Consider the following 144179-nt stretch of genomic DNA (forward strand, 5'->3'; position numbering starts at 1 on the left):
TCTTTCTTCTATTTCTATTATTCTTAGATTTCATCTCCTTTTAGATTTAACATTTTCTTTGATGGATGCATCAGTTTCTTCTATTGTATCCTCTATGCCTGAGATTCTTTCCTCCATCTCTTGTGCTCTGTTGGTGATGCTTACCTCTGTAGTTCCTGTTTTCTTCCCTATATTCTCCCTCTCCAGAGTTTCCTCAGTTTGTGCCTCCCTAGTGCTGGGATTAAAGGTGTGTGCCACCACGCCCAGCAGGTTGTGCTTTCTTTACTGTAAATCATTCCAGATAGTTATCAAACATGCAGAGAAGAAAGAATGTTCTGAGACTCTTCTGATTTGTAGCCACATTAGACAGAAGTGTAGTCTGATTCCCCATATGTGGTGGCATCTGGAGTGGGAGAAATTGTGCCATTAATACTTAAAGTCTGGCTAGGTGGTGGTGGCACACACCCTTAATCCCAGCACTTGGGAGGCAGAGGCAGGTGGAAATCTGTGAGTTCAAGGCCAGCCTGGTCTGAAAAGCGAGTCCAGGACTACACAGATAAACCCTGTCTCAAAAAACAAAAATAAAAAACAGCCAGGCGGTGGTGGCACACGCCTTTAATCCCAGCACTTGGGAAGCAGAGGCAGGCAAATAGCTGTGAATTTGGGGCCAGCCTGGTCTACAAAGCAAATCCAGAACAGTCAAGGATACACAGAGAAACCCTGTGTTGAAAACAAACAAACAGAAAAGGAGCAAACAACAACAATAAAAATACCTTAAAGTTTGTGCAGCCTCACACTGTAATGGTTTGTTTTCCTTTCACACTTAACAGTGTTTAAAATCACCTAGGAGACACACCCCTGGGTCTGAGAAGGCAGTTCCAGAAGGGCTTACATGAGAGGGGAAGACTCCTCTGAATATAGGCTGGGACCTTGGACGGACTGAGAGGAGAAAAGAGGTGGAGGCACCAGTTTCCATCTCCTTTTGCTTCCGGCCTCTGGATGTAGTGTCACCACATGCCTCAGCCCCTCCCCCATGCCTTCCCCATGGAAGGCACTGAAGCCTCTCAGACCGTGAGCCAAATCAACCCATTTTCCTTCAGAGATTTTCTCAGATCAGTAAGAACAGTAACTCACATACATGCTGTCTTAGTTACAGCTTCTATTGGTGTGATGAAACACCGAGGCCAAAGCAACTCAGGGAAGAAAGAGTTTATTCAGCTAACAATTCCACAACGCAGTTCATAAATAAAGCACGCCAGAACAGGAACTCAAGCAGGGCAAGAACCAGGAGCCAGAAGCTGATGCAGAGACCATGGAGGGGTGCTGCTCACTGGCTTGCTCCTCATGACTTACCCTGCTTTCTTAAAGAACCTAGGACTACCAGCCCAGGAATGACCCCACCCACAATGGGCCCTTCCTCACCAATCACTAATTTAAAAATTGCCCTACAGGCCAACCTACAGCTCCATTTTATTGAGGCATTTTCTTTATGGAGGCTCCCTCCTCAATGACTTTAGCTTGTGCCAAGTTAACATAAAACTACCCAGCACTGATCCCGTCTCTCAGAAGCTAGTGCCAGAACAGAACTGCACCAAGAGACACTGGGTCTTTGTCCAAGTAGCTGGAAAATTAGTCCATGTTACGAAACACTTCATCTCTCAGTGCGTTTGGTGACAAACATGCTGTAAATGAAACAACTCATTTGGAAATGGTGAGATGGCTCAGTGGTTAAGAGTACTTGGTGTTTTTATAGAGGACCTGGTTCAGTTTCCAGAACAATTATGGAAGCTCACAACCACCATTTTTAGTCACATATTACCACTAGGGTGAAAAATCTTGTCCTAAATGAAAGAATCAGAGGAAAAACTTTCTTTGAAAAGTTGACTCTTGGATCTGTCAGGAGTTTCCTGCGCGTTTCAGAACTTGGATCACTTTATCATCAGAGAACACATTGCTTGCACCTACTGTGAGGCATATGATGGTTTTGCCCACAGCACTTTATTTTTCTCTGTTGTGTGAACAGTAACTTCTTTAGTCTGGCAGCATTGCTGTGCACACAGCTAGATGCAGTGAAGGAAAGACACAATTGCAAAGAGGCTCTTTTCCTGTCAGACTTGAAAATCTGTATCTTTTCTCTTGAACTTGAACTTTCTTGTTGGCTATAGCAGAGCTTTGTGTGCAAGCTTGACTTGAGCACAATGTGCCCAGGTACCTAGCCAAAAGCTAGCCTGAGTTTATCTGTGTGTTTGTTTCTGAGAAAGACTCACATTGGAATGGATAAACAAAGACATTTAGATAGCCTTACCTAAGCTGACTAGATATTGGTCACACAACTAAAGTTCTGAATAGAATAAAAATGTGAATTTCACCTGGCTCCTAACCTGACACACGACTTCCTTATTTCTTAGACAAGAAACCATCCCCGGGACTGCCTTGATTCCTCAGTTCACCAACTGCAGATCTTGGAACTCTAGCATTGACAAGCATGTAAGCAAAACCCGTCTATTTTAAATGAGTTTATATGTGTATAACATATATTTTCCAAGATACTCAAATGCACTGATGCTCAAATCTCATGTGGTGAAGTATTTACGCAGAATCTATAAATCTACTCAGAGAGACTTTGGATTGCCTCTAGTTTACTTGAGACAATGTAAATATAATGTAAGCAGTTGTTATATTGTTTGGGGAATAATAACGTTAAAATGTGTCTGTATGTTTTGTTCCAAAACAATTTTCTTCCAAATACTTTCAACCTGTGATTGTTTGGACCTACAGATGCAGACAGAACTCACAGATACAGAGGGCCTACTGTGACAGAGGGCCTACTGTGACAGAGGGCCTACTGTGACAGAGGGCCTACTGTGACAGAGGGCCTACTGTGTGTATGTATACACAATAGATAGAGGAATTGCATGTTAAGAATAAGATTTCTAGCCAGGTGTGGTGGTGTGTAATTAGTCAGGAGGCAGAGGCAGAGGCAGAGGCAGGTAGATCTCTGTGAGTTCAAGGCTGGCCTCGTCTACAAAGCAAGTCTAGGACAGCCAGGGTAGTTACACAGAGAAACCCTGTCGTGAAAAACCTAAAAAAAAAAAAAAAAAAAAAAAAAAAAAAAAAAAATTCTGAAGTAGACTTAGAATTTTTGAAGTAGGTTTCTAAATGCCATCAGATTTGTGGTCACTGGAATGGTTCAGCATAGACTTTTAAAGCATCGAAAGCATATGAAATGCTAGACTGAGTGTTTCTAATCAATAACTTGTAAGAAGCAAGGAGCTGGTCTACTGTTTATGAAACTTTGAGAATTTTTCTAGAAAACTAATGACTATAATGAAGTCAGTCTGTAGCTCTTAGCGTCACTGGACAGTGTGGAGAGAGGATGAGTTCAAGAATCCTAACACCCGGAGATTCAGATAGAGGCTGTGGACATTTCTGTGTCCGCTCCCAAAGAACACCAGGGCCGAGTGTCACATGCTGACACTGCCTAAATTATCCTTGGGCCCCCTAGCCTCGATCGGTTCCTATTATTAAGACAAAAAACATTTGCCAGAAAAGAACAGGATCCAAAAACGTGGTATCATAATATAAAGAATGTTCCTTAAGCCTGGGGACCGTGAGCTCCCAAGTTTTGTGGAGTCACATTACCTGTGAGGAGACCTCAGTACCCACAGTGAAAGCAGCCTGTCCAACTCCAGCTGAGGAAGCAATAAGGACCTTTTCAGAAGCTGCTGTGGAAGAGCACTTAGACTCTCTTTAGTAATGAGAAGGGAGAGACAGAAACTGGCCAAGTAGGACCAGGACCCCAAGGCCCTCCAAGGACCCCCCGAGGACCCAAGGACTCCAAGAGTGTCCTTGCTGGAAGCCCAGAATGCCAGCAAAAACTGTTGGCTCCTGGTCCTGTGGTATCTCCCAGATGAGCACCTGTGGCTCAAGGTTGTCCACAACTGGGTCACTGAAACTGAGACGAGGTGCAAGGCACTCTGGCTGGGCAAACTGGACTGACCAGCTTGCCGCAGTCCACTTTCCTTACAGAAATTTCTGTCTTCAAAAAGGTTCCAGATTGGTAGCGTGTCAATGCCCCGCTCTCCCTGCCTGCCCTCTCTCTGCTTCCTCCCCCTTCAGCCCCCCTCCCCCCTCCCCTTGCTTCCCCCTCTCGCTCATGAATCTATAATAAGCTTCCATATTCCATGAATTTCACTCTTTGAACTCATAAGACAAGAGTGCAGAAGCCATGGGCAGCTTTTGTAGCTGTCCTGTTTTCTAGCACCTACCTCTCTGAGAAGAGAAAGACGCTAGCATTCTCAGTGGCCGCGGTTCTAATGTGCTGGGCTGGAAATCCAAAGGAGGGTGAGTACACCCAGCAAAGTTTGCCTTTTCCTGCTCTGGCTTTCCCTAACTTCCCATCTTCCCACCTTCTTCACCTGGAGTCAGAAGACATGGTTGGTTTCTCTCTTTCCCCTTCCTTTCAGCACCTCTCTTTCACTTGAGAACAGAGCACAGTTGTGTTGTGAGTCCAGGAGCCAGCCCAGAAGCCTGAGCGCGCATGTGTGTGTGTTCTTTAGGACATAGTCGGGAGCTTTGTGTCTGGGTAAGAATGGGTAAGAATGTTCTCCACCGAACTGGGCGAGTGGCCCATGCCTGTGATCTCAGCATTCAGGGAGGCAGAGGCAGGCAGATCTCAGTGAGTTAGAGGCCAGCCTGGTCTACAAAGCGAGTCCAGGACAGCCAAGGCAACATAGAGAAACCCTGTCTCGGGGGAAAAAGAAAAACAAAACAAAACAACAACAACAACAAAACGTTCTCTCCAATGCTGGGTGCGCAGAGAAACCATGCTTTGAGACAGCTGGGTATGGGAGGCCTGTTGCAGACTTGCAATGGCCCAGGGCCAGCTCTAGGGAAAGCACAGGTATCACCTCTGAACCCTGAAGGCTAGATTGCTAGACAAGATGTTAGGGCGGTGCTGTTAGAGTGAAGGCAGGAGCAGGTGGGAGCCTGGACATGCTGGCCCCTCAGAGTATTCTTAATACCCAGTCTCTACACCTGGCTTTTCTCTGGCTCACATAACATTTTCCCTCAATCCTGTTGCCCTATTGTACTTTGAGTACGGTTGCTTTGGGTCTGGCTTCAGGTTGCTGTGACATAGGCAGGCTAAGGAGACAAAGCATTCTGACTATGGTCTCTTTCCTAGTTCTCTTAAATGATGTTGTCTGCTTCAGTCTCTAGATGACAGGCGCTCGCACCAAGTTGCCTGTGTAGAGTGACAATGCGGCTCTTCTAACCCAGGCATCCCTGTTGCTATCCCTATCTAGCTGGGGAGCTCACCTGGAGTGCTAGCCTGCCTGCTCTTATCTAGATACAGCAAATGTGATACGGGTTGACAGATTATAAATTTCAGGGGAAAGGGAATGTTTTTGTTTGGTTGGTTGGTTTTTGTTTTGTTTTGTTTTTCAAGACAGGGTGTCTCTGTGTAGCCCTGGATGTCCTGGATTCTCTTTGTAGACCAGGCTGGCTTGGAATTTACAGAGATCCACCTGCCTCCCAAGCACTGGGATTAAAGGCATGCGCCACCAGAGGGGATCTTTAAGGGAGATTTTAAAGGCTCCATCCACAAGGGAGCTGAGAACAGAACCGTTAGAACTTGTCTGACTCCCCTGATGTGTGAGGGTCAATATACACTTCAGGGGTTTCTTGGGATGATAGAGCCAACACAGGTAGGCAAAGTGCACGAAGGTTTCACCAAGGCCACAAGGTATCACAGCCATGTGGGAGTCACATCAGTAAGAGCCTGGAGTCTTCTGGCCTCCCCTTTCTCATCACTCATAATATAAGAGGACAAGAAACAGGAAACTGAGTCATGGTCAGACAGACCTCTTCTTCCCTCATAGTATCTTACGAAGGAAGGAAATATTGGGGGACCTCCAGAGAACGCTGTGACGGGGAGCGAAAAGGAGCAAACGATTCCCACCAGGGATGGCTATTACTTTTACCAACATACCATCATGCCCATAATGAAAACAGCTATTGGAAAGCTCATAAAGGATAGGAATTTTTGCCTATAAATCTCTCAAATAAGTAACTTCAACAACACTGTTTTATTTCTTTTTTTTTTTTTTTAAGATTTATTTGTTATTTAAGCAGGGCTTAAAACTTTTTTACTTGGGGGCTAGAGAGATGGCTCAGAGGTTAGAAGCACTGTCTGCTCTCCCAGAGGTCCTCAGTTCAACTCCCAGCAACCACATGGTGGCTCACAACCATCTATATTGGGACCTGATGCCCTCTTCTGGCATGTGGGCACACATGTGGACAGAATATGGTATACATAATAAATAAATAAATAAATCTTTTTTAAAAAACTTCCTTAGTTGATTTCTACTAAGAATGGATATTATAGACAATCAGTTTAATGATGTTTCGCTGTTTATCTATAACTTTTCTCTGATACTTGCACTCATTCAAAAGAGCTCCATAAAGCTGTGACTTGTGAGTCTGTTGGGGTGGACATGTCTTTCAGAACTCTGTCTCATTTTCCGTACTTTTAGTTCACTGTAAGCACCAGCACTTACTTACAGGCTAAGGTCACTTGATACGGCCTCGAGGAATAAAATCAGGCCGGTTGGAGGGGCCACAGCAAGACTGAGGCCATGACAGCTTTATTGCGAGCAATCAGACTCTTTGTACCTTCATTAGAAACAGCATATAGTGGTAATTCCCGGATCAATATGGTTATAGTTGCCAAGATACAATGATGTTTTGCAAGCCGTACCAGGTACACAAGATTAACGTCCGGACCAATTGTCCTGCCAAAGCTTCCATGCTTCCTTGGCTACTAAGAGAATATACAGAGAAACACAAAGCAGCCTGATGCTTCATTGCCTGAGGAAGTGCATCAGTCTCTCAGGAACTGAAAGGCACATTGTGCTCCAGGAGCCATGAACTCTAACCTGAGATGCCTATGACGCACGCCTCTCAAGGCAGCTTGGCCAGGCCAGCTTCATGACTCCCTGCAGTTTGCATGGCTGTTTCTGTAGATACGCTTAGTGGGCATGCTTCTCTTACACCTGATACTCGTTTGAAGAGAAGCAGAAGCAAAAACAAGGCCTTAACAGCAAACCAGATACACAAAAGCAGTAAATGGCGCTGCACATCTGTAACCCCAGAATTCGGGAGGCAGAAGCAGGCAGAACTCCGCAAGTTCAAGACCAGTCTTGTCTACACTACATAGTGAGTTCCAGTCTAGCCAGAGTTAGAAAGTAAGATTCTCTCTCAAAAAATTAAATTAAAATTAAAAAGCTATACAAATGAATGGGAGGTGATGGGCTGGAGAGATGGCTTAGTAATTAAGAGTAGGTAATGTCCTTTCAGGGCACTCAAGTTTGGTCCCACCTAAGGTGGATCAAAACTGCCTGTAACTCCAGCTGCAGGTAGTCCAATGCCTCTGGTCTCCATGGGCATCTGCACTCACATGTGCTTACACACACACACTGGAGGCTGGAAAGGTGGCTCAGTGGTTAAGAGCACTTGTTTCTTATCTAGCAGAAGGACTCAGGTTCGGTTCCTAACACCCACATGATTGCTCACAACTATCTGGAAGTCTAGTTCCAGGGGATCCAATGCCCTCTTGTCTTCTCCACTGGCACACTCGTGATACACACACATACAGACAGACAACACACACATAGACAACATACACACATATACAGACAGACAACACACACACACACACACACACACACACACACACACACACACACATAAAAAAAAAAAAAAAAACGAAGAAAAAAAAGTAAAATCTACCCAGCCAAAAGTAAATAAGTAGATCTGGAGCTGGGGAGAGGACTCAAAGGTTAGGAGCGGTGGCTCTTTTTCCAAAGGTCCTGGCTTCAGTCCTGCACCCAGCTCACAACTCTCTGTAACTCCATGTTCTGTGACTCTAACACCCTCTTCTAAACTCCATGGTCACCAGGCACACCTGAAGTACACAGACACACGTGCAGGCAAAACACCCAGACACATAAAATTAAAAATTCAAATAAAGCCAGGCGAGGTGGTGCAGGCCTGTAACTGTAATTGTAGCACTTGGTAGATGCAGAGGCAGATGGGTCTCTGTGAGTTCGAAGCCAGCCTGGTCTACAAAGTGAGTCCAGGACAGCCAAGGCTATACAAAGAAACCCTTTGTCTTGAAAAAAAATTTTTTTCCAAAAAAAAAAAAAAAAAAAAAAAAAGATTTGGTGTTTATATCCTTTTTAAGGTTTGGAAGCAATGGAGCAAGAACGCTGATAAGATAAACAGACATTAAAGACTATTAAAGCTAAAGCCATTTATATTAAGGATTAAAAAGAGGTAAGGGGGAAAGAGAAAGTAAAATAAGAATGAGAGGAAAGGCACATGGGACAAAGGCATGAGAAGTATTAGAGAGATCACGGTAGAATGGGTATAGCAGAGTATTCATAAAGCCTGACCCAGCCAACTAAAAAAATATCAAAAATATAAACATAAACATAAAAATAAGAAAAATGCAAATTTTGAAATAGTATAACACCTGTCAGTGTTTCTTCCTTGCTAGGATGACTATACATTCTTTCTACCCAACCCCGAATTGTCATTTGCAGTCGATAATTTGCTGGTGGCTGGAGGGCCAGTACCTGTCTCTGTGAGATATATAAACACGTTAAACAAGATGGATGAAGTCAGCCTTCTACCAGTCTTCTCTTTGAAGCCGGATTCCCGGGCAGGAGTATCCCGGAAGCCGTTCCCTTCTATGGAACCATTTCTCTCCAACCCTCTACATGGGTCACCCTTTGCGTAAAGCCCAACCGGCCAAATCCTGCCCGTGGTGTGCTGGAGGGCAGTGCTTATCACTTGTGGGTTGCCGTGAATTTCTGAGAGAGCTGCCCATGCTTCAAGGCTGGCTGACTGCGCTTTCCTGGGCGGAGGCTGCTTGTCCACTGCCGCACAGCTTGGCTCAGGTCAGCTCGGGCCTGTGTTTATGTCAGTGGAGTCGGGGTGCATATATGATAGCATTAGGTTTCCTAGTGTCCCTCCAGATGGCTTGGCTGTAGGGCTTTTATCAACATGGACTTCTTCTGCAGTTCCAGCTCCGAGCAGAGAAGCTGGGAGGTTCCTAACCTAGGTATTCCTTTCTCCAGGGTTTGCTTCTCCACTGGGATGCAGATCTCATTTTTTGCCATGTTTGCTTCCAGGAGCTATCCTTTTTCCCTTCTGGTTGACTCTCACACTTCCCTGCTACTTTGTTCAGCAACATAAATTGGGTTCTATTGTTTCCTTTGTCAATCTAACATTCAGTATCTAGGCAGGACTGTATTTGGCCTCTTATTCTCTGTTGCCTCAGGTGGATCCCTCTGCCAATACCCACCCCCATTTCCCCATGCTTTTTACCCTGGTCTACAGAGATGAATTTGATGTATCCTTTCTGAATTATGACAATTCATATGCTTGTCTCTACTTCGCATCTTAAGAATGCCTTTATTTTATTTGTAGCCCAGGCTAGACCAGAATTGGAATTCCTTCCAGTTCTGCCTCCCAGTACTAGATTGCATAGACATATCATGCCTCTGTCCCGCAAGATTCTTATGCTCTAGTGAGTGGCTTCAAGAATACAGCCAAGCAGCAGTCCTCACCCAACACAAAAATAAAATGATCAATTTGGTGCAAACCTATGATCTATTTATGAGAGACCATGCCTGCACTTGTCAGAGCAAAGCTTTCCAGTGTCACTAATGGGCTAGTTCCTCCCTCTGTCCCATTGGCAGGCCTCCATTTCACTCTCTGTGAATCCTGACCCTCCTCCACGTCATGCAGAGCAGCAGTTACAAGGTTGAGGAACTAGCCATGCAAGGGCTCTCAGCTTTTTAGGACATCTGATGGGAAGCAGAACGAGGAAGCAAAGCTGATGCTAATGCTGGCAATATGTTCCAGGAGGCTAGGAGGAGGACCTATCCTCCAGTGTGTTAGAATACCCAAGAAGCATGTCTTTCAGGAACTGTGTATTTACCGAGTTCTGGAAACAGTGGTAAAAGATCGGAACACTGTTTACTTAGGATGAGCGTTGTAAAAGCCTTTGGCCAGCACATTCTCCCCTGCTCCCCCAGACATCTGAAAGCTAACTTCTTGAGAAGCAAATGTAATTAGCATGTAAGGTTTGACATGGAGGGAGCAGATGTTAGATCCTGGCCCTCCCTCTTCACACAGTGAGTGGAGCCCTTGGCCAACAATTCCTCGACTCTTGGTGTGTCTTCCAGGCCTCACACAGGCATCATCTGTGCTCTGCAGTGTGTTGATTGACATCGCCTCCTAACTCTCCTGGAAGTGTCTTCTTTCTCTCCTCTGGGAAAATGACTTACAGAAACACTCTGTGGTTGTTTGAATAAAAATGGTTCCCATAGGCCCCCAGGGAGTGGTACTATTAGGGAGTGTGGCTTTGTTGGGAGGAAGTATGTCCCTGAAGGTGGGCTTTGAGGTTTCAGATGATCAAGCCAGGCCCAGAGTCACTCTCTCTTCCTGCTGCCTGCCATTTCAGATGTAGATCTCTCAGCTCCTTCTCCAGCACCGTACCTGCCCATGTGACGCACTGCCTGCCCCCCGTGTGCTGCAGTGCTGCCCGTGTGACACACTGCCTGCCCCCATGTGCTGCAGTGCTGCCTGTGTGACGCACTGCCTGCCCATGTGACGCACTGCCTGCCCCCGTGTGCTGCAGTGCTGCCTGTGTGACGCACTGCCTGCCTCCATTTGCTGCAGTGCTGCCCGTGTGACGCAGTGCCTGCCCATGTGACGCACTGCCTGCCCCTGTGTGCTGCAGTGCTGCCCATGTGACACAGTGTCTGCCCGTCATAACAATAATGGACTAAGTCTCTGAACTGCAAGTTGGTCCCAATTAAATGTCTTTTTTTATTATTGTGAGGCTTTTGGGGATCCCATTTGAAGTTTAATACTAAAAGACACAGAGGCTTCTGTAGAGTTTAAGGCATTGGCCTTTGGCTGGTGCACTCTCTCTGCTAGCTCTCATATTATTTGAACACCAAAGTTTAAACTCACACTCTCCTGTTGTTCAGAGACGTTAAATGCTCTCTAGAAGGCCATTCCACTGACAGAAATGAGAGCTGACTCAGGGCTGTCTTGCATGTCACAACGCTGTATAGGGAAAGAAAATGCTGTCTGGACAAAAAAGAGCAACTTCTGAAAGCAGCCAATGGAGCAGGTTACTTCCTTTCTTTTTTTTTCCACAAAAATCCTACAGGCATTTCTAGCTCTGACTAGCATGCAACTGGCGACATGTTCAACAGTGCATGAGAGTCAATGTTCAGCTAAAGGACAAATTAAACAACCCAAATGATTATCTCAGCGTCACAAGATTTGCTCTTATACGCACTCTCTATTCCCATATACCAACCGTAGTATTAGTGGTTTTCAGAGGCCAGTAAAGTATTTGTACTTTGAAACACAGAGTTGATAACACGTATGTGGGCTAACCTTATCAGGATTTGTTAAATAGGTTCAAAGAAACACAAAGCTGATTCTGGGGCCTGGGCAAGCAGGTGGACTTAGACACCCTTTGAAGGGCAGCTGATTATATAAGAAGCCATATGTATGCTTGCCCTCTATGTCCCTAGCTATCTCAGGCAAATAGATTTTTTTTTTTTCTTATAAACTCCCGAATTAGACTCGGACATCAGCTTATTTCTAAGCACCAGCTTGGTATTTCAGGTTTTTCATCTGTCATTTCATAGTTAACATGTCCTCACACTCTGCCAAGTTAGCTGGACTGCAAGACCAGCTTTCCGTCAAATACCATCAAAGGGAAATCTGACCCCAAATCTCTTTCTAATCCCTGATACTGACATCCAAAACCCAAAACCTTCCCAGTCCACCCTGAGTCACGGATGTTGGAGGTTTGTGGTTTTATTTATTTTTTTTTTCGAGACAGGGTTTCTCTGTGTAGCCTCTGGTGTCCTGGACTCACTTTGTAGACCAGGTTGGCCTCCAACTCACAGAGATCACCTTCCTCTGCCTCCCAAGTGCTGGGATTAAAGGCGTGTGCCACCACCACCCGGCAGTTTGTGGTTTTAGTTTGAGACTAGCTATTTTGTATCCCAGGCTGGCTTTAACTTCACTATGTAGCTGAGAATAACCTTCAGCTCCCTGTCCCCCTGAACCCTAAACCCTAATCCTAAACCCTAACCCTTAATCCTAACTCCAGGACAGCCAAGGCTACACAGAGAAACCCTTTCTTTCTTTTTTTAAAAATTTATTTAATTTATTCAGATTACATCTGAATTGTTATCCCCTCACTTATATCCTCCCATTCCTCCCTCCCTCCCTCTTTCACCCTATTCCTCTCCCCTAGGTCTGTGACAGAAAGAGACCTCCTCCCCTACCATATGGTCACAGCCTATCAAGTCTCATCCTGGTAGCCTGCTTATCCTTTCTCTGAGTGCCACTAGGCCTCCCTATGAAGGGAAAGTGGTCAAATATGGGGCATCAGAGTGAGAACCCTTTCTTGAAAAGAAAAACATGTATAAAAGTATTCAACAAGCTTTTGTTACCCGTTGTTGGTTTAATTAGGGTTTCTGTTGTTGTGATTGTTGTGGGGCAGTCAGTGGTGAGGACTGCTCTGATGTGGTTGGAGGCCATAGGAAGGCTTTATTAGCTGGCCTGTGAAATACACTGAGAGTTCCAGGTCCCATTGTGCCACTGAGCCTGTCTTAGGGCGATCTCTGAATTACAAAAGCCACGTTCTGGGTTGACATATACTTCAGTTTGCAAGAACAGTTAGCCAGAAGTGAAACTACAGAAGCTAAAAGGCAAGGTTAGTACGAGAGACTTTTCACAGAACTATGAACTGTTTGGGTTCGTCACTGGGCTGACCACTCTGTCCACAATTTAGTGGCACAAAAATCCTAGAGAATAAACATCTCAAATATTCCAGTACTTGCAGAAGCCTATGACATGATGGTGACAAAGCCGGGGGGGGGGGGGGGAATGTCTTTGACGAAACTATACTGAAGAATAGAACTTGCCAAGAATATTTGCATCGACATCACTACATCATGAGCCCTCTGTCAGAAGAAAAGGCTGTGTTCCCTTTGGCTTATGTGATACTTACTCACAAAGCCTTTGGTACATTCGAAAGGCTCTTCTGTACCATTTACACTCCCCAAACTGTCTACTGTGTCCATGTAGGTAAGAAGGCCACATCTGCTTTCACAGATTTGGTGAGCGAACATCTGGGCTGCTTCTCCAAAGAGGAAGTCTGTGGTCTACTCAGGCTTCTCCAGGCTTCAGGCTGAACTGAACTGCATGGAACTACATGAACCTGTGGCTTCCAAAGTCACTTGGAAGTATGTCCTCAACACCTGTGGGCACGACTTCCCCCTGAGAACCAACAAGGCAGTAATTCAGTACCTGAAAGGGTTTGAGGAAGGAACACCACTCCAGGGGTCCTGCCTCCTCCCTGTGTCACCAGAAGAGCTAAATATAAAAACCTAGAACAGAGGTATGGGCTGTTTTCCTTCGTGCTGTGGGCATGGATACAGACACACCCTCTTCCCCATAACCTTAATTTTGCCTCTACTTATCTGGCTCAGAGAGGGGAATTTACATTTGGTCTTGAGGAGGAGAGGGCCATTGACTCAATTGAATGGCCGAACGGTTACTTGCTTTCTTGATGAACTCTTTTGGGTGACACTAACAAGATTCCAGACACACGGGACTCTATTTCAATTCTGTATAAAGCAATAACTGTGTGTGTGTGTGTGTGTGTGTGTGTGTGTGTGTGTGTGTTACTCCTTAAAATACCCCTGATAGATTTTTGTCTGTTTGCCTAGGTTTCCAAACTTTCTACACACCCTGTCAATAGTTCTATACGTCTGATTCAATAGGGTCACACTGGGACTCGCACACGTTACATGTCACTCAGTGTTGCATTTACTTATAGAATGAATCTACTTGCTAAGTTCATCTTGCATTAGATGTCCCACATCTTTGCTCTAAGTCCCCAGAACAGTTTGGTTGCAGGTGCTTTTTTGTTTTGTTTTGTTTTGTTTTGTTTTTAGTTGCCAGCTTTCTGAAAGGTAGAAGAGAAGATTAGTATTGCAAGAAAAGAGTAGAGCCTAGAAATTGTAGGAACTGTGATCATCCTGGGATGTGCAAGTGTGCACACACACACACACACACACACACACACATATATCATACACACACACACCCCACACATGCACCACATGCACACACACAGACCACATACACGTCTGGCTGACATTTGTCCATTTTATCTTTAAAACCGGCAAAAAAAAAATTTTTTTTTCAGCCTCACAGAATTTTATTAGCAGCTTCAAATTTCCAACTACTCAGGAGAACATAGGGACACTGATAAAAATTCACAGCTGCAGCCAGGAAGTGGTGGTGCACGCCTTTAATCCCAGCACTCGGGAGGCAGAAACAGGTGGATCCCTGTGAGCTCAAGGTCAGCCTGGGCTACAAAGTGAGTTCCAGGACAGCCAGGGCTACACAGAGAAACCCTGTCTTGAAAAACAAAAACAAAACAATTCCCAGTGCTCATAATCTCTGGGGCAGTGTGCTTTTTTCCCAAAGAGAGGGTAAACAGCCTGCTTGTCTTGCCTTGGAAGAACCTGTAATCAAGAGAAAGTAGCAGCCTCAAGATAGCTAACCTGCCTCCAGACTCCAGACTCCCAGCCCAGGATTTATATCAAATCCTGCCAGTAGCCTAGGATTTCCCATCCCCTGTGGGGACATATTTGAGTAGGATGCTCATCAAAGTTCAAAGTCATTCAGGTTTGTATTAGCTCTTAAAACAGGGACAGATGGCTAACTTGGTGCCTATTTAACACATCGAAGTGGACCAGTTCTCCCAGCATCCCTCAGTCCCTCCCCTAAACCTCCCTCAGCCCAGGGCCTGAGCTGCCCTTCTCCCAGATACCTTTCTCTATATAATCCAGCTATTCTGGTTACCCAGCTCTTTTTGTCCACCCTTTCCCCTCCTGGACTCTCGGTGCTCCACTCTCTCCTCTCACACCATCTGGCTCAGGGTCTTGTTCCCTCTGGACTCTCCCACATGTCTCTGCCTCTGGCTATGCTCTCCCTCATATCTATAATAAAAATCTCCATTCTTTGGGAGCAGTCATGTCCTTTTTATTTTTTATTTTTCACTCAGTCTGAAACCATATAGGATATTTTACTGGGAACTAAGTAGAAGGGCACAACCTAAAGTCTGGAGGAAGGATTTGAACAAGGAACCCAGAGAGTTGTCTCTGGAAGAGTCAGGCTCTGAGTGGTGAAAGTGAAGGCTGTCCCAGGGTGACTCCCTGAGCCCCGGGCTTCTGGTGAGCGTGCAGTTCCTTCCACCTTAGGAACCTCCCGGGCTTATTCTTCGTAGAGCAACTCTGGAGCTGGGAGCCCTGTAGGATTCCAGTGGGAAGGTCACACCTGGGCAATCATAGCTTGGAGCATCAGGACGTCAGGTGGCTGTTCCCTGTGGCCACTATTTTCAGGCCTCTGGGGTGTGACTGGAGGCAAACAGATCTTTCCATTTGCACATTCCAGCCTTTATTGCTCCACTTATAAACAGTGCAGTGACCTGCCTTTGCCTGAAGAAGCTAAGAGGAGTCCCAAGGAATGAATGCCTCTATGGAATGCTTCCAGGCAATTTTATCCCTCTGGGAACCTGTTCTACAGAGATCTGGCTGGAAAAATACACGAAGGAGGAAATTGAAAGGACCTGGTTCCTCCACCATTCCCGCTGTTTAATTCCCTAGACCCAAGGGGTCTGGACTCATCTGAGCTACACTAATATTCTATATTTTGAGAACCAACCACAGTGATTGGCAGGGGGAAAATATAAAAGAACGAAAGAATCACACTTGACCATGGCACCTAAAATTCCTGTTCCTTTTTTTCTGGTTTGCTTTGTTTTTTTTAAGACAAGGTTTCCCTGTGTAGCCTTGGCTGTCCTGGACTCGCTTTGGAGACTAGGCTGGCCTCGAACTCATAGTGATCCACCAGCCTCTGCCTCACTGAGTGCTGGAATTAAAGGCCTGTGCCACCACGCCCTGCAAGATTTCTATTTCTAAAGATGTTTTTAATGATTAGCACGTTGCAGGGAGAGAGGGATGACCGTCCTGGAAGAGTTGGAGGGGAAAGGGGGTACATAGGATCCAAATACAGTGTTTACATGCATGAATAGCAAAACAAAAGTAACACTCTAGCAGGCGTGGTGGCGCACGCCTTTAATCCCAGCACTGGGGAGGCAGAGGCAGGCGGATCTCTGTGAGTTCGAGGCCAGCCTGGTCTACAAAGTGAGTCCAGTACAACCAAGACTAAACAGAGAAGTCCTGTTAATAATAATAATAATAATAATAATAATAATAATAATAATAATAATAATAATAATAGCCTTCTAATAATGATAATTTGTTTCTTACTATAATTTTTTACTTTTACTCAGTGAATTCACATTTAGAATATGACAAAGTATTTATATCAAATACGTTTACTTAAATATGTGAAAAATGCAAAGAAGAAGTTAAAGTAAATGATAATATGAGATGTGAAAAATACTGGGGTTAATATTCATAAAATAAACAGTACGTGTGTATGAGGTTTTTATTCTGGCATATGCATGCAGGATATTCTTTCTTTTTTAAGATTGTTTAAATTTATTTATGTATATTAGCGTATGGCAGAAAGGGAACCAGATCCCATTACAGATGTTTGTGAGCCACCATGTGGTTGCTGGGAATTGAACTCAAGACCTCTGGAAGAACAGGCAGTTCTCTTAACCACTGAGCTATCGCTCCAGCCCAACAGGGCATTATTTTTTATCTGTCTTGTTACACCATTAGTATCCATTAATATTTTCAGTATGACATTTATCATTTTATGAAAAACAATGCCTGCATTATGTTCCCCAGTTCCCTTTATTGAAAATAAGATTTTTTAAAAGTTCAAGAAGCTAGTAAAAAACGAAAACAGTCCTTAATATAAAATTCTGTAGAAAGGGAAACTGGCACAAAGGAAAGCAAAAATGGCTTGTGCCCTGCATGTGGCTTAAGACCGTGGTTTTTAAAATCCCTGGACTGGGAGACATCATTTCTGTTCTTTTCTCCATTGCTTGGGTGGCCGAGGACACAAAGCCTCATCCAATGAGGAATTTGGGGCCTGAGGCTGCCCTGTTGAATTAAAGGTGATTTCTACACCTGCTCTAGCTCCCAAATAATGAGCCGAAGATGCATTACTTTTGTTAATAAGCTTTAAAGCGCTACAGCTGGGCAGATTCTCATCCGCTCTAACCCATCTACGCTAGACTGGACTATTTTCCGGCCACATGACTTGCTTGTTACCTGTTCTCTAGTCTCGACCTGGCCACTCCTGATCCATTCTCATCCCCATGGTGACTCCCCTGTGGTAACTTCCTCCTTGTGCCCCTCCTTCGCCTCTTTTTGGGATTCCCCCCACCCCCCACTGGAATTGCAAGTCCTAACTCAACTCTTCTGCCCACTACAGGCTGTTCAGCTCTTTATTGACCACTCAGAGATGAAGGAGAGCAATTTTTACACGACACTGAGACAGGAGATTCTTCAATAGTAATGGCAATGCTAGAATCTGTTAGCGTTTAGTTTTCTCGTTTAGTTCAGCAATGTTATACAGAGATTCACCTTACTACAAATGAGAATGAAGGTGCCTTCTACACTGCTCCTTTTCCATTCTGATCTCTTAGTCTTCAGACAAGTCTTAGTCAAAGGCCAGCTAGGGGAAGGCCTGCTGTAACTCTCATGAACTCTAAGTATATCTCATGCTGAACATGGACTACAACAGTCTGTTTCTTACACCTTCAGACAACGGGAAAGTTACAGAACTTAAGAGATAATTGGCCCTTTCTTTTAATAATTAAAAAATAAGATGACAGGCAACATATTATATGAGCATGGGTAGAGAAGGAAGTGGAGCACCCCAGGAAGAGAGAGAGAGACAGAGGCAGAAGAAGAGAGGAAGAGGAGGAGGAGGAGGGAGAGAAGAGGTAAAAAAAAAAGGTAAGAAGAAAGTCAGAGGTAAGAGGGAGGCCTGAGGTGGGTCTGTCCTTTTATGTACTGGGCAGCGCCAGACCCAGTGGCAGGTAGGCAATGGCATCACAGGCAGGTAGACTGGGACACTCTCTGGATTTTAAAATGTACATTAACCCATCTCTTCCAGGACATTTCCTGTGAAATTTGAACTCACTCAACAACAAGTTAAAATGAAAATGAACCCCTTAAACCAGGGGCTAGTGATATGGCTTAGTGGGTAAAGGGGCCTGCTGCTAAACCTGGGGACCTAAGTACAATCCCCCAAGACCTAGATGGTGGAAGGAAGAAAAAAGTTCTCTGAACACAAACACACACACACACACACACACATTAAGTAAGTAAGTAATTTTTTTTTTTTTTTTTTTTTTTTTGGTAAAAGAAGAAAGGAACCCTAGACTCTGTAGCGCTGCTTGTGAATGAGAACTTTTCTTTTGATAGTAAAGACTTAGTTAAGACAATTAACAGTTTCTTTCTTTCTTTCTTTTAATTCAACTTCCTTTTGAGAAAAACTCTCATCATGTAGCTCATGCCAGCCTCAGCCTTGAACTCCATCCTCCAGTGTCTGTCTCCCAAGGGATGAGATGGCAGATGTGCATTGCTACCTCTGGCCTTTGCTGAAACTTAGCGGAGCCTCTTTCCTCACAGAGAGTAAAGTATCAAGTGGTTCTTTGTAGACTGGTTTTTTTTTTTTTTTTTAATTGTCTGTGCATTAATGTTTTGCCTGCATGTGTGAGGGTGTCAGATCTTGGAGATACAGACAGTTGTGAGCTGCCATGTGGGTGCTAAGAATTGAACCCGGGTCCTTTAGAAGAGCAGTCAGTGCTCTTAACTGCTGAGACATCTCTCCAGCCCCTCTAGACTGGTCTTCAGGACTAATGGCCACTGAGGTTCCCGGGTCTGGCCACCCTGCCTCAGGGTGGACCTATTGCTTTGACCTCTGTTCTACTCAGCGGTGAGCTGAAACTGGAAGGCGTTCTTCTTAACTCAGTCTCAACCTAACGTAGATCTCAACCCACAGAAGCTGTATTTTGTTTCCTTAGCTTCAAAATCAGACTGTGAATTTGATGAGGAAGAATTATTTACCCCATAATAATACCAATGTACAAGATACACCTGGCACATAAAACATACCCAGCCTATAAAACACTTGTGATAGCTAATCTTGGGTACCAACTTGAAATATATGGAACAAAGAAACCTTGGTGGAAGAATTGCTTCTATCAGACTGGCTGGTGGGCATTCTTATGGGTCATTATCTTGATTAGTGATGATGTAGGAGGGCCCAAGCTACTGTGGGCGGCACTGTTCCTAGGCGGGTTGGTTCTGAGCTGTATAATGAAGGTCTCACTAGGAGCAAGGCTAATTAATGATCATTCCTCCATGATCTGTTCCTGCCTCCAGCTTCCTGCCTTGACTCCCTCCATGATGGACTGTAAGCTGAAATGACCCCTTTTCCCCCCAAGTTGATTTTGATTGCGTTGTTTATAAACAGCAACAGAAAACAAACTGGAACAGCACCCGTCCTAAAAAATATAAATATACTCGAGTCAAACCTGGTGATTTTCTGCAACAAAGTGAGGCTGTCAAAGCTCCTGAGGTTTGCAGGTCACCTTCCTCGGCACTTAGCACATGAAGTCTGCAGTGGGCGGGAACACTAGCACCGAAGGGCTCTGGATCATTCACCTCAATTCCATTTCTTGGCTGAACTTGACAAGACCAGCTTTTCTCTACTGCCTTGTTTCCAGCCATTTTAAGTTAAACCATAGAACCTGATCGTTTTTCTACCCATTATCCTTTTCTTCCCAGTGGCTTGACTTCATGGTCTAAAATCAGCTTGGACAACACTGAGCAGCCAGCCATGAGGGCTGGGGGTTGGGGGGTGGGAGGGATGTTATAGCTGCCTTTGCCGCCATAGTCTTCCCAGTAGCTGCAGGACACCAGTGTCATTTTTTCCTTAGAACTGAAAAACAAAACGCAGACTCATGGGTGACCTAGCTATGTGCAGTTTGTTTGCCTGGAGAGGCCCCTTCGGCCTGAGAGTGAGGGGCTGGGGAGGGGTTCGTCTTCTCAACAGAGCCAGGTGCATGAGAACACGTGACTATTAGCAGCTCCAAGCCTGTGGAGAGTGGCCTCCCTTCACCCAACCCAGGGAACTTTTTAACCAGGCTTCCTGGCTATTTTAAAACCCTGATGCTTCAGGCTGTTTCTTATGGCTGCAAACACCCAGGAGAGTAAGACAAGACAGGGCTCCAAACCCGACAACAGTAAAAATGTGAGGAAGGGAAGGAAAAAAAGGGAGGAAGAAGCGCAGGGAACGAACCTGACAAGATGCCTAGGAACTTCATATTTAAAAAATGAGTTTAGGGGGCTGGAGAGATGGCCCAGTGGTTAAGAGCACTGCCTGCTCTTCCAAAGGTCCTGAGTTCAATTCCCAGCAACCACATGGTGGCTCACAGCCATCTATAATGTAACCTGATTCCCTCTACTGGCCTACAAGCAGACAACACTGTATACATAATAATAAATAAATCTTTAAAAAAAAAAATGAGTTTAACCCAGGCTCTGTTCTCTCTGAAGCCCCACCAGGCTTTCCTAGATTCAAAAAGTTCCAACCAGCTTATTTGGCTTCTAATTTGGGCCTAGAGATGATGTCATGATAAAAATGAATTGTGGGAAACCTACCTTGGGTGGAACATAGGTGAGCCTGAAGAAATCCCTTCCCGCAGGCACTGGTGTAAATTCAGCTCTCAGTAGCTGTCTTGATGCAATGAAAACTGATTAAGGTCCTTCAGCGAGAGTTGTCAAGTGTGCCCTAAGGATGAGGCAGGGAAGTGCTGTTGACCTCTGAAACACACGCACACCTTGAGATTTACTGAATGGTCAGCAGGCCTATACTTGTTCCTGATTTCCTTCTGTTTCTTCCTGTCTTTCTTTCTTACTTTTTTTTCTTTTTGGTTTCTTTCAAGACAGCGTTCTCTGTGTAGTCTTGGCTGTCCTGGACTTGCTTTGTAGACCAGGATGGCCTTGGACTCACAACAGTCTGCCTGCCTCTGCTTCTCTGAGTACTGGGATTAAAGGTGTTCACTGGGCCAGGCATGGTGGCGTGCACACACTTTATATCTTTTAATTTTTGTATTTATTAATATTGGCATTTTTAGTATCAATTTTAAGATATCTTTTTAGATCTTTAGATATGTAAAAATTTTTAACCTTTATAAATTGTATATTTATATATACATGTTTATATAATTATTTACTGTAAGACATAGGTGGTTGATTACCAGGAACAGTAAGGCAAGTTTTTTTCAGATAAAGGAATAGTAAGCAAAGCATTATTTCTTTTATTATTCTAGTTCTCAAATACATCAGAGGCCTTAGAAGGATAAATTATAGCAAGAATTATTCCAAATACCCTATGTATCAATTAATATGGCAGAGGCTTATCTATTACCCAGATGGCTATCCCATTTGGCTCCTGTGACATTAATGACTTCCTTGCGGGGGCATAGGTCCCAGAGTCTCTGTGTAGCCTTGGCTGTCCTGGACTTGCCCTGTAGACCAGTCTGGCTTTGAAAAAATTCACAGGGATCCATCTGCCTCTGCCTCCCAAGTGCTGGGATTAAAGGCATGAGCCATGCCCCACCCCCAGTGGCTTTTTTTTTTTTTTTGGACGTAGTGATTTTTATTTTTATTTATTTTTAATGTAACTTTTTAATATACATACCTCTGTTGTGGAAGTTGCCAGGATTTAGTGATGTTTGCAAGCTATACAGGATATATAAGATGAATGTTTAACACCAATTGTACTTTCAAGCTCTGTATGTTTTAATTGACTTCTAGGGAACATAGAGAAACACAAAGTAGCTAGAATGTTTCAATGCCTTGGGGAGTGTCTTGGCTTGCTTCTCGAGAACCGAAGACATGCAGTGCCCTAGGAGCCATGGACTCCTGATAAACCTACAACATATGATCCCCAAGGCAGCTAGACCAGACCAATTTTATAATTTCCTGTTGGTTTTCATTTATTTATTTATTTATTTTAAATTTTTTATTTTAGGGTATGAGAGTCAATTAAAGCATATATAGAGTATCAAAAAACAATTTTTTTTTTTTTTTTTTTTTGGTTTTTTTTGAGACAGGGTTTCTCTGTGTAGCCTTGACTATCCTAGACTTACTTTGTAGACCAGGCTGGCCTTGAGCTCACAGTGATCGGCTTGCCTCTGCCTGCAAGTGCTGGGATTAAAGGCGTGCGCCACCAAGCCCAGCTTTCTAAAATAAATTTTAAGTGTATTATTTTGATGCTATAAGGTTTGCTTGCCAGCAAGAAAAGTTCTCACATGAACACATGGAGGTACAGCTTTAATAACTCATTAATCAAACACAGTTTTTTGTTATTGTTGTTGTTTTTTATAAGCTTGGTATTTTTGTTGTTGTTGGTGGTGGTGGTGGTGGTTTTTCAAGGCAGGGTTTCTCTGTGTGGCCTTGGCTGTCCTAGACTCACTTTGTAGACCAGGCTGGCCTCGAACTCACAGAGCCTCTGCCTCTCGAGTGCTGAGTGCTGAGATTAAAGGTGTGTGCCACCATGCCCAATCTATAAATCTGTTTCTTAAGATAGGATAGAAATTATATAAAATCTTATCTCAATATAGAAGTATCTTTGGAGACCTGTTTCTTTATTGGCTTATGCTATTTGTTGTTCAAAATAGCTTCAACCCTAAGTTATGAATTTAAGTTAACTTTTTTGTTACAGAGTTTTTAATCATATCCAATAATTTGTGAGCCAATAATGTATAACCAAGATATCCAAAATATAGACAATTTATACATTTAATATAGGTAAGATTTTTCTTACTCCTTTTCAGCTATCATTTTGAAGAAAGAGCATCTTGCTGCCTGTTGAATCCAGTTCTCACGGGCTGCAGGATTAGCCATCAGCTTTCCTACTGGAGAAGCTGAGAAGCTTCTGGTGTCCCGCTAAGAGCAGTTCATATAGACCAGTGGCTCTGGGCCTGCTACCAGCTTGATCCAGGCAGAGGCAGGGCTTCTCCAGCACCGTGAAACTCCTAGCTGCAGGGCATGAAGTCAGTTAAAACTAAGTCAAGGGTTAAACAGCCAGAAAGTGAAGTTTGGCCTTTTCCCCAGAATATAAAACACAGAGCAACAGTCAAGTAATTAAACATAAACTGACATAAATTGGCAGACATAGACAGAACACTGCATGTGGGGTCTCACATCTGAGAGTCCCACCCAAGTCCAAAGGGGTTGATTGTAATCCGTTTCCCCTAGCCAAGCAAAGGATCGGAATCTCTACCATCTCTTTTTTGACTGGAAAGACCATGGCCATGTCCGGTTTGTCTTTCCTGAGTCGCTAAGGGTCTAGACCATACTAAGACCAAACCAAGACACCAAGAAATACCAAGAAACCAAGAAAAGAAAATTTACTTCCTTACAGAGGAACGGGCTGTCTTGGTAGTGTTCTTTTATCAAACTGAGGAGTGGTGGAGAGTGTGGAGCCATCTTGGTGAGACTTCCAAATGTTGTAATACAAGAGTTGCCACAAAAACCACCTGAGCACCGATCTCAGTGAGATACTGATGGTTTATTAAATGCAACAGCCCAAGACTGACCATAGTCAGGGACACAGTGGACTCAGAGGCCAAACTGTGACATTCGTCTGCTTCTCAATCAGGCTTTTTATAAGAAAAACTGAAACCAGGCAACAACCAGGTAACCTGGTGAGAAGCAAGGGGCAGAGGGTGGGAGGGGCGAAGGGCAGCATTATATCATTTTGATTAGCTAAACACAAGAATAAATACTTTTGTTCCAAGCAGAAAGTATCCAGGTGGCTAGACAAAGCATTTTAAGCTGATTGGCTAGGATCTAGGATATAGGCCTGGGGCTTTCCAGTTTCCCATCATTCAGGGAGAAGTGAACATGACAGAGTATTGTGGCTTTGTTTAAGTAGAATATAGATCATTAATTCAAGCAGAACATTCAACAAGTATTGAATTGTAAGTAAAAGGCTAGTCAAGCTCCCAGGCAGGTAGAGCCTGAGAGCCTGTACTTAATTTCATCTTATGATCAAAATGACTGAAACAACAAAATGGCTTCTGTTGTGTTACATCCAAAGTGGATGTTAAAAGAGGAGCTACAGCTACAGCTAAATCACACAGCACAACCCCTTCCTGGGGCGACTAGAGACTGTTAGAGCCCTAAGCATTTGCCTACAGGCCTTTTGTGGAGATATTCCCCGGGGCCTCTGACTCCTGTGACACAGAGCTGGGAACCAGCTTACAGTCACATTGGCCTTCAGCTACTGTGGGAAACCAACCAACCCTTCAGTGACTCTGGCTGTATCCTTCTAAAGGAGTTATTATGAACGTGGTGACAAGAAACACTATGAAGGGCAATGAGCTAACCCGCCATGAGCCATGAGGTTGGTCTCTGTCTGTCTGTCTCTCTCTCTTCCTCTTCCTCTCTTCCTCTGTCTCTGCCTTTCTCCGGGGTACCCCTTCCCCTTTCCTTTTCCTGAACAACATCATATCTGCTGCCTGGTACATTATTACCTTATTATTATCTCGTTGTCTTATATCTTATGTATTAATTATAAAAACGCTAGAAGCCATAGGTTCAATTCCCAACATTAAGAAAACCCTAACCCTAAGGGCTCTTGAGACAATGTTATACTGAGATTGCGCAGATTGTGAGACCCCGCCTCCCCCAAATCACCAGGACTCGATACCTATGTAACATGTGCAGAGTCCTCCTGTATTAGAAGTTCAGAACTCAGAGCTTAGGATCACAGTCCTTCCTGACGCAGCAGGGCAGTGGGTTCATAAAGGGGTGAGGGGGGCCGTGAAGGGGGGTAAGGGGGGGATGGAGGGGTTGTGGGTCACAGGAATGTCGACCCTTTGGCAAGTTGGGTGGAGACTGAGTCTGGAGGGGAAGTTTTGTTTTGTTTTGTTTTAATCTCAGAGGAACACTGGGAGCTAATTGTATATAATCACTCCTGTGGAGTTTCTGGGGACTGCTGGCAGGTGTCATTTCCAGAACGCAGGGAGAAGGGTCACCTGGAGGACAAGTTCTCATACAGAACATCATCAATTGCAGAATATACATTACATATAGAATATGGCATTAATTTTGCTCTTACAATGGCTCAGTGGGTAAAGGTGCTTGCTGCAAACCCTGATGACTGCCGTTTGATGCCCGGGACCCACACAGTAGCAGGAGAAACAGACTTCTGAAAGTTGTTCTTTCATCTGCATGTACTTACAGCAGCACGTGTGCATGTTCAGAAGCACACACAACAACCAAACGCAACAACCAAACAAATTAAACTAAAATAAAAGATAGGGAAATGCCAAAATAAACAGGAAAATGCAAGTGTATGTGTTAGAGTTCTTCAGTCCTCCTACCTATGATGTCACTGCCTACCTGCCACGCAGGGGGTGGGGGAATGAGGAGTGGGGGAGGCACATGGCCCTGCCCAGGGCTATATAAAATGACAGTCCTACCTCATTCCTCCCTCTTACTCTCTCTACTCTTACATTCTCTCTCTCCCTCTCTCTCTCTCTCTCTCTCTCTCCCTCTCTCTCTCTCTCTCTCTCTCTTTCTGTCCTAAGCCCCACCTCTCTTCTTACTGCCCCTGTCTCTGTCTCTCTCTGAGGTACCCCTTCCCCCTTTCTTTCTCCCCCGCATGCTCACTTAATAAACTTCCCTACAATATAACATCTGCTGCCTGGTACCTTATTACACCTTATCTTATCTTATTTCTTTAATTATTAAAAATAACAGTATGTGCTGTTGTTTAAACCAGAGATGTTAGCTCATTGCCCTTCATAGTGTTTCTTGTCACCATGTTCATAATAACTCCTTTAGAATACAGCCAGAGTCACTGAAGGGTTGGTTGGTTTCCCACAGTAGCTGAAGGCCAATGTGACTGTAAGCTGGTCTGTGTCACATGAGTCAGAGGCCCCGGGGAATATCTCCACAAAAGGCCTGCAGGCAAATGCTTAGGGCTCTAACAGTCTCTAGTCGCCCCAGGAAGGGGTTGTGCTGTGTGATTTAGCTGTAGATACACAGCCTTGACTGCATGACTCCATCACAAACAGCTTTCCTTAAGCACCTTTCAGGTGTCTGTCCAAAACGCTGTGGAACACATCACTTCCTCAATGTAAAAAAAACAAAAACAAAAAACCAACTTTCCTGTTCGGTTGGTATCTCTGGTTGCCCCCCATCTCCCACATCATCAGGCAAATCTCATTCCCTCTCTCCAACCCTGCCTCCTCTGAGGAAAGCATCCGCATTCCTGGCATTCCTGACAACTGCCCCAACCCCCTCACCTGGAGCCATCTGCTCCCCCAAGTCCAGCATGTGGCAGACATGTCTTTACCTACAATCCTTAAAAACCCTGCCCGCAGCTGGGGATCTCTGCGAGTTCCAGGCCAGCTTGGTCTATAAATCGAGTCCAAGACAACTAGGTGTGTTACACAGAGAAACCCTGTCTCAAACAAACAAACAAACACAAAAAACAAAAAAGCCCTGCCTGTCATAGTCTGGGTGCAAATTCTTCTGGCCTCATCCCCTGAGGCTATTGAACTAGCCAGGTGCCCCAGTTTCCAAATAAACCTGCCCTTTCTTATACTTTTAATCTGACTTGGATTGGTTTGTTTTTTTTTTTTTCCTCGGCGGAGATAACCTATCATTTCCTAGGAAAACAATTTCGCTAGTTTGTACATAATTTTTCATTTCCCTCTAGGTAAACATTTTTTTCTTGGTCTTTTGAGACAAGAGTTTCTCTGAGCTACACTGGGGGGGGGGGGCGCCTCCCCACTTTTTTTTTCTTAGTTTTCGAGACAAGAGTTTCTCTGTGTTGCCTTGGCTGTCCTGGACTCGCTTTGTAGACCAGGCTGGCCTCGAACTCACAGAGATCCTCCTGCCTCTGCCTCTGCCTCCCAAACGTTGGCATTACAGGCATGCACCACCATGCCCAGCTCTCCCCATGTTTTTAATCAAAATGTCTATGCCTGTGAGTAGGGGTCAGATGAAAGCACAAAATAGGAAGATTGTCTACTATAATCTTGGCTCTATAATTAAGGTACATTGGAAAGACAGGTATGTTCAATGTGACACATCAACAGGTACAAATACCTGTCTCTTATAAATCATTATTGCATGGAACCTCTCACTAACGTGAGCAAGGACGCTGGGAGATGAAAGTGTAGTCATTCAGTCAGTGTGCATCTGAGCGCTGTGTACAAGTGATGCTGAGAGCTACAGACAGAAGAGGACACATGAGTACCAGTCATCAGAGATGCCCTTTCACACTGCACGGCTACCAAATACACTCGGCATGAGCTCAAGTGGAAAGACAGCAACAATGTCATTTCTTGAAGTATGGCTCTTAGGGGCTTTACCCCTGCCCTCTGCCAGGTGTGTGTATTTCTTGTTTGTTTTGGTCCTCTGCCACTTCTCCTGTCTCAAATTCATTTGGTAAAGAACTCTTTTACACATTATCAGAGGTTTACTGTTATGTTTGACCTATGATGATAAAGTCATTCTTATTCCTTACACATAAAGATATACCTTTTAAACTTTACAGATCTGAACTGGATGTAGTGACACACACTTGTAGTCCCAGCTACTGGGGAATTCCTTCTTTTTTTGGAGGGGGGCATTAAGACAGGGTTTCTCTGTGTAGCCCCGGCTGTCCTAGAACTCTCTCTGTAGACTAGGCTGGCCTTGAACCCACAGAGATCTGCTTGTTTCTGTCTCTCAAGTGCTGGGATTACAGACGTGAACAGTCGGCTCTGAGTCCATCTCTAAATTCTTGTATGAGTGACACTAAGAACCTCAAAGGGAGCCGCAGTTTCCTCAGTAAAGCTGAAGAGGCTGAGGCAGAAAAGTCAACTGAGGCCAGTCATTAGAACTCAGCCTGGGGAGAAAGGAGCTAAAAGCTTCTGAAACTGCACTTTCTGTGTCTGTCACATTGAAAACTGACCCGGTTCTTTTTCTTACTTCCCTGAGCATCTGAGCACCCCGCCTGTGTCCTGTTTGGAGTAAACAAAAACAAATTTGACATTCAGGAACTTTAGCCCTCCATGAAATTTTGGGGTGATGGGAAGCTGTAATTTGGGGTGTTTTGTTTTAAACAATTAGCCTTCATTCAGAATGTCCCAGTCGGTTCTTGTAGTGAGTTACACAGTGACGTCTGCATAGTAGTTAATATGCCTTTTTAAGGACCTCTTCCCTAGCAGTGCAGAAAATTAAGCCCTGGAAAGAATTTGGCTCAACAGTTAGTCATCAGCCTTGCTTTAAGGAATACCCAGCCAGTCCACAGAAGGGCAGGGAGTAGGGGTGGAAAAAGGCAGGCTTAAGCAATTTATAGTCAAGCACGACATTTTTTTTTTTTTTTTTTAATTGACAGAGTCTCTTTCCAGGCAGTGTTCACGTGCTCTGAATTGAAGCTTTTAGCTGGGCAGAGCTGGTTAAGCAAACAAACCTGAGTTATTTGAATGCAATGATTAACAGGAAGTTGGGAGGAGGGCTGAGCAGGCACAGTTAGCAGCCTTCACTGAGGGAAGAGGCTTGGCTCGAAGGAGTTCCAGAGAGATATGCCTTGCCTGAAGGTCACTGATAGTGATTTCCCTGTGGGGACAGGTAGGGTCACTGGCCCCGGGAACCTCCCTCGGGTAGGGCGGTTTTTTTTGTGTTAATTGCTTACAAGTTAGTTGGAGGATGGGCAGTGGAGCTGCTTCGGGAAGCTGTCAATGAAAACTGAAAATATAAGCAAGCTAGGCAGAGGAGAAAGGAAGCGAGGAACTGCAGGCCGCTTATCAGAGCCACGTTCACGCGGGATGATGCCGGGACATGGAGAACATGTAAGTTAAAGGAAGGTTCACTCCAATCCTGTTTCTAAAGCTACTTTGCTCATTTCCTGCTCTTGGAAGATGGGCTCTTGGAAGTACAGCCTTTTTAGCCTGTCTCTTATTGCTGCCTTGGCGTTTGTGTTTATTTACAATAGCAAATTATGGAAGAACAATCATTTCCCAAGGGCGTTTTCCAATGCTTCTGTCTTAGCAGAAGTCTGTTTTCAGATGTTTAGTGGGCAGACCTTTTATACAGCAGACGCAGCACGGAAAACCACCCTGGAGCGCTTCACCTGTCCTGAGTACAGGGTTCAAAATCACTACATAACTGAAGCGCTCTCCGAAGAAGAAGCCGGCTTCCCTTTGGCTTTCACGCTGACTATCCACAAAGATTTCGACACCTTTGAGAGGCTCTTCAGGGCGATTTACATGCCCCAGAACGTCTACTGTGTGCACGTGGATAGGAAGGCAACAGGGACCTTCAAAGAATCTGTGCAGCAGTTACTAAACTGTTTCCCCAATGCCTTCCTGGCCTCTAAGACAGAGCCCGTGGTCTACGGTGGCTTCTCCCGGCTGCAGGCTGACCTGAACTGCATGAAAGATCTGGTGGCCTCCGAGGTCCCCTGGAAATATGTTCTCAACACCTGCGGACAGGACTTCCCCCTGAAAACCAACAAGGAAATAGTTCAGTACCTGAAAAGTTTTATTGGGAAGAATCTCACCCCAGGGGTGCTGCCTCCTGCTCATGCAATCAGAAGGACCAAGTATGTCCACCGGGAGCTCTTAAATCATAAAAACCCCTATGTGTACAATACAGCAAAACTGAAAGCTCCTCCTCCTCATAATATGACCATTTACTTTGGCACAGCCTATGTGGCCCTCACACGTGAGTTTGCTAACTTTGTCCTTGAAGACCAGCGTTCGTTGGACTTAATATCCTGGTCCAAGGACACCTATAGCCCTGATGAGCATTTCTGGGTGACGCTCAATAGGATTCCTGGTATGTATATTCTGTTTCTCTTTCTCTCTCATCTTGCTGTGTCCAGCCCCGGCTGTCCTGAACTGTCATGACTTCCTGAGTGTCTGGGATTATGGCAATTACAGATATGAGCCACTATGCCTGTCTCTATTTTCATTAATATATATAACATGATCAATGCTGAATAGGATTCTCAAAAGATGATAATGTTTGTTGTTTTCTTTTCTTTTCTTTTTTTTTTTTTTTTTTTTTTTGGTTTTTCAAAATAGAGTTTCTCTGTGCAGCTCTGGCTGTTCTGTTCTAAAACTCACTCTGTAGACCAGGCTGGCCTCAAACTTGGAGATCCACCTGCCTCTGACTCCCAAGAACTGGGATTAAAGGCATGTGCCAGCACGTCCAGTGGTAAAAATAATAATCATAATAATAATTTAACAACAACAAATAATAATTTAACATAACAAACGTTTCAAATGTTAGTTTTTGAGCATGGCATATTTATTTGTTGGTTGTTGTTGTTTTTTTTTAATTACTAGTTTTATTTGCAAGTCATGCTTTTCTACACTGATGGATACAATGTGTTTTGAAATGAGCAAACAGGATGGGATGAACGACAAGCTGCTCAGCATGCATTGCTTGTCTACCATTTTGCGGGGAGACTCTTGAAAATTGAGGTCTTAGTTGACGAACAGTCACCCTGCTGTGTGGGACTCTCTAAGCTGCCCCTCTGGCTGCCTGGGGTTTTATACCCTTTGGTCAGCCACCCGACTTCCTCCACAGCCCACCATTCTACTCTTCTATCAAGTCCTTTCTTCTTGCTGCTGCTTTGGTTTGGTTGTTTTTTTTAGGGTCCACATATCTGTGAAATCATATAGTGTTTTGTCCTTCAGTGTGTGGCTTTGTTCAGTTGGCACAATCCCTTCCTGATTCATCCATGTAGCTACAAATGAGCAGGTTTTCCCTTTTAGAGGGCTAAGTACCAGTCATTTTGTATGTATGTTACACTGCTGTTAAGTCTTTCAAAAGTCTTTACAGAAAGTCTACTTACAGACTGGAGGATATGGAAGCCCGTTTTATAAGTTGATGAAAAAAAAAATGGATTAGTAGAATCACAGTGAAAACTTGATTGTGTGGCTTGGTTTTGCTGATCGACTCAGCTTTGGGACTATAGACCCACCCAAGACATGTGTTTTCTCTTGACACAAGGCAGAAGACTAGCAAACACTAATTATTCAAAAAGAAAACAAATTAACCTTAATACCTATGTTAAAGTAACACCATTATGAGGCAGGGAGAGGTGACCCTTGCCATTAATCCCAGCATTTGGGGAACAAAGACAGGCAGAGCTCTTGAAGTTCAAAGACAGCCTGGTCTACATAAAGAGTACTTGGCCATCCAGAACTGTTGTGCGATTCTGACAGTACGTACATCATAAACACATCCATACATACATACATACATACACACAGGCATTGTGATGTTGGAGAGATGGCTCAGCAATTAAGAGCTTATACTGCTCTTGCAGAGGACCCTAGTTCTGATGCCAGCACACATCAGGTGCCTCAAAAACCATCAATAACTGCAGCTCCTGCAGGAGATCTGATGCCCTCTTCCGGTGCCCAAGGACACCATACTCACAAATGCACACATGCAATTCATTCAAGTTAAAAATTAAAATTTATGGGGGAAAAAGAATAAAATTAAGACTAAATAATATAAATACAATTTGGGTGACGATGACTATTTTTGCCCCCATTACCTCATGGCTGAATTCCCATTCTTACCTCCCTCCCTCCCTTTCTGTGGTTTGTTGAGATGGGTTTTACTATGTAGTCCAGGCTAGACTCAAATTTTCAGCAATCCTCCTGCCTCAATGTCCTCTGTCCTGGGATTACAGATATGTACCATTGTGCCCAGCAGACAAAATAGGAAAAGTGACATTCCCACTTCTTCATTCCATGTCACTCAGGGTATGACATGGATTCAGGTCTGCCATTAAGTTCTAGTGACTTGTTCCCCGGAAAGAGCCAAGATTTAAACAAACAAACAAATCAAAAAAAAAAAAAAATCCTGCTTTAAAAAACTTTATTCTTAAAAAAGACCAAGATAAACAAAAAGATATTCAGTCTGAAAAAGACCTGAAGTGTCTTAATGGAAAACCTTGTCACTAAAGAAAGAACAAATGCTACAGTGGAGAAAACAGTCTGGGGTCAGTAAACAGGAGATGGCAGAAGCAGAGATGCTGGGAACACAGTGGGCAGTTGTGTGACACTAAGCAATGTCACTTTTTCTGCCCCTCAATTAGACATCACTTTCAAACATGTGTGTTTCCTTCTACAGACCAATTTTACCTTCATTGTTTGGGATTAAAGGCTTGTACCAACATGCCTGGATGTAAGCTTTTCTTTACCTGAAACTCTGTACCAGGCTGGCCTTGAACTCAGATCTGTTTGCCTCTATTTCCTGGATTAAACTCTGTTTGTATTCCACCCAGATCACACGGACCTAGAAGGTCTTTGGATGTGATCTCTTGCAAGAGCAACCATGTTCTGAATTAAAATTCCTCTACAACTAGAAAAAGTGACAAATCAATGAAAGATTTGACAGAATAGGATACCTCAACTATCACAAGAAGAGAGAGGAAAAGGAAGCTGCTTACGGGCCAAATCAGAGAGAGAGAGAGAGAAGGCAGTTTTTACCAGGACAGTGATAGAGAGACAGGTTGCAGAGAAAGAAAGAGAATTCAAGTAAAGACCAAATGAGCCAGAGTAGAAGGAGCCGGGATTAGAGCAGATTGCTGGACTTAGTTTGAGGCCAAACAGAGCAATTCAGGGGCCAGAGAGAGAAGCCAGATCGGCCAAGTCAGCTGGGAGAGAAATTAGAGCCAGAACAGCTGAGTTGAACCAGCCAGCCCAGAGCTCAGTAAGAACAAGAAAGGGTGAGTTTAGTAAGCAATAAATCTCAGAGGCTGAAACAGCCTAGGCCTAGGTTGGATTGTACAGAGGCTAGAAGCTTCCAGGACAAGTCAGGGTTAGCAGAAGGAGGCAGTTAGCCCCCAAGACAACAGTGTCCTGTGGTCCAAAATGAGGAAGCAAAACCTTTAACAGGTTTGTCTACTCAGGCTGACAGAAGTGGGTGGCACAAGGGGAGTTGATGTGTGGCTTCAGGGTCACGTGAAGTAAAAGCCCCCCCAAAACCCGACAGGAGGCACATTGTCATACATTATTATTAAGTCTCCAGATCTAAAAAAAAAAAAAGAATACATTTCTGTTTCGTAAGCCTAATGTATCCTGCAAGCCATGTTTTTGTTTTCTCGGTCTATGCTGAATCCGTGACCCGATGATGTACCCTAACCTCTTTGACTTGCTGCCCCCCAACCTGTGGTACATGAGTGCTCTTCTGCTTTATGAAATGCAGCTTTCCAGATACCTTGATGACTCCCAACAGGCAGCCTTGAGCCCCAAGTCTCCCACTCTTCTCTCCAGGTGCTAACAGCCAATTATCTGGACAGCTGTTTCCTATCAACTCTAACCTTTCCCCATTAAAAAGGGACCCCAAAGCCAGTGAGGGTCTGCTATCTGGAATCTCACCTTTGAAAGAGCAGCCCAGGGCTGGCCTGTTCTAAACACAGCTTGCTTTAATCAGAGGCTTAAAATAGAGTTGTTACCCCGACCTCCACACCCCGGTCTAACACTCAGCTCGTCCTTGCCTTTCTCCCAATCCAGTGAACTCTCCAGCCCTCTCTAATCCAGTCCACAGCTAGATGAAGTTTAACTCTTAGTCCATCGGGCTGCTGGGTTGTGAGCAATTCCTTATTAGGGAAAGGAGCTACTGCCAAACCTGAGTACCAAGCTCACTCACATGCTGCTGCTTTCCCTCCAGGGCTCTGCCCATCTGAGTTGGATGGCTCCACCCCTGACTAGGGACTCTGGATGGCTTAGTTTCATTGCTCTTGTGCCCTGTGTGCTCCTAGGCATTAATGTCTTCAAAACTGACCAATGGTTTCTACTTAATTTGCTACTAAGTAGTATTTTGAATCAGAGTTTATTTCAAATTTATATTAAACTATGAACGAATGAGAGAACAGCCTTAGGAGACTAATGTGTGTTAGAGGCAGGAGGGGAAGAAAGAAGGCCAAACCACTCCTGTTAATCAGCTTCCTGTTGCTGCAAGAAAACACAGATCTTTATTTTTATTTTTACTCTCTTGTCATTATTGTTTGGTTTTGGGATAGGGTCGCACTATACAGGTCTAAACTAACAGCTATCCACCTGCCTCTGCTTCCCAAGTGCTGGGATCAAAAGAGTGCATCACCCACACACAGCCAAAACAGACTTTAAAGCAATGATTGTATGGAACAATTATTTTCATGATGTCACCTTCACACGTGTACTTCTTGTACTTTGTTCACTTACCCCACTACCCAGTCTCGCTCTTCTCTCCTCCACCTTCCTACTTGACCTTGTTTACCATCCATTGCTGGGATACAAACACTGACCAAAAACAGCCCTGGGAAGGAAAGGTTTGTTCTGCATACAGAATACAGCCCATCAGCAAGGGAATCCAGGCAAGAAACTGAAGACAAGACCCAGAGCAGAGAACGCAAAGGAACACTGTCTACTGGGTTGCTCTCCAGGGCTTGCCACCCAGCTTTCTTATATGATCTATGACTGCCTGCCCAGGCTTGGCACTTCCCACACTGTGCTGGACCCTCCCACATCAGTCACTAATTATCAATCAAGAAAATGCCCCACAGAGTTGTCTTTGGGTCAATCTGATGAAGACACTTTCTCAATTGATGTCCTTCCCCTTTTATAAATAAATTAATTAATTAATTTACATCCTGATTGCAGTTTCCCTTTCCTTCTCTGCTCGTAGTCCCTCCTTCTTTCCACATTTCCCTGCCATCCTCCCATCCTTCCTTTCTCTTTAGAAAAATCTAAAAAATAAAAAAAAAAGGGGGGGGGGGTGGCCCCTTGTTGATATCAACCCACCTTGGCATATCAAGTTTTAGTAGGACTAGTTGCATCCTCTACTATTGTGGCTAGGCAAGGCAGCCACATTAGGGAAAAGAGATCCCAAGGCAGACAACAGAGTCAGAGACCACCCCTGGCCCTGCTGCTAGGAAGACGGAGCTGCCACAGGCCTAAGTCTGTCCGGTGATGCTCTCTGGTTGGTGGTCCAGTCTCGGTGAGCCCCTATGGGCCCAGCTTAGTTGGTTCTGTAGGTTTTCTAGTGGTGTCACATTTGGTGTCATGACAATAGCCATTCTAACCGGAGCGAGGCAGGCTAACCATGTAGTTTCGATTTGCATTTCCTCAGGAGCATCTATGTAAAGTAGTCAAGCTTCAATTTGGCTTATCGTTTCAGCAGTTTTAGCCCACAGTCCTGTGGTTTCTAGGTCTGTTTGTCTCATGGTTACTGGGAGGCAAAGCATAGGAGAGGATGGGACAGGGACAAACAGTACCCTTCAGTGACCTTTCTCCAAATAGATTTCACTTCCTGACATTCCTACCATCTTCCAATCTCCCGTTAATGCTGTAAAGCCCTTGATGAGTTCAGAGAATCCGTGTTCTGATCTCTTCTCAAAGGCCCAGCCTGTGAACACTGATACCTCAGGGATGAAGGCTGAAAGCACGTGAGTTTTTTTTTTTTTTTTTTACAAAGATGTTTCCATTGCAAAGTAGCACAGCGCCTGAAGGGGAAAGAATAGAGAAAGGAAGGAACTGGAGATGGTGAGCCTGGAAAACAGACCCTGCTTGTTTCCATGTTCCATTGCCCTTGGCGCCAGGCTCTGGACCAGCCCTGTGGCATCTCATAGCAAGCCTGGATCCTGGGTCCTCGGTCCAACAGGCTTATTGTGATTTTATGTTTGGTACTGTCCATGTGTGAGCAGTTGAGATTGGTGTATTCCTTGAGCCCAGGTGCCAGGAACTGGAATTCAAGTGCTGGAAGCAGGAAGTACAGATCGGAACCAAGGTGGTCAGGGAATGCAGCTTGTTCATGGCCTGAGAACTTATGTGCACAGGGGACTTAAGCTGCCCAAACCAATCAGGCCCATGAAATTTCTGAGATCACTCGTTCTAAGAGCTATATGGGAGAAAGTTGGGGCTGGGGGATAACTTTTACTATTAGTTGTGCTTAAATGATCCCTGTCTCATATATCCCAGAGAAAGGAGACCAGTGAGTTAGAGTGCCTGTGAGCTGTTTCTGTTGATGTTGTTCGGTTTTTGTGACACAGTCTCACTGTTGGACCCTCACGCCCAACTTGGGAAGGGAGTCGCCGTGAGAGACCTCACGAGGCACAACGCACTGATGCAAAAGCAAAGGGTTATTGCTGACGCACTAGGGTCCTACAGCACTCGAGAGGCTAAGGACCCCCAGTGACTGTTACAGGCTAGTTTTAAAGGCTAAAACCACAAAGCAGGTGGGGTTGCTTATCAAGTTAGAGCATATGGACATTAGGACATCTGGCGTTGGGAGACCTCTTGTGGGGACTTGGGTGTGGGTCCCTAGGGCCGTTACTGGAAACCGTATGGGACCTCTGATATTTGGGAGCTTGCATATAGCTATTTTGGGAACTAGGGTGTAACTCCTGAGGCTAGCAGTAACGAGAACTGGGAGAAGCCTCAGGTCTTACATTTTATAATTTTATAATTTCTCATCACTATATAACTCTTGCTATTCTGGAACTCACCATGTAAAACACGCTGGCCTGGAACTCTGCCTTCTGAGGGCTAGGATGAAAGGCATATGCCACCAGTTGGGCCTTCACTTGTGAGGGAGTTTGTTTGTTTGTTTGTTTCCCCCAGGGATACAGTCTCTTCGGAGGGAACAAAAAGGCCCTGAAGACTTCACAGGTTATGTGGGTAGGTTACCAAGGAAACAGGAGTGTCTTCTTTAGAAATGTTGAACAAAAAAAACCAAAACAAAGCAAAATGTTGGGAAGGGGTTCACTGTCTTACTGTTGCCTTGCCCTGCTTTGCTCTGCCTGCCCCCACTGGCCTCTACCTTCGTTCAGTGATATTCCTTGCTTCTTCATACCCTACAGGCAACTTCCCTTTTCCTCCTTCCCTAGCGAAGGTACAGTATTCTTTCCTGACTCTTCTCTAGCAAGAGGACAATTGTCACCTGTGTTATCCTGAAGTCAAATAGTGACGGGATTCAAGGCACCGAGGAGTTCACTCACTAGGTTTTAGGCTATGATCAGGGCTGTAGTTGCAGAAATTTTGACATTTTAATTTAGCTTTTTTAAAAAAATTAATGTTATTTCCCTATATCGGAAATTGACTGGAGAGATGGCCAAGTGATTAAAAGCCCTTGAGTACTTGTTCTTTGAAAGGACCCAAGTTCAATTTCTAGCACCCATATGGTAGCTTGCAGCCATCCATAACTCCAGCTCCAGGGGGCTCTTTGCCCTTTTCTACAAAACAGCTGCCCACAAAACAATAAAATACAATTTTAAAAATCTGCCCTTGTGGTTAGTTGAATTGACTTGCATACATTTTGTGGGTCCACACACACGACCATGGAAAAATAGGTTGCGGTGGACTCAGAAATAGGTCAGTCAGGAAAGTGTTTGCCTTGCAAGAACCAAGACCCGAGGTTTACCTCATAAACACAGTGTTGTTGTTGTTGTTGTTGTTGTTTAAAGGCAACTGTGATGGTGACACTGGCAATCCCAGTGCTAGGAGGGAGCTTCCTGGGGATACTGGCCAGCCCACCTGAATACTTGGTGAACTTCAGACCATTAAGAGACCTTGCCTTAAAAAGGAACAGCTAGCCAGCCCCTGAGGAAGGACACCCAAGATTGTCTCCTGCCTCTATAGTCATGAGTACAAACATACTCACCCCCACCCCACCCACACACATCTGTGTTCTCTCACCCATAGGAACACACAAAGAAAAGGTAGAATAATAGTGATCATGGTGCCTCTTCATCATCTTTTAGGACCTCAAAGGATCAAAACACACACGCACTGATGCTTATTTTAGATTGTCCCTCCAAGCAGCAACCTTTCCTTTCTTTCTCTCTCTCTGTCTCTCTCGTTCTTTCTTTCTTCTTTTTTCTTTTTGGTGTTTTCAAGACAGAGTTTCTTTGTGTATAGCCCTAGCTATCCTGGACTCGCTTTGTAGACCAGGCTGGTCTTGAACTCACAGAGATCTGCTTGCCTCTACCTCCCAAGTGCTGGGATTAAAAGTGTGTGTCACTACCACCACCTGGCTCACTCTTTCTTTCTCTTTTTCTTTCTTTCTCCCTCTTTCTTTCTTCCTTCCTTCCCACCTTCCTTTTTATCTTTCTTTTGCCAAGCATTTCTTCCTGCCATGACCTATATTAATTTTATCATGAGGAGATTAAAGGTAGATTGGAAGACCCAACAAATATGACTCCAGTGGGGAAAGGCACTTGTCACCAAGCCTGTTTACCTGAGTTCAATTCCCAGGACCCACACATACACACATACCAAATGAATGAATATTTTTTTAAAAACTAAATTTAAAAAATTGATAGAAGAAAATGAAAAGGCCTCCTTGGGGGAGCCACCAGACCACTCGGGCAAGAAGATCAGAAAACAAGATGCAGGGCAGGGCCTGGTCTACAAAGCGAGTTCAGGACAGCCAAGTCTACAAAGCGAGTTCAGGACAGCCAAGGCTACAGAAAGAAGAAACCCTGCCTCGGAAAAAAAGAAAAAAAAAAGGAGTTGGGGACAATGAGACCAGAGCCACTGTCACTTGAAATGCATTTTACATTTATGAGGACTATTGGGTGGGCTCCACGACAACCTACACATCTGTTTACTCGGCAGTTAGATGGTACTCATTGGTGGGATTTCATCATCACCATCACCAGCATCATCTTCATCACCATTGTTGTGATGCTGAGGATGGCACCTGGTCCTCAAACATGCTCAACACCTGGTCAACAAACATGGTGGTGGTAGCACATGCCTTAATCCCAGCACTGTGAGTTCAAGGCCAGCCTTGTCTACAAAGCAAGTCTAGGACAGCCAAGATACAGAGACATCCTGTCTTAAAAAACCAAAACCAACCAACCAACCAAACATGCTCCCATTGAGCTACACAATGGGAGACAGCAGACAGTGACCTGGCTTTACCACTAAGAGTCCATTGATCTTCAGGCGAGATACCTAATTTCTCTGAGCCTAACTCATATTTTAGATTCTGAGAATGAAATATATCTTTGTAAAGCTGATAGAAGGGTTAAAGAATATACAAACTGTGGGTAGAGAGATGGCTCAGAGGTTAAGAGCACTGGCTTGTCTTCCAGAGGTCCTGAGTTCAATTCCCAGCAACCACATGGTGGCTCACAACCATTAATCTGATTCCTTTTTCTAGTATGCATGAAAACAGAGCACTTGTATACATAAAATAAAATAAACAAATAAATCTCTTAAAAACAAAAGAGGCATCTCCTCCTGGACAGAGAAGATGAATACTTGTTTAAACACACATATACACACTGAACCTGGCATGTTGTAAAAACTCATTTGATGCTAAAAGAGAGAGGGAAAATAAACGTGGTTTTCTTTTCTTTCCTCCCTTCCTTTTTATTGTTGCTTAGTTGGTTTGGCATTTGGGGGTTTTTGTTTGTTTGTTTGTTTGTTTGTTTGTTTTTTGAGGCTGGGTTTTTCTGTGTAAGTCTGGCTGTCGTAGAACTCACTCTATAGACCAGTCTGGCCTTAAACTCAGAGATCTGCCTGTCTCTGCCTCCAGTGTGCTGGGATCACTGCCTGGCAAACATGGATTTCTTACTGTTGACTCTTGAGTGCTGCATATTACTATTCTAAAACTTCTTTGTAAGATTAAGGAAAATAAAACAAAACAATGGGGCTGGGGAGATGGCTCAGAGGTTAAGAGCACTGTCTGCTTTTCTGAAAGTTCAGAGTTCAGTTCCCAGCAACCACATGGTGGCTCACAACCATCTATAATGAGATCCGGTGCCCTCTTATAGCATGCAAGTAGAACACTGTATACATAATAAATCAATCTTAAAAAACAAAACAATGCCCATGCAAGTTTTGTTCTGGAGGCATCCAGTAACATTTGTGATTAGGACAGGGAGTGTGGCCACAGGGTTTCTCGGGTATATGGCTTTGCATCTCCTCTTCCTCTTTTTTTTTTTTTTTCCCTTTCTCCTGCAGTAGTAGCACCCTGGGGGCTTAGATCACTTTACACACCCTTGTCCTGTTCTCCCTCTGTAATGGAAAGCTCTTCATCTCTGCTGTCCATTCCAACCCTCCGCCCTTGAGAGTCAGCTGAAGTGCCACCTCTCTAGTCCTTCCTCCTCCCCTAGAACCAGCCCCCTCGTACTTCCCTTATGACCCCTCCATGGCATCATACAGATCTCAGTTCCCTCTACAAGAGGGTCCTGTGTGCCCAGCCAATGCCAGATGTGAGGACTTCGACCACATTCCATACTTCACTATGAAGCTTCAACAACTAGAAGGTGCCAGAGCCTGTGGGATGAAGATCATTGATTAGGGTGGAAGAGGCCTATTATTCCTCTAGACAGGCTTGCTTTGCATCCTAGGATTCAACCAATCTCAGACAGGAAAAAACAAGAACAGCATACTGGCCTTCTCTTTCTTTTCAGTCCCTAGACTCTAGGGCCTAAACAGTATGGGATAATCATATAACCATGTTACACAGTTTTTACACTGTATTAGCTAGTATATCTAGAACTAGTTTAAAGTGTGCAAAGGATGTTTAGGCTCTGTGCAGGCACTGTGCTGTGGTACAGAGGGGCCCACAAGTGAGAGCTCCACAGGCACCTAGACACAGCTGTCCTGTTACTCTTGCCTTAGAAAACGCATTTTTCCCTTCTCTTGCAGAAAGTTTATCCAATGATTTTCTTCAGTTCTGCTCAGGTTTTTTGTTTTTGTCCTTTTTTTTGGCGGGGGGGGCTGTTGAGACAAGGTTTCTCTATGTAGCCTCGGCTATCCTGGACTCACTTTGTAGACCAGGCTGGCCTCAAATTTACAGAGATCTGCCTGCCTTTGCCTCCTGAGTGCTGGCATTAAAGGTGTGTGCCACCACTGCCCGGCTAGGCTCAGGTTTTAATAGGGAGGAGCCCTATCCTCCCATTCCTTCAAGCCCCCTCTGGCTTCTCTAAGGGTACACACCCTTTGCCACCTCTGTGACACCACCATTCAGAAAACATTCTCAGGAGTATGGGTGATCTCTGAGGCTTCTCAGACTGCTCAGTATAAACAACCTTCTTCATGAATCTGAAGATTGAAGTTATGTGGGTTTTGTTCCCGTCTAAAGAAGTGGGGAGGAAAGAAAAAAGGCATTCATGGAATTTGCCTGAGTGATTTAGGCCCTGTAAGGCTCTGATTTAAAATATCCAGAAAATGTAGTCAAAGTGGGTTGTTTGGCTCTGACTTAAAATCCTAAGTAATAGCTGTTCCCAGACAGACCTCTATGCCAACTTTATCCTTAGGCCTTCTTTGCCTAGAAAAAAACCTCAATTATTGGGCTGGAGAAATGGCTCAGTGGGTAAGAGCACCCCACCTGCTCTTCCAGAGGTCCTGAGTTCAATTCCCAGCAACCACATGGTGGCTCAGATCAGATACCCTCTTCTGCAGATAAACCACTCATATGCAACAAATAATAAAAAATAAAATTTTTTTAAAACCTCAATTATTATTATTAATTATTTTGTGCTGGGGCCTGAACTCACATGAACTCCTCCAGCGAGTCACCCCCTTCCTCCCTGTCATCCCTGGACAGCCCCATTTAGGTAGCACACAGCCTTGCTCCCCTGTTCCTCCTGGGACACTCCTTACCATAGCCTGTCCTCTCTGCAGAGAGGTGGTTTAAGACTCTGTTAGATACAGGGGTTTTCTGTATTTGTGAGTTCCCCTACATTGCAAGAGAATTACTCTGAATTCAAGGCCAGCCTGGTCTCCCTGGTGAGCTTCAAGCCAGCCAGGACTATATAATGTTACCCTCAGTGGAAGCAAATTAGCACCCCTGCCAAAAGAAACCTAGCCAGGGATGATGGTTCATGCTTGTGGTTGCACCCACTGACATCTACTCCCCACAGCAACCCTCACGTAGGATCACATTTTCTGGAAGTTGTGTTTGAATGGAAACATATACTTGGGGCCCCTTTGTGTGGGAGCCACTTTCACTCAGGCATGGTTTTGAGTTCGTCCAGCCATGTTGAAGCTTGAATGTGTACCTCACTCCTCATCTGTGTTGCAGTGTTTTTTCAAGCAGAGGTGCAGGGCTTGCTGCAGGGGTGCAGGGTTTCAGGGATTTGTGTATCTCTTAGTTTGCTGGCAGGCATTTGGGCTGTTCCTGTTTTTGTCTGTGAAGAACAGTGCTGCTATGGACCCTGCTGAACAACTTTTGGGAGCACGTGGTCTCATGTCTCCTTAGTAGATAAAAAGACAAGAGTGGAATTGTTGATCCACATGGTAACATTCTGTTCAACATTTTCAAAAGTTTGCTATGGAACCCAGGACCTTGCACATAGAGGACAGTGGCTTTGTTGTCAAGCCTCACCCCATCCCCCGAAGCCTCACCCCACCCCCCCCACACCCCAGGCCACAAGTTAGTCATTCTTCTGTGTCAAATGACTACATTTCTGTTAAAAATTAGGTCCACACCAGGCAGTGGTGGGACACATCTTTAATCCCAGCACTTGGGAGGCAGAAGCAATTGATCTCTGAGTTTAGCCAGCCTGTTCTACAGAGTTAGTTCCAGGACAGCCAGGGCTACACAGAGAAACACTGTCTTAATGTTCCTCTCACTCATGAGATTCCTGAAGAAATGAAATTGTCACAATGCATGTGGTGGCACATACCTGGGATCTCAGCTACTTTATAGGCAGAAACAGAAAGATAGAATATAAGGCCAAACTGGACAAGTTGTAAAGACAGGAGGGAGGGAGAGAGGGAGGGAGGGAGAAAGGGAAGGAGGGAGAGAGAGGGAAAGGGAGGGAGGAAGGGAAGAGGCAGAGATTAATTGTCCAGCATAATATAGTAAAGGGTGGATTCAAGTTTCTGCCTAATCAGGCAATTAAATAAAGATAAATTAAATGAAAAACAAAGCGGGCTGTTTGGTGCAAACAGAGCATGTGGCTACTTTAATTAGTCCCCTTCCTGTGGATTTATAGGAACCGAGTGGCCTGTCCCTTCTGTAAGTCTCCTCCTGTGTCCTTCTTCTCCTAGCTCCCTAGCCTGGAACTCAGATCTGTCTTGGGATTCTAGGCAGTGTTTGTGGCTTTTGCTATTTGGTTTCTTTCATCCCATAGCCTGTCCTCTGACTATGTCTTCTCTTTTCTGTGGATTAATATGTAGTTTGATTGATTTTTTTTTTTTTTTGAGACAGATTGTTATGTAACCCAGGCTGGCCTCAAACTCACTATGTATTTAAGGTTGGCCTTAATCTTCTGGTGTTCCTGGTACTATCTCCTATATGCTTGAATAACAGGTATGTGTCACAGCACCAGCTATCCTTTCTTAGTGTTCTTGGTGCCTTGACAATTCTTATGCTACTTAGGTCATGACATTTGGGACAATGTCTGAAAGCTTTCCACATACATGTGCTTTACTTTGGAGATTCACTAGTGTATCTCTTCCTAGTTTCCACTTTAGGAATGAAATCAGCTTCAAATTCCTGCAATGATTACAATTCTAACCTCCTTCTAGAGTGGTGGCACACGCTTTTAGCAGAGGCAGGCAGATCTCTGAGTTCAAAGCTGGAGTGGTCTACAGAACAAGTTCCAGGACAGCCAAGGCTACAAAGAGAAAGAAAGAAAGAAAGAAAGAAAGAAAGAAAGAAAGAAAAAAAAAAATCTAACCTCCTAACACCCTTGGTGAAGAAATAATAACAATTTGTATGGAGGATAAGCCAGTTGCCCTACTATAATTTTCTATTCAAATACAGAGCCATGCAAAGCTCTTTATGGGTGCCTGTGAGTTGAAAGGACACAGTCCTGCTCCATGAGACTCCACTTTCTCTCAGCTGCTGCTCCAACACCACACCTGCCTCCTGTGGATCAATGCGAACTCTGAGCTGCTGATCCAGCACCACACCTGCCACCTGCTGCCATGCTCCCGGCCATGATTGCCATCACTAACCCCCTGAAACTGTGAGTGAGCCCCTAATTAAGTTCTTCCCTTGAGGGGCTAAAGAGATGGCTCACAGGTTAAGAGCACTGTCTGTGCTCCCAAAGGTCCTGAGTTCAAGTCCAAGCAACCACATGGTGGTTTATAACCATCTATAATAAAATCTAAGATCTGGTGCCTTCTCCTGGTATGCAGGCAGACTATCCTATAAATAAGTAAATAAATCTTTAAGGTTGTTTTTTGTTTTGTTTTGTTTTTGTTTTTGTTTTTGAGACAGAGTTTCTCCATGTAGCCCTGGATGTCCTGGATTCCCTTTGTAGACCAGGCTGGCCTCGAACTCACAGAGATCTGCCTGCCTCTGCCTCCAGACTGCTGGGATTAAAGGCACGTGCCACCATGCCTGGCCTTAAGCTCTTCTTTTTATAAGTTGCCTTTGTCATAATATCTCTTCATAGCAATAGAACTGTAATTGTATAGGTAGCAAGTGCTCTTGACCTCTGAGCCATCTCTCCAGCCCCTTCCTGTAAAAATAAAATTAAGGTAGTTTCTGTTTCTTTTCTTTTGTTTTTGGTGTTACCAGACAGAGCTTCTCTATGTAACATCCAGGCTGGCCTTGAACTCATAGAGATCCACCTGCCTCTTCCTCCACAGTGCTGGAATCCAAGGCATGTGCCATCACCACTCTGGCATCTAAAATTAAGCTTGTTTGTTTTTTGGGTTTTTGGAGACAGGGTTTCTCTGTATAGCCTTAGCTGTCCTGGACTCACTTTGTAGACCAGGCTGGCCTCAAGATCACAGAGATCTGTCTTCCTCTGCCTCCTAAGTGTTGAGATTAAAGGCATGTGCCACGCCACCACCACTTGGCTTAAATTAATTTCTTTTTTTTTTTTTTTTCCGAGACCAGGTTTCTCTGTGTAGCCTTGGCTGTCCTAGACTTGCTTTGTAGATCAGGCTGGCCTTGAACTCACAGTGATCTGCCTGCCTCTGCCTCCCAAGTGCTGGGATTAAAGGCGTGCGCCACCATGCCCAGCTAAATTAAAATTTTTTTTAAAGGCCCGTTATAGCTCCCAAATAATGACACAGAGACCTATTACATTTACTAGTAACCTTTAAAGCACTTAGCAGGGCAGATACTCATGTAGTCTAACCTGTCTATCATGATCTGAACTATGTCCCAGCCATGTGCTTTGTTACCTGTCCTCTCATCTCACCCTGGCTGCTCCTGCTCCATCTTTGTCTTCATGGTGACTTCCTCATTGCCTCCTCCTCAACCTTCTTTCTACCTGAGACTCCCTAACTGGAACTGAAGGTCCAGCCCTAACTCTCCTGCCCTGATATTGCCTGATCAGCTTCTTTATTACCAATTAGAGATGAAGGAGACCAATTTCTATATAATATTGAGACAGGAGGTTCTTCATAAAAATGACAATGGCCAAGTCCATCCTGCAACCAGATCTCAGGGCACAGAAATCAGCATCTGAAAACGCAGCACCTTCCATTGCTTCTTGACAGATAGTTGGTCACAGTAACAAGAAATAACCAATCCGAGGCTGCTGTTGTTGTCTTTTTTTTGCAGATAAGGAAACTGAGTCTGAAGTCAGGGTAGCGTTGCTTAATCTAACAAGACCTCAGTGCGTGTCACTCAGAAGTTCCCTGTAGTTCAAGCAAGGTGTTCAGTGATTTGAATGGGCAGGAAATGTCTAAAGGCCTTAATGAGTTTCAACTTTTATTAGTCAAAATTATTACACTTGAAAGAATTATACAAATTTCTATGTGCCACCTGTCACAGTTAGCCACACTGCCTCATCATAGTCCCCCTCCCTCCCTCTCTCCCTCTGGCAGTCTCCAATTGCATGGACATTTCCAAGTATGTTCTAGCAAAGGCTTTCTGATACAGTCACTAGATACTCTTTATTACTTCATTCACAAACCCAACTCCAGAAGCACAGGTTGCAAAAAATTCCCACAATGGCCTACACAGCCTATGATTTGATCCAGAGTCTTGAGCTATGTGCTTAACTGTCACCTGGAACCTTTCTGTCTGTCTTTAGTGACCTCATCCTTGAAGAATACAGGTCCAAGATTCTTCGTAAGTGGATTCAGTTTATCTTTCGGGCAGTGTGCCTAAAGAAACAATGTTGCACAGGCCCGCGGTGTTTACTTGTCTCCATGGTGATGAGGTTACTTTTTATCATTTGATTAAGACAGTGCCTGCCAAGTTTTTCCTCTGTAAAGTGTTTGTTATGAGGTAGTTAAGTTGATATTTTACAGACTGATAATTCTAGACTTTTAGATACCCTGTTTGACAAATGTTCAGTCCTGTTTCATTCTACAGCTATGTTTTGAATCACTCAATCATTGCCTTAACAGTTGCTAAAACCTGTTTTTCCTTAAGTTCTTCATTCTTTGTTTAGTAGCTGGCGACCTGCGGTAAGGTAGAGCTGAGCATCCTGTATCCCTACGTATTTGTTTTATTCCTAAGGATTGGTTCAGTCTCTATGTTACAACATTACTATTTCTTCTTTGCTCCTCAAATTGTTTGAGACTTAGCTGGATACAGCCTCTTCAGCTGGCTCTTGTATCCTTTCAGCAAATCCCAGTTGCTTGTCCTGCCGCAGCACCACATAAAAAAGGCAGAATCCACACGTGGCCAGTGTAGAAAGAAATTATAAGGACTATTGTAATACCCAGAATCAGGAATAATGTAATTTTATTCATTCGTGTGTGTGTGTGTGTGTGTGTGTGTGTGTGTGTGTGTGTGTGTGTGATTTTGTTCCAGGAAGGGAGAAAGAAAGGAAGGAAGGACTGAGTTGGGCTGTACTGACAAGCAGAATGGGTGTGACAATGGGAATCAGCTAGTACTAGTGACAAAGAGGCTTCCTAGCACTGGGTGGGTGCTCTCAAGACCGCCTTCTCTGATGAGGACACTGAGGCTTAAGCCCCTTTCACCTCCTCATTGATGTAGCCAACTAGAGCCAGAGCTCACTGACACACCTTATGTAGATCAGCCTTCTCATAGGCTGCCTAAAACCAGGATAGGGACTGGAAGGACCAAGTGGAAGCCAGTGGGTGAAATGATGTAACTTTAGTTGCAATGGCAACTGATTATGATGGGATTCTATTATTGCATGTCAATGTGCTCTTGTGTGTGTGTGTGGGGGGGGGGCTTTTCAGGGTTTCTCTGTGTAGCCCTGGCTGTCCTGAACTCGCTTTGTAGGCCAGGCTGGCCTCGAACCCACAGACATCCACCTGCCTCTACCTGGGATTAAAGGCGTGTGCCACCATGCGGGGTGGTGGGAGTGGGCAGGCACACTCTTCATGAGGTTACAAATGAATATGTTAGCGTAGATGACCATGGAGCAGATGTGTGAGGATGGTAGAGTAGCTGGATGCATGAGGGTGGGAGTTGAGCATCCGCTGTGCTCTGCAGCACCACTTTGACCTAGCAGACTGTTGTCTGCAGAAAGAAAAGAATGGCGTGGTAACTGCTTTCCTGGATTTGTGGCAGACTGACTGACAAAAGCAACATAAGAACAGAAAGGTTTGTTCTGGCTCTCAGTTTGAGGAGCCCATCAATCATGGCAGTGAAGGCATGGTGGTGGGAGTATGAGAGGGGTGCTCATGTTGTGCCCAAGTCAAGACGTGAATGCCCATACTGGCCTGGCTCTCTCCTTTTCCCCTTTTTATTCATTCTGAAATCCCAGACCAGGAGATTATGAAAATTGTCTTCTGACCTCCACACCCATGTCGTGGCACATACACCACCAAGTAAATAAATTCATAAATATTTTTTTTTCATAAATATTTTTAAAATGAGCGTGTTTATAGGGACATAGGAGGTCTAGTATGAAGCTAATTTTTCAAGGAAAAGGGAAATCAAGCCAGCACCTCGTAGATCTTTTGGTCACAGTGTTCAGAGAGCAAGTCTGGGGAAAAGGAATTCTGCCAAGTGTGGGAAACTTCCGCCCATTGCTCCTTAAGCCCCCAGAGACATCGCTGAAAAGTGAGACTGTGTTTTTGAGACTCAAAGTATCTCTTCCTCTGACTTCTGCTGCCTGGTGTGTGTGTGTGTGTGTGTGTGTGTGTGTGTGTGTGTGTTGTATATGTGTATGTATGTGCCAGTGTTTGGGTGTATGTGTGTGTGGTGTGTGTTTATGTGTGTGTCAGTCAGTTTCTTTGGGTATAATGTACCAAGGTAGTCCCAATTTTAGTTGATAGCTGGCCACTGGCAAGTAGGTTCTTAATTCCTAATCTTAATTACTGATATTATCAGATCATACATTATATATCATTCAGTAATTATATTTATATATGTGTATATATGTAGATTATACAATGGCTAGAAGAGGGTTAGAGGTTTACAGACAAGTTTCTTTTTTGTTTGTTTGTTTGTTAGTTTTTGTTTTTTGTTTTTGATTTTTGGTTTTTGGTTTTTTGAGACAGGGTTTCCCTGTGTAACCTTGGCTGTCCTAGACTTGCTTTGTAGACCAGGCTGGCCTTAAACTCACAGTGATCCGCCTGCCTCTGCCTCCCAAGTGCTGGAATTAAAGGCGAGCGCCACCAAGCCCCGGCCCCTCAGACAAGTTTAAGGAGTTGTAAGAGACCTTCCTGGAGGCAGAGGCAGCTAATACAGACTCAAAGGCAAGCTGGGCAGTGGTGGCGCATGCCTGTAGTCCCAGCACTTGAGAGGCAAAGACAGCCAGATTGCTGTTAGTTTGAGGCCAGCCTGGTCTACAAAGTGAGTCCAGGACAGCCAAGGCTGCACAGAGAAACCCTGTCTCGAAACAAAACAAAACAAAACAAAATACATTAACAAACCCAGCTTAAAAGCTGCTAGAGGTGAACAGAGCTGAGCTGCTAGGTTGCAAGTCCAGCTATGCCTCAGGGTTGAGTTGAGCTGCAGAGGTGAGGTACAGGACCATGGAGGCCATATTGGCTCAGGACCAGGTCCAGATAGACAAACAGATGGATGGACAAATGGCAACTCAAGTTGGCTGCATCAGTGCTGGGGACCAGCTCACTGACCTGAAGCCACAAGATCAGCTCAGAGTTCTCTGGAGGCTCTTTGGCATACACCAGGTGGTCAGATTCAGAATGTCAGAAAGACAGGGACAATTGTGGGGACCTGAGAAGAAAGGCACAGGAGAGAAGGCATGCCTGATATGCTGATGGAGTCAGGAAACTTCAGGCCAAATTTGCCCACAAGGACGTCCGTGTTTTCCAAAAGACACTCAGTCAAGGGCAGCAGCTAACTGGGCTTACTTACGGCCAGACTGATATCTAAACCTCAAGTTCCCAGTGCTCCCCTCTCATTCTCTTGTTTTTGTTTCTGTTTTTTGAAACAGGGTTTTTCTGTGTGTAGCCCTGGCTGTCCCGGAACTCCATTGGTAGACCAGGTTGGCCTTGAATTTCACAGAGATGTGCCTCCCTCTCCCTCTCAAGTGCTGGGATGAAAGGTGTGTGCACCATGCCTGGCACCTCTCTCATTTTTAACCCTGACCCTATCTCTCATAAATCTACCTGATAACTCTTTTTACACAAGAAAATTCCTTAACTTTGTCATTGCTATAAACTACATCTCTGAGCAATTGTTAAAAGTGTGTGGGTGTGGGTATTTGTTTTTTTAATAACTTGACAGCCACCTAAATCCCACTGGCAAAGCAACCTGATTTAGACTCCCCCTGTGAAGCCCACCCCACAGGTGGGTGTTTTTATTTTCTCCTTGAGCATCTCTCTAGTAACCTTTGTGTGTAAGATCTACGTTAAAATATCCTCTAATAGAACCAATGCTGGTTCATCCTGACTCTTCCTGCAATTGTGTTCTGTAGTGAAACTGTGAATCTTGGTTTTGCTTAGTGCTAGTCCCTAGGAAGGAATGGGGATGCTTCAGGCTCCCCTGGAGGATGGAGTGCAGTTGTGCCTCTGTCCCCACCACCGATGACAAGATGCCATCCCAGTAGTAGATTCTTCCTCACTATGCAATCTAGGCGGGGGTGGCTGCGCCTTCTTCATGCTAGTATTTTGGGGAGGTTCTCGGGGCTCTTTGTTTGTTTGTTAGGTTGGTTTTTATACACCCAATCTACTGTGTTAACTGTATAAGTGTACTTTTAGGAATATTTATTGATCAGTGACTTTGGGTGGTACTGGGCAGGCGTGGTGTCAATGCGTACAGTGAAATACAGTCATCCTGCCTCTGTGTTTGTGCTCAAAATGGAGACAAGTGGAGTGTACAGAGTGATGCAGAGCCTGGAGCCCCTCCTTACACACTATGGAGTAACTCTGAGGAGGGCACAGCAGTTTTACAAGCTGCTGATTATGAGCTAGGAGTCCATTCTCCATGACTCTCAAGCTTGCTAAAATGCCACGAGTGACCTAGCATTGTGAATTTCAGTTTTCTCATCGGGAAAGTGGGGGCTATAATTGCTCCTAAGGTTACTGATCAGCTCTTACCACTCACCTTTCCTAGCTCCTGTTCTACTATTCACCGGGCTGTCAGGTCCCTCCCCCTCCCTCCTCCCCCTTAGAGATGGAGACTCCAGCTGCCTTAAAGAGCCAGTGCCTTTTTCTGTTAGCAGAGTGTCCTTTAGAATTACATGTCAACCTGCTGACTTCTTCTAACTGTTTTTCTGATTGACATTGCTAACTGGAGGGGAAGTGATGGCTATGTAATAGCTAGAGGTGGTTGGTGTCGAAAGAACCAAGGTAGAAAAGCCCTGAATAGTCCCTGCTTTGGGAAGCAGTCCTTCAGGGAGGATGGTCTCAGATGTGGTACTGTAGGGTATTTACAACTGTTAATTATTTGAAAGGGGCTCTTGATCTCCCACTAACCCTAAAAGTATTTTCTGTGGAAAGGAATGTAACTGAGTTTGGGGGGTAAAATCCTGGGCTCTAGGACCCACAATAGGTCCCCAAATGCTGATGAAAATATCCAGTGAAGAGCACATGATGGAATTCCTTCAATGTGGCCACATTGGGAAGAGAAATGGACACAGGGGTCCAGTGAAATCAATCTCTGGGGACCTGACACAAAATTAAACTTTATGCCAAAAAAAGAATTGGGGCAGATGTGCTAGCCTGATCATCCCAGTCTGAGTGTGGTCCAGCTGATCACACTGTCTGCTCTGATTCTGTAAGGTGGCCCCGAAAAAACCTTTTCACTGGGCTGTCATCAGTGGAGGGTGCCTTTCTGGTTCTCAAGGGATAGTGACTTCAGCCCCAGGGTACAGCCTTGTCATAAGGACTGTTGTCCTCATCTGGGGTGGAGGTGTCTGTTTCTGCTATTCAGGGAATCCAAGATGACTCAGGAGCAACAGTTATGGACAATGATTGACATCTGTGCCTTTAGCTAAAGTAGAGAGAGGCAGACTTGAAGGGAAGGCAGAGATGTCAGGCTTTCATCCTGAGGTAAACCACCTGTAGGCTGGCTTTTTCAGCAAAAGCAGTTCTAAGCGTCTCTTTCAGAACCTGGAATACTCATCCATTGCTGTTCGACAAATGCGTACATGTTCAGTCTGATGGGCTTTCACATGGCAAACACTCCTGGGAACAGTACTGTGCTTGATTCAACTTTAGCGCCACAGCTGACGTTTACCTATCTGTGTCCTTATGGAAATAGAAACATAAACACGTAGCAGGTACTGTAGGCCCAACATTACGTTCAGGAGATTTAGTTTTTCTTAGGACAGGCAGTTGCATTCCATGCAAGAATTCTCACTACAAAATACAGAGGAGGAACAGGGCCCAGAGACATCTGTGGTCACAGTGGAAGGCAGAAGGCAGAGGTGGACAAGACCTCCCTGAGACATCCTTCATTGCACATTTGGACCCTTAGAAGGCATTTCAGCACTTGGTATCCACAGTGCCAGGATTGAGCAGTGCACTGTGAAACAACTATTAACGGGCATTTGATTGTTCTTGCTTTGGGTCAAATATACAAATCACAAGTTTATAGAAATTATTCAATTATATGTCCTTTGATAAATAAGCATATTTCTCCTGAGCAAGTTCCTGGGAGGGAAGCTGCTGGGTCAGTGTCAATTTTTCTAAATTGTACAGGTTACACTTTACCAGCAGGTTCTCACTGTCTCACGCCTTCATCAATACTGGCATTTTTCTGTCTTTTTCTCTGTTGTTTGTTTTTTGCATGAATATATAATGTGGTGTTCAAGCATGTGGGTTCATGTGTGGGCAGAGGTTGACATTAAAGTTCTCCGTCCATCACTATCCAACTTTATTTTCTGAGTCAGCCTCTTTCTGAACATACAGCTCGAAGATGCAGCCAGTCTAGAGAACCAGTTCAACCCTGAGGTTCCTCACTCTGGGATCAAAGACAGGCTGCCGTGCCCACCAGGTTATTTCATGCTGGCGCTGGGCAGCTGAGCTCCTGTTCTCACACTTGTGTGGTAAGCATGCTATCCACTGAATCACATCCTTAGGCTCTCAGGCGAGTCTAGAGGACAACCGCGAACTTTAGACCCTCCATTGCCTGAATGCTAGGAGTTGCGAAATGCTTGGTGCATGCAGAGCTGAGCATTGAACCCAGGCCTTCCTGCAGACTCTGTGAGTGGCCCCGGCACCAGCCCTCTTTTAGTTCTTATTTTTTAACATCCTTTTCCTATACTCCTCCCTCCCCCCCCCTAATTCAGAAAGACTAGATGGTCCCTACAGCAGTGTTTGTTAAGTAATCCTTCCCAATGGCTTGTGAAGGACGGATCACACACAAGGGTAGCCACTGTGGATAGTAACCGGAGCCGCAGCTGGGGGTGGCTGGCTTGGAACAGGGGTTTCTCTCGTTTCGGTGGCCGCTGCCATATGTCTGCATGCTTAGCTTCTCACGGTCTTCTTTGTACAGTTGGTCTGTCACATCACAGCTCAGAATCCGTCAATTCAACAAACCTCAGATAGACACAATTCACTCAAAAGCATATTGCACCTGGCAGTTGGGTGTGGAGGTCTGTCTGCACCTGTAATCCTAGCTCTTGGGAGGTAGAAGCAGGAAGACCAGGGTGTGAACTCAGCTACATAGTGAGTTCAAGGCCAGCCGGGGCTACCTGCAACCTTGTCTTTAAAGAACAATTGCAATTGTACTACAAGTGTACAGAATTTTTTTTCTTATCATTATTCCTTACATAGCAACCATAACAACTTTTTATATGACTATCATATTGCACTAAGTATTTGAAGTTATCTAGAGACAATTTTAAGAGAAACATAAGGTCATTCATAAGAATATGCAAGTATTAAGTCATTTTCCATAAGTGATTCGAGCATTTTGGTACCCTGGTGGGGGACAGAGAATACTCTAGAACCAATATCTTACACTACTGATACTCTGGGATCACCGTTTTATCCATTCGTTTTCGATGATAAATCTTGCTTTAATGATCAGATTATTTACCATTTTAGTTTGTGCTATTTTTTTCTAAATTACGTGGTATACTTTAATCACAAAACATTTTTTCCCTATACTGAAGGAAATCCAGTGGGACCATGGAGGGAGAAAGGGAATCAAAAAATGTTGGTCTCTGGTCCATAGGCTCTTAAACTTTGCTTCCAGGATTTGCACTACCATCATTATCTAGGGCTGAAATGCTCATCATCTGACTCTCCTGGTAACTAATGAACTCCTGGGATGGAGAATCCTGATCTATTTTAGCACTCTCATCCCAATGCTAGGCAGTGAAATGGTAAACTAATTTTGGCAAACCAAGGATTTGTTTTATCCTTAGCTGGGAGCTACAGACACACCCAGTTTGGCAGAACCCTTGTTTTGGTAACATAATTAATGATTCTGTTACTCTTCCACAATTAAACAATTAACAAATAAATGTAAGTTACATCTTGAAATATGATTTGAGCCAGAAGCTATTACCAAGGCTACCAGTGAGGCCGAGACAGGAGAATTAATTCAAGACCAGCTTGGGCTTCATAAGTGAGCAAACCTGGACTATAGACTGAGACTCAGTCATCCTCAAAGCCAAGATCTTCTTGTTTCTGATTGCTAAATGCAATACTGTCACCGAGTGCACCTTAATAGGAATGTTTTGCAAGTGTTTGCTTGCAACCAACCTGCAGGCAGAGAGTCTTTGTAGTCAACCTTGGCCTTAGCAACATTAGGTGCCGCTCCCTCTAGGTCATGTGTGATGCCATGGACCAGTGAGTTCTGCATGTTAGATACTGGTGACCGCCCCCCACCTCCCCCTCCTGCCCCGCCCCACATCCTGCCCCCCCTCCCCTCCCCTCACCCTCTACCCCCAGCCACAAACAGAGGCAGGAGTTTAAAATAATGCTTTGGGTTCAGATAACAACTTGTTCTGTTGTTAATTATGTAAAAGGAATAGAAGCTAAAATGATTGGCCCCAAGAGGAAGGTTTTCTCTAGAGGATCCTTTTGGAAGACATCTGAGTTGTGGGAGAAATGCTGTTTTAGTTAAAGGCGAGCTTTGAAAATGTCTTCTTCCAGCCAGGTGTGCTGGCGCACACCTGTAATCCCAACACTCAGGGAGGCAGAAGCAGGTGGATCTCTGTGAGTTCACGGCCAGCCTGGTCTTCAAAGTGAGTCCAGGACAGCCAAGGCTACACGGAGAAACCCTGTCTCAGGTGGAAAGAAAGAAAGAAAATGTCTCCCCCCCATCCCCCCCCCCCAGCATCACGATCATCACTATTGAAACATAAACCAAACACATCATCTCTAAACCATCAGTCAACCTGGGATGGAGTTCCTTAATGGGTCAGGCAGAGTAAATGGGTATGCCAAGGTCCTGTACTTTCTCAGCTTAATTCAAAGTGAGAAACAAATCCCTACATTTTATAATTCAGGAGGAATCTCTGAGTCATTTGACTTGGTTCCATAACAAAACAAACTGCAGAGCCAAGCGTGGTGGAACACGCCTATATCAGGAGGCTCACACAGGAGCATCAAGAGTTCTAGGCTAGCCTGGGCTACTCATAAAAAAAAAAGAGATGCCCGCAAAGTGAAACCAAACCTCAAAGCAAACTACATAACAAGGTCCTCCTGGGGCTGGAGAGATGGCTCAGTGGTTAAGAGTGCTGCCTGTTCTTCCAAAGGTCCTGAGTTCAATTCCCAGCAACCACATACATGGTGGTTCACAACCATCTATAATGTGATCTAATGCCCTCTTCTGGTGGGCAGGTGTACATGAAGGCAGAGCACTGTATACATCATAATAAATAAATAAATCTTTAAAACAAAACAAAGCAAAGTCCTTCCAAAGAGAAGCCCAAGAACTCATCCGAGTTCACCTAGTTTTGTCAGCCCTTTCAGCCTGAATAACCTGACCGCCCTGCATGAAACTCCATTAGATTTTCAGTCAACCCTCGCCCGGGCAAGTTTCCGGGGCCTTTCTTTGCTATTGTTTAATGTGGTGTTTCTGTATGAAGCAAGTTCTTCCCCGAGTAAAGAATGGGGATTAATTGGGGATGAAACACAAGTCCCAGAACAATTATGAAAGCATAATGATGCACATCAGTACCTGCAGCTCAGCAGAGGGAAGATACGTGAGGACGCCAGAAACCTTCCACCCGTTGCCCTGTCTTGCCTGGAGGTGTTCCTGCACTTGGTCTCTCTGTCTGCTTCTGGGTAACAGGATTAAGGCCAAACCATTTGTTTCATTTTTGCACACCACCCAGGTCTTTCCCAAACTCCCATCCAGTTGACTGGGTGGGGCAAGCAGCAGCTCTCAGAGTAAATACCTGTATCTTGCCTTTTTCCCTCTGGGTTTTGCAGGGTCTGGCGAGCTCTATCTTGTCCCTTCTTTGAGGAAAGGCCAGAGGTGCTGAGAGTACAAAGGACAGGCCTTCTCAGTCTCTGCTGATTGCTTTGCGTTTCATTCCTCCCGTTTTCTGCAGTGCTAGGGATTGAACCGAAGGCCTTCATGTGCATCGTGTGTGCTAGATCAATGCTCTGCCACTGAGCGGTATCTCCAGCTCCAGTTTAAGAACCTTCAAACTGCATCTTATTATGCTCCCATTTTCTATCTCCCTTTTTAAAAATCTTTTTATTTCTATTTTGAGATAAGGTCTCATTAAGTTGCCCAGGCTGGCCTTAAAGTTGGCATTTTTCAGGCTTTAGTCTCCAAAGTGCTGGGACAACAGGACTGTATTAAGCTCCAAGTCTCAAATAAACAGTAATAAACAATAAGCTCTATATTTTGGAGCTGTGCTCTACATAGCTTAATAACTATCTCTGTGTGTGTGTTATGTGTGTGTGTGTGTGTGTGTGTGTGTTATGTGTGTGTGTGTGTTATGTGTGTGTGTTTTCTTGTTGTACTAGGTATTGAACCCAGGGCCTTATGAGTACTAAACAATTGCTTTACCACTGTGTGTCCAGCTCTCAAAAAGAAGTCTTGAATAGTGTTCTGTATGCAGCAGAGAGACTGCCCCAGGGAAGGATAGACTTGTCTAGCCTGATTAATTGGCTAGCTCAGGAGTAATTGCTTGCAAAGTGAGGATGGAGGAGGGCACAGTTGCTAAGGCTACGGGGATGACCTTTGTCCTTGAGTGTAGGAAAAGGCAAGCAGGGAAGGCTGAGGCATCCTGTGTCAATAGCAGACCACCCACAGTGTCCATTCTGGACAAGCAGGCTGGACTGCAGCCCGATCAGAAGTAACAGGTAACAGACATCCTCTAATATAATAACCAGCTTGGTAAGACATTCTCTTATAGGGACTTGTAATGCGAGGGGTCCCAGAGTGAGGGAAATTGGTCCAAGGTCAGGCAAGAGAGGAACAACAGCTGTAATTTTGAACACGTAAACAGCACTATTGGCGGAACTGGATTCAGTGCAGAAGCATGAGAATTCTTCTTTCAGTCAGTATCTGTACTTCTTAATATAGTAATGTCATTAATGTTTATCCCCACCCCCCACCCCAGTCTGTGTAAATCTGAACTTCCACGTTATTGGCCAGTTGGAAAGGGTAATATAAACAAATTTGGTTGCCCTAATTAAGTTATGTATCTGTATACTGAATGCTTTGCCAGGCTGCCACTGTCTCAGTATTCATCCTAAGCCACACGGCTTTGCCAAAATGAAATTACGGATGCCAAAATCACTCTGTTGTTTAGACACAGCAGATGTAATAATCTAATATTTAACTCTTATTTTTGGGAAAAGGATGGAGCCAGAGAACTGTCCTTTGCCTTACACGAAAGAAGATACGGGGGTGGGGGGGTGGGGGGAGAGTGAGCCACTTCACAGAATGACTGTGCCAGGGGAGGGCTCCTCAGAACATTTGTTTGAGGCAGGTGCAGGGAGACTTTAGTAAGGAGGGAAGAAAAATAACATATAGGCAAGAAAAACAAAACATGTAAATAATAAGAGGTGGAGGAGTGAAACTCCAGCTCAGCACAAGGCATTCTGTGCTAGTCTAGCCATCCAGACTTTTGAGAAGGGAGCCAGAGCTGAGCGCTGAAGGATGCTCACTTTTTACACTTCCCACTGGGAGTCCATCCGCAGGGTACAGACTCACACTTGTAAAGTGTTCACCAATGGTGGAAGAAATGGAAAGGTGATCAGCATATTATGTAGGTGGTGGAAAGTTGGGTGTGGGGGTGCACAGCCTGAAAGCCCAGCTCTTGGGAGGTAGAGACAGGAGGATCAGTAGTTCAAAGCTAGCCTGCGCTACATAGGGAGTTTGGGGTCAGTCTGGATTGCTTGAGACCCTGTTTGGTTTTGTATTGAACGTGAGGTCGCGGAAGAGCGGAAGGGTAGAGATAAGCGAGCGTTTGTGTGGTCTCAGGGTGGTTAAGCCCTTAATGCTCTTTAGATGCTGATCAGAACGTCGTCGTTTGCAGCCAGGATTCAAACTCCTTTCTGTGAAGCCTCAGGTCTCATGCAAATTAGAGGGTACAGCTTGCTACCTGCTTATTACATCCCAAAATTCCTTAACACTCGAGCAAGATGCCTGAGTAAGAGGAAAAGGGTTCTTTTCAAAGTCACTCCCCGTCCCCGGGCCAAGTCAGATCAGATCCCCTACCCTCGGATCTTCCCTACCAGCCCTTTCCTGCACTCAAGGACAAAAGTGATTCTCCCAGCGGTAGCAACCGTGCCCTCAGTCCTCACTTTGGAGGCAATTACTCCTCCCCCTGGGAGCTCTTGTTTTGGAAACTGGTGGGGTGGGGCCAGAAAACATTACAATGGAGCTGGGATGGAGGAGGTGTGTCATTTGAGTCGAGCCTCCGGAAACAGCCACTACCAGATCTGAGGCAGTGTTAGATCCCCTGGGTTGTTAACCTGGCACTCCAGGCAGAGTAGGCTACCAGCGCAGAGGGGAGAGGCAGCCGAGGAGGGCCGAGAGCCATACGCCGAGCCCACCTCATCCCTTCAACTTTGGCTTTTGGTGTACTAATTGTAGCAGGAGGAAAAAGAGCTAGGAGAAACCCCCAGAGGGAAAAGAACGGAAAGAGAGGTGAGAACGGCCAAGAGGAGGGGAAGGCTGAGCTTCGGCAACCTGCTGCTGGGGTTTAGACAAAGGAGGCAGGAGAGAGGCGGGATCAGATTCTAATATCTGCTGGAGGAGAGAGCCAGCAGCTGGGCTTGGGAGATGAAACGGCCGGAATTCAGAGTGACTGGAGCAAGTACCCCAGCGAGGGCTCCCAGGAAAAAGTAAGTCTGGGAAAGGATTTGCAGGGACCCTGACTTCTCGACCGTCTTTGAGGCATGCCTCCGTCCCTGCGTTATCTCTTCATAGTCTCTGTGACTACTGTCATCGTTTTTATTTTGCTGTACATATTAAGTTTTGGGGGAGATCAAAGCTACCAGAAACTGAACATCTCAGACTCCTTGATGCTGACTCAGGTGTGCACATCCTTTATCAACGGGAAAACTGCTTTTCTGTGGCGAAACAAACTAATGATTCAGGAGAAGCCTTCTTGCACAGAATATGTGACCCAAAGCCACTATATCACAGCCCCTTTATCTCAGGAAGAAGTCGAGTTTCCTTTGGCATATGTCATGGTCATCCATCATAATTTTGACACCTTTGCAAGACTCTTCAGGGCTATTTTCATGCCTCAAAATATCTACTGTGTTCATGTGGACGAAAAGGCGACAGCTGAATTCAAAGATGCGGTGGGACAGTTAGTGAGCTGTTTCCCCAATGCCTTTCTGGCTTCTAAGACAGAGCCGGTGGTGTATGGTGGGATTTCCCGGCTCCAGGCTGACCTGAACTGCATCAAAGATCTGTCCACCTCCGAGGTCCCCTGGAAGTATGCCATCAACACCTGTGGACAGGACTTCCCCCTGAAAACCAACAAGGAAATAGTTCAGTACCTGAAAGGCCTTAAGGGGAAGAATCTCACTCCAGGGGTGCTGCCTCCAGCCCATGCGATCGGAAGGACCAAGTATGTCCACCGGGAACACCTGAGCAAAGAGCTTTCCTACGTGATCAGAACTGCCGCGCTGAAGCCTCCACCGCCCCACAACCTCACCATTTATTTTGGCTCTGCCTACGTTGCTCTATCAAGAGAGTTTGCCAACTTTGTTCTCCATGACCCACGGGCGGTTGATTTGCTCCATTGGTCCAAAGATACTTTCAGTCCCGATGAGCATTTCTGGGTGACGCTCAATAGGATTCCAGGTATGTGAGAGTCCATGTTTTATTCAAAGGAGATGCCTGCAGGCCTCTTTATCCACAGGTGCCACATTTCATGGTTCAACCCATCTTGGATGGAAAAATATTCATGAAAAACAAACAAACAAACAAACAAACAAAACCCAATGTGCCTGTGATGTGAATGTGACTCCTTAAACAATGCAGTTTGATAATTACCACCACATGGTATGGCATTTACACCGACTTAGGTGTTACAAGCCATGCAGAGAACATAGCAAGATACAGAAAGGTGTGCATAGGTTATAAGAAAACACTGCACCATTTTATGTAAAGGACTCATCTGCAGGCTTTTGTCACCCAAAGGGAGCCTAGAACCAATCCCCCAGGGATGCTGAGGGGTTGCTGTGTTTAAAGGACTTTTGAAGAAACTGCCTCTCTAAAAAACTAGAGACTAAGCGAGGCCTGGTGGTACAGGCCTTTAATCCCAGCACTTGGGAGGCAGAAGCAGGTGTATCACTGTGAGTTCGAGGCCAGCCTGGTCTACAAAGTGAGTCCAAGACAACTAAGGCTACACAAAGAAACCCTGTTTTGAACCCCCCTCCCCAAATAGAGACTAGAGATGCAAACTGCAGCACAGAATCCTCACCCTGTCCTTTCGAGTCCTCTTTGTAGGACCACTCCCAAGCAATGCCTTCTCATGTACCACCAGCAGCCTCCAGTCTGTCACAGTCATCTCTTAGAACTGTGTCTAGTTCATTCTAGAAGTTTTTTTTTTTTTTTTTTTTTTTTGTTGTTGTTGTTTTTTAATACTTATTTGTCAAGTATAAAGTGTTTTGCCTGCATGTATGCATGCAGGCCACAAGAGAATACCAGATCTCATTATAGGTGGTTGTGAGGCACCATGTGGTTTCTGGGACTTGAACTCAGGACCTTTGAAAGAGCAGGCAGTGTTCTTAACCTCTGAGCCATCTCTCCAGCCCCATTCTAGAAGCTTTTCTACTTCTTAGCCCAAGATCTTTGCCTGGGCCACCCTCCTGCCTACCCCTAGAACCACACAGCTTCCTTCTCACCTGCCAGACCTCAGCTCCACTGACTGACCGCTCTCCACTGCCTGCCCCTTCCCATCTCTCACAGCCATGGGCCCTGTTTTCCCTGCAGAGAGTCACTCACTGTGCAGAATGATCGTATATGCCATTCTGAGTGGATTTGTTGCTGGTCTTTTCTGTGGGAACTCCATGAAGTTGAGGCCATTTTCTGTCTGGATGACTTCTGTATCCTCAGCAATTAGATCACATAGTAGGTGTTCAGGAGTTTGTGTTAGAGGAAAGAGTGTGAAAAAGCAAGTGATGAGTGAATGAATGGCAAAACGTGGACTTTGCTGTGTATGGGGCCATGGCTGTGGAAGATCCAGAATGCTTACATTGTGTGTGTGTCTGCGTGCGTGTACATGTGTATGTATGTATGTATACACACACATTTTGGAGCTGGAGAAATGGCTCAGCAGTTAAGACCACATACTGTCAGACACACACACACACACACACACACACACACACACACACACACACACACACATTTTGGGGCTAGAGAGATGGCTCAGCAGTTAAGACCACATGCAGCTCTTCCAGAGAACCCGAGTTCATTCCTGCCACCCGCCTAGGGCCTCTTACAACCATGTGAAACTCCAGTTTCAGACTCTGACTCTGACCTCCGTAGCTCCCTGCGCTCTCATGCAAGTACTTGTACAAACGGCATACACATAATATTTTTTTAGATTTATTTATTTATTATGTATACAGTGCTCTGCCTGCATGTACACCTGCACACCAGAAGAGGACACCAGATCTCATCATAGATGGTTGTGAGCCACCATGTGGTTGCTAGGAATTGAACACAGGACCTTTGGAAGAGCAGCCCAACATACACATAATTTAAAATATAAATTTTACTTCATACAAATAATGAGATTATAAGACAAATCCACTTCTTTGTCATCAAACTGTTTTTACCTTTAATAACTGACTAGATGAATTGTTTTCATTACAGTTTTATTTATTTTTTGTGGGAGATGCAGCGTGTCATGTTCTATATCCCAGGAGTCCAAGTTTGATCACTTGACCTCAATGAGCAAACTAACATAGCCACATTGACAGGAAAAAGCAAAAAGAGATTTATCCGCTGTGGCCACAGTGGGAAGTGGAACTGCAGGGCATCACTAGATCTCTTTTACTTCTTAGCGTACGCACTGTGACCCTGGGCTTGGTAATGAGTACAGCTTTGGGGAGAGGTGGTTTCTTCCTTTCACTGTGTGGGTTCTGTGAATCAAACTGTTGTCAGGCTTGGCAGCAGGGGCCTTAACCGGCTGAGCCATCTCACTGGCCTTGAACCGTGTACCCTCAAAACATATATAAAATGTGGTAGCGTTTCTGTGGGAGGCAGCAGCGTGCTTTGGCCTCAGTGAAAAAGACAAAATGGATTGCTAATGAACTAGACAGCACTATTGCAGAGAGAAAAGCAATCATTGTTCTGCAGTTGGGGGATGGCCAAGTTTGAATGCTGGTAAGTGCCCTGGGGCAGCAGGGCAGGGCTTGCTGGGCAGTAAACATACTCATGTTCTGGAAAATACCAGGGGTGGGGGTGTTGGGGTGTGGGACTCCGAATCCCAGTGGGACTGGCAGAGCCACCTGGCTTAAATGCAGCATACCTTCTCATCCTTTCACTCTTGATCTGCTGTTTCTATTGTTGGTATGTAATTTGGGGACATTAAGCACTTAGAGCTTGATTTTCATATTTAAATATTTATCCCCCTTTTTATTTCTAGTACTCTCTCAACATTCATGAGGGTTGGAGCCCGGCCATGTGCATTTTGGGTATGGCACCGAGTGAGATTAAGGTCATTATGTATGCCAAAATATGGCTTGTAACTTTTTTTTTTTTAAATAAAGAGGTAACCAGGCATGGTCCCACATGCCTGTGATCCCAGCATTCAAGAGAGGATATCAGCATGTGAATTCAAGGACAGCTGGCTTACCTAGATCAGGGTCCTACCTCAGAAACAAGGGAGGAAGTGAGGGAGGGAGGGAGCGAAGGAGGGAGGCAGGCAGGCAGGCAGGGAGGCAGGGGGGCAAGGAGGCAGGCAGGCAGGGAGGCAGGGAAGCAGGGAGGCAGGCAGGCAGGGAGGCAGGCAGGCAGGCAGGCAGGCAGAGACAAGACTGGGTTGTGGTTTGTGCTAAATATGATTACTTCAGCTAGAGGTGGTCAGTTTGGTCCATGTTAAATCAGTACCAAAAAAAAATCAAGGACAGAAGGAACTTCCGTTTCCCCTGAGCCTCCTTCCTCCTTCCTACCAGTCGGTAGCTGAGATAATAGATAAAGTCTTGCCAGGATGGTGACATCTACCTGCCATCCCAGGGGGTGGATCCTGGAGCAGGAGGCTCCCTTGAGCCCAGAAATCCAAAGCTACTCTGGACATCATAACAAGACTCCATCTTTAAAACCTCTCTGCCTCGGGGTCTGTAGTGTGTGGCATGCTAGCTTCCACCTTCTCACAGCAACCGTATAAAGTCTAAAAATTCTCTCTAGCTACAAAACGAGGGGCTCAGGCAGGAAGAGCTCGCTTGTCCCTACAGTGTACCATTCTTTGCTGCAGACCAGACACGGTGCCCAGAGCATCGTTGAATCTCCCACACAGCACTGGTGGCAGTGCTGAGAGCCTGGGCTCCACACTACCTGTTAGCTTCATCGATCACGGCTGAGCTGTGGAGGAAGGCGAGGGCAGCCCTTGCCAGTGGCCTCTCCTGCACAGGGCACACTTCAGGATGAATGGACACTGTCTGGGGTTCTGCCTTCTTCCTTTCTTGGAAAGTTGGGAGCATCCTGTTTTAGAGAGAAAGGAAATCCTGTTATTAGGTGGAGCCTTCCCAAATGACAAAAGACTTGGAGAACAAACCACTATGGGTACTCTCCAATCTTCAAATCAATACACCATGTAATCACGTGCTTGGCTGACTATCGAGCCATCTCTGTGATTTGGATTTGGGGTGTGTATCTGATTCTCTACTCCCAGACGGCGTTGTTTTGTTTTAATGTACATTGGTATTTTGCCGGTATGTCTGTGTGAGGTTGTCAGATCCTGGAGTTACAGACAGTTGTGAGCTACCATGTGGGTATTGGGAATTGAACTCGGATCCTCTGGAAGACCAACTAGTGTTTGTAACCACTGAGCCATCTCTCCAGCCCCCAGATAGCTTTTAATCACATTGCTCACTCAGTGTTCAGCACTGTCACCTTTTAAAGGGAAAAGCTCTTCTATGCCAACACAATGTGAATGTCCAAATGACGCTATTTCTTCTTCAGAGTCACTGCCTGCTTGGCTCCTGAAATCTTCAAAGTGTTTGTGTTGGAAAGACACTGCCCAAACGTATCACTTCCCCAAAACATTCCCTAGAGAAATATGACTGAGAGGTTTGGTTGAATCTGATATGGTGTCAGAAACCAAGTATGAATCATTTAAGAGGACGATAAGAAAGGCTACTCATAGAGGCAGTCCTGTGTCACACAGCATCACGCCACTCTTGTTTTCTTTTTCCTTGCGCTATCTTTCTGTGGACAGAATAACTTATTTCTTATTTTTTACTACTGCAGTAGAAATGGTGTCGGAGTGGGGATGTAGCTTAGTGGTATGGCATTTGTCTAGTACATGCGATGCCCTGGGTTCCACACTAGCACAGAAAACAAAAAACAAAACAAACAAACAAAAGTAAATAAATAAAAGCAACATAAAGGCTTGCCAAAAGTTAGCCATAGTCTGTACTCTCAGCCTCTTAAAAAATTGAGGAACTGCTGAGTGGTGGTAGCTTATGACATTAATCCAGCACTCAGGTGGCAGAGGCAGGTGGATCTCTAGGTTTGAGGCCAACCTGGTCTATAGAATGAGTTCCAGGACAGCCAGGAATACACAGATAAACCCTGTCTCAAAAAACCAAAAAAGAAAAGAAAAGAAAGAAAAAAAAAAAAAAAGAAAAAAGAAAAAAGAAAAAGAAAAAGAAAGAAAAAAGAAAAAAATTGAAGAATTTAGATTCATATAAAAATGAACCAATTTAAAAATATGTAGGTTAATTCCTGTACAAAACAACTATGAGAAACACACACACACCAGAATAATGTTTTTAAAGAAAATGAGAACATCTCAACAAGGTGATGTGTACTTTCCAACACTTTAAATGACATTAAGAAAATGGTCTAAGGCAGGAAAGAACAGAATGAGAAAAACTAAAGAATGGCGGATAAAATTGAGATGCTACTTTAAGGTAAGAGAGAGGGCTGGAAGTGTAGCTTAGTGGTAGGACACTTTCCTGGCAGGCAAGGCCTTGAGAAAAAGATACAGGGGGAGGAGAAAGGACAGAAGGAGGAGGGGGGAGAGGAGGGGAGAAGGGACAGGAGAGGGGGAAGAAGAGGGGGAGAGTGTTAGAAAGGAGGGGCAGGAGAGGAAGGAGAGGCTGGGGAGGAGGTAGGGGCTGGGAAGGAGTGAGTAGAGGAGGAGGAGGAGGAGGAGGAGGAGGAGGAGGGAGAGAGAAAGAAAAGGTAAGGTACTGGGAAGAACACCAAGAGGCCCAAGGAGGCTCCAGTCTCAGGCCTTCTTCAGAAAGCCAGGGAGTGTGGCTGCCATTCTGAGGTAGCTAGCTTGTCCCCATTTCTGGCAGCATTCTCAGAGGAGGCCCAGTGGGATCCCAGGGTACACCCCCCAACACACACCCTTGCTGTGTTCCCGGTTCCCTGATTCCTCAGGTCTCACTGTTACAGGCCACTTTGAAGAAAGGCTCCTACCCCTCCTCCCCCACTCTTCCTGTACTGTCATATTTTGTTTTGCCCAAGAAAGAGCTCTAAAGGCCATGTGGCTCTGTGTGGCCCTGTGGTGCTGGATGACCATGGAGTGTTGTGTCGTGTTGTCTTGTATTGGCAGGGGGACCCTGGAAATGAAACTAGTCTCATGCATGCTGTAAGAGGTCTCTCCCACTGAAGCCCACCCTCACCACCGAGCCTTCCTGGTTGATTTTCTGGTTCAAGTGTTGTGAAATAGTTCACTATCTATGGAAGTGTTGCCTGGTCTAGATTTCTCACAGCCTGCTGAGATAGCTGAGTTGTCTTTTCTCCTTTCCGGGAAGGTCTGATTCTAAGAAAAAGGTGAAGTTACTCTGGCTTCTGCACCCTCTCCCCCAAAATGGCTTATTTTTGTTGTTGTTCTTGTTGTTTTGGTTTTTGTTTTTTCAAGACAGGGTTTCTTTATGTAGCCTAGGCTGCCCTGGAACTCTCTTTGTAGACCAGGCTGGCCTCAAACTCAGAGATCCGCCTGCCTCTGCCTCCCCTGTGCTACCACTCCCAGCTGCCTTGTTTGTTCATAGGAGTCTTTGCTTATTTGCAGTCTGACCTTTCTCCGGGTGGTTGTTTTGGTTCATAACAATGTTATCATCTGTGTTTTTTCTGGTTTTTTTTTTTTTCCTATTTGTATATATATTTTCAATGCTTATTTGTCAAACAGGCAACCTTAGAAGAGACCACACAATCCCATTTCCTCCTCACACTTTAAATTCTATAAATAACTTAATTCCTATTTTGATTTATTTTGCTATTTTAACTGTGACATTCTTTGGGAGAGTGTGGTAACGTCTTAGGTTGCAAGTGTCAGGAACTCAGTTCAAAGCAGCTTAAACAAATCCCAGGGCTTACTCAGAAACTGCATCCCAAGGATCTGGCCCCCAAATCAAGTGGGCTTAAAGCCATCTACCCATGAGGTGACCAACCCTCCATAATTTCCTCAATCATAGGGTTCAGGTACAGGGCCTGGGACTTGAATGGCTAGAACCAGGTGTGTCCCAGGCAACCTGGCTGAGCTGGTCACCTGGATGAGCTGGTCTCCCTGTCTGTCTTGCTCTGGCTTAGCTTCTCATGGGCAGATTTTTCTCCACACAATGTCATGCAGGCCAGAAATAGCCCCAGCTTGACTTGGGTGGCTGGCCTTCCTGGGAGGAAGGGACGGGACGACTGTTTCCTGCCATTCTAGAAGGAGATCAAGGAGGACCTCACGTTGCTCTTGCTTTGCCCATATTCCCACCAGTCGCGAAGCCAGGGGCTGAGGGCTGGCATGCCTCTCTTGGGCCGTTTTCACATCCTGAACCTGAAGGCAAAGGGCCAGCTCTGGTTCACAGTGGCACTGTGGCAGGATGTCTCCTTGTCCTGCACAAGAAAGTTGTTCATATTGTCCTCACTTGGTGTTAGAGGGAACCAGCTATGTGGGTTTAACTACCTTACAAATTATAACTTGGAAATTCATTTTTGTGGGAAAGGCATGGCCTCTTTACCATGTCCTTTTCCCTTCAGAAAATATTTGTTTTTAGTATAATTTTAATTACTTCTTTGAGAATTTCATAAATGTATATCATAATGTATTTGGACAAGTACCCCCATTCCTCCTCCTAACCTTCCCAGACCCACTCCTTATCTCCCTAACTGCTCCCAATTGTATCCCCCCACTTTTTTTTTTAAATAACTGAGAGTCTAATTTATGCTTCCCAAATGTTCCTGGTTGAGGCAATCTATGACCAAGAACATGGTCAACCTACCAGAAGGCACATTTGTTTATTTTGTTTTCAAGACAGGGTTTCTCTGTGTAGCCTTGGCTGTCCTGGACTCATTTTGTAGACCGAGCTGGCCTCCAGAGGCACATTCTTAAAGAAGATTGACACTTTCTCTGGCAGAAGCCATCTTAGGTCCTCTGTGAGGGGTGGGGCCTGGCAGGCCCCTCCTCAATCCAGGCTGGATTGCTGACTGGCTTGATCTTGTGCTGGTCTTGTTCAGTCAACCACAACTCTCATGAGTCCATGAGCTCTGTCATGTCCCAGAGACACTGTGTCCTTGAAGCCCCCACCCCCACCCCAACCAACCTCTGACCTTTTGTAATTTTTCCATCGATTCTTCCACAATAGTCCCGGAGCTTTGGTGAATGGGTAGATCATAGGGATGTCTCATGTGAGGCTGAGCACCCTACAGGTATTTATTCTCTGCACTTTGACCTCTTGTAAGTTTCTGCATTAACCATCATCCACTGCACATAGAAACTTCTCTGATGACGTCTGAGAGCCTGATACATCTATAAGGAGAGAAATGCAGATTTAGGGAGTAGTTTGATAATACTATATCAATTCAGCAAAGCAATAGTGGGTTTACCCCGTGGACTTGTGAGGTCCCCAAACATTGGCTCTTAGCCAGATTTGCAGTCCCAAGCATGTGTTTCTTCCTGTGGAATGGGTCTTAATCCAATCAGAAAATGGTTGGTTTACCTCTATAACATTCATGCCACTCTGATATCCATGGACATACCTTGCCGTGCCAGTCATTGTTGTAGTTCCCAGGGGTCACAGCTGGGTAGGGCTGTTGATGAATCTCCCTTGAGCAGCCTCCACAGCACCTTCTGATACTATAAAGATAGTCCTCCCTTCAGCCCCCTACACAGCACCTTCTAATACTATGAAGCTGGCAAGAAGGAAAGCAGCTTCCTAGTCAGTATCAACGTTATCGCCCCATGTCCTGTGACTGAAATATGTCTTTTGCCATAGAGTCTTATCACTAAGCTCTGTAAGCAGCCCAGAGCAATGAGAATAACCTGCATTGTTTTGAGGGTCGCTGGTGTACCTCTAACCAACAACTGGAGAGATGTATCCCATACATTGGGCCTCCTATTTGGCAACCTAAATGGGAAGAGAAGTTTAAGTAGGAGAGGGATTGGGAAGTCAGGGCAGAGATGAAGGTAGGAGGAGGCGTAACTAACACTAAGTATGTTTGAAAAGCCATATGGAAACTTACAAGCTTCCTAAATATGTGCAATATGCGTGTGTGCCCCTAAATATAAATCATATGTGCATGTTTTCAGGCACACGTATACCAAGACATATACAAGAGTTTAGTTGGAGTTAGCCTATAGGGGATAATGCTCCTCCAGGAAGCCACAGAAACCCTGTAATCACAGTGTGACTTCTTTGTGTGTGGGTATACTTAATTTGCAAGAGGGTTTCTTATTCTTATATCCCCCAATGGTTATAACAATCCTATAAGATAGAGGGCTGCTGTTCCTAACATATAGATGAGGAAATTTAACATGACTGTGTATGGCTGGGGATGTATTGGCCTGGGGCGAGTGACACAGTGGTAGAGATCTAGCCTAGGATGCTCAGGGTCATCAATTTGAACCCCAGAGATGACAACACACACACACACACACACACACACACACACACACACACACACACACACTCTCTCACATGTACACACACACATAATATATGTGTATGAAATGTCACATGACATCCATTTCTTTCTATGCTAACCAAAATTTTTTTCTTTTTTCTTTTTTTTCCTTTTTTGGTTTTTTGAGACAGGGTTTCTCTGTAGGCTTGGCTGTCCTGGACTTACTTTGTAGACCAGGCTGGCCTTAAACTCACGGCGATCTGCCTGCCTCTGCCTCCCAAATGCTGGGATTAAAAGAGTGCACCACCATGCCCGGCCACTAACCAAAATTTTAATTAAAAATAAATAAATAAAAGAAGTAAATAACTTGTCTGAAGACAAACATTAAGTACACCTGGTTAGAAGTAAAAACAGAACCAAATAATAAACAGGGGAAGAGAATTAACACATTATGTGCTAATTTAAAATTGAATCTAGTTTTATTAATCCTTCATTTAATTATTATAATAACTACTAGAGTCCAGGAAGGACAAATTCATATTTTATTAAGCTGTGAAATGGCTGTATAATTGGACCCACAAGAGTTTTTCCCTTTCCTCCTAATGGTCCATTTCCTCAGAAGCCTTGGCTTTTTAATGTGAGCCAAGATACAGGAGAGGGGAAGGGAGTGAGTCCAGGACAGGCTACACAGAGAAACTCTTGTCTTGAAAAACCAGGATAGCCAAGGCTACGCAGAGAAACCCTATCTTAAAAAACAAACAAACAAAAAAACCAACCCTCCAAAATAACAAAAATAAAACAAAACCCTATTGTGAGGTGTAGGAAATGACCTTGCTGAAAGGGTTTTTCAGTGAAAAAGTATTTCAGATACAGGGGTAGGAGGCTGGAGTGGGGGCAGGGAGGTAGTATTTTTAAAGGTCCCAAATAATATTGGGGTCTAGGCAGCCAGTTGGATTGGTTTGTCTAAGGGATATTTGGCCAAATGTGATTGCAAAGGCAAATAAATTTGGATCCCTTTGGGGCAGGGACCAGGTGAAAAGCTTGGAGGCTCAGAAGTCTCCTAAAGGGCAGAGAGGGTGTGGCAGACACTGTTGCCATGGAGGAGAGAGGAAGTAGGGAGGAAAAAGATCATTGTAGTCAAAGGTGTCCCCAAAACTCCGTAAGGACTGGAGGAAGACACAAGCCATCAGTGAGTCATCACCAAACTCAGCAGGGCTCAGGGCAAATAGTCTGGGGAGACTTGATGCCTGGTACCAGGACTTTCAAGTGAAGCCAAAAGGTGAAAAACCAAGCTCAGGAATTAAGTCTCACCCAAGGCAAAGGGTCAAGGAGTTAGGTTGGTGAAGAGAGCCAACTGTGGTTGTCAAGACTGTCTGGGGGTACCTCCGTCTCCAAGAGTACCAGAGGTGTGCCAGATGCTCAGTCACTTCCTTGGACTTAGGGCTGTGTTTATACTGTCTGAAAGGGATCATTTACAAATTGCCAGGGATTGGGTGGGGGTGGGGAACTCCAAGGTACCTGGCTCTCGAATCCCAGAGAAGGGCTTTTGGTGGTTCTTAGACTGCCCAGCACTGCTATCATTTTGGTACACCCCTGTCCTTAACCCCAAGTCTTGCAAGCAGACAATTTTTTTTTTTTTTTTTTTTTTTTTTTTTTTTGGTTTTTTGAGACAGAGTTTCTCTGTGTAGCCTTGGCCGTCCTGGACTCACTTTTTTGTAGACCAGGCTGGCCTCGAACTCACAGCGATCCACCTGCCTCTGCCTCCCGAGTGCTGGGATTAAAGGCGTGCGCCACCACGCCCGGCAAGCAGACAATATTTTAACCTTCAAAAGCTCTATGCAACTGAAGCAAATGTGCGTTTATTGCTTCTTCTTTTCTTTTTTTCCCCCACACCATAGGCCAGACTGAGCCTATGGTGACAAATTCACCTGCCTCAGCCTGTGGAATTCTGAGAGTTTGTGTGAGAGGGTTCAAGGTGGGCACTGTGTTGCATTACTTACAGTTCTGCCTCCCTTGAACAAGAATGGAAATTGATCGTGTGTGTGTGTGGGGGCGGGGGGTGGTGTGGTGTGCAGGTGAGTTTGTGCTAAGGCTCGTGTATGGAGGTCAGAGAACAACTTCTGGGAGGCTGGGTCTCTTAATTCCTCTCCTGTGCTCCATCCTTGAGGCTGGCTGGCCGGGTGTTCACCATGGTGTTACGGCTCTGGAACCCTGGCTGGGGCAGATGAGGCAGTGAAGAAAGGACCTGTGCATAAAGGGTGGGATCAAGTGTGGCTCTCTAACCTCTGCCATGTGGACCCTCCAGCATAGTCATAAAGTAAAGTGGGGCAGGGGGCTGGGGCTTGGGGCTTGGTTAAGTCTCCACAGGAGGTCTCTGTAGGGGCCCAGTCTCAAGCTGTAAACATTCTAGAGGAAGAAGCTGCAGTTGTTACTTTTTGCACACTAGCTCATCTGTGGTTGCTTGCACACTAGCTAGTCTGTGGTTGCCCAGACTCCCAAGGAAAGCTTTGCCATTCTCCTTAAGCCTGGCCCACATAGCTTTGTCAATTTACTGTAGGCCAGTTGGTCTCGGAGTCCTCCACAGGCCATGCTCGGGTGTCAAAATACATGCTCACTCCCTACTTCACTTACTCAGGACTTCCTCTGCCTCCTACACTGCTCTCTTGCCTGCCTCCCTTCTCCACCTAAGCAGCACTGGGATTATAGCAGCTCACAGCTGTATCTGCGTTCCACATGGGTTCCAGGACAGAGCTGAAGTCAAATTTTTACCTCTTGAGCCATCTCCCTAGCCATACAAGCTATGTGATTCTCCGTGACAGAACTATTCAGAAACTTCTCATGCCTTCCAACCTGCACAGCATGTTCTTTCTCAAGTTGTTTCTGGACAAAGCCATGAGTGGCAGAAAGTTGTTTTCAAACATGTTTACCTTGTGTGTCCCTTCAGTGTCTTGACTCTAGCAAAGCGTAGGGTGGCATTTGCAAGATCAAAGCCTGCGCCCCTGAACTTTGCACTTCCACACTCTCCGTTCTGCGTGGTCTTTCTCTTCAGTCAGACTGGAAAGATCAAAGTTTAATTGGGAAGATACAGCAGGAAACAACATGGTACTTTTCCAAGGGAGCTGGAGGCTTGGGCCAACTTAATGGTTTTAGCTTTGTGCGAAGGTCACCCGTCTCCTCTCTGGACACTTCGTGTTTGACCTCTGTAGCCATCTCCTTTCTGCACCCCAATATTTGCTTAACTCTTCCCTCATTGAGCTGTACTCCATCCAAGTCCGAGTTCCACCTTGATCTCGGGGTTCTGTAGAAGGAAGACCCCTGCTTGGAACTCCAGCTCTTCTCCGGGTTTCCCACCAAGAACCTGCCCCCCCCCCCCCCAGAACCTGCAGTGCCAGGAAGGGGCTAACCTTTCCACCCACTCACTCTTTGGCTTTTCTTCTCCCAAAGAGTTGGTGCCTGAGCTGGCTGCCCTAGACTCCACTTCACAGTCTTTTTGGTTTTTCTCTATTCTATTATTTTACAACTTTTTGGACTTCCCCTGGCAATCCCCCAGTCTAAGCTTCCATTACAATCTCCCTGTATGAACAGGCTCCTCTTTGTGCTGGAAACAGAACTAATGAAGGCATTTCAAGCCAACGGGAGTATTCCCTTTGAAACCTAATGCACAAATTTGCAAATTATGAGCCAGAGAGACCAAATGACTGGTTGGTTGACCTGCCCTTTATAATTATTTTCCAGACTCTTACCACTTCCTGGCCATCTTAGAATAAACACTCCCATTCATAAAATTATTGTGCCCCCCCTTTTAAAAATTCATGCCATACAACATAGCAAGACCTCCAATTCACTTTTATTGGGACAAATGGGGGGTAGATATGCTTTCATTTGTAATAATTTTCAATCTTTCTAGGTTTCCCCATCATTTGTGACTAAAACCTCATGTCCACAAGGGAGGAATATATAGTTAGCTTGGTGTAGGTACGTCTTCTAAGTTCACTGAGGACCCAACCGGTGAATATTAATCACTCTGCCCCCAGACCTCACTGGTTTGGAGAAATGTAAAGGGTCACATAGACTTTCTGTGTGCTGTAGACTTGGTGCCGGATTGGTTCTTTTGCCAACAGTTTGAGATTTTCTTTCCCTTTCATGCTGATCAATTAGTGACTATTCAGTCATCAGCAACAGCTTTCAATAATGGCTCTCCATCTGGAAGTGGATGGGGCCGATGGTACCCAGGGTGACCAGTTCTTTCCTGTTTGCCTAGGACTTACTGGGTTTTGGCACTGAGCACCACAGGTTCTGGGAAGTTCCTCAGTCTAGGACAAACAAGGACACCTGGGCTACCCCGAGATTCCCAGGCCCCATTCCCACTCACCCGTCTCTTCCCAAGACATATCAGAGTCAAGACTGAGACTGAAGATGGTGCCCAGTTGCTAGCATGCAGGTCACCCTGGGTTTGATCTGCAGTGCTGTATAAACGGGTACAGTGGCAGACACCTGTCATCCCAGCTCTCAGCAGGGAGAGCCTGCAGGGTCAGTAGCTCAAGCTCCCCCTCAGCTACACAGTTTCAGGCCAGAATCCTTACCTGAGAGAGTCCTGTTCTCTTCGGTGATGCCTGTTGAGGTAACAGCTCAGCGTTCCACTGGCTGTTTAGAAAGGCCTTAGAAAAGCCTTCTCCTTCAGCTCAGCAGCTCCGGTCCCTACAGATAGGTAGGTGAGCTTCCAGACGCTTGCAGAACAAATTCTGATGGAATGAGCGAACGGTGCTGAACACACAGTTTCACTGTCTTAGGCAGAACATGATTACTGGCCAGTTAAGTTCATTTTAAACATTAGTGACTTCGAGTATATCAACTTTGAAACTGGAGGAAGTGCTCAGTTTTTTGCTCAATAATAAATAAATAAATATCTCTGTTTCCCATACCAGCACCTTGAAACTAAAGACAGTTCAACCAGGGGAGAACCAGATACAGAACTCTGGCACTAGTGTAGGACACGTCTTGCAGGCAGGTTTGTGTCAGCTGTAATTTCCAAGGGAGCAAAAGAAATACCTGAATTTGGTGATTTGCCCAAGAGCTCTGTCCTTTGAAAAAAAAACAAAACAACAAAAAAACAACCAAAACTGTCTAAATTCAAGCAAATGGCAGGCTCCATTGAGAAAAAGTGGATAGGGTAAACTAAAAACGGGTCAAAAATATTATAGGATTATGGAAATTAGAAGTTGGAGCAAACAGCTGCCTCGTTTTGTTTGAAATTTATTTGAAAATGTCCAGACAATGGGATCTTGAAGATCCTGGCTTCTGGCGGCAGCTGTGTTGTAAAATGTCTGGTCTCCTAGGCTGGTTGAGCTTGGAAGAGACTTCATGCTTAGCTTGTGGGAGGTGGAGATTCTATAAATACTCATATGTAGATGAGGCTGGTCTCAAACTCATAGAGAGCTGGCTGCCTTTGCCTCCCAGTGCTGCGGAGATACTATAAAACCAACCAACCAACCAACCAACCAACCAACCAACCCAATTAACTAAACCCCAGGTGGGTCTCGGAGCCAGTTGGTAATAGATGGAGAGAGACAAGATGTTAAGAACTTGCAGATTTAGATGTGGAGCGTGTCTGTAGGGATGGGGGTGGCGTGCAGTGGGGGGTGGGGGGGAGCTTGTCTCATGAATTTGCAACTTTCTTTTTTCTCCCAAAGGAGCCAGATAAAGGTTGTTTCAAAAGACAAATAGTTACTTAAGCTGTTCTTTGAAATGGAGCCAAATAGCCACATATAAAATGTAAGGTTGAGGTTTCCCCTTGTCTTCTGGGTTTGCTTTTTGCTTAGGTAGAGTTACAGCTGGCAAAGGGAGCAAACCCTGCTACCCAGTGGGGCTGGCTAAGGAAGCAGAAAGGTGCGTCTGAAAGAACGCGAGCTAGGCAGGCGGGATTACATAGGGAGAAGACACTGGTGGGTTTTCAGACCTGTGTCATCACTGTTCTAGAGCTTTCCTGTTTTTAATTGGAAGACTTAGCTGAGCACAGAGGCACCCACCACTTGTAATCCCCGTACTTGGTAGAAGGAGGGGGTCAGTCAAGAAGACCAGGAGTTCAAGGCCAGCCTCAACAACATAGTAAGTCCAAGTCCCGCCTAGCTACACGAGATCCAATCTCAAGAAAATAACACCCTCCCCAAATAAATTTAATAATAGAGAAATTGAGGCACATTGAGGGCAGCAAATGGTCTTAGGGTGCACAATTGCACTACCACATTGTGCTGCATTTGCCTATTCCAGTCTTGTAGTAGGACTGTAAGGTTAATTGTGATCTTTTTAAAATGCTTATGTATATGTGTGTTTTGCTTGCATATGTGCCTATGTACCATATGCATGTCTGGTACCTGCAGAGGCCAGAAGAGGGTATTGGATACCTTGGTTCTGGAATTACAAGTAGTCGTGGGTTGCCATGTAGGCTCTTGAAATAGAACCTGGGACCTCTGGAAGAGCAAGCAGCTCTTCCCCATCGAACCGTATTTTTAATATCTCCATTTTATAGAAGAAAAAAAGAGGAAGCTGAGGCATACATGAACATCAAGGTTTCCAAAACCTGTATTTCGTCAGGCCGGGGAAAGATGCAGATATTACAATGCATTTCACAACACAAGTGGCAAGATGCAACCTTGGGGGTAGGGTGGGGGTAAAATAAGAAATCTAGGGCAGAGATCAGCCCTAGATAGCCTGTGGCCATACTCTGGCCTGTGCTGGTATTGTCCACTGTTTTTTGTTGTTGTTTCTTTTCTTTCTTTCTTTGTTGTTGTTTATTTGTGCTTTTTAAATTTATTTATTTGCTTTGAAAATTATTTTATTATTATCATTATTATTTATTTGTGTTTTCAAGACAAGGTTTCTCTGTGTAGTCCTGGCTGTTCTGAAACTCATATGTAGATGAGGCTGGCCTCAAACTCATAGGGAACTGCCCGTCTTTGCCTCCCAGTGCACCACCATGCCTGGCTTTTGTTTTTTTCTTTAAGAAATTATTTTTAAAAATGTATGTGTCTGAGTGTTTTGCTTGCTTGTATGTCTATGCACCACATGTGTGCCTGATGCTTGTAGAGGTTTGAAGAGGGAATGAGATTTCCTAGGACTGGGGTTATAGATGGTCGTGAGCTGCCATGTGGGTGTTGGGAATAAAGCCCAGATCTTCTGCAAGAATAGCCACGCCCCTAACTGCCGAGCCATCTCTCCAGCTTGGTTTGATTTTCAACCAGCTGAGAACAACATCAAAAGAACAGACTGCCTCACAAAATGAAGGGTTACGTTACTGTTGGATTTCATTGTCCACACGCTCAATCTTTGTTTGCTGCCAAACAGTCACAGTGTGATTTAGTCACATTCGTGCCATGACAGCAAGAGAAGGAGTGAACAAGCCATCCACAAGCTTAAAACGTTTATTACGTGGCTCTTGGAGAAAAGATATTGCCGACTGATATGGTACGGTAAGCTATTTGCCTGGAGTTTTTAAAGAAAATGCCCGATCACAATTGTGAGTTTTCTGGATAATGCAGGCCTACTCTCTCAAGCCCAAAAACGGTTAGTTAAAAAGCACAGCTGGATTGATGAGTAGCTTAGTGCTCAGTGGTGGAATGTTTCCCTAGTATCCTGGGGTTCAATGCTCAGCCCTACACACACACACACACACACACACACACACACACACACACACACACGCGCGCGCGCGCGCGCGCGCGCGCGACATATTTCAGAACTGTGGGGGTTTTGTTGTTGTTTTGAAAAACAGGCTTACCTCACTTGATTTTTCTTGTATAAAAACTCTATAGTGGTGCTGGAGATGTAACTCACTCAGTAGAGTGCTTGCCTAGTCAAGGTTGGATCATGCCTGTAATCCCAGCCCTTAGAAGACAGAGACAAGAACTAGAAATAGAAACTCATCCATAGCTGCATCATAAGTTCAAGGCTAACCTGGGACACAAGAGACTCTGTCTTGAAAACAGACAAACAAACAAACAAACAAAAATACGCAGCAGCAATAAAAATGTATGTGGATTCTAGGACCTGTGCATGGAGACTCTGGTATGGTTTTCAGAAGATGAATACCTGACAGAGCGATTTGATGAACACAGCATGGTCTTTCCAGACGTCAGGGGTCAGGGAGCTACATGTCTTAGAGACAGCATCAGAAGTGGCCTTGTCGAAGTCATCTAGATGTCAGTCAACCTCTGAGGAAGTGTAGCAGTCATTAAAACCAGCCACCAGCACTGGGCTTTTGGACACAGAAGGGGAGCAAGGAAGTAGCCCAGAGTTCTGTCACCTGTCACAGAATGGTATGGGACTTAATAACTTTGTCGTCTTAGCAGCCTGTCTACACAGGATGCGGAAGAGTATTTAACACCCAGGCCATCCTGAGCATTTTATGTTCTAATGGTGACAAACTTTTTTTTTTCCCCCGAGACAGGGTTTCTCTGTGTATCCCCAGCTGTCCTGGACTTGCTTTGTAGACTAGGCTGGCTTCAAACTCTCATGGATCCTCCTGCCTCTGCCTCCCTGAGTACTGGGATTAAAGGCGTGCCCCACCACGCTCGGCTATCAAGCCTTGAACCTAGTCTAATGGCCAATATGAGTTTGCTTTGTCAGCAGCCTCATCTTCAAAGCCTCACCCCTGAGGGATGCCCGGGGGGGGGGGGCAGGGGCAGGGGGGGGGGCGATCCCTGACGGGCAGCCGGAAAGGACTGATCTTTTCCAGGGACTCCTTTTTTATATCCTGGATGACGGGACTCCATTCCTTGTCTTCTTCCTTGCCGTCATGGTCTCTGTGGCCTGGCGCCAGGCTGCCACCACAGTCCAGGGAAGCCACCACTGTTCCCTGAGGCCACTGCTGAAGCCTCTGTGACTTTTCAAGAGTAGCTCCGAGGCACATCTGCCATTTGTTGTTTTCTCAGGAAAGAAGAGAGATCCACTTTTGAAGCAGGATGTGCAGAATATGTCTGTTAGTTTGCATTTCTGTTTTAGTTCTTGTCCTGTGATTGTTTTCAGAGGAACATCTGGCATTAATTATATAGACTTGCTGGCTTTGAGCTTCATGGTTCTCTAGTTCTTTCACAGCTAGTACTTTACCTGACTTTGTGAAGACTTGATATGTTGGTCTTACAAAGTAACAAGATGGGCGTTGAAAGGAGATACGGAAGTGACCCACAATTGTAACCTCAGACCCCAGGAAGCTGAGACAGGATGATTGCTGAGAGTTTCATAAGTGAATTCAAAACCATCGTTGGCTTTACATAAACAGAGCTTAAATAAAACGATGGGTTCTGAGCAGTACTGTGATGGCTACTCGGAATCCAAATGATCTCAAGTTATTTTGAACTTGAACCTGTTTCAAGCAACCTGGCCTGTTGCTCACAATAGAATTCCTCTGTCTCCCAGTCTCATGTCCCTGCTTGGCTTTGAGAAACTTTGTTACGATGATATGCTAGAGTTATGAAGGCCAGCTTCCAAAGAGACTAATACTGCCTGAGTTTTGATGCTTAAATAGAAAGTGGTGGGATGGAGATATGGTCCAGTGGTTAGGAGCACTGTCTGCTCTTCCAGACGTCTTGAGTTCAGTTCCCAGCAACCACATGGTGGCTCACAACCATCTCTACTAGGGTGTGATGCCCTCTTCTAGCATGCAGGGGTACATGCAAGTAGAGCACTCATATACATTAGATAAATAAACAAATAATAACAACAACAACAACAAAAGTAGCAAAATCGTCAAACCAAGGACCAAGTACAGGTGTGAGTGTATATGTATGTGTGTGTGTCAGTGTGTGTGTATATGTACTTCCGGTTTTAAAATCTGTTAATTGGCCGGGCGTGGTGGCGCACGCCTTTAATCCCAGCACTCGGGAGGCAGAGGCAGGTGGATCACTGTGAGTTCGAGGCCAGCCTGGTCTACCGAGTGAGTCCAGGATAGGCAAGGCTACACAGAGAAACCCTGTCTCAAAAAACAAAAAAACAAAACAAAAATAAAATAAAATAAAATCTGTTAATTATCTGATAACATTTTAAAAGCTTGTGAGCTGTTTGAAGAAAAGATTTTTCTCTGTTTTGGGACATTGGAAAAGCTGGGCAGCACTGGGTCCCTGGTTCACTGTTAGTAAGCTGCTTGCTTTGGGAGGGGCGCAGTGGTGGTGGTGGTAGTGGTGGTGGTACAGGTCTTACTCCATCCCATCATCCCCTCCCTCTTCCAACATCCACATACCTTGGCCAGATGGAAGCTGCATGTGCCTTGTCTTCCTGCCTCCACCAGCGCTGTGCTCCCTCACTTCCCGCTTCCCCGTGCATGGGAGAACACAAGGCCTACCCACCATTGTGATTATTGTTTTGGTTGCTGGCGGATTTTCTGCTTACTTTCTGACCTCCTTTTGACTGAAGAGTTAGAAGTTGCCTTCCATAAAGAACAGGATGGAGTGATCTTGAACAAGGGCATGCAGGATTCAGCCCGTGCCTGGGTAGAGGCTGCCTGGGAAACGTGCCTGTGTTGTATGGCACAGTAGGGAAGCCATGATCAAAAACAATTAAATCTACCTTTCAAAGTACTCAACACGAGAAGAGAGGGCTCCTAACAGAGAAGTGGTGGTAACTGAGCAATAAAATGTGAAATACGATGTTGTGATTTGGGCATGTTCCGAGTGACAACACAGTGCCACGCATATGCAAATATTATGTCAGCTAACACATAATCATTACCTTGGTTCTATAGCCAAAATCACACCGAGAGTCCAAATCCTGTTCTGCCTTCGTTAGCTAGAAGTCAAATCCATACCAGGTTAATGTGGAATCCCTCCGGTCCTACCCAAGCCTCCTCTGATTGCTCAGTTCTTTGTTGGTGTGTGGGCCCAACTATGTGCGCTGTTCACCCTCTTTTGTTTCTTTCTGACTGCAAAGGTTACCCTGAGCCAGGGGAAGGCAGCATCCGAAGTGTTCACTTGAGGACACTTGTCAGTAGTGATGTCTAGAGCGAACAGAGCACAGATAATGTCCTTGTTGGAAGTTAACAGCTCAGCTGTCCCAGTAGTTGGCTAGAAGAAAAATGCCTGTTCTGTTACCACAGAGACCGGGCAAAACAAACCTTCCGCCTAGGCTAGCAAATAAAAAGTCATCACAGATTCCTCTTAGTCCATTCATCAGAGCTAGGGCAGACATGCCAGGGCAAACTGCAGAAATGGTTGCTGAGGCATGGTTTTGGTTTGGGGGGGGTGGCGGGCCTCTGTACTGTGGCTTTAAACCATAAATCATGTGGCAACACCCCAGCCTCCCACACCGCCCCTCCTGTTCAATCTGCGTGATGTGAATTCTTGAGTTCACTTTACTTTGGCATCCACCAGCATTGCCCTCTGTAAGATCAGGTTGAGGCAAAGGAAAGGGGCAAATTTGGCACCTCTGACTCCCTCTCTGTCAGTAGCCACAGCCTAACCGAGGGTATATTTTGCATAAAGGAATGAAGCCATCAGAATGGTCTATTCAACTATTCCCTTTATATAGCCCCTCCCATCCCCCAACCCCACTCCCATTTGCTTGCTTGAGACAGGCTATCTCTATGTGGCCCCAACTATCCTGGAACTTTCTGTGTAAACTAGGTCGGCCTCAAACTCACAGGGAATCTGCCTGCCTCTGACCCTGGAGTGCTGGGATTAAAGGTATTCGGCACTGTGCCAAGCTTGATTGGCTTTTCTAAGACAGGGTCTCATTTGTAGCTGGGCTATCAGAGTTTAGATTTTGCAATTTCCCCCATCTCAGGCTCCCAAGGGCTTGCACTGCTGCCTCTTGGTAAGAGGAAGGTGTGAGTTTGGGGGATTAATTAGCCTACTTAAAAGCCTTAAGGTGTATGTTTTTCTTTTACATTATTAAGAACAATAATCAAATCCCAGCACTTGGGAGGCAGAGGCAAGTGGATCTCTGTGAGTTCACGGCCAGCCTGGTCTACAAAGAGAGTTCCAGGACATCCAGGGCTGTTAAACAGAAAAACCCTGTCTTGGAAAAAAAAAAAAAAAAGAACAAGTCAAGCCAGATGATGGTGGTGGTGGCGGTGCACAACTTTAGTTCTAGCACTTGGGAGGCAGAGGCAGGCAGATCTCTGAGTTCAAGGCCAGCCTAGTCTATAGAGTAAGTTCCAGGAGAGCAAAGGCTACAAAGAGAAATCCTATCTCCAAAACAAAAACAAATAAAATGAAAACAAAAAACCAAACAAACAAAACAGAAATCAAAATATCAGTTCATTAGCAGGATCAGAAATATGGGCTATTTTTCAAAAGACGAAAAAGGCAACACTGAATTCACACTCAGCCCGTGGGCAGCTTCCTTCAAAAGTGTGAGCAGGAGGAATCTCATTTAGCTTTACAGACAACCCTGAGAAACAAGAGCTGCAGCTGGGCATTTTTTATTTCCTATTTCATAGAGGGAGGGTCTGGTGATTACAGAGGCAAGGGACCCATCCCTGGACCTGCCCTAGTTTAGCAGTTTAGAGAGGAGATTGCCCTCCACCTCTGGAGGTGAGCACACCAGACTGTTGAACAGATGTGGGAAGACCATCTCTATTCCCTAGGTTTCCTCACCTGTAAGTCAAAGAAATTGTCTTTAGTGATTGTAGAGGTTCCTGCCTGTCAGCGTTCCAAATGTATCCTGACCATTCCAAATCAGTCGCTATGGCTGCCCAGTGGCTGCTACTCACTCCATCAGTACAGTGACTGGTGGAAAGAGGGCAGAGTCAGGCAGGGAGAGAGAGGAGGCAGGGTGGCTGCTGCTTCTTGACCTAGCAACTGCCACAGTGTCCCAGCTGTGTTCCATCTAGAAATAGCCATAGGACCAGCCTTGGTTTCTCCCCCCCCCCCCCCAAAGAACTCAGCAATCTCTGTTAGCTGGCTGGCCACATGGAGCACAGGTAAGCTGAGAGAATTCCAAGCCTTGTACCCAGACCTGCTCTTCCTGGTTTCCCTGAGTCACAATGACAGATACTTCCAGGAACTTTACTACGGCCCAGAAACATTTGTTCTTTCTTCAGAGTACAGGAAGTGGGAGACTTATGGTGGGTGGAAAAGAGACTACACAATGCCAGGAGTTTTGTAAAATGACCACCGATGTGATGGCATTCTGAAGCTAGGTGCTCAAATATTGCAAATAATACTGTGTTGACAGTTCCAGATATCTGAGGCTCTGTGTGAAACAGAAACCAGTGGCTATCACATTTCGACACAGCATGCAAGCAAAGGTGTGTTTACTCGCGCTTGGACCCTCTAGCATGTGAAGTCACCTTTACCGGGTGTCCCACGGTTTGATTCTTAGTTCCCTCTTCGCTTAGTCAGACTAAGCACAACACATCACATCGGAATGATTTAATCCAGCACACCTCACCGCAAAGTTTTGTTTTTCTTTGTGCTGATTATTTTAGCTTGTTGCCATCCCCCTTTTCTCTGTCTCTGCCCAGGGGCGGAGATAACACTGAAATGGGAGGGAAAAAAAAAAAAAAAAAAAAACAAAACACCAAACCACTAGGAAGAAGAGAAACACCGAGGAGCTGTCGCCCCACACCTCCCCAAAGGCTGGCGAGAAAACAGAGCCACCTCTTCTAGAAGGCTACCGAGAGAGCAGTTTAGATGGCTGGAGGGGAGGTGGGTGGAGTTGATGCTTGAGAAAGTCGGTTCCAGGTCCGGCCGCTCCATTCCAGAACGCAGCTCGCAGGCTCGAAGGCACCCCTTGCTCTTCTTGTGCAAATGAAGAGATTTCCCCAGCTGGGCGGGGCTGAGCTCCTGACAGCGGGGATTCGGCTCCTAGGGGCTTCAGGTTTCAGATGCTAACGTGAGGTGGGAAAGCTGAGTTTCTTCAGCCTGTAGAGGAGGGTGGACCAGACTCAGAAACACTAGAGAACCGTGTCTTGAGAGCTGGGGAGCGCCAGCCCGCATCTCTGCGGGGGAAAGCAAGGTCCGCCTCTAGCGCCTAGACTTTCCGAACTGTGATCTCTTCTCAGTCTCCGGAGATAATTCTTGTCACCTGCAACTGAAAATAATGAACCTATGGATGAGCTGCGTTTTCGCTTTGACTGCGCTCAGCGTGGCGATCTTCGTGGTGTTTTATCACAGCCAGCTGACCCCGTCCAACCTCTACCAGCAGTTCAACAGCTCCAGCGAAAGGACGCCTGTCATCGTCTGTGATTACGGCTTGCAAATTCAGACATTCTTCATTGCGGGGAACCCATCGCCACATCCTTTGGAAAGAACCTCTTGCCACCTGTACCAGACTCAGAGTCACTATATCACCAGTTCCCTGTCCGAAGAAGAGGCTGCTTTCCGCCTGGCCTACGTCATGGTGATTCACAAAGACTTCAATACCTTTGAAAGGCTCTTTAGGGCCATTTACATGCCACAGAATGTTTACTGCGTGCACGTGGATGAAAAAGCCCCCAAGGAGTTTAAAAAGGCAGTGTGGCAGTTACTCGAGTGCTTCCCGAATGCTTTCCTGGCTTCTCAGACTGAGAAAGTGGTTTATGGTGGCTTCTCCCGGCTCCAGGCTGACCTGAACTGCATGAAAGATCTGGTGGCCTCCAAGGTCCCTTGGAAATATGTTCTCAACACCTGTGGGCAGGACTTCCCTCTGAAAACCAACAAGGAAATAATTAACCATCTGAAAAAATTTAAGGGGAAAAACATCACTCCAGGGGTGCTGCCTCCACGGCATGCAATCGTACGGACTAAGTATGTCCACAAAGAGTATACAGGTAGAGTTGGATCTTTTATGAAAAAAACAAATACTTTGAAATCTCCACCTCCACACCAGCTAACCATCTACTTTGGCACAGCCTATGTGGCCCTCACCAGAGACTTTGTCAACTTTATCTTGAATGACAAAAGGGCCATTGACCTCTTAGAGTGGTCTAAAGATACCTATAGCCCTGACGAACATTTCTGGGTGACACTCAATAGGATTCCAGGTCAGTGACAATTTTTCTTTCAATTGCCTATTTACTCTTTATTTTTAGATTGTAAATGGAGGTTCAGACAGCTTGTGAGAGTCATTCTCTTCTTCTGCCCCACGGACCCCAGGGCTTGAACTCAGGCTCCCTCACTCAGGCCGGATGGCAAGAGCCTTTACCCGCCCATCTGTCTCAGTGGCCCCATGCCACCTCTTACTGATTCATTTAAATTACTTGGGGAAAAAAAAGTTCTTAAAAATGATGCGTTTGATTGCATTTACTGACAGTTTTGTGCTAGCTCAGGTGACCTAAAGGGTAACTCAGGAACTGGCCAAATTGTCATTGTATTAGATGCGTATTGGGTTTGCACCCCATCTTTGGAATGAACACTGGTCATAGCCCTTGATAAAGGCTAAAGTCTTCCATGCTGGAAGATGGACTTTTTTTTTTTTTAATTTAAAGATTTATTTATTATTATGTATACAGTGCTCTGCCTGCATGTACACCTTCATACCAGAAGAGGGCATCAGATCACATTATAGATGGTAATGAGGCACCATGTGGTTGCTGGGAATTGAACTCAGGACGGAAGATGGACTTTTAAATAAGCCTCATCTGGAACACATGAGGTGAAACAGGCCATGTTTCTATCTGAGGGAAGTTACTGAGCCAACTTCACGCAGCACTGTGGGTGGGCCTGTGTCTAGCACCCCGGAAACCTCATCGAAAGTTCACAAACACGTCACTCTGATTCTCTGTGGTGCTCAGGTCTCAATTAATCTCTGTGGGACAAACCCAACGCTGACATTTTGTTACCTAGAGGAGTGGGTAGTGGAGTGGAGACAGACACATAGGGAGCAGTGCTCGTAGTGGAGACGGTCCAACTAGAATCCTCAACTTGGAGGTTACAGTGTTTCTTATTAGCAATTTCTGTTTACAACCTTGTGCTTTCACCTAGGGGCAAATTTCTTTGATGGTTTCTGGCGATTTGGGAATGAGACCAAGGTTTGCCAGGCGGCTGTAAGCAGATGACAGTAACCAACTTCCCCCTTTGATTCAATCCTGGGCTGCTCTTCAAAATCTTTTTTCCCATAAGTTCTGTGAGCTGCAGTGGGAATGTCCCAGCATAGTGGTTTCCAGTATTGCACCAGGTGGCTTGTGGGTGTTGGGTGTAGGTAAGGGTGGCCCTATGCCTGCCATTCTTGGACTGGTTCCTGGCTCTTTCTGAGTGGGAGCCTTCTCTTCCGCACACTTCTGAGTGCTGTTGGAAGCTACCTTCATCTCTGAAAGTGGACTCAAAGTTATTAGACATATTTAGGTCTCTGATAATTCAGCATTCCTAATAGTGGACTAGAAAGGGAATCACAGAATTCTCCTGAGAGGCAGGAAGTGGACAAACCTAGTGGCCGGGGAAAGACGCAGGCTGTCCCGTGAGAGTTTATTTCAGAGATACCAAATTTTCATTTCACAAATCTTCACTGGAGGAGTGAGCGACATTCGTTATGGAGCCTTAGTAACTCTATTTTACCAATTTTTAAAGTTGTTTTATTGTGTTATTATTGTGCACGTGATTATGATGTATGCATGTGGGCCCACGTGTGGAGGTCAGACTACAGCTTTGTGGAGTTCTGCCTAGGGACTCTACTCGGATCATTAGGTTTGTGTCATCAGGCAGCAGGCACCTACATCTGATGAGCTGTCTTGCCAGTGCCACCAATTTCTGTTTGACACACATGTAAATATTGTGCGTGCAACATCTGGTATTGTTTCTGTTGCCACAATTTGCATCAGATGATAGGCTCGTCTTCATATTCTCCATGTGCAGGTGAAGGGAGCCTTAGCTCGAAGTAGTGCTCGCTCTTACGCGAGGTCCCAGTTCAAGCTGACATCTGGCCCTAGATTCAAGTATCCTGAACTTTCAACTATTTCAGTTGCAGTAGGAAAAGAATCCTTTGGAGGCTGGAGAAATGGCTCAGTGGTTAAGAACACTGCCTGCTCTTCCAAAGGACCCAGGTTCAGTTCCCAGCACCCACATGACAGCTCACCACTGTCTAACTCCAGTTCCAATGGATCTGACACACTCACATCAATGCACATAAAATAAATTATTAAAAGAAAAAAAAAAAAGAATCCTTTCCTGCACATCAGAAAGAAATCTCCTACCAGAAAGGATAAAGGATTAGGGGAAACAAGGACTATGGAAGTAAACTGTCTGACCTGGAAATAAGGTTAGCAAGGGTGTGTGTGTGTATATGTGTGTGTGTGTATACACACTTGGGTACATGGATGTGTGTTGGAAAGCAGCAAGCAAATGAGGAAGCACACGTTGGAAGATAGCAAATACATGAAGCTTGTCAGGCTCACAGAGTTAACCATAGAGTGATAAGGAATCTCTTTGGGGGAACTGAGTATCACTACAGGCTGCTGTGCCAGTTTCCTTGTATCCCTACGGAAGCAGCCTTTGGTCTCTAAGCCAGCCAGTGGGCACGGGAGTGTCCATTAATGAACATTCTCTCGGGGAGTGGGCCCAGCAGCTGGGCCAAAACACTGTATATGATCACTGTGACAATAATAAGAGAAATGAAGCTTATCCATTTGCCCTATCTTGTCACTTTTCCCCATCACTGTAGTGTGTGCACCTGGCTTGCCTCATGCTTCACTGAATCCTCTTACTAGACTTTCAGGATCTAGAAGCAAGAACAAAGTTGTACCGTTCCTTTCTGGATTCTTATTCTATGTTTCCCTCCCTCCCGGGTGATCCACCCCTTATTTCCACACCAGCCCCCGCAGTGGACTCTGATGAAAATGTAATCAAACCGGTTATGATTCTGAAAGGAGATTCTGGAAGCCAGGAAGTGGGTCTCTGAGGAATCCCACAGGAGATGGCAGATTTAAGCTGTAGCAGGTCACTGTAAGCATACCAAGCTGGCAGCGTCACCACTGTCCACACAGTGAACAGTTCTTAGGATGAAGGATTTCTTTCCTTTGTTGCTATACTCTGCGTTTGTAGGTTGCTTTAGTAATAAATATGGGACACCGCTTTCTCTTCCTTCCTTCCTTCCTTCGTTCTATTTATTTAGAGACAGTTTTATATAGTGCAAACTGGCTTTAAGTTTTTGTGGTTGCCTGAGGATGACCTTGAATTTTTCATTCTCCTGCCTCCACCCCAGAGGCTGGGATTGCAGGCTTCTGACAGTGTGCCTGCTTTGTGAGGCTCTGGGGATCAAACTCAGGACTTGGTGCATCTTAGACAGGCACTCTGACCAACTGGGCTACATCCCCAGCCCCAGGAGATCTTTGTAAAGAAGAAAGAAAATGAAGTGTCTTGAGGGCGTCACTCTCACACAGGATGGAAAAGAAGCCTCTACCAGTAATGAACTAGCTTCCCTTATCTTTCCATTGTGGTGTGTTGCAGGTGCACGCATGCCACAGCATGTCTATAAAATGTATGTTTTTTTTTTTTTCTATGTCCACAGTTGCTCTAAATAATGACACGGGGATTTATGTTTGTTTATACTAGCTTTAGGCCTTAAGCTAGGCTGTTGTTCTCAACCAGCTAACCCATTTAACCTAATCTGTGTTTAATCTATGTTCTCCCATATAGTTTTTTTTTTAACCTCTGCTCAGTTTTATACACTGTTGGACCCTAGAGTCCAATTCAGGAAGGGGGTCGCCGCGAGAGACCACTCAAGTCACACAGGCTGGATGTATAGGTAAAATTTATTACTGACACATCAGAAGTCCCAATTGTTGATATGTCAGGGTCCCTCAGCACTCAGGAGGTTAAGGAACCCCAAGTAGCTGTTACAGGCTAGTTTTTAAAGGCTAAAACCACAAAGCAGGAGGGGTTGCTTATCAAGTTAGACCATATGGACATTGGCGTTGGGAGACCTCTTGTGGGGACTTGGGTGTGAGTCCCTAGGGCGGTTACTAGAAACCCTATGAGACCTTTGATAGTGGGGAGCTCGCATGTAGCTATTCTGGGAACTAGGGTGGAACTCCTGAGGCTAGCAGTAACAAGAACTGGGAGAAGCCTCAGGTCTTACATTTTATAATTTTACAGTTTTACAGTTTCTCAACACATCTCTCAAGCAAATCCTTTCTCTAATCTGGACCTGAAATCCTATCTCTAGGCCCAGACGTCCCACCTTTTCCCCTTCTGTCTGACTATTGGCTATTCAACTCTTTAGTTAACCAATCAGAAGGTGATGGAGAACAATGTTTAAAAAAATCCTAAGACAGGAGATGCTTCATAAGATGACAATAACAAAGTCTAACTATAATTAGATCTGTACCATCACCAGAATCAGCATTTGAATACACAGTGCACAAAAACATCACTCTAGGAGCAGGCCTGTCATCCTAGCACTTGGGAGGCAGAGGCAGGAGGATTTCTGTGAGTTTGCGGCCAGTCTGGTCTACAAACTGAGTCCAGGACAGCCAAGGCTACAGATACACCCTGCCTCAAAAACAAAAACAAACAAACAAAAACCATCACTCCAGCACACATCAGAAGACAGGAGGTAGTTAGTTCTCTTCTTCTTCTGTCATGTGTGGCTGGGATGGAACATAAGCTGTCAGACTTGGCAGCAAGCGCCTCCACCTGCTGAGCCATCTCTCTGGCTGAGTATATTGCTGCATTTTCTGTAGTTCTTCAGTGTACCGGGCTCTTCTGTGTGCTGAGAGTGCAGCTGGAAGACCCCCCCCCCCCATGCCCTTTAGTTTGCAGAGCTGAAAGGGTGCACATGAAGTCTCTCCAGCTGTTTGGATTTGGAGCTGATTTTCTTCCACCTCAACCCTTCAAATTTCTTTACTTTGTTTTTTTGTGGGGGTGGGGTAGGGGTGGGGCTCAGGGTTTCTTGTTGTTTTGGGTTTTGCTTGTTATTTTCTTTAAATATCTGTTTTGATTTTTAAAATATTGGCCTGCAGAGATGGCTCAGCGGTAAAAAGCACCAACTGCTGTTTCAGGAGTCCTGAGTTGAATTCCCAGCATCCACATGGCGGCTCACAACCATCTATAACTGTAGTCTAGTAGGATCAGATGAGCTCATCCTGTATAAAAATAGGCGCACGTGTAGAAGAAACCTCCATATATGTAAAAATAAATAAATCTTTAAAACTTTATTCTTAGAGTTGGCTTTAAAATATAGAAGGGGCCCAGTGGCGGAGCTCAGGCCCGGAGTACATGCTCACCGTGCAGGAGGCCTGGGTTCAAGTCTGGGCAAAATAAATAAATTTGAAAAAACAAAGACAAAATATCCAAAGGTTTAGAGTTGTGAAGATGTGTTTCATCAGCTACTGCACTTACTGTTTCCTAGCATTTCCTCCTGCAAGTATTTTATTATGTTCTCTTAACATCTCTAAAACAAAACACCTCGTAGGAAACACTACAAATAAATGTTTTATAAGCTCACTACAAATATATCCAGGAAAAAAAAATCCCTCTTTTAGGCCCCATGCTGTCTGTTAGGAACAAAATTCTGCTTAATGTGTTCGCTATTTAAATAGGTGACAGGCAGACAGGTGGGGAGCTATTTTTAATTCAAAAGCCAATTCGTGTGTTTTATTTATTTATTTTATTTATTTAATTTTATTTTTTTCCCCAATCATGTATCTTAAAGCATTTTAAAATGTAGGTCTAAAGTGTCCTGTGAGGGTTGGTGACTAGGGAGGATTTATCCCAGTGTGCAGTGTTGGTAGTCAGGCAAGCTTGAGAACACCTTCCATCCCTGGTGACCGGCATCCCCATCCTCCTCAAAGTCATGACCTTCACAGTGGCAGAACCTCCATCTCCCAAGCCCCACCCTTCTCCCTACCCTCATCTCTTTCTATAAAATGACTCACACTTTATACTCCAACAAGTGCTTGACCTGACATCTCTTCTTTGACCTTTCTGATACCTTCCTCTGGGACAGTTGGCACGCCACATCTGCCTCTTATAGCCAAGGCTGCTTCTTCCAGCACCTTTTACTGTGGAGTGAACCTCTCCTCACCCCACCTCCTCAGCACTGGAGCCCCTAAGAGCAAGAAATGTGACATCCATCTCTGTTCTCTGTCACTGCTGCACACTGCCACTTGTCCTCATGCTCACAGAAAATACAGAGAATGCTGGGTTATAGACTTTGGGGAAGGTCATAGAAGAGCTCAACAGTTAAAGATGCGAGTGGCAGTAAAACATGCCCTGGACCTGAGGTGGAGATAAATTTTGATAATGAAGAGATGATAACAAGTAGGTAAAACATCACTTGGTGATATGTTCCAGTCGGGCAAACAAATGGTATCTATCAATGAGGGAGGGAAAAGGGGAAGAGGAGAGGAGGGCACATTCAGTAAGCTCCAAAATTCTGGGTAGAATTCAAAAGGGACAGAGTGCTTTTTTCACTGTAGCCACCCTAGGTTACCTGATGTCAAGACAGCACCAGCAGGGCGTGCTTGGAGACGTCTCCACTGAGTTTCTGCATCACCCACATCTACTTTGAAGTACTCCCTCACCTGGCATTGGGTCAACCCAGCTCTTAGTACCATAGAGGGCTGCTCTATGGTTCTTACGGTGGCTGCTCTTGGCTTAATATAAAAACAATCTGTAATGCGGGCTTAGGAAAGAAACCAAGAACATGAAAGGCTAACAAAAGACTGTGCCGAAACATAAGGAAGCAAAGTAAAATGTCCCTCCAGCTGTAGCACTCAACAAGTGTAGGCGCTGAATGTGTTCTCTACAGAAAGGTTAATGGGGCCTTAAACAGGACCAGTTGCAGTCCTTTTCAGGGCATGCATTGTGTTTTCTGTCTGTGCATCGGCTCAGACTTAGAACGCAGTTTCTAGAATAACAGGAAGCAGTCGTTCATGGCCACTGTCCTCATGGCCAAGAATTATAACACTCATGGGCCGGGAGAGTTAGACTTTAATCAGCAACTCCAAACACTCAGATCTGTTTCTGTGTGTAGAAGATTATTGTTTTGTCAATGTAGAAATAAAGCCAATATAGTTAAAAGAGAAATTTCGTAAAATGTGCTTCCATGCATTTCTATCTACTGAACACTTTCAAAATACCATTCTTTGCATAGCTAGATAATATCAAATTCATGTACTGAAAGGAGAACATGATTTCAAAATACCACACTGGGGATGGGGGACCCGTTTGGCTTGTTCTCTGGTAAGAGGCTGCAGGCTCTCCTCTGGCCTGGTAGGCTCAGGAGGCTCACAGGGAAGATTTGTATCTGTAGTGATCCCAGGTCTTCAGTGACCCAGTTCATTCAAATGTGGAGTGTGGAATAATCAAATTGTATTAACATCGTGGTTGTAATTGTGCTAGCCTTGGGCTCCAATAAAACACTGTGAGTGCCACTTCTTTAGTGGAGAGCCCTGTGTGTCCAAGCATCTTTGCTCTTTACCCACCCTGAAGGAAATAATTAGGAAGGGCTTCTCCTAATCAGATCTTTAGAACATTTTACAAGACAAGAATGTTTGGAAATTGGACCTAATTCTGCACACCTGTAATCTTAGCAGGCTGGCTTGGGTTTCATAGTGAGACCTTGCCTACAAAATGGGTTCAAAGTATATGTGACTATTTAAGTATGTACAAATTCAGCAATAACTGGCAAACATCTGCTAAACTGAATTTAACATGAATTCAACCCCAGTAGAAAGGCTGACACAGTTGCTACCTTAGAAATTTCCATTGCTGCTTCTTAAGAAAACCTTGCTTGCCCTTCAAAAAATGGATTAAAATGTATTTGACTATTTTATTAAGTATAATTACATTATTATTGGACAAGAGAGGGTAAGAGAGTACATGTGACATGGGACTAGGAGGAGGGAAAATTTGAAAGAAGGAAAGAGACCAGCAAATGTAGACTGAAGAGGTAGGGGGATACGTAAGAAAAAGATAAAAACATATACATATGCTCTGCCTGCATGTACACCTGCCCGCCAGAAGAGGGCATCAGATCACTTTAAAGATGGTTGTGAGCCACCATGTGGCTGCTGGGAATTGATCTCAGGACCTCTGGAAGAGCAGACAGTGCTCTTAACCTCTGAGCCATCTCTCCAGCCCTGAAGGTGTCACATTTCATATTTGTTTATTTGGCATTCTACTATTTGTTTTTCTTCTATTATCTGTTATTTGGCATTCTAACTAAAATTGAATTTAAAAATAATATGTAAACATAAAGATAGACGTTTGGAAGGTTGCATGCAGATTTACACAAGATATATGTGTTTAAGTAATAGTTAAGGGTCCAGAAAGATGGCTCAAGCGGTAAAGGTACTTGCTGCCAAGACTGTTGACCTGAATTCAATCCCTCTGGACGCATATGATATGAGAACCAACTCCTCAAAGCTGTCCTCTAAGCTCCATACGTGAACTGTGACATACATACACACAATAACTAAACGCAATAAAAATCATGCATTAAATATTAACATGCTGCATAGCTTAACTAAGGATTTCTGTGAATTGTGAGACTAAAGAGAACATTTTTTTCCCCCAGCGATGAGGGGGAAAGAGGGTTTTGGAACAAAAAACAAAAAACAAAAAAAACCCACCATGTTTTAAATCCTTTTCTCCAGTGTTTGCTAAGATTCTGTTGGCTCCTCTGTGGTGAGGGGGCCAAAATACTCAGTCACCAAGATGTGCATATCGTCCTGGGGTTGCCAGAGCTCAGTCTACCTCAGAACCCCCCACAGAGCCATTACAACGCAGATTTCTAGGTTCCTGCTTCAGCAGCCTCGAGATCTATGTATTTCCAGTTGAGTGTCATGGAGTTCTTTCTCTGGGACACATTGAGAATGGTTGGGCTGCCCCATCCTTCCCTGACACCAGCACAATTAGGTTTGCAGCAGATTTTGTTTCTGTCTAGCAAGAGACGAGTTGACTGAGGAAAAGGTAGCCATGAACAAGAAGGAACGGGAGGCTTCTGTAAGGGAAAGCTTGTTGACTGCGTGGGGCTGGCTTTAAGGTGGCCATATACAAGTGACTGATGTCTACAAAGTAACAATATTGGGGAAATACCAGGGTAGCATATAGATATGATCGTGAGCTTTAGTTTTTTCTCTGTCAACACCCAGACCTTGCCTAACTTCCTGTGTTCGATCCCCAGACCCACACTGTGGAAAGCGAGAACAAACCCCTGGAAGTTGTCCTCTGACCACCTATGCCCTCAGTAGCTCAAGGGCAGCAACCACACATACATAATAAAAGGAACGATAAAAATATATATCTTTTAAGAGAACTAACAATGGACATAAATGGCTAGAATGAAGATTTAAAAAAAGTCTGACTATAACTAAGATCCCTGTATTGTGAAGACCCTGAAGATGTTAAAAAAAACAATAAGAAATTTTAGTCTTTTTTTTTTTTTTAACGAGCAAAGGTTGTATGTATCATGGCTTACCTACAATGTAAAACTAGGTGTAGATATCGCCAAAACAAAACAAAAACAAACAGAACAGACCAGAGACTCAAGAAATTCTTTTGATTACTTTGACTTCTTTGAATGTTATTGATGTGAACTTTAAGACTCTAAAAAAAACCCTGCTGAGTCCGTACCACACACAGACCAACACATTATTCGCTAGAACAGAGCGTCCACAGCAGCAAGCACGAGGCAGGCAGCAGTCTCTTGGGGTTCCTTGAGAAATCATAGCACATAAAAGGAGCAGGGATGGGAGTTAACTGGCAGCTTTATTTTCTCTGATTCCAGAAAGAACTTGTTTGTCTAGAGCATAACAGTTACTTCAGAGAGGAAACTTACATAGCCAGGTCTTGGAAGCATCACAGCGCCATGGTTTAGGCTCACAGTTGGAGGTTAAGGTCCACCGCAGTGGAAAACTGGTAGCAGAAGCCTGAGGCAGCTGGACACACAGCTTCCACAGTCAGGGGTTGGATAGCAGCTCCATTTCTATTTATGTGTTTGTTTGTTTGTATATTGCTTTTTCAAGGCAGAGTTTCTGTGTGTAGCTTTGGCTGTCCTGGACTCTCTTTGTAGACCAGGCTGGGCTCAAACTCACAGAGATCTGCCTGCCTCTGCCTCCCTGAGTGCTGGGATTTCAGGTATGCGATGCCACACCTGGCTTGTTTTAGTTTTGGAGATTGTACTATTAAGACCATTTCTTCTGTTTCCTTTCTTGAAACCCCGCCATGTACTCCTCCTCTGCCGCCCCACCCCCCCCCCCGCCCCGTCCTTCAAATTCATCACCTTTTTTCCCCCAGTGTGTGTGTGTGTGTGTGTGTGTGTGTGTGTGTGTATACATATATAGTCCTAAATATAACTTGGTCAGCCCATGTAATGTTATGCGTGTTTTCAGGGCTGACCTTTGACACTGACAGTCAGTTGGTTTGCTCTTTCCTGTGGAGAGCTCAGTTGCCTGTAGGTCTTTGTATTATGTTGAGGCCCACGGACTCCCGGCCCCCATCCTGTTTGGCATATTCATCAATGTCATCCTTGTTGGGGCAGTCACATTGGTGAGACTTCATGGGCGTAGGAGACACAATCTCAAAGCAAACTCCCTAATCCTTGGCTCATACGGTCTTTCCATTCCCTCCTTCAGAGCGTTCCCTGAGCCTTTGTGAAGTATTGTAGATGTATACATTGATACTGGGCCCCAACTCTGCATTTTGATTGGTTGTGGTTTTCTGTAGTGTTTTTCCCCCCCTGTGGTTTAAGTTTCCTTGTTGAAGTGTGGAGAGTACATTTATCTGAGTATAACGACAGATGTGTAGAGATTACCGTTAGGAGTGCTGCTGGCTTGACAGATTAGTGATTGTAGCTTCTCCTCCACTAGCCAGGACGCAGGGCTTCTTCCCTTGTGTTGGCTAGGTCTTGAGTCCAGTTAGAGAGCTGTTGGTTCCAGCCAAGCACACTTGACACTCTACACTCTTTGGGTTGTCATGCCATGCTCGCCATCGGTGTGTTCCATAGGTGTCGTACCCGGGCAGGGCTGTTGGTTGCCTTCTTCCTTTGGAAGTTTGCATGGTGCCTTCTGGTACCATGAATGCTAGTGTCTTCAGGGAGAAGGCTTTCAGGTCAGTTCAAGCTCAGGGCCCTTTGGGCCGTGTGTCAGAAGTGCACGGTGTCTTCAGCAATAGGCACTTCTCTTCCACCTTCCTTCCCCTCAGGATGTAGCCAAGGCAACAGGAACAGCTTCTATGGTTTGGGAGTCTCTTGGACAGCCCCAGTCAAAAACCCAGAAGAGGCTTCTCCTGTCTGGTATCAGAGTTTTGTTAGGTGAGTCTTTGGCTTTTGGCTGGAGTACTTTTGGTTTCTTTGGGGTTTGTTTTTGTTATTGTAATAATTTGTAAATAGTGAATGGTGGGTTCCCTTGTGGCTTTTTCACTAACTTAAACATTTAGGGAATACATCAATCAGACCAAGCTTTGTCTTTTTTTTTTTTTTTAATTTGAATCTGCAAGCATGGCTTTTTGCCTATTTAAATGATTACTTCACTGCACAGCTAAGAATAGCAAACAACTAAACAATAGCAAAGAATTATCAACCATGTATGAGTATTACTGTTTTAAAAATATGTTTTCAAAGGCCAGACACTGTGCTGTGCAAGAGGAACCAATGAGGGCCAGGGATGTCATTTTCACGTTAGAGTTCTTGTCACGCATGCTCGACGCTCTGCCTCAGTCTCCAGCACCATAAAAAAGTAGAGACTGAGCTTGGTGTGGCGGCACCAGCCTGTAACCTCAGCACTCAGGGAGGCAGAGGCAGGCGGATCCCTGTGAGTTCAAGGCCAGCCTGGTCTACAAAGTGAGTCCAGGACAACCAAGTCTACACAGAGAACCCCTGTAGGGGGAAAAAAGGGGGTGGGGGGAGGGGAGAGACAGGGAAGTAATTTGGTTTAACTGGAGACTTAACTTCTTTACTCACTAAGTATTTGTCTTGGGTATGTCACAGAACCTTATTAGGCTTCTTTCCTGTTTTGTAAAAGAACAGATTGGACGGGGTGATCTCAAAAGAGCTGTATGTATAATAATTAACCCATCCCAGGTGGCCGTGCCTACTGACAGAATACTGATTTCATAAAACTGTTAGAAGTTACAGAGCAGTGGGAGAGCCTGGCGCTCAGCTCAGTCTTTAATGCTTTTATCTCAGACCTTCCCGGCTGTCTCTTTCTCCCCAATAAACACAATGGCTCCTATTTATACCACACTGTGGCCTGTAGGGTTGATGGAGCAACGACTTCAGTGCAAGTTAATCCCTCTCCTTGTCACAATGACTTCATCCGTACATAGATGCCGTTCCCCTGCACATGCAGGACTTTGGACTCGGGCCAATGCCCAAGGGCAGTTATGGGACCAGTGAGGAAACTGATGTGCTTGTGACATCTCCTCTTTTCTGGCTGTCTTATTTTTTATTGGTTTTTGTTTTGTTTTTGTTTTGAGACAGGGTTTTTCTGTGTAGCCCTGGCTGTCCTGGACTCACTTTGTAGACCAGGCTGGCCTTGAACTCCCATCAATCCGCCTGCCCTGCCTGTCACGTGCTGGGATTAAAGGCATGCGCCACCACTACCCAGTTCACTTTTCTTTAAAAAGAAAATAAAAGTTCCCTCAGAATATTTGTTGTCAATGAGTAAGGTTTCCAGTAGCCTGTCTGGCAGTTTAATATCTGTTATATATTTGTTTCATTTGGAACCATTTGGTATCTCATTTGAAAAAGTAAGGCTGTGGATGTAGCTCCATGGTAGAATGCCTGCAGGCTGTGGAAGACCTTGGTTTGAGCATTTGAGGTAGTAAGCTTATCTAATTGTTAGCTAATAGCTTTCATTAGCTGCTGCTTCTTCTTCTTCTTCTTCTTCTTCTTCTTCTTCTTCTTCTTCTTCTTCTTCTTCTTCTTCTTCTGTGTGTGTGTGTGTGTGTGTGTGTGTGTGTGTCAGGGCTTCATAATCAATAGGGAACCATGAACTTCATGGAAAGATTAACGAAAACTGTGTCTCACATTGATACTTGACACACATGGCCATTGTTAAAATCCCCCATCATGGATGCTTTCAACCAGTCAGATCGCCCAACAGTTGCCCAATATGGTACCACAGTACCTCATTATGGATTTTTACTAAAACTTACAAGTTTCTCATGAGTTTTTGTTGATGTAGTTTTCCTATGGGTTGAGTATCTTAGTGGTTGCTCTTGAATTGGCCACAGCTGTTACTCAGAGTCCCTAAAGTGAGGGGTATCTGCAGTTTAAATGGAACTCCAGCATTGTAAGTATGACGTAAGGGCTTATAAGGCCCTGGCCAGTAGAGAAGGGAGCAAAGGCAAGGATCAGGTGAACAGCATTTCTGTGAAGGCTCACAGTTTCAGGTGTGTGTGTGTGTGTGTGTGTGTGTGTGTGTGTGTGTGTGTGTGTATTAGGTTCCTGGCCTTCTGAAACTCCTAACTGTAATATTGTTGTGGAGCATTCACCAGAGAAGATTACTCAGACATGGTTCAAGCCCATTGAAAGTCCAATAGCCCAATAAAGAACAATTAACCAGAAGCAGAACTACAGAAGCCAAAGCAAAGCTAGTACATTAGAGAAATCCCCAGAACTATGGTCTTCCATGCGTTAAGTCTTTGTTTTTGTTTTGGCATGTAGGGCTGTCTACATACTGAGTTTTATGGCCTGAATGGTACTTCCATCAGGGAGTTGGTGTGCAAAGGTCTGGGGTCCTGTTACCATTTTACATACAGAAACTGTACACACATCACAGTTGAACAGATCACTGAAATTTCTGTTTCTCTTTGAGATTTTCTCATAGCTCTGGCTGATTGTGTAGCCAGGGATGGCCTTGAACTACAGGTCCAACTACCACATGCTTGGAAGTGTTGGGGTGGGGTTACTACTGGACTTGGAGTGTACGTGTGTGTGCGTGTGTGTGTGTGTGTGTGTGTGTGTGTTTAATTCAGCGCTGAGGGCTGAACCTAAGGCTTTATGCATGCCAAGTACAATGTTTCTACCAACTGAGCTACACCCCCAGCCTAACTAAACTGAGGTTTCAAACCGCTCCTTATCTCTTGAGCCTGCATGAAAAAGCACATTCTCAGTACTTCCGGCACCCTTGAGGGTTCCCTTCCAGTCACTTCCTACTCTACTGATTATTCTGACCCCAGACATTAGATGTCTGGTCTTGTGTTGCTGTATAATTTCTTTTTATTTTATGTGTGATATGTTTGTAACCCTCTGCACCACATTGGTGTAGTGCCTTCAGAGGACAGAGGAGGGATTGAGGTCCCCCAGAACTGGAGTTACAGGTGGTTGTGAGCTACCCTGTGGTTGCTGGGAACCGAGCCCAGTGCTCTCAACTGCTGAGCCGTCTCTCCAGCCTCCTTGCTGTATATCTTTTTAATTGAAGCCTAGTGCTTTCCCACCAAATGTTTGAAGGAAAAGCTATAGGCATAGATTTCTTCAGTGCTGCATGCTTCTTGGGGTCTGGACATAAGGAAGGAAACATGTATTTCAGGGCAAGGCCGTTCTCTCATGTTTCTTCTCTTTTTAAGTTAGCTCAGAGAACACTACAAATAGAACTGTACTGCTATTTCACAGAAAAGGCTAGGCTTGTTATAGACAGAGACTTAGTTCCCAGAATTAACAACCTATATATATCCCAGCCCGTAGAACAACAAATAAGTTCGCCACTGACCTTCAAGAACTTTTGACCAGAGCTGGACTGAAAATCAGGGTTAAAATTACACAACCATCCTGTATGTGTGAGTTTTTATTTGACTGTTTGTACATGGATTAGGGACACGATGATTACAAGTTACAGATGAGTTCTTGAGTTGCAGCCAGCTGAGTGTTGCCTAGTGTCTTGTTTTGAAGGTGAAGACGTCACTGTGTATAGAACAAAATGAAAATCTGCTAATGGGGTATGTGTGTGGTGGTGGTAGGGGGTGCTAGAGAGATGGCCCAGTGGCTAAGAGCACTGGCTGCCCTTCCAGAGGACCCAGGTTCAATTTCCAGCACCCACATGGCACCTCACAACTGTCTGTAACTCCAGTTCTAGAAGATCCAACATCCTCTCACAGACATACATGCAAGCAAAACATTAATATACGTGAGATAAAAGTAAAGAAATTGTAAAGAAAACCTGGTAATGTCACTAAGGGCGTTACCCCAGGCAGTGACACAAATAGCACCAGCCAGGCTGCTCCAGTGACATCAGGAAAGCAGGACCCTGCTAAGTTAGGCAAACCACCAACAATGCACTTTTGATTGACAGCCACAAATAAACCTAGTAACTACTACAGGGACTGAAAAATGCCCAATCCAAGCTCCATATATCTAAAGATGGAAGTTGTAGGGAAAGCTGAGCCACCAAAATCTCTCAGGTTTCCAGAAACCAGTCAGATTTATTTTCTAAGGAAATTGGAGTTTTTTTTGGAGGCGAGATTGGCTCACAAGCCCAACAAAAATGCTAAATGTATATAAGAGACGTATGTATTGTATTCTCCCAGAGTTTGTGTGTTAAACGCTGAATCACTGAATACTGTTGAGACTAGGTTGTAAGAGCTCTGTGCACTTAGATCGATGCATGTCTTCCCTGCACCAATGTGCACTTAGTTCGGCGCATGCCTTTTCTGCACCAGTGTGCACTTAGGTTGGTGCATGTCTTCCCTGCACCAGTGTGCACTTAGTTCGGCACATACCTTTTCTGCACCAGTGTGCACTTAGGTTGGTGCATGTCTTCCCTGCTGCACCAGTGTGCACTTAGGTCGGTGCATGCCTTTTCTGCACCAGTGTGCACTTAATGTTGGTGCATGTCTTCCCTGCTGCACCAGTGTGCACTTAGGTCGGTGCATGCCTTTTCTGCACCAGTGTGCACTTGTTGGTGCATGTCTTCCCTGCACCAGTGTGCACTTAGGTCGGTGCATGCCTTTTCTGCACCAGTGTGCACTTAATGTTGGTGCATGTCTTCCCTGCTGCACCAGTGTGCACTTAGGTCGGTGCATGCCTTTTCTGCACCAGTGTGCACTTATGTTGGTGCATGTCTTCCCTGCACCAGTGTGCACTTAGGTCGGTGCATGCCTTTTCTGCACCAGTGTGCACTTAATGTTGGTGCATGTCTTCCCTGCTGCACCAGTGTGCACTTAGGTCGGTGCATGCCTTTTCTGCACCAGTGTGCACTTATGTTGGTGCATGTCTTCCCTGCACCAGTGTGCGCTTAGGTCGGCGCATGCCTTTTCTGCACCAGTGTGCACTGAGGTTGGTGCATGTCTTCCCTGCACCAGTGTGCGCTTAGGTCAGTGCATGCCTTTTCTGCACCAGTGTGCACTTCCCTGAGCTCTGAGGGGAGGGATTTGATGGAAATGTCTGGTTTAGGGCAGAGTGTTCCAAGGTCTCTCATTATCTGCATAATGTTTGCTATGCATCTCTGTTCCCGTCTGTTGCAGGAAGAGACTTCTTCTCTGATGATGACTGAACAAGGCACTGACCTAGGAGTATAACCGAGTGTTATCAGAAGTCACTTTATCACTACACTCTTGTTTTTAGACCAGTATTATTTGGTTTTCTCTTAGGTCCTTGGGCTAACCAGTCAGGCACTGCATGCACACTCACACACCATATACAGACTCACACACCACATACACACATATACATGTGGACACACACATGTACATACACACATGCCACACATATACCGCTCACACCACACACTCACACCATACACAGACTCCTGTACCACATTACACATATACACACATACACATGTGGACACACACATGTACATACACATACACACCACACACATATAACACACACACACACACACAGAGGTATGTCTAACTTAGCACTGGATTTACTTCCTACCACTAGCAAAAGACTGTGTGTGTGTGTGTGTGTGTGTGTGTGTGTGTGTGTGCGCGCGCGCCCTTCTAGCCAGTTGTAAGCACTAAGAATACTCACGCATGCTTCTGCCATCAGCAGTCTAGGATGTGGGATGAGTGCAAGAAAGAATTTAGATGTTTTACCGGGCGGGGCTGTAGCGCAGTGGTAGAATGGCTGTTTAGCACACACAAAACCTTAGGTTAATTCCATAGCAAACTCCCACCCACACAAACCACATCATCCCAGCCCTCCACGCTCCTGTTTTCTGGGTTCTAGCTTCTGCAGATTGACAACAAGGAGGAAGAATTAGAGCACTTCTGAAATCACCTAGGGTCTAAAACCCTTGTGGGGGTGGTTCCTTCACTGTTCCTCCTTCCCCTTTCACAGCTAGAGAAGAATCCATTGGCGGCACTTACCAGAGATAAATGCAGAGACATTGGAAGCTAGGTGACTGCCAAGGGACTGAAAAGCTGTAGTATACATTATGGTAAACAAAACAGGTCATTGTGTGACAGATGCTAACTGATCACGTTTATAATCAGAACAGGGTCAGGCTACTTGACGCACATCCTGGCTATTGGCCTTCAATCTCTTTATTATTAAAGATAATCAGCAGTGAACTTTTTCTATCTTTTTCTTTTGTTAAATTATTAATGTTGTCACAGGCCAAATTACTAAATCAATGATTCAGATATATATCACTAAGCTTTGTTCAGCAGTCTTAGCATCACAGAAATTCCCCACAGTAACACAGTTTCCTTGGCTAATATTTTTTAAAGGATTTATTTATTTTAATTTTACGTGCACTAGTGTTTTGTCTGCATGTGTCTGTGTGAGGTTATCAGATCCCCTGGAAATGGAGTTACAGACAGTTGTGAGCTGCCACGTGGATGCTGGGAATTGAACCTGGGTCCTCTAGAAGAGCAGCCCCTGCTCTTAACCACTGAGCCATCTCTCTGGCCTGTCCTTGACTCACATTTTACATGCAAGAATTTGTGCATGGTTTATTAACATTATACAACTTGATAGTCTGGGTGTGTGGGTTGCTTTGTTTGTTGTTGTTGTTTTTTTTGTTTTGTTTTTTTTCCATTTCATATAATGAAGGGTGATGTGGAGTCTTGTATCTGTGGAGATAGTTAATTGACACTCCGGAACGGGAGGGTTGCTCCTGGGCAGTGGCCAGGCCTGCAGCTAAATATCCTACGACATGCAGGACATCCCACAATAGAGAATCATATTTCAGTTGTGGTCCGAATGTAAAATGTCTTCTGGGGCGCGTGGCTTGAAGCACTAGGCCCCTAGCCGGCAGCTGTCGCTGTTTGAGAAGATTGTGGAGCCTCTCGAAGATGGAAATGCATCGCTGGGGGTGGGCTTTGGGGTTTGTGTCTATCCCCACCTGCTGTTCATTAGCCATCTTCCTGTTCCTGTCTCCGAGTCTGCCCCACCAAGATGGATCTCATCCTCTTACGACTGTGAGCCAAGTAATCTTCTTCTCGTTAGTTGTTTTTGTCCTTGTATTTCATCACAGCAAAGAAAAGAAACATACATGGCCCCGGAGATTTTTATTAGAAGGATCATGCTTTCAAATGTTTATGGTAATTAATTTCTAAACACAGTAATTCATTATGTCTCTCTTTTTATTTTTTATTGCTTTGGGTTTTTTGTTTGTTTGTTTGTTTGTTTGTTTGTTAGGTTGGTTGGTTTCGGTTCTGGTTTTTTTGTTTAGTTTGATTTTCTCTGTATAGGCCTGGTTGCCCTGGAACTTAACTATGTAGACCAGGCTGGCCTGGAACCTGGAGATCCACCTGCCTGTCTCCCTCACATTGTGTCTTTAATAATGACCTCTCTGCCTCCATTGCTTCTACTTCTGCAAATTCAACCAACTACTACTAAGACCAAAATTACTGTGACCAGGGGAACCACATCTCAGTGGAGCATGTACAGACACTCATTCCCTAACAACGCAGGGCACAGCGACACGTGCTATTGGTATTCTTTGTGATTCAAAGACAAATTGTTTCAGATGTTGCTAGAGTTACCAGAGTCTGAACTCTGATATCCTTAATAAGCCTGGCTCAGTTACCCACTCTCTGTTAGCTAGAAAGCAGAACAAGTCAACGTTGGCCACATTTGGAAAGACGAAGAGATCGCCACACCCCCCAGGCCTACTTCCTGTCCTGGCAGGAGGTTTAGGTTGAGATAGAGGGTCTGAGGTACACCAGGACAAGGTATTGGTTTGATTCATCATTGTCACTGTTTTAGGTCCTCCTGCAACGTAGTCTGAGAAGTTGCCAGAATCTTCTGGGAGACAAGTTCTGCCTCTGGCTGGCACCAGGCATCTGCTAGCATGAAATTCCTAGGGAAATTCCAATTCCTTGGGGACCATTGTTTCAGTAATCAGATAGTAATCAGAGTGAGTTCCGGGACAGCCAAGGCTATACAGAGTGAGACCTTGTCTGGAAAAAAACAAAAAACCAACAAAAACAAACCTGACCATCCTCCTTCCATGAAGGCCAGTTGTATGGGCAGAGCCAACACCACTTTCTATGAGAGACTTTAGTATCCGAAGGAGTAGGGGGTGAGAGATCCTGGATTCAATCCCTCAAGGATACGTACAGATAGAAGGTTGTGCTAACAAAACCCTGCCAGGATTTGCTACATCTTGCCTTCAAAAGCATAACTAGTTGTTTAAAATCAAACAACTAATAATAGCAGGCAGACTAGAAGTCCTGACTCCAGTCAGATTGGGTAACAACAGCCTCAAATATACATCCTAGCTTCCAATTTTTATTTTCTTATGTTATTTTAAAGAAATTGCTTTAAACAGACAGAAGCAGGGGCAGGCTGGGGTAGCTTTTCCTACTTGCTAGCCACGCTCCTGCTGGAAAAGTCTCACTGTCCAGGACCACCCTTAAATTGTGAGAAGTCTCTTTCACTATCTGATACTTCAGTTCCTTGTGTGTCTATTAATTAAGTCAGTGAAAGAGGATATATGTGAGCTTGATTCAAGCAGTTGCTGGAACTTGTTACCCACGTGTGAGTCTCCTCACATGAGGAGGAAACTCTGGGAAGATAGTGAAGAGAAATGAAGTTCATATCAACAGAGCTGGCATTTCAAAGAATCTCATCCATTTATTTAACAAATGCAGTTATTTGGCCAGTAAAGGCCGAGACCCAAGAAAAACATTCCAGGTTGTTCTACAAACTTTATCTCAAATGTTCTATTTACAGAAGCCTATGAAGAGCAAATGAGAAAAATGGATTTTTTGGTGAAAATGTTTTCTCTGATAACATTGACAACCTTCTTTTTGCCTTATCCTGGAAATAATGAGAAAAATGAACCTTTGTTAGGTTTCTTGCAAGTGTAAGATAAACTCACACCCAAGTGCATGTGACGCTCTTCCCAGCCCCTGACCACTAAGCACAACGACAATCAAAATAGGAGCCACATCTCATCACACTATTCAGAACTTCGTTCGTTCATCATTTCTTTCTTTCTTTTGAGGTAGCATATCACATATCCCAGGCTAGCCCCCAACTCACTATGTGGTAGCATATCCTAGGTTAGCCCCCAACTCACTATGTGGTAGAAGATGACCTTGAAGCTCTGATTCCCTTGCCACTGCCACCCTAGTAGTGGAATTGCCAGCATTCAGGCTTTTGCCACCATACATTTTATATAATGCTGAGGCTCAAACCCTGGCCTTCGTGTATGCTCAGATATCTATCTACCCCATGGGCTATCCCTCCAGCTCTCATTTCAGAACCTTTTGACCTCAATTTTTTTTTTAAAGGAAGCTAGATGGCAGTGTAAACAAATGTCATGCCTGTAAGAAGCCCAAGTATGGTTATATGAAACTTCTGTCTTTGTTATATGAACGCGAGAGAGACAGATGATATAATCTGCCACCCCCCCCCCCCATGAGTTGCATACAGTCTAAACTAAAAGGCCACTGGTTTCATTAACTTGCTTCATGGGTGAGGAAACTCAGTCACTAAAAAACGCCTGATGATACCAAGCCGAGGACCTGAGTTTGGTTCCTCCCATCCATGTGGCAGCTCACAACTCCAGTAACGCCAGTCCCAGGGGCTCCGATGCCCTCTTCTGGCTCCTAGGACACCAGACACACATGCAGGAAAAATACACATACACTTAAAATTAAAAATTAAAAACAAGACACACATGTCCCAGCAATGGAGACAAATTAATTAAACTGAACAAAGGATGTAAGAGTAGCAATTGAGCCACGGGAGCAAAGCTGAGTGAGATGGGATAGAAGGAACACAGAATTAACCATGCAGCTAAATGGAGGAAGGGTTTGGGTGGGGTTGGGGGTTGCTATGGTGGCCTCTTGACAGCGCCTCTCATCTTTTCTAACACTTGGTCTTGCAGAGGATTCTGTGATCTTAGGGAGGTGCTGGTCCTGTTTTGGGAAGTCTGGGTGGGGCCCAAGAGTCTACATTTCTAGTGAGTTTCCAGGTGATGCCAATGTTCCCGTCCAAGAAGGAGCAGATAGTCATATGCCAGGAGCCTCACCCATGTCTTCTAGACATCTCTGTGCCCCAGGGGTCTATGGGAAATGGGGGAGACAAGGTAGAATTTCTCTGCCTTGTTAATAAATGTCATATTTTATGCACAGATGTGAACCATAGATAATATTTAAACAGACGTGTTTGAGGCCTGAAATCAGACAGGAAGTATAGGAGATTGATAGGTGTGTGTATCTAGTCAGAAGGTAGGGAGTCATTAATTCTAAATATGCTGATCTTATCACTTGCATGATAGAATGTGTTTCTTAGTTTGTGTAATCAATATTGATGAGCATGAAAGAGAAAAATGTCTTCTCAGAAATGCACTTGCTTAAAGGTTAACTATTGTCAAGATGTTTTATTCAGTTGCCTGGTGTAGCTGTTTAATCTAAATGGACTCATAAACATCACACACGGATTAGCTTGACAGAGTAAAACAAATTGGATTCCCTCCTGGCTTTCCACTCCCCAGGCAAGTTTTAATAGAAATTCTTTTCCTTTTAATCTGAGTTATTTAAGAGTATGTATCAAGAACAAAATAAGGAAGCGCCTTTTTGGATAGGCAAGCACTGTAATAAATAACCGTTAAAGTATTTAAACACAAAACAGTAGGAAGTGATACCTCTCTTCAGTGTTTCTGATGAATGCATTCAAGTCTGGGAGACACAACCAAAGGGTAGGGGGAGAGAGACAGAGACAGACGAGACAGAGACAGAGACAGACCTGGTAGAGTCCCAAGGTTTAAAGACCCACACTATTTACAGAAAGGTTGTAGCAACATTTCATTTTAGTTGGAAGACTTGGTACAATTCTAGGTTTAAATTGGTTTATAATTATCATGTGGCTGCAGTTCAGAAGAACAAGACTGTTTTCTTCTGAAATGTACATTTTTATTAATAGGTTTTTTATTTGTTTTGTTTTAAGGTGAGATGGGTTAGTCTTAAATTCTCAATCCTATTAAATTTCCAAAGTTTGGGTCTTAGAATTTTCCCCCACCCTTATTGGTAAATACCATCTTCTTCAGTTTTCCATTTGAAGCTATAATAAATTACATTCTAACTGTCCTGGCAGGGAAAAGATCATCTAGAGATACACGAGCCCCTCCCTTCAGCCATCAGACTTTAAAGCAGTAAATTCCAGAGAGTTAAATAAAACCTAGGACATCTTCAATGTGAGAAGGGGAAAGCTGAGGATCTGGTGCCACAGAGGAGGAATTTGCCTCCCAGAAAGGGATTTCCCACAGTTCTGACGACCTCACAGAAGAGGGCAGAAAGTCAGTGATAGGTGGGTTCATGCCATAACCAAGCCTGATGGATTACACATGTCTCTTGCCTTCTATTCAAACTCAAACCTGAGGACACTAACCATGGGCTTGACGGCTGGGGTGGGACCCCATGATAAAGCTTTCTTTGCTTCTCACTATTGCTTTTGTCCAATCATTGGTTGGCACACTGGAGACAGATAGACAGGCCTAGCTTGTTGGAGCTGCCGGAGTCCAAGCCTGTACCCTAAAACATCCAGTAAGATCACCACAAAACCAAGAGTTTAAACGACATAGAGATTGTTTTTGCTGTTGTGAGTGTGGAAGTAACACTAAAACCGAGCCACTGTGTCGTGAGTGAGAACCTTGGAAGTTTGATTTCTTATTTAAAACAAAATGCAGCAGTATTATAAGAATATGTTTATATTTTAATCCCAGGTGTGGGGATATGGGTCTGCTTCACAGCAGCTGACTATGGGGACTTCCCAGAGGATATATAAATGCTAGAGTCCCAATAGGGACTGGGGTGCTGGTGCTGGTTGGTTGGATGTTGTTGGTCACAGTTTGTTAAGTAATCATGCCGGGGGCGGGGGGCGGGGGGTCAGAGAAGAAATGAGATATCCTGACAGCAAAGATCAAACTTGCCCCAAGGAACTCAACACCCCTGATCAGCAGGAAGTAGTCTAACAATGACATCACCCCTTTGACCTCTGTCCTCTTTTTCTCTCCTGTCTAGTGTGAGGGGCTTAAAGGAGTGGAGGAAAAAGGAATCCACAACGGGGCAAGTGCCACCTGCAGCTCTGGCTGGGCCATGTTCCCATGTTCCCTCCGTCTCCTTGCCTTTGCACCTAGCCTCAAACCACCATGGCCGACCAACTCCTTTGCCTCCTCCTTCCCACTGGTTTTCTGAGAAGCCCTGTATCTCCTCACAGAGTAACTAAGAGAAGATGAAAGGCTGGCTTCTTTATCTGCCTTCATTTTGCATCTCCTCCATCAACTGCGCTTACATCTGCACTTAAGGAGTATCTGTTTAAATTCCGAGGATACTGAAACTATCTCATCTCACTGGAGGCTGAAAGGCATAAAGAGTAATAGGCTGTCAGCTTTTATAGCATCTTGCTCCAGAGCCCCACCCCAATCCCCAACCCAAAGTGGCTGGAAGTCTCTAATGACTGTTCTGAATCTGCACTGAGTTCTAGGAACGGCAGAGATCTGTTCATCACATGAGTGAAGTCATACCCAAGCAGGAGCCGTTACTTCTTGGGAATCTGGACTTCTTCCAGCCACTTTGCACAACCAAAAGGGAGATAATAAATAATGATCAACCAAGCCAGGCTTTGACAAAAACTGGCTTCATCTGCCTGACTCTTGCCTCCATCCTACCCTGCTTCTTCCTCTGTCTAGACTTAAAGCTCTTGTCAGTACTCCACAGATGAAAATGAGCATGGTGTCATTGTGCCCATTTCTCCGTGCCTCCCAATGTACATGAACTCTGTTTTCTGACCTTGACCACTAATCTTACCTTTGGTTGGTTTACTGGAGTGAAAGACTGAATCCAGCCTATCACAACTGCCCCCCACCTCCCAGTGCTAGGGCCTCTGTCCTAAAGCTGGTAACATTACTGCCTCTTATGATTAGATTGCACATATCAAAATAATTCAGGATAACCTATTTGAAGCCCAGCTGAAGAACAACTGCCATTCTTCTCTGCCATGCACTATAGCACATCCGCAGGTTCCAGAATTTAGAATGCGGAAGTGGGTATATATGTGTGTCTCTGTGTGTAAAAGGAACACTGGCCTTCCTACCAAAGATTGTTTGATCACCTTGGAATTTCCTAAGAGAGGACTATTGCATTTTGGGTGCAGATGTTTACATCGTGTCATTACCTCTAAATTATATTCTGTATAAATTAAATTGTAAATTGTACTCATCATGGCAAAAAATACTACAGTTTACACAAAGCTGGATATGCCTCTTTCATATTTGTATTGATTCCCCTCAAATGCCTTGGAGGTCTTGATTATAAAACCCACCACCGTTTCCAGTCATGAGTTTTGTATTATTTGAGAGTATGATGGACCAGTACAGTTAAGTGGGCCCCTTCAATTTCATGATGAATGGAGGTTGTCGAGGTGGCTTGCCCCTGTGTTGTTGAAATGGGACAGTGTTGCTTCCTCACAGGACATGAGGCAATGTCTGCAGACATTTCTTTGGTTGTCACATTTGGGGGAAGAGTGCCATTGCTGTCGAGGGAACAGCTGTCATGCAGCATACAACAGCCTGAGGAACAAAGGCGAGACGTGGAGACTGAGTGATGGCTTGAGCTTGTGGTTCTCACTGCAGTTTTATCATTGCTGCAGGAGTCCCTGGTGCCATGCCAGATGCGTCCTGGATGGGTAACCTCCGAGCTGTGAAGTGGATGGATATGGAAGATAAACACGGAGGCTGCCACGGTAAGGTCTCCCGCTCTGAGCTGTTGGCTTAAGCACAACTGTAAACTTAATAAAGGGGGGGTCCTTGTGCAGAGAAAACTGGAGCGCACAGACCGATTTGCTAGTTATTAGATAAACCTGAAACCTCAGCATGTAGTCTTTGCTGAAGACAAGTTCCAGTCTCGGCACCACCACTGCCCAGCAACATGTTCACTCTTACCAAGGAGAGAGAGAGAGAGAGAGAGAGAGAGAGAGAGGGGATGAGGAGAGAGAGAGAGAGAGAGAGAGAGAGATGAGAGGAGAGAGAGAGAGAGAGAGAGAGAGAGAGAGGAGAGAGAGAGAGAGAGAAAGAATACTTTCAAGTCATAACGAATTTTGTTCTTGCTAATTTCTGCTTTCCTGAACCCCTTCCTGGTCATTCCGTTTAGTGGGACAGGTGATGTCACATTCTTGTGGCAGAACACACTCACATCCTGTCCCTGCAGTTCTCTCTCCCTTCCACACACAGGCCAGGAGTGACTTTGAGGGCTATGGGTGTTCGTGACCACTCTAACACATGGCAGGTGGCATCAAGGAGAAGGGATTCTTTCTTAAATAGACGAGACCTAGAAACCCTAGTTCTTGCCCTTTGCGGTGGGGTGAGTGGGATGGGATAGGATCTCATGTCGCCCAGAGCCTTCTAGAACTTGCTGTGTAGCCAAGGAAGACCTTGAAGTCTGGATTCTGTGACCTCTATCTCCTAAGTGCCGGGATTGCGGAAATGTGCCCCGTACTCCACTAGTCATTGTCATTTCTATAGACCTTTTTGAAGAAGGAAGTCCATCAGTCATGGACATCACCCACTCTAAGCACATAGTGGGCAGGTGCATCAACCTGCCCGTGTTGCTGTAACAAACCAGCACAGGTTGGACACCTTATAAAACAGAAATGTCCTTGTCTGTCTCAAGACTGAAAATGCAAGACCAAGCGTGACACAGTTGATTTTTTTTTTTTTTTTTTTTTTTTTTTTTGCCTCTGTCCTGTGGTTTTTAAGTGACCTCTGCTCCCTGTGCCCTCATGTGTGTTTTCACAATATCCTAATTTCCTTTCACAGGATCCCAATCAAAGCTAGGTAGTGGTGGAGCACACCTTTATCCTCAGTGCTTGGGAGACAGAGGCAGGTGGATCTCTGTGAGTTCAAGGCCAGCCTGGTCTACATAGTGAGTACTAGGACAGCCTAGTGTATACAGTATACAGTACTAGTGAGGCTCTACCTCAAAAAACAAACAAACAAGCAAAAACAAAAACAAAAATCCAGCCAGGTTCCCAGTATCTGTATGCATTATCTTTCCCATACCAGCCACAGTCCGCCACCCATGAGCATCTGTCTGTCCCCTCTAAGCTGCCTCGTCTGCACCAGTCACCCACCCAGGTGACATCACTACCCTGAGCTGTACCCTTCCCCCATCAGAGAAGCAAATGTCCCCCCAGTAGAGCTTACCTGCTGCCTCCTCTCTACTTTTAGCTGTGCCCAGGCCCTCCTCTGTCAAGAAGGTGTAGATGGCTCAGCCTTGCATGTCTGTAGGGACCTTTATTGATCACACAGTAGGAACCAAGCTAACTGTGCAGAACCTGGGCAGCCCCCAGCCCTGAGACTAATAGTTCATCTTTCTTCCTCAAATACCTTCTCTGCCAATGAACACCTGAAAGCTCTGTGCAGTTAAGGGCATAAAAAGAACTGTCCTCCCAACCTGTGTGTTACAGAGAAGAAAGAAGCAGAACCCACAGTGCTGAGACTCTGCACACCACCCTTGCTGTGACTCGCTAACACAGCATAGAAGAGGTCCTGAAAGGACTGACATATACTCACCCTCTTCTCAGCTATCACACTCTTGAAACAAAGCACCCCAAGGAACTGGGGGTCCCTTGGGAATCTCATGCTGGGAGATGGAAAAGGCCAAAGCCTTATGCCAGCCAATGCAAGAGCTTTCTCCCTAGTAGAGGTTTCACACAGTCCTGACAGCTTGCCTGACTACCTTGCTGGGGAGATGGGAGCCCAGACAAAGATGGGTCAGTCCTGGTTGGGACCACACCTTGACTAGGACAGTTTCATACCTCTGGTCTCCTCCTTAAACCTAAACCTCATGTCAGGACCCCAAAGATGGACTTGGGTGAGTTACTGCATCTCCTTGTCTCTCTTCTCAGTGTGGCCACATTTAATACACTTCCATATTTTTTTTTCTTCTCTTCTTTATTTGCCTGGCTTCCTAAAGATAGGTGGTCAGGGCTCTGGGAACCATTCATGTTTTCACCTCCTCCCCAGCAGAATCCTCAATTCAAGCAGAAATGTCCCCATTCTTCAGTGTTCCCAGAGACACTGCCTCCAGTTCTTCCACACCACCACCAATCACCCAGTGCTCACAGATGAGCCCGGCCACTGACCTGCCCTTAGCCTTCTCCATCCCGTTCCTCAGCAGTCACTAATGTGATGCTGAAATACTTCGAACCAGCCATTGTTGCAGAGGCAGAGGATGCAGAAGGGGGCCCAAATGGTCTAAAATCCCTGCTTTCCTGGAGCATGTAGTCTAGCTGAGAACAGCAAGGCATTGCCTAGAAGGAAAAAGAAGAAATAGTATCTCCCCTTCCTTTCATGTGTGTATAAAACACTGTAAACAGATAGATGTCACATATATCATAAAATATTCATGTGTCATTTATAGTCTTGCATATTTTAAGATATGTATATAAAACATAAAAATGAATGCATAAATGAAATCATAAATGTATAAGGTTTATGTATAATTACATTGTACGATATTTATATGTATATTACCTTTATGATACACACATCCATGCATGTATTTCTGTGTGTTTACACGTGTGTGTACACACATGCAGACTTACCAATTGGTAATAAATACCAAAACACAAATGAATGAGGGAAAGGTGGTTGGGGAAGGCATTACTGAGAAAATGACCTTGAAGTGGTGACTAGGGCTGGGCTGTGGGCATCTGGGAGAGAACAGGGTTACAGGAGTGGGGGGGCCCTAGGGATTGTCAGAGAGAGTGGGCCTGCTATGCTTCCACCTGGTGGAGGAGGCACTGTGTCTGAAGTCTTTGACCCCGGCTTAGAAGAACAGAGCTGGGAGTCTTAAATGCCAGTGGTAAGAGTTCTGTCTGAGCAGAGAAGACCTGCCCTACCTGTGTGCTAACAGACTCTCTGTGGCTGCGGTGCTGAGTTATGTGTAACAGGGCAGGGCAGTCACAGGAGGAGCTGCCCTTTAGAGCAGTCCAGACAGGAAGATGGAAGCCCAGTGGGCCAAGGTGGTGGCTGCAGAATACGGTGGAGACGATTTGGAAAGGAACAGTTGTGAAGGGATGAGATTAAGAACTTCTGTGCTACCCTGGCATAAAAGTGAACACGTAAGCCCAGCACTCAGGAGACTGAGACAAGACATAGGATTGCTAATTCAAGGCCAGCCTGAGCCATATACAGAAGCTCTGTCTCAGAGCCTGGTGCTGACATGCCACATAAGTGAGGTGGAGACGACACGTACATAGACGTCAGAACTCAGAGAAGAGACAGCACAATCCAGAAGGACCTCTCTCATCAGTGAACTTCTAGAATGTACCTGTCACTCTCATTTGCTCATGTGTGGATGGCTTCGGGACACTGTTTTCTTGTGTTGTTCAATGCTCATCTTAGTCAAGTGCTGTTTGCCCTAAGCAGCTTAAACTCCCGTGGACTGGGGCAGCCCAGCCTTGTTACCTCGGCGTCTCATCACACTTGACTTGGTTTCTGCTGTCTCCAGCTCACCACCTGTGACTCTGTTCTGTTTCTCTGCCCTCTCCCCAACAGGTCACTACGTACATGGCATTTGCATCTATGGGAACGGAGACTTGAAGTGGCTAGTTAATTCCGAGAGCCTCTTTGCTAACAAATTTGAACTCAACACGTACCCTCTTACTGTGGAATGCCTGGAACTGAGACTTCGAGAAAGGATGCTCAATCAGAGCGAAACTGCCATACAGCCCAGCTGGTATTTCTGATCCAAAGCAGCTCTGTCCTGAAGAGAAATGGAGGGCATAAAGCAGAGCCTTCTTCTCCAAGAGACTCTTGCCTTGGCTATGCTAAACGCTTTAAAAAATAAAAAAAAAAACTGGTTTCAGGAAAACGTCAGGACTCCACTACAGGGCTATGCTTAAAATACCTGCTGGACATCCTGATACATTGACAGGATGGTTGGGTACAGCTGTCCTGGCATTTTAGCCATGCTGGCCATTTCTTTTGAATGTCTTTTCTTTTCTCTTCCCCTTCTTCCTCCTCGTCTCCTCTTTTTAAAAGATAGGTAGGGGTATTGCTATGTGTCTCTGGCTGGCCTGGTTCTTGCCAGATGGCCCAAGATGGCCTTGAACTCTCGTCAGTCTTCCCACCTTGGCCTCTTAAGTGCTGCTGCTACACGTGTGTATGACCACACTGGCTCTGATGTCTGGCAGCCACTTGATACTGGTCTCCACCTTAGTCTATGGCAGTGGTTGATTATAAATTTAAATGCATCGGATCTCTGTGCCAGATGCTCATATTAATAAGTATATCCTGTTAGAAAGGAGAATGGTGGGTAATACTGTCTATGAAAGTCAAAACTTGGCTTATTTGAGAAGGGAAGCTTTCATACCATAAAATTCCTAGCAACTATGTACTCAGCCACACGTAGGCACAAGACAAACTCCTAGTAACTCACCCATTTATTTAATCATGAACCGATCTTTACGGGCTGTGAAACTACATAGTTCAGTAGTGTCCAAGCATTTGGCTGACATTTGTGCAGACTTGGGCTCCGTGTCCAGCATCTTAAGCAGGTCTTGTGAACACTGACGCTTTCAGTTTACTTGTGTCTAAAGTACTTCGTACAGTACAAAGCCATTAGCTAACAAGCAACCGACAACGTGCCGTAAGACAGGATGTGCCTACAGGAAGAAGATCTCAGGGATGCCAGACATTCCATGTTCTACTCCAGAATGTTCTCTTTCCCACTGAGAACACTGAAACATCCTCACAGGAATGAAGGAATTCTTTCTTTCCCACAGGAAAGGTGCTATTGCGTGGGTCTGGAATCTGTAAATGACTCACTTCTGGGGTTCGGTTTCTATGTGAGAGACAGGGACCCAGTTCTGTTGTACACAGCTTTAACCACACCAGGACAGCCTCCAGGTAGCTTGCAATGATTGGTGCTGACAGGAGCACCTGGAGTAAGCCTTTGATTGTAAGTGGACATCTGTGTCGCTTTTCACTTGTTCACTTGGTCATTCCTCCATCCATGCGTTCAGCCTGCATTCAGTAAATGCCTCTTGAATGGCTGTGATCCTCCAGACGTGTGCTGACAGACACAAGAGGGAAACAAGACAAGTACTTTCTCCAATGTAAGACTCTGCGGAGTGTTAATCAGCTTTCGAAAGCCTGCTCTAGAGCCTTACAAGATGGCTCCACTTCACACGTACCTGGCCTAGCTATATATTACATCAGGCCATACTGATCAGTAATTTATTAATCAATAGATTCATCCAGAGACCAGGGGGAAAGAAGAAACAAAAGCTAAAGCCTGTTGTGCCCCCACCGGCTCCCTGTCTCATTTAATTCGAAGCTTCCCCTTGCCCTCCTCTAGTTACATAAGTACTTTCTTGCATCTTGCAGATGATGTAACAAGCCTTTAGATAGTTAATGGTTATTAGGAAGCTGCTCCTCTCAGCTCATCCCTTAGGGTTATTAATAGAGAGAAGGTAAAATAAAACCACTCATCGTATCTCCAGAGAAGGTGGAGCTGAAGAATGGTCTCTGTTACTACTGAGAATGAGCTCTGTCACTCAGAAAAATGGGAGGTCAGAATTCAGCAGGTGGAGGGCACTTGCTGTCAAGCCTGACGACCTGAATTCAATTTCTGGGACCCACCTGATGGAGGGAGAGTCCTCCCCCCAAGAGTTACTCTCCAACCTCCACACACATATTATTGCACTGGACAGCCCCCCCACCCTCGCACAAACACATACATACAAATGCATAAATGTAATTTTTAAAATGTGATTATCTTTACTAGCCCTTGTGCTTTATGAAACACCACTTGCTTTAAATGACATCACTTACCACAGTTTCATTCCTGTGCTGTAATTGTACCTGCTGAATGTTAATCATCTTTAAAGGGAATCACTTTCATGTAAAACTTTTTCTTCCTCTACTGAAACATAAAATATATCGGGTTATATTGGATGATAAAGGGTTGGAAAGTAGGATGCTACACTTGGTCAAGGTGAAGTCTAAAATCGGGTCTCTGTTTATTTGTCATTTGGATGACAGCACCTGAAGAGACATGTTTTACACTGGATCTCTCATGGAAAATGAGACATTATTGTGGAGTAGACGTTTACATGCTCATGCTGGCCACCTCTTTATTGTAAATACTTTACTGTTGGAAGAGAGTAGCAGTTGAGCTAGTGAGATAGCTGCGAAGGTCCCCTCATCTATTGTATCCATTTTGGTTTTAATGATGTTTTCTGTTTTTGTTTCTTGGAAATTAAATTAATATATTGTTTTCGACCTTCAAGGATAGTGTATGTGTTTATTTGATACCCAGTTAATGTGCACTAAAGAACATATTCAATGATGCAACCCTTCCCCCTCCCCCCAGCTTTAAAAAGGATGAAAGAAACAGAGTTATACATGTGTAGCTGCCTAAAATCATTATCCATTAAAAAAAATTGACCTTTCCCTTTGTGGGGTGAGGGGAGAGCAGTTGAGAATAACAGAATGAAATAGGAAATTGGTTTTATTTATGCGTGTGTGTGTGTGTGTGTGTGTGTGTGTGTGTGTGTGTGTGTGTGTTATGTATGCATGGATGTAAACTGTCTTTCATGGAACTTTGAGTTTGCCATTTGGGCTGGACTAGCTAGTGAGACCCCAGGATCTGCCTGTCTCCACTCCTCCCTAGTATAACAGGCATGTACCCCTCCCTTCTCTGGCTTTTACATGGATGTTGGAAATCCAAAATCAGGCACCCATGTCTGCAGAGCAAGCATTTTTACCAGCCACAGTTATCTTAGAGTTCTCTCTGTGTCAGTCTGGCTTCCTGTCCATCACTATGATCAAATGCTCAAGGAAAGAAAACTTATTTGGTTTGTTTAGGGTCACAGTATTAAGAGGTTTCAGTCTAGCATGCTGGGAAAGGCATGGCAGAGCATCTGGGAAGCAGAAAGGGATTCAGGGGGCAGCTAGGACAGGATGTAGATCCCAAAGACAAAGACCCAGCAACCTCCTTTCTCCAAGGAGTCCCCCACCTCCTTTGATAAAGCTGTGCATCCATTCTGACTACCTGCAAAGATGACTGCTTCCTGCCTGCAGTCGTGTGATTGCTGGAGACAAATCACAACCCATCACAAATACGGTATCAGTTTTTTGGGAGCAGTTTGCATCAGGTTGTCTAGCAACACAGGATCTAAATGATACCAAGTCATCTACCTCTGATACTTGTCCCATGTCAGGTGTGATACTTGAAACAAGTCAAATGTGATCTCTCCTCGTCACCGCTAAGTTTTTTTTTAAATGGCAGGTCCTTTGTCTTCAGGTTGGAGAGAGGAAACACATTTCTGAAATGTAGCAATGAAGTTTTGACAGCAGTGCCACAAAGCCACAAGGGCATTGTGGTGGCATGGGCATCACAGCTGTCGGGTGAGGGCTTCATTAGATGAGGCTGTCAGGAAGGCCTGCCTGATGATGTATTTTACACTGCGGTATTGCTATCTACAGGTGAACAAAAGACTGGAGCTGGACATTGGGGTCCGCTTCCATCATTTTTTCCCCTCTTCTTGGTAAAACTACAGTCAGTCACAAACTCCTTGGAGCACAGCTGTTTCCAGAGCTTGCACAGGAAGGACTTCAGGTGATCCTGGAGCACTGTTGCAATGTGTGGTACAAGAGTCTTAGAAGGGTGACAAACATGTAACTCAGCTTCAGGAGTCACCTTGAACTCTACTACTGCATCAGAATTTTGATGGTAATATTGTGGTCCAATATCTAAAATTAGAATCCAAGCATGCATAATACATGCACATATAAAATATATGTGTAAATGCACATATAAAATATATGTGTTAGTAAAATGTGTAAGAGGCTATTACTGTCCTGAAGGGTGTTCCTGCTCTTGCTTGGCTCCAACCATGAACTAACAAATCAGTCATTGTTCGCTCACCCAGGGATGAGCACACTGATTCCGTGATGGGCCACAGAGTAAATGTTTGGGCCTTTGTGAGTCTCATGGTTTCTGTTGCGATTATTCACTTCTGCTATTAGACCCATGGGCATATCAGCATGGGCTGTGTCTCTGTACTGTGCCTGCAGACTGAGTTTCTGCTCCACACAATCCTACTGAAATGCATGTCAAGCCCAAAGAGGGTGAAAGAGCAACCCCTTAGGTGGGAATTGCCTGCTGATGGGAATGCTTGAGTGCCCCACCCACCCACAATCCCCAGCCAAGAGGAATGGGTAAGGGTCCGAAAACTGCTGAAGGAAGACCCCCAGACTCAAATGGTTTGTAAAAGCAAAGAGTGTGTATTCTGCAGAAACAGCCTGCATGCAGGGGTCAACCATCCATACAAATGGTGGCAACACCTCCCTGCCCACCTCAAAAGCTTGCAGGCCTTTTTATAGGGAACCAGGGGCCTCCTAAGAAGGTGTGCTCTCTTCTAATTTGATTGGGTGGGCTAAAGAACAATCAATCATAGGGGGCATAAGCTGATAGGCTGGGGCCGAATGGCCAGTCCCCTGAGTTACAGTCCAGAGGCATTGTGCCATATATGGTCACATTAGCGGCTGTTAGGCTCAGATCTTTTCTGCATGGTCTTTCTGGGACCAGGACCATCTTGTTATGTGACCCCAAGTGGGTTGGGTGGTGCCGGCCAGTGCCTGTGGAGGCTACGTGACAGAAGTCATGGGTTCCCTGGTAAGGTCGGATCCTCACACACACACAGAGGAAAGACTGGCATGTATAATTTGGCTAAGTCTGACTAATACATGAAAAAACAGGTGCTTTATCCAAATGAGCAAGGAGAGCTGGGTAAAGCTGGCAGGGTAAAGAGAGGTTGTGGAGTCTGTTTGAGCTGCTGTTAGGAAATCTCTCACAGAGAAAAGGTGGGAGATTCAGAACATCATGTCTGGGGACTAAGAATTCAGGACAGGAGAAGCTTTAGTATTTGTGTCTCTTGAGTTGAAGCTGTTGGGAAACTAAGTACATGTTGTAACAGCTCACTGGTCTGAGAGCTATTTACTGAGCACTTTTGGCTACACATGCAGTCAATGAATTCTACAGATCAGCCAGGTGTGGAGGTACACTCTCAAATTCCAGCGCACGGGCAGTAAGAAGGCTGTGAATTTGAAGCCTGTCTAGGCTACAGAGTAAGACCGTGTCAAAAATAAAAAAATAAAAAGAGAAAGGGGAAAGCAGGGAGGTTTTGGGGGGATTGGGCGGGGGGAGTGCTGAGGACATGTTTCAGCTAGTTAAAATGCTTGCCATATATGCATGAGGACCTTAGTTGGGGCCAAAACTTGCTACAGATGAGGAAAGTTAGAGAGAGAGAGAGCGGAGAGGAGGAGAGAGAGAGGAGAGAAGAGAGAGAGAGAGGCGCGAGAGACGAGAGTACGCGAGAGAGGAGAGAGACGGAGAGGAGGAGAGAGAAGAGCGAGGAGGAGCGGGAGAGGAGGAGAGAGAGAGAGAGAGAGAGAGAGCCCAAGCGCCAAGTGTCTAACTGACTACCAGCTTAACATTCCTTCTGCAATCCGGAGGTCATCCAGAGCTGCCCACCCGTTCAACACAGGAAAAACTTAGAAAAGCTACGAACAAAGGGGAGTTGGTCCCTGCAGTGCTTTTCAGAGGCTGGAATGAGGACACATAATCTACCTGAGAAGGAAAGTTTGGAAATGAATACTCAACATTCTTAATGTGTATGAGGACTCAATCCACCACAGTCCTCCACAGTCTACAGAAAGTATGGCAAGAATCCATCTTCCACATCTACAGCAGTGACAGGGAAATCTGTGTTAGCCAAAGCACCAGGGACCTTTGAAAATGAGTGAGTGGTGGGAGTGGGTTAATACCATTCAGTTATTCCTTACAAGACCTTGCTAAGAGTCTAAAGTGCCAGGGGCTATGCTGAGGCCTTTGGTAACAGCCCGACCCCAAGCTAAAGGCTGGCCTAATGAAAGGACCCTCCCACTTAAAGTGTTGGGCAAGCCAAGCCAGATGGAAAATGGCTGGGATTTATCCAAACAGGCTGACAATAGTGAAAACGTTTGCGCAGGAAGTAGGGGAAAGCCACAGAGAAATAACTCACAATTACAACTAAGGGTGTCATTCAATACCAGAAAGTGGAAATGAGAGCTAACTGGGAACCCATCCCCATCCCTTCTAGTCATCAGACAGACAAGGTGTGGGGGTGGGGCAGTTGACCAGCCTTCATAACAGCCTGCATGAGGATCAGCTGACCAAAAGAGGTGGGGATGCGTGCGGGATGGGAAGGGAACAGTATCACAGAATGAAAAGGCTTAGCCAGCAACGGCCTGGGATCTAGGCACAGGAATGGCTATCAAAGCTGATCACAGAAGTGAGTGTGACTTACAGAGCAACAAAATCTGGAGGCTTCTAAAGTGGCATGTTTTAGGGATTTTACTTTCTAAACATTTTTTAAGATACCCTACCTCAATTCCCAGCACCCATAGGATGGCTGACAATCGTCGTAATTCAAGTTCCAGGGGGAATCCAGTGCCCTTTTCCGGCCTCTGTGGGGATTGATGCTCATGACGCACAGTCATACATGCAGGCAAACACCCCATAGAAAATAACATTAAAAATTCTAATTATTGTGTGAGTGTGTATGTGCACACATGGGGGTTGGAGGATAACTTGCTGGGTTTTATTCTCTTCCGATCTTTCCATGGATTCCACGGATAAAACTTAGCTCTCCAGGCATGCATGGTAAATGCCTTAACCCACTGAGCCATCTGACTAGCCCCTGTATTTTAACTCTTCAAGGATCCCACACTCCCACCACCACTTTATGTGCCTTGTTTTAATTGCTATTTGGGTGTTATGATTCTTTTGTTGGCCTGTTGCTTTGCTCTGCAAGATGAAGCTAGACCTCCTTTAGTTTTCTTCCTCCCTTTAAGGTTTGGCCTCCTGAGGATTGCTGCTGCTGCTGGTGTTTTATTAAACTGTCTTCAGCCCCAAACTCTACATTCTTTGACACTGACGTTCATTTGGATTTACTTGATATGTCCCTTTTCAGTCATTTGCAATTAACATGGAGTAAGGTAATTGTAAAGCCCAAAGATCGATCACTGAAGGAAGACCCCAGACTCAAATGGTACGTAAAAGGCAAAGAGCATGTATTCTGCAGAAACAGCCTGCATGCAATGGTCAACCATCTATACAAAATGGCAGCCACACCCCTTACCCCCTCAAAGGCATGCAGACCTTTTTATATGGAACTAGGGGCCTCCAAAGAAGGTGTGCTCTCTTCTAATTAGATTCAGTGGGCTAAGGAGCAATCACAGGGGGCATAAGCTGATAGGCTGGGGCTGAATGGGCAGTCACCTGAGTTACAGTCCAGAGACACTGTGCCATATATGGTCACATTATAACTGTTAGGCTCAGATCTTTTCTGCATGGCCTTTCTGGGACCAGGAACATCCTGTTACATGACTCCAACTGGGATTGGCTGGTTCTGGCCAGTGCCTATTGGGGCTACTTGACTACTGCCTGGGCCTGGGCTCTGAGACTCTAGCCATGGGCCTTTTAGCAATGTCTCACCCTCTTATCCTCCTGCACGCCCCGCTGGAGTATTGTTCCATCTCAAATCCTTGAGTGGCGTTTAAGGACTGATATTGGGATTTTAATACCATGAGTTGAACACCAGAGATCCCATATGACTCACTCTGGCCCTTCAGTAACAGAACCCCGCCTATAGTTTAAACAGAGACATTTTAATGACATGTTTTGTTTTATTGAGACAGGGTGTCTTGGGGTTTCTATTGCTGTGAAGAGACACCATGACCACGGCAACTCTTATAAAGGAAAATATTTAATTGAAGCTGGTTAAGGGTCAGAGGTTTAGTTCATTATCATCATGGTGGGAAGCATGGCAGCATGCAGGCAGACACGGTGCTGGAGAAGGAGCTGAGAGGTCTACATCTTGATTTGCAGGCAGTGGGAAGTGAACTGTCTGAGCTTCTTAGACCTCAAAGACCACCCGCTAGCCACATACCTGCACTTACTCTAAGGCCACACCTCCTAGTAGAGCCATTCGCTATGGATCTGTGGGGGCAGTTTTCTTTCAATCCACCACACAGGGTTTCTGTGTGTGGCCTTGATTGTCGTGGAACTCGATCTGTAGACCATGCTGGCCTCAAACCCACAGAGATCTACCTACTTCTGCACCCTGTGTGCTGGGATTAAAGGCGCATGCCAGCCACAACCACCTGGCTATTATATTTGTTTATTTACTTACTACATTGTTTGATGCAGGATCTCACTGTGGTGGCCTGGCTAGCCTTGAACTTGCAGCGCTGCACCTGTTTCCTCCCCCACACCAGTAAGAGAGTGTGGCCAAAGCTCCCAAGATGGTAAAGAAGGGTGCTAAAGTGCCACGTGATGAGTCTACAAATGTGAAACTACCCACTGGGGTGCCAGCAAGATTCAGTCGTCTTCTGGGACACCTGTAACGTTTGCTGGAGGGAAAGGTGTCTGCAAGGCTCCCCATGTGAACTGTTGGCAAGCCCTTCAGCAGAGTGACAGGAACCCTTCTGTGAAAATAACAAGTCGGATCCAGCCAACTTTCTCTCAGGAGCTACTTTCTGGGATGGTCACACAATTTGCCAAAGGCCAGCAGTATTGGGTGGCCTTCAGCCCCAGGCACTTGAGTCCCCAAGTGACACTTTAGAGAAGCCACCTGCAGGGCATTACTGAAACTTACACACAGAGTCTGCCCTCCCACCTCACTGTCAAGTTTAGCTGAGAACATCAGCTCTAAGCCACCGGACTCTGAAAGCAAATGGCCGCAATGACCAGGAAGGAGACCTCTTCCTCTTGCAGGAGGCCTCTTCTGCCTTTGCTGATGAAACACTCAGCTCTGTATCGGAAGGAGATGCACATGAGAGCTAAAAGGGAAGAAACTGCCTGGCACCGTCCACCCCCATGCTCTTGTGTTTCCATTTCTTCTTCTTCTTCTTCTTCTTCTTCTTCTTCTTCTTCTTCTTCTTCTTCTTCTTCTTCTTCTTCTTCTTCTTCTTTTCCTGTCTACATTTTTGTCAGCTCTGCAAGGACATCACCGCACTGTTTCCACCCATCATGCCCTCTAAGTAAAGCCATTTTCCCTAAACTGGAAGAGAGGCCGTCCTACAATCAGGCCATGATCAGCCCATGACTTCTCATTGTGCAGCAATCCCACCATGCAGAAGCATCCTTGGAGGGAGCAGGGATGCTCACAGGACTCGGGAGCCTATAGAAAATTAGAATGTTCAAGTGTAGTAAGTGACATGACTCAGGTTTCTCTCCACATCTATATGGGAAGCAAGCATTTGCTATGGGAAAAGTCACTCTTCCCTGAAGCTACCTGCAAGTTGAGCAGGCAATCTTTTTGAGTCTTCACAGTTTTTATTTTTGCTAATTTGTTCAGTTTTTCAAGACAGGGTTTCTCTGTGTAGCCTTGGCTGTCCTGGACTCACTTTGTAGACCAGGCTGGCCCCGAACTCACAGAGATCCGCCTACTTCTGCCTCCCATCTGCTGGGATTAAAGGCGTGTGCCACCACTATCTGGCGTCTTCACAGTTCTTATGTCCCAACTGCCCTTAGGTGTCCGCCCTCAGGCTCCTGTAAATAACCTAAACACACTTATTGGCTCACTGGGCCCGAAGTGTGGAATGGTTTCTTTGGTGTGGCACTGAGGCTCTATCTGAGGAGAAGACATGTTAGTTCATGCATGTAGTCCTACCGCACGATCACAACCCAATGGAATATTATGTTATCTGACAGAGCACATCTACAGTTAATCTCCTATAACTGACACAGGAAGTAATAGTGAGGAGGAGAGAGATCAGAAATGGGTACCATATGCACAGAAATAAGTCGGAAGCATAAAAAACTACTAACCCCTTACCGTTATGGCCTGTCAGAAGGCCGTGCTCTCTCCTCTCGCTCTGAATTTCTTCTACCACGAACCATTCATGTTCCTGTTGTCTTTGGATGTGCGTCAGCCAGCTGAGTTTCTTTCCCTGGGGGAGTGGCTGAAATCTTTTCTGAAGTGTATGACCCTTAATAGTTTTTGCCTTTTTTTGGGCGGCTGTATCTTTCAATTAGCCTTTGTGCGTGGGCCTGGGAGTATTAAGAAGAGCCCTGTCTGAGATCCAGGGGTTGATTTGCCCCCTCCCTCATTGGGTGTGTATTTCCTTCTTGAAGAATTGGATCAATCGCTTTCTCCAGCAGTTCTGGTTAAGTGCTATTAGCAACTCAGAATAACCAAGCAGGGACCTTGTCTTTGGAAGCCAGGGGGGTCTATTGTTGTGTGTCTAATGACCACACTGAAGAACCAGCCAAACTCCACCTTACGATTAGAAGCCCTCTTATAGTAAAGACAAACTAGGCTCATTCGTGTTTATGATTAAACCTCTGTCTCTCAAGGATTAGGCTATGCCCCACCTGTAATCTTAACTACAAATTGTTCTGTCTTGCCTGTTCCAGGGAGGACAGTCATGTCTTTGTTTCAAAAAGTTGTTTATATCAGTCTTGTAACCCTACCTTTGTTTCAAAAGGTGATACGTACCTATGACTACCTTGTTATTACTATGACTAGACTTCCTTGTTATGCCCACTTTACAACCATGTCTTTGTTTCAAGAAGTCATTAAGACTAACTTGTTGGTCCTGCTCCTATAACCCTCCCCCATATTTTGCTTGCTAAGTCCCCCCATTTGGAAGCCCCCACCCCTGATCTATAAAATCCTTGTCTTCCTTACATTCAATGCTGATCTCTTAAACCCTGCCTTAGGGGGAAGCCCCCTATGTACATAAATTTTTTAAAAGCTTACTTCAATTGATTTGGCTAGGATGATTTGGCTAGATCTTTCTCTTCCCATCTTTGGGATAGACACACACACACACACACACACACACATCCCCTGCTGAATTTCAAGGTCTACTGATGAGCTAAATACCAGGGTGAAAGGAGTGAGGGTGAATTATTAGATATAACAATGGAGCCATTTCCATTCTAGGTTTTGATTCCCAGAACCACGTGTTGTGGCTTCAGAGAACATAGTAGACAGTGTGTGTGCCACATCCCAGGAGAGCAGCAAAGAGACATTCTCCAGCAGTCACACTGTAGGCAATACATAGGGTAGGCTTGAGGGTTGATCTCCACTTGGTGAGATCTACAGTATCTGGGAGATGGGCCTCTGGGCATGCGCTGAAGAGTTATCTTGATTAGACTGAGTTAGAAAGACCTCCACCACCACTGTGTGCAGTATAGCAGACTGTATAGAAAAGGGAAAGTGAGCTGGGCATAAGCATCCACTGGTCTCTTCTTCCTGACTACAGATGCAATGTGACCAGCTGTCTCAGCCTCCTGCTGCCATGACTTTCCTGCCATGGTTAACTAAACCCTTGTTTTGAGACACTATTCCTGGGGAGACATGAAGGCTCGCCTTAAACTCAAAGAAATCCACCTGCCTCTGCCTCCTGAGTACTAGGATTACAGGCATGCATTCCACCCACTTTTACTCCTGGCTTTAATTTTATTTTATTATTTTTATTATTATTATCATTATTATTATTATTATTGGTTTTTTTTTATTTGGTTTTTCGAGGCAGGGTTTCTTTGTGTAGCCCTGACTGTCCTGGACTTCCTTTGTAGACCAGCATGGCCTAGAACTCACAGCGATCCACCTGCCTCTACCTCCCAAGGGATTAAAGGCGTGTGCCACCACTCCTGGCCTTTAACTCTATTCTTAATCCTCTAAACTAACTGGCTTCCTAGTGTACATCCCAGAGATATTTGCAGTTTGTGACTTTCCCTGCTGATTCTTTCTCTCTTCTCTTTCTCCTCCTCCTCCTCTTTCTCTCCTCTCTCTTCTCTCTTCTCTCTTCTCTCTCTCTCTCTCTCTCTCTCTCTCTCTCTCTCTCTCTCTCTCTCTCTCTCTCTTTTCTGTCTCTCCTGCACATCTGCCCATGGCTGAATCCCTTCTTTTCTTCTCTAACTCCTCCTCTCCTATTCTCTTCCCTGCTCATCAATTGGCTGTAAGTTGCTTTATTGGTTTCTCAGGGGACAGCTGGGGAGCAGTGTTTACACAACATTGAAATAGGAGATTCTCAGGACAAGGATTGCAATCAGATATGGGGCTATAGAAATCAGCATTTGAAATACACAATAACCTTATGCTTACAGGATCGTGGTTTGGGGAAAGCGTAGGGGCATCTGGATTGGTTCATTATGTGTTCACACTACAAGATCAGCAGCAACAGGGTCTTGTTACTTGGTGGGCACTAGATAGCTTTGCACTCCAGCAACACCAGCATTGCACACACACCAACAAACTGTCCTCTGGTGCAACTTCTCAAGTCTGCATTTCCATCGTTATCCATGTCTTCTCTCCTCAGGTCCACACTACGTATTTGTTCAGAGGTAGCCTACTTTTAATGGTTTGATGCAACACTTCCAAGCATCCTTTCAAACAGAAGCACTGACTCTCATAACCCTATCTGTCAACCAACTCTATGATTGTCTGTCTGATGCTCTACCTCCACTACACTATCCCTTCCACCCGAAACCAAAAATGGAATACTTTCAAGCATACGTAGAGCGTTATGTAATTTTACCCTCAACATGCTTTATTATGCATCTTACAGGGGGAAAAAAACTAGGACATTTTTCACCCAACATAATGCCATCATCACCTGGAAAAGATAAATTCCTTTAATTAATTGAATTCCCATATAAAAGTTCTCTAGTAGTGCACACCTGTAATCCAAGCATTTGGGGAGGTGGAGGCTGGTGGATCTCTGTGAGTTCAAGGCCAGCCTGGTCTACAAAGCAAGTCCAGGACAGCCAGGGATACACAGAGAAACCAAACAAAAAAAGTTCTTTAAATATTAAAAATATAGAGAGTTGGGGCTAGAGACAAAGCTCAGAAATTAAGAGCATTGGCTGCTCTTCCAGAGGACCTGGGTTCAATTTCCAACAGCTCACAACTATCTGTAACTCCAGAATCTGACACCCTCACACAGGTACAACACCAATTGATGCACATACAATAAAAAAAATAGATTTTTTTTTTCAATCTGTAGAGTTGACTCAAGGAAATAAAGACCTTCAGGAACAAGTTTCCCTCTTTACATTTGTTCATAATCTCTTTGAAATTAATTTTCTTCAATTCTTTAGCTGTAGACTACCCCACAGTCAAGAGTTGATAAGTGCCTTCTTATTTTATGAATTGACAGTTGCCTTCTTATTTTATTTTTTGACTTATTACTCTGTCACTTCTTGCAAACTGAGAATTGCATAGCAAATCATGATTGTGTTTAGGTTTGATTGGCTGGGAGGTAAGGGACTTGGGGTCTCCCTGAGTACTCTACATGCATTCTGACTCCATGTATATAGTGTCTAGTTGCCCCATTTTAGTGTATGCTACAATTACTGATTTCAGACACCCTTCTTGCCAACACCCACTGAATGTATACCTGAGAAAATTCACCCACTCCCTCCCACATTTTCTGCAGTCATCTGTTTTTCTCTCAGGCAGAATCTTCTCAGACATCCTACATATTTCTTCTGGGTTGGGCCCCACATTCCAGAATCTTCTTTTCCTGTAGTTCCTTCTTCTCCATTCACACTACACTTCTTGAAGCATAGTAGGCTCTACAAAGAAGGCATTTAAATAAGCTAAAAATAAAGGTAACTGTTGACAGGTTCATTCCTTTGATGTTCCCAGGCAGAATAGCCAACTCCTCCTCTTCCTTCCCATCCACTTTGGTTATTGCTCTAAGATTGGATTTATCCTGTTACAGATAATGCATATTTCTCTTCATATCTAAATTGAGCACCTTCTAGAACACAGGAAATCTTATTCAGTTCCTGAATCTCCTAACACAAGCCTTTAATCCCTAGGTAGGCAGATGCAGGTAGATCTTTGTGAGTTCAAGTCCAGCCTGATCTACAGAGTTAGTTCCAGGACAGCCAGTGCTACATAGAGAAACTCTGTCTCAAAACACACACACACACACACACACAAAGAAATTTTCCTAATATATATGTTAAGTGAAATGTTTACTACTGCTGAGTGTAGTGGTGGTGATACATGCTTCTAATCCTACCACTTGGGAGGAAGATGCAGGGAGAACTCTGAGTTCGAGGTCAAGTGTGTGGTCTAAAAAGCAAGGACAACCAGTGCTGTTGCACAGAGAATTTTTTTTTTTTTAAGAAAAAGAAACAAAGAAAGAAAGAGAAAAAGGAAAGAAATGTTTACTATTGAATGAAGATGCCTCCTTACACGTAATAATGTGTGTGTGTGTGTGTGTGTGTGTGTGTGTGTGTGTGTGTGTTTAGAGAAAGAGAGAAATTTATTGGGAGTGGTCCAGCTAGAACAACAGTGGCTCTCTACTGATAAGTAGTTTCTCAGTCCAAGAGGATGGGTGTCTCAGCTTGTCTGCGGTATATGCTGGAATCCCAAAACAGATTCTAATACCAGATGAGAAATACCATGGCAGCAGGACAGATGGAACTGCCAGCAACAGTGAGGCAAGCAGCAAAACCTTCCCCCTTTCCATGTCCTCTTATGCGGAATGTCACCAGAGGTATGGCCCAGATTCAGAGTGAGTTTTCTCACCTCGGGTGACCCAATCAAGGAAATCCTCTACAGGTGTGCCCAGCTGCTTGGGTTTTGGTTGATCCTGGATGTAGTTAAGTGGACAACCAAGGTTAGCCGTCACACACAGTTAAATTAAAGGGACCTGTTTGGACCCATGAAACAGTATTTACTACTACCCTACCAGCTGTGGGTGCCTGAGGTGTAGCGCTAAAGATGGCGGTTCTCAACCTGTGGGTCACATTATCACATATCCTATAGCCATCATATTATTTACATTAGGAGCCATAACAGTAGCAAAACTACAGTTACCAAGTAGCAATGAAATGATTTTACGGTTGGAGGTCACCACAACGTGAGAATCTGTATTAAGGGGTCACAGCATTAAAACGTTGAGAGCCACTGTTGCAAGAGCTTTGGGTGACTTATGTCAGTTTATCACGAGTCCCCAATACAAGACCTATTATGATTTTCCCTTTGTAGAGACAGACATTGCCACGTAGGTAACGAGTTGCCAACAGATGACTCATAGCAGACTATTTGAAATATAGCCATTTCTTCTGGCTCCAGTGCATGACCCCATAATAAAACTCTGTAGCTGGAAGACAGTTTGACGTTTCTACAATGGGGATGTTATCATAAGATATATTTGCAATCACATCTTCCTCTCCTGTGCCCACTGCCCCAGGAAATCATGTCCACCCCAGCTGTTTCTTTATCTCCCTGCAGCTTGCCTAACTGTATCTGCTGCCCCAATTTACACATCTTTACCCCCTTATTTCTCTTTTTTCTCTCTACCTCTTCCTGGTTTTGTTTTCCTCATCATGTCTGTGAAAGGGAAAAAATACATTTCATTTTTCAACTCTTGAGAGTTCCTGGTAGGTAGAGGTTCCTGTTAATAAAAGACAGATTAGCCAATCAACTGCATTATCATCACATGACGGTCTGTCCTGTGTCAGAAAAGGGACCTCCAAGAAAGCAGTTTCTCTAAATAGTATTGTAACACAGATCAGTAAATCTTAGCATGGTGACAGGACAAAGGAAGAAGCAGCTCCAGATCCGCAAACAGGAGAACTCTGGGAAGGCAGCTGTTTCCAGAGGTTCCTGTTGGCCCCACTCTCAAGCTGCTACCAGCCCAGAACCACAGCCAGCAATGATAGAACCTTTATCTCATCTCAGGTAGAAATTGAAGAGGGGAGAGGAGAAGAGCCTCTGCTTTTTGGTTTGGCCATCGTGCAAACAGAGGACAAGGCAGACACCCGTTTCTTTTCTTTTTTTCCTTCCTTCTTTCTTTCTTTCTTCTTTCTTTTCTTCTGGTTTTTCGAGACAGGGTTTCTCTGTGTAGCCTTGACTGTCCTGGACTCACTTTGTAGACCAGGTTGGCCTTGAACTCACAGCGATCTGCCTGCCTCTGCCTCCCGAGTGCTGGGATTAAAGGCGTGTGCCACCAGGCCTGGCTCAGACACCCATTTCTTAAAACTGCCTCCCACTCCACAATGTGCAGTAATTCTGGGAAAATGGCTCAACTCCCCCTCTGATGATCTTTCACATCAACCTCTCTTTGGACAACCTCCTCAGATTCCCTCCCCTTTACCAACTGGTCACATCCATCTGAACATGGGAAATCTCAGAATGAATTCAGGCACCCAGCATCTCCACTCCTGCCCTAAGTACTGATGTAACAAGGTGAACAGGATCCCTGCCTGCTGCCTTACTGAGCCTCACTGCCTCCTAGGCTCTAACAAGGATGCTTCGTTGTCTGAACATCTCCACCACCTGGGAAGACTATTTCAGATTTTCTCCACTGCGGAAATGTCAGCCTCTTCCACCAACGTCTTTAAAGATGCTCTTCCTTCCCAAATCAGAATAGTAAAACAAACAGGCGGGACTATCTTCACTTTGTTGCTTGCAATTATACATATATTTTGTCCCATAAGCTTCCCAATTTAAAAACTGTACCGTATGACACAGTTACAGGGCTCTTGCTATATCGCTACCTGGAGGACTTGATATCCTATCACAGAGCTAACTTCCCATTCAAGGTTGAAATGCAGCCACATCTGGTGTGATGGTGCTATTATGATTAACAAGAGACCTCACAGTTTCTATTTTCTTTTTCTTTTTCAAGATAGGGTTTCTCTGTGTAGCCTTGGCTGTCCAAGACTCGCCTTGTAGACCAGGATGACCTTGAACTCACAGTGATCTGCCTGCCTCTGCCTCCCGAGTGTTGTGTTGGGGACAGTAGGCCATATGGCCAATGTTCAGCCATCTTGTCAGAGCCTGCACCTTTAGGTTTTTATTTCTCCAGCAGTCTGTCATTTACCAGAAACCAGCTGACCCTGTTGTGGTTCGGCAGTTAGACTAAAGATGAGATTAAGATGGAGCCGCCCTGTTGTGGTTTATCGGTTAGACTAGATAAAGACAGAGCAAAATATTCGGTGTGGCAGAACGTTATGACCTGCTTGAAATTCCCCATGTTTTGAGATAGCCTGCAGCTGGGTTGTCATAGCGATATGCTTCCCTGTCTCCTGCCTTATATATACTGCTGCCTGAAAAATAAAAGTTTGAGACTTTGATCAATGTTCAGACTTGCTCTCCTTCGTGTCTTGTATTTTGTCCCTCATACAGGTGAATTTCCTCCCGAGCTTTAGTCGAACCCCTGTGGGCTGGGGCAGTGTTGGGATTATAGGCGTGCACCACCATGCCTGGCCTGGCCTGAGACTACACAGTTTCAAGTGGTAGCTCACACCATAATCCCAGCACGCCCGAGGCTGAAGTAAGCAGGGCAGTGGTGGCGTATGCCTTTAATGCCAGCACTTGGGAGGTAGAGGCAGGTAGATCTCTGTGAGTTAGAAAAGCAGCCTGGTCTACAGAGCTAGTTCTAGGATGGCCAGGCCTACACAGAGAAACCATGTCTCAAAAACCACCACCACCCATAAAAACAACACAAAGAAGCTGAGGTAAGATGATTACTAAGGGTTCAAGGCCAGCCTGGACTACAGAGTGGGGCTTTTTTTTAATACAACAGTGGGCTGAATGGAGAGACTGTAGATTATAATGAAGTTGAAAAGTTCTTATTGCTTAATAACCTTAGTAGTCACCTTAGTATCTCAGATTTTGGCATTATAGCCTCTGCCACAACCCATGTTCAGCCACCCATCCTTAATAAGCCAATTAAGAGAGTCCAATTAGTAGTAGAAAACAGGAAAAAGATTTATTCAATTTGACCACATTGGAAAGGACAGAGTGAGCTAGTGAATCTCCCCCTCATGTCCATCTTTGGGGGCCTGAGGTGAGATTAAAGTTTAAATAGAGAACCAAGGATATGTACATCTAAACAGTACCCACCAAGGTGTGGCCCATCTCTGGGCTTCAGGCTCACCTTGTAAGGTAAACTAAAAAGTTGTTAGAACTCTGTAACATCTCCTTCTGGGAGACAAGTTTCTCTCTGGATGGTTCCCTCTCTTTCCCCAGTGTTCAGATAGAGGGCAATTCTCATTTTTGGGTGGGGGGTGGGGTGGGGAGGTTGTATCTAATGTTTCAATAGTCTGACAGTCAGATTGAAAGACACAGCATCTCTTTAGAATGTCTTGCTTTTTCCTAGTTTGTTACACCTGCCCAAAGCATTTCTCTTGTGTTGTGGTAATGAGGCACAAACACACCTCCTACCTTTTAGAGAACTACGGCACATGCAAGGATGGACGTGCACAATAAGCTACTGCTTGCCTGTGCATTTAGTATGCCATCTTTTGTGCTGTCACTTTAAAACATAAATCTTCTACCTTACAAAACAAACAAAACAGCCACCACCACAAAACTTAACAGGCCACATTGTGTGGGCAGCAGCCTTGAACATCGTGTGTTTACTACATCTTGATGGTGTCAAGAGATCAGGGATGGTGATTGACCTAAGTCATCCATCTGGGTCAGTCTGTGGTGTTTGCACAAAGATGAAGCTGCCCGGTGGCACATTTCTTACAACACATCCCTAGATGATACGTGTGGCACACAACTATGCTTCTATCTGTGTTCTAGATCTCATTCAGTCACTCAGCCAACGTTGGTCTAGAGTCAGTGGGGTAGGGTAAGACCAAAGATGAAGGAGCAATGACCCCAAGACAAACATAAGGGCATGTGGGAGGTTGAGTTGGGTAAAGCAAGAGGTGGGGGTGTTCTAAAGCACATTTCAAACAGATACCTAAAGGGCTCTACATCCTACCATGTACCATGTTTATTTTTACTTTATTCACAATAGCAAGGAAATTGGACCAAACTAGGTGTCCATCAACGGATGAATAGTGAAAATGTGGTACAAATACAAAATGGAATTTGTTTAGCCACAGAAAAAGTTAAATTTGCAGAAAAACGAATGGTTCTGGACACATATTAAGTGACACCGATAGATAAGTCCTATATGATATCTCTTGTATGTGGGTCCTAACTTCTAATTTGTGTATATAAATATATATGTACGAGTGTGTGTCTAGACACATGGCATATAACTAGAAAAGGGACCACAGATGGGGAAGAAGAAGTTTTGAGTCAGGGAGTCAGGGTGTGGGGCCTAATAGAACACCTGTGGCATGAAAGTTCAAAGGGGGCTGCTTAAGGTAGAAGGGCACAAGCCTGGGGGAGGGGTGTGGTCGGGAAGAGGGGTGTCCTAGTTTGCTCTCTGCTGCTGTGGTAAACACCATGGCCAAAAGCAACTCTGGGGGAGGAAAGGCTTTTTTCAGCCTACATGTTATATATAGTACATATAATGTATGTCAAGGCAGGAGGTTACATACAGCCCGCCACATATATATGTCAGGGCAGGAGCTCAAGGCAGGAACCTGAAGGGAGGTACTGAAGCAGAGAACACAGAGGAACACTGATTACTGGTTTCTTCTCATGACTTGCTCAGCTTGCCTTCTTATACAATCTAGAATTTCTTGCCTAGGGGTGGTACTGCCCACGGTGAGCCAGGCCCTCCCACGTTAATCATCAATCCAGAAAATATGCTCACAGACAACTTGATAGAGGCCATCTCTCAATTGAGATTCCCGCTTCTCTAGTTTATATCACATTGACAAAAACTGACCAGCATGAGGGGAAAAAAGGAGAATGCACAGAATCAAAGTCATGCAGACCGGCTTCAGGAGACAATAAAAAGGAGAGAAGAGAAAGTCTTGATGGATCCTCAGTAGGGAGAATTGAGCAGGAGGTGAACAGCTGGTTAGTGGAAACCAACCGCTGGGGAACAACTGGGTGGAGAAACCAGCTATTGAGGTTGAGGAATGGAGGAAGAAAGAAATACTAGTCCATACATAAATTGTGGTACAAACTGAAAGGTCCTAAAGCCCAGGAGAACTTTATTTTTCTGTCTCTCTCGCTCTCTGTTTTTTTCTTTTGGGCCAGTTGTAGTACTTTATTTAAAGTGAAGTTCAATTAATTTTTTTCATTACAGATCATATCATGATTTTTTTTCTCATCTTTTACAATCAATATGACATTTAAAAATCAACAAAGCAAGAGAACAGTCTAACAAAGAAATACAAATAGTTCTGTATAACCTATAATAAAGCATACAGCAAAAATCAGTAAATTTCCAGCATGACCTGATTATTATTTTTAAACAATAGTGGGGAAAATTTAATCATAAATTTCCCTGGGTTAAGGCCATTGTATTTACATGATTGTCATAGCAACATAGCTTAAGCTAAATGTTCCCTAATAAAAAACTTAACTTACTCTCAGTCCCAGACCAACAGGTGTGCTTTCTAAGCCCAGGGTACCTGCCAAGGGTATTGTAAAGTATCTGTAAAGCATGATGTTCCAAGCCCACCTACTATTGCTCTCAAAGAAGACTCTAAAGAAACTTTTCTCCACTTAACAGTGTCTAGCCACAAACCAGGTCACGCTGAGTCTGCACCCTGATTCTTTCCTGGAACCACTCTCTAAATATCATAGACCTCCTGCAGCCATTTTCTAAGTGGGCTCCTAAGGCGTCCCTTTTGTCCCCTGCTACCCAGTTTGCAACCAGTGTGAAGCTGAAAAACCACAAGTCTGGTAAGATATTTTCCAGCCTCAAGAACTTTGGTCTTTTTACCTAAAAGTCAGGAACTCAGATGAAAGTCTGTAACCTGGACAGGCTTTACAGCCTCACCCACCCCTCTGCCATCCCTGGCTTCTTCTTTCCTTTTTCTCCAGGAATATTGATGCTATATTAGTCTGTATATATTTTTTAATCTAAAAATTATGAAAATATATTCTTTAGACAGTACGTGGACATACTGTTCCAATAGGAATGAAAAGGTATTACAGCTTCTTAGTATCAGAAGATCTGAAAAAAAATTAAGAGTGGAGAAGGACGGGGGAAAAAAAAAAAAAAACCAGACGATATTGTGAACCATCTCACATTATAAAAAAATCTACCAAGAAACATTTAAAAGAGAAAACTGTTTGCTTCTACAGTAGCTTTAATGTGTGGCGCTTGAAATGACTAGATTCCACTGACAACATCTCGGTGCCAGGGATCTTCATTTAAGCAACCCTAATGCAAATATTAACTTACATTATTAAATATATACAATCTGTGGTGTGTGTGTGTGTGTGTGTGTGTGTGTGTGTGTGTGTGTGTGTGTGTGTGATATATCTCTTGTATGATATGTCTTGCCATCACCCTAACAATCAGGACTATATTTTAGAGAACTTTTTGCTTGGAAAGGGTTGAGCTGCAAGTTTGGCCTGAAACTCCATCTCTGATGCCTGTTTGAGTGCAACATCCATTAGAAGCTGGGATCCGCTGAAGGCCTGTTTGAGATCAGGAGGAACAGGGCACAGTGGGGGTGAGGAGCTGCCACAGTGAGAGCTTAGACTTGGTCTAGATTTGCCAGTGCCCTCTGAGGACAGGAGAGACTGCTGGCAGCTGTTTGCTGTGTATCTGTGTTCTGCCCAACATTTCCTGATAGCGCTGTTTTTTCTTTCCACCCTACATTTCTGGAGTCAGTTTCTAAGGGATTGCTTTGCAGGAGTCCATCTTTCTATTTTGTGTTCTTGAGACAGGGTTTCTCTGTGTAGCCTTGGCTGTCCTGAGTTCACTTAGTAGAAACAGGCTGCCCGTGAACTCACAGAGATCTGCCTGCCTCTACCTCCTGAGTGCTGGGATTACAGATGTGCACCACCTTGCCTGACCAGGAGTTCATATTTCTAAATGCAATATCATCTCTCACTATGCTCCAAGTGTTCTTGGCTAGTTGGGGATCTGTTTCATATTGCAAATGAATACTAAGCTCATGGGATGGCATTAGTAAAAGTTGACCATCCTCTTTCATAGATAATCTCCAAAGCCACAGGAAAACGGGAACTAGAAATTGTTACTTTGACAAAATGAAAAGAAGTTAAAGCATCAACACACAAAGTATTCGGGCAAGTTTGCAAAGCCAGAGTGCACAGCGGTGCCCAGGGAATAGACAGCAAGAGGGTGCTGTTTTCTACACACTTCAGGATGATGTCTCTAAGGTCCAATATGTACCAAAAATCCATACCCCCTCCCCTACTCCATTAGCAAGATAAGGCTGGCTGAAATGCCCACCAGACCAGAATGCCGATGAATTTTATTTTGTTCCAAGGAAACAAAGGATTGAGATTATTCGTGATACAAGTTACACAAAAGTTAGTTATAACCACTTGCCAAAACTCTACCATGAACATGTTATTATTCTTTTGTTTGTTTGGTTTTGGTTTTGGTTTTTTGTTTTTGGGGTTTTTTTTTTAGACAGCGTTTCTAGAGATAGGGTTTCCGTTATAGTGTTGGCTGTCCTGGACTCAGTTTGTAGACCAGGCTGGCCTTGAACTCATGGAGATCCGCCTGCCTCTGCCTCCCAAGTGCTGGGATTAAAGGCGTGTGCCACCACTGCCTGGCAAACATGTTATTCTTAAAAGTGAAATTTCAGAAGGAGATGATAAGGATATCGATGGTCAGCTTTAGAGCCAGCATAGAAATGCTATCGTAGCTGGCTTGATAAACAATGTTGACAGAATTGGAAGAGGGGGGGCTAGAGAGATGGGTCATGTTTTTTGTTGCTGTTGTTTTGTTTTGTTTTCTGAGACAGGGCTTCTCTGTGTATCCTTAGCTGTCCTGGAATCACTTCATATACCAGGCTGGCCTCTACCTCCCAGAGTTCTGGGATTACAGGCCTGCACCACCACAACCGGCTAGGTGGCTCATGCTTAAGAGTGTTTGCTATGCCATCATGAGGCCCAGGGTTCAGATCATCAGCACCCACAAAGCTGGCTGGGCATCCTGTGCACCTGTAACCCTAGCTCCCAGGAGGGTAAAGACAAGAGAATCTCTGGAGCTTGTTGCTTTCCAGTCTAGCTGACCCCCAAACTCAGGGAGAGATTCTACAGAAAAGGAACAAATGGAAAGTGAAAGAGGTGGGCCCCTGATGCTTTATTCCTGTCTTCCAGCTCAGATGTTTCTGCATGTGCATGCGTGTGTACACACCCAGACATATACACACATACATAATTTTAAAAACCCAGATCTTTAAAAGAATTATTAAAAAGGGATCTTTTCTCTCATATGTATTTTTAAAAAGATTCTTTTCAGTTTTATGTTTATGGGTGTTTTGTATACACGTATGTCTGTGCACCTGGCATACATGCCTAGTGTTCACAGAGGCAAGAAAGAAATGCCAGATCTCCTGGAACTGAAGTTACAGGCAGTTGTGAACCACCATGCAGTTGCTGGGAATCAAATCTGGGTCCTCTGGAAGAGCAGCCAGTGCTCTTAACTTCTGAGCCATCTCTCCAGCTCCTCATATGTAGAATTTAAGGAAAGAAAGGAAGCGTCAACATATTTACCCAGTCAGTGCCTGGACTTTTAGAGACTTTTTTTTTTTTTCATTATTACCAGAAGCTTCAAAGTAGTGCCATTATGCACTACTCAGGCTTATCTACGAGCTTACATTATTTATTTGCTGTAATTTTTCTTATATTCCATGTATCTTTTTCTTAAATTAATATTTTATATGGTTGGAGTACATCTCTAAGTACTCACTTAATAAATGTTCTGAAAGTGGTACAAATTGCTTGGGGTTTTCATTTTCATTCGTGAATTATAGATAAATATGAATTTAAAGTAACTCCCATTACAACTTTGCTTTGGCTACTGTGAATGCCAAGTGCCCCTAATGAGGAACTTGGCATCAGTGAGATTTTTCTTTTTTCCAAGTAACGTAATCTATTCTCTCTCTTTGGAATCTTTTGCAGTTTCCTCCTTATCTTTGAAAGCATGGAATTCCATTAGGAAGCATATAATTTATATATTTGTAAAAGATTAATATGCTTGATACTCAATGTGCACTTTCAATGAGAAGATTCAACTTGTCCTCAGTTCTTGGAAATGACTTTCTAAATTCCTTTGGAAGTTCTTACCATTCAGATTGACCCTGGAGTCTTTCCTTCTGGGAAAGGAAGTTCACAAGGATGGTGGCAGGGACTAGAGCTCAGTTGTCCTCAACACATTGGCTCTGTCTTCCAGCTTCTCAGCCCTCAGACAGTTTGCCCCTGTCTGGGTCTCAGAGAGTGGCAATATTAAAATCTGGCTTCTGGCAGGGGCATCTCTGCACATGGACTTGAGCATCCAGATGCATCTTTGTTGGTAACACTTACAGCATCACACCCAACACCACATGTCCTAAGGTTCTCCAGTTCCACTTGAAATCAGCACGTTCATCAGAATGCAAGGGTTCAGACATGGCCATCTGAACCTGCTGGCCATAATGGCAGATCCCCCCCACTGAAAGTGGTCTTTTGTGTCAAGGTCTACATTACTTTCTTTTCATTTAGATTATTGTTGTTTTCATTTATTTATTTTAATAAACTACCCCAAACACAAATGCCGAGCATCGGGCCTGGTCTCACAGAGCCAAAGTCATGGTGCTGGTTTGGCTGCATTCCTAACTGGAGCGTCTCTGCCACCTTCTATAGCAGCCTGAACAGCTTGGTCCTGAAAATGCAACTGGGTGCATCAATGGAATAGAAGAAGAAGAAGAAGAAGAAGAAGAAGAAGAAGAAGAAGAAGAAGAAGAAGAAGAAGAAGAAGAAGAAGAAGAAGAGGGAGAGGAGGAAGAAGAGGAAGAGGAAGAGGAAGAAGAAGAGGAAGAGGAAGAAGAGGAAGAGGAAGAAGAAGAAGAGGAGGAGGAGGAGGAGGAAGAGGCGAGGGGAAAAAGACACAGTGAAACTGTGATCAGGTAGCCTATGTTTGCTCAGATGGAGTGCATCTCCTAGTCAGTGCCCCAGAAGCTATGTTTATTATGCACAGCACAGGGGGAGGAGTCACCTACACTGTATAGGAGTCTGGGAGCCAGTGGTCTGAGGCTGTAAACATCTGGGAGCTAGAAGCTGCAGTTGCTAGTGTTTGCCCACACTGGTCAATCTTTGATACCCACTGGTACCTGCATACACACTGCCAACATTTGCACTCAGACCAGAGAAAGTCTTTGCCAATTCCGAGCCTGATCCATTAGGGGAAGGGGTTGCCATTCTGTGACTAAATACAGAAGGGCGCTGGTATGGTCTTCCTTTGAGTCTTCAACACTAGTAAACACGGAGACACACAGGACTTTCCTTTTCTGGTGCTGGTGTTTGAACATGTGGCCTTCTGAATGCTAAGCACAAGCTCTACCACTTGGTTGCATTCCTAGCCAGAGTATTTGGATATAAACTATGCCTTCTTTGATGCCTTTCTTTTCTACAAAGTCCATTGAAAACTCCCCTTTGTTCCTACCTGGCCATTCCCTCCAACTGTCCAGCTGCCTTCTCTGCAGCTGTCAAATGGCTGGGCTTCTCCTCCAACTCACCAAATGAACAGTTCTTATATAACCAGAAGGGGCCGGGGTGGAGGGGAGGTGGGTGTTACACCAAGCACAGCAAAATTTCCACGCAAACGCAGGTTTGTGTTTGCACGGTTCACTTCATTATCCTTTTAGGGACCGACTCAGATTCAACAGTACAGGAACCGCTCCCCCTCTGGCCTGAGTAGACAAGGTTACAGTGGTTCCACAATTCACTGATACTGGCCACAGCAAAACTTCTGGTGCTGTGGTTCCCACAACTGAACTTTCTTCAGGAGCCAGAGCAAGCAACGCTATTACCTACATAGCATTTCAAAATGTTCGTGGAGTGTTAAAAACCACTGGTACTGGCATTGAGGGTAATCAATCTGGCTGGGTAGCTGAAGGTTCTTTTACTGAAGACAGGCAGGGAAGCAAGACACAGCTGCCAATTAGAGAGTCATAGCCCCACCCCACTCTACCATGTATATGCAAAAGAGCACAGAAGGGGTGGTCACAACAAGAATCTAAGTTACTCTAATGCTGGTAGGGATTTAAACACATTTTCAACAGTTATTCCATCCTAATGTTAACCCTAGCCCCAACCCCTATATCCTAAACTCTAAACCCTAAACCCTAACTGCTAACCATAGTAATGTGTTGTGGTGAATTGAAAGGTATGGCCTAGTAAATGTTTATTATTAGGCTATAATTACTATGTCGGTATTTTCTAACCTACTATCAATCAATAAAAACACCAACACCTGTTATATTTTAAAATAGCCTTGGTTCACCTGGGGCAGGACAAATATTAATCCCCTAAACTATATCCCGTATCACCCCGCCCCATTCCCATGTCATCTGTTTCTAATAATTTCTACTGAGCTACCTCCTATCCATTATCCAAAATACTTGCTAATGTCCTTCATCTGGGCTGAATCTCCATCCATGCTGGCCATGTGCTTTCTTATTTCTCCTAACCCATGGCGGCAGCCTCCTTCCTTCTCCTCTTCCTCTCTCATCACCCTCCCAAGATCCTATTCGGGTCCCTGAGTACTTCCTTTCCCAAGATCCTCTCTGTCTTCCAAAGCCCGTGACCCTTAGCTACACCCAGCAATGTACCTGCCCAGGTGTATTGGCTTTTTTATTGGTCAAGCAGAAATATGTTTTTAGGCAAGGCTACACAGCAATGTTTGGGGGTACACTAAAAGGCAACAAGCTGTAATTAGCATCAATATACATCAGACCAACCTCCAACAGCATTGCTAACACCTGCCCAGTGCCCAGGGAGAGGTGGGTGCCTCTACCTCAGTCCACCGAGCCTCCTCTAGGAACATTCAGCCATGTACTGTAGCATGACATCAGCGAGAGGCATTTCTTGTTCCTTGGCAGTTACCACGGTGTTCAACATGGTTCCGGAACTTGATGTAAATGCAAATTCTGGGGCTTTAGCCAAGGACTACAGAATCAGAACTCTGGGGTGTAGAGGTAAGAAAGGCCCCCATGTTTCTCCAGCTGGGGAGGTTGTCCTGATATATCCTTACCTTTGCTAATCCCCATTGACAGGAAGAAACCTGTGAGTTTGAAATGTAAGTATTAATCTATTTTTAGAAATTTAGACAAATAGTTTGTTTGGAACCTTGTTATACATATGAAATGACATGGGCCTAGTGGCACAGGCTTATAATTCCAGGTATTTTGGAGGCTGAGACAGGGGGATTGCTAGTTCAAGGCCTGTCTGGGCTACACAGTGAGTTCGAGAGTGGATTGGTCAACTGAATAAGACCCTGTCTCAAAACTCTTTTTAAAAGATTTAGAACAGCTGGGAAGACGTCTCAGCGGTTGAGTGCTTTTCCATTATAGGCAAGCCATCAGCACAGTCTCTAGGACCTTAAAAAAAAAAAAAAAAAGGAAATGCACTAAATGCCAGCACTGACGATACTTTAGATCTACGGCTCCCACACTAGTCAGCCCACTACAGACAGGAAACACTCAAGAAAAAAAAAAACCATTTTGTTTGTACTGAACGCGTGCAGACTTCTGGTCATTGTTGCCTGAAGGAGACAGAGTGGCGACTATTTACCCAGCGTTTGCTTGCGCTTCTGTATTATAAATGACTCCAAGATGATTTAAAGTGTACTTGTGGGTAGAAGCAGAAGCCAAGGTAGAGGCTAGCCTGGGCTAAAGAGCAAGCCCATCTTCACACTGAGGAGAGCATACAGGCAAACACTAGAACTGTTTTATCTCAGTGCACAGGTCAGTCTGAAAGTCCCATTTGTGACTCAGATGATCAATTGCTCCATCCTTTCGTCCTGGGACTTTCAGAGAACAGTGTGTGGGGAAACTTTTCCTTTCTCTGACCTCTGTGCCGGCAGCCAAGAATTCACTCTTTGCTATCAGCACTTTCGACAGCTTGGTAGGCGAGGAGCGCCGCCCTCAGCTGACATTTTTTATGGGCTGTATTTCTTGTGGCTGTGAGTAAACACCAGACAAGAGGCCATTTAAAGGAGGAAGCATTTCTTTTGTCTTACTGTTTGAGGAGATACAGTCTGTCATGGTAGGGAAGGTATACATCAGGATTGTGAGCAGCCGGTCACACTGGCTCTTCAGTCAGGAAGCAGAAAATAGACAGGGCCAGAGACCAGGCTGTAAAACCTCAGGCCCACCCCAGTGACCCATTCTTCTAGCAAGGATTGACTTCATAAAGGATCTAGAACTTTCCAAAATAGAACCAACTGAACTGGGATCAAATGTTCGAACACATGAGCTGGTAGGAGTCACTTAACATCCAAACTACCATATAAACTCTTGGTAGAACGAGGCAAGGCTTTCATAAAACGTTATTTGTGAAGTGTAAAGGACTTATCTTGTTAGGAAATTAAGTCTTTTTTTCCTTCTGCCTTGGTTCTGGGAACTGTACAACTTTGGAGAGTTGATTCTCCTACCCTGTGGGGTTTGGGGAATCAACTCAGATTGTCAGACTTGGTGACAAGAACGTTTACCTGCTGAGGTGTCTTACACACATTCTTTTAAAATGTTATTTACTTGGTACTGAGGATTGGACCCAGGACCTCAGTGACATGCTAAAGCTATCCCCCACACCTGCCAGGTACACCCTTGGCAAGCCTACATCCCATTTTAATTTTATGTTAAGATGTCATAAGCATAAAATGAGAGGAACAGAGAGTGCAAGTTTTAATTAAAGGGAAAAAGAATTGGTCACTACCTGTTGATGATTGACTACTTTTATGGTTTCCAACTTATGAAATTCAAATGTCTGTGTTCATGTCTGTTGCATTCCCCACCCCCACCCCCCAGCCTTATGCTCCCAGAATAATGACTCTGAGATTAAAAATATAATTACAAGTACCTAGACCATACAGCTAGGCTCTTCTCTGACTAGATCATAACTTAAAATAACCTATTTATATTAATCTGTATTCTGCCACATGGCTGGTTACCTCTGCTCATGCGTCTGTCATCCTCACATCTTCCCAGGATGTATCTCATGTACCTCGCTTTATCCCAGAACCCTTTCTGCCTGACCATGTTCCACTTCCTATTTCCTGCCTAAGCTGTAGGCCATCAGGTTTATTACTGGCGGGTAGTGAGTCCATACAGACACAAGTGATTCCTTCTACACATGTCTGTAGACCACTTTTTTCACCATCAGCGATAAAGATCTGGAGTTTTCTTTGCACACAGCTTTGGTATTGCGCTGTTTTAAAACAATGAAGTGAATTATTAGAAACTGCCATGTGGCTTGGATACTGTGGCCCTACCATATCGATAGAGGGATTTCCACTATGGCCTGGTTTCTACATGTACCTTAATGTTGGGTGTCAGCACAGTCAACAGCCCACCCCATCGGTAGAACACATCTTCAGAGAGTAAATTTAGAATATTCTTTCCAATACCAGCTAGGTTTGTCTGGTAAAGGGAAATCTTTACAAATAGCACATTGTCAGAGCCTTTCGTAGAAAAACATGGAGAGGAAAAAAACCCACAGACTTTCTTGGATGTATTTGAACATAGAGCCACTGCCTCTGTTTTGAGTTCTTCACCTCTTTATTGAACTCGTGTTCCATAAACCACAGTCTGGGAAATCATCTGCTTGGTCCCTAGAGAAAGTTCATGTCTTCTCCTTTCACATTAAGTTTCTATCAGACATCCAGAGTCCACACTGGAATATGGGTATATTGCTTGCCCACACGTCTTCTCAGACCCTAAGAAGCAGAGTTTTCCTCTCCTGTGCTCATGAACACCATCCCTGAACGTTTATAGCAGCATCATTCATGATTACCAAAAGTTAGAAACAACTCAATACCCAGCTATGGATAAATAGATAACTATAACATGGTAAGCCTAGTTAATAGAGTATTATTCAGCCCAAGAAAATAAAGTCCTATATGCTGCAACATAGATGAACTTTGAAAATATTATCCTAACTGAAAATGTATCAAACACAAAAGCTCACAGGTGTATGATGATATTTACATGAAAAGTCCAAAATAAGCAAGTCTATTACTACAGAAAGAGCGTTCTGGTTGTCAAGGGCTGGGAGGGAGAAAAAGGAGCTATTATCCAGTGGATATGGAATTTCATCATGGGAAGTAAAAGAATTCTGGATATGGACAGTGGCAATAATTACATAATAACACATGTAATAAAAACTATTGAGGTGTATCTTAAATGGTTAACATGCTAAATTTTACCTTACGTATATTTTACTGCCACAAAAATTTTAGCTGGTCATGATAACACATAATCCTGTAACCCCAACACTAAGGAGATTAATTTAATTTAATTATTTTATTATTTTCTCTGTGTAGCCATGGCTGTCCTAGACTTGTTTTGTAGATCAGGCTGGCCTCGAACTCATGGAGATCCATCTGCCTCTGCCTCCCAGAGTGCTGGGATTACAGGTGGGTGTGCACCACTGTGCCCTGCTAGGAGGTTATTGTTAAGATATATAACACACATTAAGAGTTTAAGGCCAACCTGGAACACAAAAACCCAAAAAACAAAATAACTCATTTTTCCATGCATTTATTTATTATTTAGTGTGGAGGAAGCAGGTTGGGGGACATGGCTTTGAAGGTCTTCAGTGGTCCTCAGTTCCTTCTTCATTCTCTGCTTCCAGTCTGGCCTGAGGTGAAGAACCCGCCCACCTCCTCCCACCCCCTCACCCCACCCCACCCTCTCACCCCCCCCCCCACAACCGGGCACATGCTTTGATCACCATGATGTTCTGCCTAAGCTTGTGGAGCCAACCCCAAATGGAGTAATCAAAGATCTATTGACTGCCAGTCCACACCTTCCTAAATTTGCCTCATCAGATAATCTGGATTTCATCCTATTGTCTCAGTGATCCCCCGCCCCCATCTCTCTCTATATTTTAGATTTTTCTATGACTGCCCTATATGAATGTACACCAGAAGAGGCCATCAGATCTCATTACAGGTGGTTGTGAGACACTATGTCGTTGCTGGGAATTGAACTCAGAACCTCTGGAAGAGCAGACAGTGCTCTTAACCACTGAGCCATCTCTCCAGCCCAGACATGATCTATTTTTTATTTTATGTACACTGGTATATGCATGTCTGTGTGATGGTGTCAGATCTCTTGGAGCTGGAGTTATAGGAAATGGTGAGCTGCCATGTGGGTTCTGGGAATTGAACTCTCG

General features: G+C 44.8%; 1 protein-coding gene across 3 annotated transcripts; it reads left to right on the plus strand.

The window, feature by feature from the left end:
* The first annotated feature begins 28603 nt into the window (after positions 1 to 28603).
* Positions 28604 to 114115, plus strand: Gcnt2 (glucosaminyl (N-acetyl) transferase 2 (I blood group)). 3 transcript variants are annotated; one of them, XM_051170323.1, is made up of 3 exons: positions 28604 to 29942; positions 108732 to 108824; positions 112642 to 114115. In XM_051170323.1, the coding sequence occupies exons 1-3, from the start codon at positions 29024 to 29026 to the stop codon at positions 112830 to 112832; spliced, it is 1203 nt and encodes a 400-aa protein (XP_051026280.1). In that variant the 5' UTR covers positions 28604 to 29023; the 3' UTR covers positions 112833 to 114115. The 3 variants fall into 3 exon arrangements, with proteins under 3 accessions (XP_051026280.1, XP_051026288.1, XP_051026272.1); XM_051170331.1 differs by lacking the exon at positions 28604 to 29942 and adding an exon at positions 58466 to 59615; XM_051170315.1 differs by lacking the exon at positions 28604 to 29942 and adding an exon at positions 82537 to 83784.
* Positions 114116 to 144179: the final 30064 nt, after the last annotated feature.

The sequence above is a fragment of the Acomys russatus genome, chromosome 3 (genome assembly GCF_903995435.1).
Source record: "Acomys russatus chromosome 3, mAcoRus1.1, whole genome shotgun sequence".
Lineage (NCBI taxonomy): Eukaryota > Metazoa > Chordata > Mammalia > Rodentia > Muridae > Acomys > Acomys russatus.

Bases quoted from the DNA above. Each gene is read 5' to 3' on its own strand.
- Gcnt2 (XM_051170315.1), top strand. From the start codon at position 82,863: ATGAACCTATGGATGAGCTGCGTTTTCGCTTTGACTGCGCTCAGCGTG. The intron at 83,785-108,731 runs GTCAGTGACAAT...TCATTGCTGCAG, and splicing joins GACACTCAATAGGATTCCAG to GAGTCCCTGGTGCCATGCCA. The intron at 108,825-112,641 runs GTAAGGTCTCCC...TCTCCCCAACAG, and splicing joins TAAACACGGAGGCTGCCACG to GTCACTACGTACATGGCATT.